Raw genomic sequence first — 144,179 nt, forward strand, 5'->3', positions numbered from 1 at the left:
GTACATACGTCGAAATGTAACTTAATAACCAAATGGTACACCGTAATAACGCATTCAATGGAAATAAAACTGTGATAGTTTACTTTTTGAAATATTCATTATTACAGATAGGTCCTGACTTTATAACCACCCTGTAGTTAACACTAAATCAATCCACTTTTCCAGTAGCGTACCCAGGAATTTATTTTGGGGGGGGTCCAAACTAAATATGAAGGTATTTTATATTAAAATTCCTAAAATTGCCCCTAAAATTAGGCTAAATTTTAAAAAAGTCGAAATTTCGGGGGGGGGGGGGTCCGGACCCCCCAGTCCCCCCCCCCTTGCGTACGTCCCTGCACTTTTCGGACCTCATTCTGTGGTACTTTGAGCCTATCCAACCAAATTTTGCGTTTTAGTTTGTTATAGTTTGCAAAGCAGTTATAATTACCTGTTGCATTATTTGCGTTTCTCAAATTTTGCAAAAACTGTTACGAACTCTGCTTGTGCTATGTGTGACTATGTATATTGTGTACGGAAGGAACGTTCTGGCGCTTCAAATGATTGCAACTATCAAGAAATCGCGAAATTATAAAGACAAAATGAATTAAATGTTTGAGACTGATTTTATTGTGACCAAACAAAGATAATGCAATAAATCCTGTTTATAATTCAAAGTACATCTTTCCTGCGTCAATACAGCTAAGTGTTGAACAGTGATGGTCCATTCTTGGATTCGGCCATAGATTCGATGAGTTTAGACAGGCACTGTTCAGCTGTGACACTGTTCAACACTTAGCTGTGACTGTCTTTTGAGTGTCCAAAACGACACGCTCCAAAATTCCACTCGATTTGAAAAATATAGCTATCATTTTCTTCTTTACTGATCGGGATTTTCCGACTGCTACAGGTGTATCATAATCAGACCCAAACTTTGTTCTGGGTCTTGGTCGGCACATCATAATAATACAACCAAGTCTCGTCACCTACCACGATATTGTTCACATATCGAGATTGTCATTTGTCGAATATCTTCTAGTATCATGTCATATAACGTGTCATCTGCTCTTCATCAGAGTATATTGCACCCAGAGATGATGAAGTTTCTTCATGTGCAAATGATCATGCAGAATCGAATTGCTGGTGCATTTAGGCCGATAACTTTCTTTCTTGGTTAACAATTCACGAATTAAGAATCCTCCTCTTGTTGAGGTTTAAGTTCGAGAGAAGAAATTAAGTCGAACGTTAATTTTAAGAGGAGGGAAGAAACCGAGAGAAGAAAAACTTTCCTTCTTAGCTAATTTCGTGTGTAATTTTATTTCTGCGTACGTAAACACATCTATCTGCTGGTAGGTCACTCAGCTGCCTTCGATAAGTATTTTTCTAACAGCAGTAATGTTTTCCTCTGGAACCGACGTTCGTGGTCTTCCTGCCCTCTCAGCGTCCTCCAGAGTGAAATTTCCCCTTTGAAATTCTCTGTACCATCTGAATATAGTCGTACGATGAGAACAGACAACACACAGTGCTAGTGTCATTTCTTCTAACAAGGCACGATACCCCGGTATTACACACCGATTGTGATAAGATTGCACAGACATAGAGAACATTGAAAAAGAAGTGACACTTATTTTATTATATCGGCCAACAAGCGCATTGAAAAGGTCAAATAGGGGTATAAAAATGAGGTCAAAATAAGATTATGTGGAATATAGCGAGAACGAGAAGAAAAAATGAAATGAAATCTTTGAGTTTTACGTCCCACGGTTATGCCGGTTAGGCTAAAGGAGACGGTGATGATGAGTAATGAATGAAATGGTGGAATGAAGAAAGTGGGAGGAAACGGGAGAACCCCGAGAAAACCCACGCACACGGTGTTTGTCCACCACAAAGTTCACTTGGCGGGGGCTGGGATCGAACCCGGGACCCCAAGCACCAGGGGTGAACGCTCTACCACTGAGCCACCGCGGCCCGAGAACGAGAAGAGATATCGGAAAAAGTTAAATGTGCGAAATACTACCGATAGTCGACGCAATACAATGAGGTAAAACACACCCATGAGAAGAAAGCAGAACATCCAGAAATGAACCAATCACGTGTACAATATTGTCACAATGTGTTACGGAAATGAGCGAAGAGGGTGTCAAGGAGAAGGAAGAAAGAAGAAACGAAAATGGAAAATACGTGTTTTTGCTTTGGGTGCATAGTCTCCCGTACGCGAAAGAAACACGGATTCATCTCGATGCACAAGGATGGGAGAACACGTAGGAAGGATGCGGGCCGTTCGTATAGACAGCTAGCGAGACAGTACTGCGCAGTGGGTTGCATATATCGCGTAATTGGAACAACTATATTCTACGGTGCAATGCATTTTTGTTTTTGTGTCACTACTGCCTACACACATTTTCGTATCCAACATGCATCTCATGGTTGCTCCCATTATCCAGTATATGCAACCTACTATGCAGTACTGTCTCGGTGGTTGTCTATACGAATGGCGTTTACGTGCTTCCTGCGTGTAGAGACGAATCTTCGAGCATTGAGATGAACCTGCGTCTCTTTCGTATAGGGCGAGGTATGCACCCAAAGCAAAAACATGTATTTTCCATTTTCGTTTCTTCTTTCTTCCTGCTCCTTGCCATCTTCTTCGCTCATTTCCGTAGCACATTGTGACAATGTTCTGCTTTCTTCGCATGGGTATGTTCTGCCTCATTGCCTTGCGTCGACTACGGGTAGTATTTCGTACATTTAACTTTTCTGATATATCTTCTCGTTTTCGCTATATTCCACATTATCTCATTTTGACCCCATTTTTATACCTGCATTTGAACCTTTCAATGCGCTTGTTGGCTGATACAAAAAAAAAAAGTCACTTCTTTTTCGATTTTCTCTATGTCTGTGCAATCTTATCACAATTGGTGTGTTACACCGGGGAACTCTGCCTTGTAAGCACTGGTCTACGTTTAAATCTCTAAGTTATACCGCAAAACTGCTCGTATCTCATTTCATGACCAAGATACCACTTTAGGCTATTTACTGCTTATGAAAACACTATCAATCGAATTGGCGCCAGTGCTCGTAAGCTCCCTTAAGGAAATTTCCCTAGACACACAAAATTTCCCTTTTCTTATTAATTTTCCTGTTTGTTGAATGTTCAATTTCTATGACAAAAGTTATGTGATAAGATTAATTTAGCTATATTAAAGGAAGTGACTTTTTTTTTTTTTTTTTTTTACAAAAATACACACAAACATATTCAGCCAACGATGGGTGCAAATTATGCTACTTTGGACACACACACACACACACACAAACACACAAACTATTGCTATTATTTCTGAAGAACAAAGAAAAATTTAAGCATTTATATAAGTCAATTAGTCAGCGCGAGAATTTCCCTGGATTTTCAAGTTTTATGGAAAAATTCCCTTTTTGCTAAATTTACCTACAAAATTTCCCTAGATTAGGGAAATTTCCCTCAAACTACGAACACTGCTTGGCGCAGTGGTTACTGTGCAAGTATGATTATGTCTCAGCATGCACCAAGAAGCAGACTCCTGCGACACATGGTTGCGTCGTATTGCAAAGCTTTTCTAGTGTTCTTTGTATATTTTTTGATAGCAACAAATTACGTGTCCCAGCAATATATTTCTGCTCCACTCTTTTCTCTCAACTAGAAGTCCTAGAAATTTACTTCTACAGAATGTCTACTAAAATTCCAAAATTGAATTTCATGACTTTTTCGTGACCTTCTCTGTACCAAACCATAAAATTTCGGAACATTCAAAAACTAATAACAGTATCTATATTCCTTAGCAATTATATTTCCTATTATCGCTATTTTCAAAGGTTGTTCCCTGGAGCGATAAAAATTTGGTGTAACGTTATACCCACATCACTTTCAGCATATTCACTGTATATAGCGTGTTTTGTTTGGTAACTAACCAATAGCAAACACTCACAAATCCATTAATCTTAAAATTACATATCTAAATATACATAAATTGACAAATCCTTCGCAATCCTTTAAAAATGTCACACTAATTCTAAACAGTTGTACTGATGGGTTTGTTTTAAGTTGGCTAGTATTTTCTTTTACTTTTTTTTTTTTTTTTTTGAGCTTTATCGATCTCCTTTTGAAGTGCTTTCTGTTGTAACGATCTTCTTTCCTTCGCTTTCAACTTGTTAAAGTATTCTGCTGCCATCTTGACTTTGTTTTGTCTTTCGTGTTCCTTATTGAATTTTTCATGCATGCGATAGAAGCGTGCTTTGCTTGCGATTTTATAGCGTCTAAATCCAATCATAAACATTTTTGGTGGTGAATTTTGACGTTTTATAGAACAAATTTTTCCAGTCTACATATATTTGTACAGATAAAAAAAAAAAAATCATGACCCAAAAGCTAAATTTCGTGATTTCTTCTTGGCTTTCAGGACTGTTTTCTGATTTCGTGCCTTTTTCGGAACTTTCATGACCGATAGCTGAGTGTCTACTAAAATTCCAAAATGAAATTTCGTGACTTTTTCGTGACCTTTTCTTTGCCAAATCCAAGATTTCCTAACATTTTCAAGAGCGAATTTGGGTGCGAATTAAGCCAAATTTTCACCCATGCTATAGAAACGTATTTTTCTTGCGATTTGGTAGCGTCTAAAGCCGATCATAGACATTTTTGATGGTGAATTTTGACGTTTTATTGAACAAATTTTTCCAATCTGTACTTACATTTGCAGTTAAAAAAAAAATCGTGACCCAAAAGCTAAATTTCGTGACTTTCATGACCGTTTTCTGATTTCGTGACCGATAGACACCCTGTTCTATTATTACTTTCGGTGCCCTTCCCGCTGCTCTGGTTGCTAACTTGTGTAGCTTCGGTGCACGTGGTCCCGTCTTCAATTCCCGGTAGGAGACAACAAAAATGTAATTTCAAAATCATGCAATTTTATTGAATCATCCGTCTCCTTTAGCCTGAAGGACATAATTGTGGGACGTTAAACTTAAGACAAATTTAATTTTACTTACTTTTACTACTTCCGGTTTCAATATTGATCTACAAAGAGCAAAAAACGGTAAAGAGACTACGAGAAGTGATTTATTATCCCAAGAATAGGTTGTGTCCATGGGCGGAGTTAGGAATTGTCTTCTGGGGGAGCATGGTAAATACAAATGAGAATTGAAGGATCTTATGGGTGGAATTTTTATTTTTTGTCAGAAAGTTGGAGGGCAATGCCCCCCATACTCCGCCTATGGTTGTGTCACGTCCCTTATCCCTCTATTTTAGAAATCAACCATTTCTGGTTTTAACATTTGATCGCCATAGGGCAAAAATCGGAAATAGCAAGAAGCAGTTTTTTTTATATGAATCCGGTACAGCAAGAATACAGTGTATTCCATCTTAGACTTTACTCCTCTAGTGTGACTGGAAGTAGGTAAAATCTAACACCATTTTCGATTAGAATATTAATCTTGATACACCAAAACCCAGAAGTGATACGAAGAAATGACTTTTAGATATGGCTTCACAATCCCAAGGATAAGTTCCAGCTCTGACTTGCAACTGAAAGTTAAAGGTCTACTATGTCCAGTTTCAGTATTGAGTTTGCGTAGTTTGGAAATCTATTGTACGAGGGTAATTCAGAAAGTAATACCTCAAAGCCTACTGTTTGGCCAACAGTACTGCAAACATTCCGAACTGTTTATCTTTAATGTACTGATGTTTAAGCTATAGAATGTCATTTGTTTCACCTTCCTATTTCTTCTTGTTCTACAGTAGTGGAGCAATCCATGGCAACCTGTGGTAACATCCGATTGAAACAGTGGGCTGTTATTGAATTTCTGACTGCGGAAGGTTCTGCACTCAGGAACATTCATCGCCGGCGACGAGTCGTGGATACACCATAACGACCCGGAAACGAACCGTCAGTCGATGAAGTACCGCCACACGTCCTTTCCTCCGCCAAAAAAATTCAAAGTTGTCTGATCTGCTGGCAAAGTGTTTGTTCATATTTTGCCTCATCCTGCCTATAGTTGGGATTTTGCGTCCTGCAACTTTTGGCTCTTCCCCAAACTTAAGGATCACCTTTAAGGACCAATGCTACAGTTGTGACACGGAAGTGGAAGTAGCAGTTCGGCACAATTCTCCGCCAACTGCATAAGAAACCTTGTTCCGCGTTGGTGTCAAGTGTGTTGCCCTTAATGGAGACTACGCTGGAAACTGATGTTACCATTTGTAGCTAATGGGGCGTTTACACTTAGTCGATTTGCGTTCGATTCAGTTGAATTGACGTCACTTTCAACTTAATCGATCGTGTAAACAGGACTTCAACTTAATCGCTTGTTGATCGAAAGCGACTAATCGACTAGCAACTGAATTGAAAGACGTTCTATTTTCTGTGGTCGATTCTATTTTCTTCTGCTATAACACCGCAAATTGTACCAATTACTTTTTGCTTGGACATCTTTAAAATTGCCAGTCGATTTCGAATCGACCAGAGGAGAGCGAGTCGACAAGCAGCACTCAATTTCGGTTGAAACAATTGAACACATCCATCGATCTGATTCGGCCTAGTTGCTTCGATTTAGTCGCAAATGCAGCGAGTCGATTTAGCCGTGCGACTAAATCGACCAAGTGTAAACGCCCCATAACATTGCAAACTTTCCATTGATACCTGTATCGGTGTTATCTGTCAAATACAAATAAAGGTATCACCTTGGAGGCATTACCCTCGTAGTTTAACAATGTGAAGCGAAATTCGCTTGTTAATATTACCACAAAAAAAAAAAAAAAAATATCAAGCGTTTTCTTTTTAAGACATATATTTATACTTGTAAAATTCTGAAAATATAACAAATTTTAAAGAACAGATATCAGATATCACCATTATGTTTGTGAAGGTCAGTAAGTTTATAACATTTTGATAATGTTGAACAAAAAATACAAATTATATTTAGCTACAAAAAATGAAGAAATAAAAGAAAAGAAATAAATGCATCACTGCCCCTCACTGGTTTAGGTACCAACATATATATATATGCACAAACATTATCACAGTAAGAACTAAAACAAAATTAAAGATTTCTCTTGGTGAAAATATTATAATATATGATATCTAAATGCATGTATTTACTTTTTCTTGCCTCTCCTTGAAAATGATTAGTGCACATAATGTAGGATTCCTTAACTAAAAGAATTAACTTGGTAATGCTCTTAGTATTTTGTTGTAGCAAGAAATCGTAGCACCACAGCACAACTGCTTTAAGTACATAAACTAATCAATAACCTCGCCATCTGTAGAAGGTTAAGAGTTCCCTTTATACTAGGATCTTGTGAGCCGCTCATGTCACCATGTAGTGTGAAGGCACTGAATACTTCTGAGCCACTTAAAAGATTCAGATACCAAAGTGGCAGCCAGGGGCGGATCCAGAGGGGGGCGATCGGGGTGATCGCCCCCCCCCCACAAGAGAAAACTTTCTTATTTTATATATAAATAAACCCATTCATAACAAGTTTGGAGCTCTTAAAAGTAGCAGTATTACCGCCGACCGCCCCCCCCCAGAAGTCCGTCCTGGATCCGCCCCTGGTGGCAGCTATGCTAGAGCCAGAAGAAGCTGCAGCTTTAATGTTGGCGATAAATTGCGAGAAAAAAAGGAAAAGTAAATGTGAACAATGTGGATTCATCCTATAAATCGATCAAAACTGGAAGAATGTTCATTTTAGAGTGTGTTTCCTAAACTGAGGGGAGATGAAAGAAAATTTTTCAGTTACTTCAGGATGTTTATATCTTCGTTTGACGAACTGTATAATAGTGTATAAAGTGTGCATTTCATTAGAGTAATACCAAAATGAGAAAATTTTCAATATCAAATATTTGTACACTTTTCTCCATTCCAACTGAGTTCATGTTCACGTGTGAAAAGCTCTCATAACACGGCGTGTCATTTTCTTCCCCACCAGCACCCCGCTCGAGCCAGCTAGTGGCGGGCTGATCTTCAAAGCAGCTCAGAGCCGCGGCTCACTTGAACCGAAGCGCGGGTGTGAAGGCGTACATTTAAGACAATGTAAAGCTAACAACTGCAGCTCATGCGAGCGGCTCACAGGATCCTAGTGTGAGGACTACCTAAAGCATGAAAGTACGATAAACTATTTCGTTAGTACGATAAACGTATCATGAACCGAAGCGAAGATTATATACATATTTAAAAATGTTATGTTATGTTATGTTTAGGCACCGTAGCAGCGCCTACCTCAAACTGTCCTTCCTTTCATACCCTGTGAGTTGAGTAACAAGGACAATTGTTTAAAAAAAATGAAGAAGGTACAGTTACGGTGTCGAAATGTAACAGAGTACGTGTTTAATTCTATTTGTAGCCTTGATTTGGTGGAACTTGTGTATATTAAAAACGGGAACGAAGAGACATGAAGTCAAAAACGGAATAGCATTACTTATAGGTACATAAAAGTAGGTTCTCTTCTGTAGTAAAAGCGTAATGGACAATTACTGACAAACAAACGTATATTACGAAAATGTCGCACATAAATTAGTGCTGAAATGATATAGCACTTCAAGTATTGACAATTGGATACACTAAAATTGGTACGCAAAAAGACAGCGAGCTGGTATCTCTTGATTTAGTGCCTTTCCCACATTGGAACAAAATCACAGTCTTTGGTACTCATTTGGCTGTACCTTTGCACAACAGTCCATCCAGCAGGGCCATGATTTCCCGCTAAATACTTGAACAAGTGCAAGGAACAGTGTGTTTCATCTGAATTAACTATTCGACATATTATCTCACTTTTGTGTCTATAGCATCAGTTCATGTAAGATTACTTACCCAAGCAACTAAACTAAGCAGCTAGACAGTACCATACACACATTATTAAATACAGTAAACCAACGATTTAACAGGTTTGGGATTCAGCGAACAGATATTGACTAATAGGTAGGAAAAATCGTTGAGGCAAAAACTTCGACGGGATTTTTGAAAGACAGATGCTGTTGTATCATAATATGGCAGTGGTTTGTACACAGAACAACCATCACCACCACTGAAGCCTGAGAGTTTTTTCTCACCTTTAATAAGCAGTTGTAAGGTTTTTTCGTTACTGATTTGGTATATATATACATTAAATATTTTACACTTACATTCTACAGCATAATTTTAAATCTAATATCCTACTTTGAATACGCATTGTTTATAACACAATGCACTATTTAACAAACATCCTTACATTACAATTACATAGTTAAATGGACGGTTTACTGTACAGCCATACATAGTCAGCTGGAAAACATATCACCAAACACTGGGAGATAATTATAATACCAAATAAAATAAAGCTACTGCTGGAGTTTAACAGCAATACTTTCAAATATCCAGCGATAATAACAACATTTACTAGCCATAACTATATATATACATATACATATACATAAAAATAACAACAACCACATTATAGATAGAAACACTGTTTTACATTTTTTTTTTTTTTCAAAAATAACTATTATTACCTTACCTAAGACAAAAACTAGAATATATTTTTTGAAAATTTGTACTATTAAACGATTACACTGTTTAGGTTACTTTATAATAATGAACTGATCTTCACACTACACTACAAAGAACAAAATACAAGTATTTAAAAAGTATTTAAAATAATAAACTCGTCCTACACTAAGAACAGAATACAAGCAATATTCAAATGCATACAGACTTGACTATCATGTGTGTTGTATACTATACAGATAAGATCAATCACATACAATTACGGTAAAATTTGGGGGGGGGGGGTAAAAAACTGGCAATACTTTATAAAAAATACCCCCTATAAAAACTTTTGAATGTGATTATAAGATATTGAAAATATAATAAAAGTAATTTTTCCCCGAAACAGAGAATGTACAATATACAATGGCACTAATTATGCTCTAGAATGTTTTCTATTTCAGGTAAATTTTAGGCTTTTTTTCATAACGATTACGTAGGTTTTTATTCTAACTTATTCTTTAACAGTGTATTTCAACAAACAAACAAAAAAAAAAAAAAAAAAAAAAAGAAAAGAAAAGAAAAGAAAAGAAATCCATGACTACAGTATAAGGCATAATATGAACTACATTCATAACTTTATAACGAACATAACCCATTCATTTTTTTAATTTTTTTTATTTATTATTTTTTTTTAATTTTTATTTTAAGTATTTATTACTAACCATAAAAGTGAATAATAGAAATATTAAGGATTATATTTTACATGCAGATAAAAAGAAAGAAAAACAATCTTTTTACGCAAGAAAATTATATAGAAGAGCGGCCATAAAAAAACTGTATTAAGGTAAATGTAAAGATTCGACTATCGTCTGTAGATGGCAGCATATATTTCCTATTTTTTTCCAATTTATTCTGTAGGGACCGACACTATTCATAATAATTCAAATCACTTTTAGAGGTGAATATTCGAACTTCGTGCAAAGACTAAGTTGAACATACATTCACAGGATAATTCACGCCATTTTCAACCAACTTTAAAAGTTCGTTACTGAAATCTTTATGTCTGTATTTGCAAATTTTTCAATTTTGAGCCTTCCATTCGATACATCAAAAATTATCTGAAAAAGTTATGGAATTTTTCGCGTCACTCTTACAGTTCCCGAGATATTGGCCAAAAAATGGCCGATTTCCGGAGATTTAAGAAGCCATATCTCGGCAACCGTAAGTCATAGAGATGATACTGGTGTTGATCAATACTTCAGAGGAGGAACATTTTGGTACCAAAAAGTAACCGATGGCCACTGGCTAACTGGCCGCCGTTCCTCTGATATTGGCGCAAAAAGTTAGAATTTCGGGGGATTTAAGAAGCCATATCCCGAACCGTAAGTCGTAGAAAGATGATATTTTGCGTATTTTTGCGAGAAAGTGAAGATGCGGATACAAAGATTTACTTTTAATTTAGGAACAATCCCAGTTATCCTTCCCGCTCCATCTCCGTTCTTTTAAACTTCGTTTTGGCAATGATCTTGCAGCACTCTCAACTGGTTAGTTATGGGTTTGTTGACTTATTCATTGTTGACACTATTTAATTTTAACCTTTAGAAACAAGATCTTGATAATGAAATTCGTTTAATTTGTTTTTGGACAAAGTTTCGAAATTCATCTCTGGATTGTTGCCAATATTGTCACTCCCTACCAAAATACACTGAAAAGATAGGAGACGAGTGCTACCATCTATTGAAGATTAGTGCTCTTTCGAACTCACCTTAATTTTTTTTTTTTACTATGCTCCGCACTTTTTTTTAACGTTATTTTAGAGAATAACTCAAGGACATAAATTAAAAATCAAGCTAACTAGAATTTCCAAAATGTTGTTAAACATATGAATAACTGTTTCCAAGGCCTTTTCTTATAGGCCAAAATTTCTGAACAATACGAGAAGTTTCTGAAAGCGGCAATTGTTATATCTTTTGTCATTGAGGTTACTTACAAATAGAAAGAGTTAAGTGGGGAACACGGCGTAACATAGTGTAATTATTATAATAGACATTTTTAACAACAGAAAATTAACATGTTTCATATTTTCCCTAAATTTAATACTAATTTTGATTACACTCCCAAAAGAAAGTGCTTAAAAGTAACTATTAAAAAAAAAAAGTTCTATACCAGCTCAGACACACGTTTAATAATTTAACATTTATCCAAAACTTACAAATATTGTTTGAGTATATTTCAGCAATGAAAAAAGAGCCAAAGAAAAGCAAACAAACAAACAAATAAATAAATAAATGAATAATAAATAAAACTGCTTTTCTATAAGGTTTCTCTCTCAATATACACTAGCTTTTAAAATTTTAATGCTAATATTATCATTTACACAATTATGTTAAAAACATTCTACTTTGAACGTCTGACATATATATATACCTTATATATATATATGCATATATCTTCCCTACTTCCATACACATACTTATTATATGTTTCCATTAAAAAATCCAGATTGAATCTTTCACTAAAATTTCTCGCAATTGTAACATGGTACCGACAATTTTAAAACGTTTGATGCAAAATATTTACCAAAAAATCTCTTCAAATACTCTACCCAAAAAATTCAAATATTGAATTTCACTATCTCAATGAAAAATTCCACTAGTTTAGTGTCCAACAATAACAGAATTGCAATAGTGTACCAGTCGACCTGTTACGAATGAAGAAGTAACTATTGGTTTTCGATTTTTTTTTTTCTATCAGACAATACTTTCTGCTTTTTGTCGCAATACAGGACAAAACAGAGGTATTAAAATAATAACCTTTACACTTCATGCAACAAGAGTTTCAGGGCAGCACTGATTAGTTAAACGTATTGTAGCTGTGCCCCACAAAAGAATGAGGACACTACATGAATTGTCGAAATTTCCTTTTTTAAAGTTTTATTTTTCATTTTTCACTACAATGTTCTTTCTCTTCACTGAAAATTGCATAATGTGACGTTGAATTATCGTTACACTTATAATAATTATCTTGGTTATTAACTGTATCATATCTACTTACGTCATTTGTGCTAGAACATAAGAAATTCCGGAGAAAAAGGTTTGGGCAAATTGCTCAGGTGAAAAGATGTGATGTCAATGATCAAACCCTATTTCTCAGATTTAAAAATAATCAAAACTCATCCGTTCTATTTCGTATTTCGTATACTTCAGTACGCTATGTTCTTCGAATTTTAATATTATTTCCTTTTTCAATTATTTTGGGAAATATGAAACGGTTCAGCTTTATTGTTACTAACATTTAGATTTACTGTAAAAAGTTATTACACTTAAAGTTAATGGCAATCGCGATATATGTGCCTTGGAGATTCTTTTTTAAATAAGCACAAGAATAATTTCTGTCTGAGAAGTGACACAAGATACAAGTGTAGATTCTCAAGAAAGTAAGTCGAGCTTATTTTCAGGTACTATATGACTTTGAAACACATGCAATAAAATAGTAAATGTACATCATCTGTGAACTGTCACACAAAAGAGCTTTATCTTCTGGCTATCTTAATGTATAAAACATAACAACCGCAGGTACAAAGTGCTAAAAAACTAGCTTTTACTTGAACGGGTTAATACCATAGCTGCTCAGGAAAACAGAAATGGGAAGTACATATTACTCGGAAGTTACTTTTTCTGCACGAGGTCTGATCTTATTGGTGTCGTATCATTTCAACTTGTTACTTTGTCGCAACAGACAGATTAAAACAAAGCTTGATATACTCTCTTTCCGTGTTCAAATTATTCATTTCTTTTCCATACTGTGAGGCTAATATTTAGTCAATCCTAGTCTTCGTATGCTTTCCTTTCTCTATATTTTTGCAAGACTCAAATAACTGCGTAGGTATTTTCTACTTTTTTCCCCTATTACATAATTATATATTTTTTGTTAATGGTTTATTCTCACAATACACAAGGAAAAAGAAAGATACAGAATAATACATTAATCAATGCCAAACTTTCTAAATAAATAATTTAGGTCACCGCAACAAAAAATGTTCTTCGGAAAATACATAATTTCGGAGATAAAAGTTTCCAAAAGACTAGAAACAATAAATTTCCAAGATAAATATTTTTAATAGATACAGCCGGTGTCACATGTCGTTCTCAGACCAATCTACCAACTCTATATATAAATTTGCAACGACATATTCTTCCATTTAGATCAATAAATAAAAATTTTACGTTGCTGATGTTGTACCACAACATAAAATTATTTATAAAAATGATGGGCAATATGAGGAAGGGGGAGGAAAGCCTAGAACAATGAAGGAATATCTACAAGGTTTGTTCTATCCTGTAAAGTTCGTTCTATCCCACTTCTTTATTCGGTATTGATGGATGCGTGCTCAAATAGAAATGTTTTCTTATCGTTGGTCGGAAAAATGGTAGAAGTGCGAGTGGAGCGTAACACAGTCAACAAGTTTCCTGCAAAGCCGAAGAAATTCGCGTTGCAAACTTTTCAATTGTTAAGTGAGGCTTACGGTAAAGAATGCATGAATATAGCACTCGCGTATCTAAAAAGCACAAATAATTTTAGAAGGAAAAGAAAAACATATAATCGCCATAGTCAAGCAACACACGCCAATTACCAATGCAAACATTAAAAATATTCAAGTTGTGACTTGAAATATATAGTTATAGGTATTTGAGACATACGTAGTTGAGAAAATTCAGTTGGACACAAAAACGTTCAACGCATTTTAAATGGAAGAATTAATCATTAAATAGGTTTCTGTAAAAATGGTTCCAATAATGATGTTAAATGAACCCAATGAACGTAGTAGGAATTACATTCGGACCTTTCGCAACGCATAAGAAACAACCAGTTCTATTGAATTTGACAATTGTTTATGACAAAACTTTGTTATTATCTAGAATCGTAAGCGACAATCCATGCTGAGAAAATCAACATAGCTTTTAAAAAAATCGATTTTCGTTTTTTTTTAATTATCTATTAGAAACACAAATTACTGCAAATGTACTACTATTTCTTCTTATCAATAACTATATACACAATCATTTGCACCGACTTTTACGTATAACAAATTCGGAAATATTCAGTTCTAAAATTTTATTAGTTTATGCTTTCAGATGCATCTAATTCAGAAACTATATATTTCCAAACACAAATTTGTTGAATCTGGATACTCAGCTCGAATTTTTGGCACTGGTTAATATATAACTCCGTACATATATTACGCTGACCTATATATCTGGTGGGAGAATTTTGTATCCTAAACCAAATACCTACAACATATTGGTTTTGTGTAACTCATAAATACATATATACGCATATTACACATAATAAGAGTATATCTACAATTGAAAAATCTAAGAACAAATATAAATGTGAACGGACTGTTTGTTTGCTTTGCTTTCAAGTAACACTATGTTAATCAAATATATATATTAAAAAAAAAAAAAAGAAAAGAAAAGAAAAGAAAAGAAACAGTACATTAGGACCAATATTGTTTTATACTGCCACTTCGACATTAAATTCTGAACAGTAGCTTTATATAAAATGTATAGTCTCTAAGCTGCGATGCAAATATTCACGGTGATCTCTCTTCAGAAACCACTATCCATAACATTTAATTCACATGCTCACATGTAACAGTTCGACATTGTTGCTTTATTAATGGTCCATTCATATAGCGAAACACCTTTTCTTTTTTCTTCTTCTTACTGATGTGTAACTGGTACTTACAAGTTTCTTTCAGTTTAATGGTCGACTTGCTCAGTTTGTTAATATATATTACTTATTTCGCAATTTTGTTTATTCCGTAACCAGCATAAAAGGTTCAAAAAACAATTTTTAAAAATTTAACTCACAATTTGATGTCTTTCATAAAAGAGAAATTATTTTTAAAAAGTCTAAATTTACTTTTTATATAAACATTTTACTTAAAAGGTACCCTTATAAGATTGTTTTTTTCTGTTTTACTATTTTTCTGCTGTCTGCTTAAAAAGGACACAACATCCGATCGTAATTTAACAACAGACAATTTCGCCACACAAATTTTGAATATTAAGCAAAATTCAAAAATTTTTTCATCATTTTATACCGAAAATAAAATTCCTTCAAAACCGTGGATTTCTTGAAACACTACTTCTCAAAAACCCTTACATATTTTTCCTGTTTTGCTACCTTAACAAAATAATTTAAACATAAGTACTGGAATTTTGTGCATTCTTACTATACTGATACGAAACTTAAATTACTGGGTGACGTTATACTTAAATTACCTTCCTCAATTCTACGTGTGGTACAATTACTTTGAAATTCTTTTATAGTTGTGCAGTTCAGCAAAACATGAAGTTAGTTCCCTGAGTATTATAGATATATCAATATTTTTTTCTTCAAGTTCGTAATGACTGAAGCATTTGTATTCGCTACATTTCATACGACTCTCAACTTTTTTTCACATCTCAAAACACCATTATTCAACTTCTTGCCACTCTACAACCAATTTCCGTCTTTTGGAAGGTGTTTCGCATTCAATACGTGTACCTGATAATCTTCTTGCTCGTTCTTCGTATCTCCTGTCATTATCACGCGTAGTGCGTGTATACTGTACGTAGGTCGTATCCTGAAACGTGAAGTTTTGATTTGGTGTATATGAGATCAAGGAAGTTTCGCCACTCGCTTGCCTCATGAGTTCAACACTGTTTGTAGTGGTCTGTTGGTTTCGTTGGCTAATATGTGTTATTGTTCCTAATTGCACAGGAAGATTATTAGCATTATTAACAGAAGAAGTAGCTGTGTTTACTATAGGATCTGTTTCTGTAGCTAGATGAACTGCACTCATCTGAACTTCGCTATTTATGATACTTCTGTTGTTTGGATCATTGTTACTCGGAAAACCACTACGTCTGTGGCTTTCTGGTAGTGAAGGATTAATACGCTTGGCAAGTAAGCTTTGATTATTGTTACACGTTGAAGAGCCTTCATCACTTGTTAAATCAATATATGTTTGAACAGATGTAGGGGGGGTCGGGGGGTCTCTATAGTCATGTCGTTGCTGTTGGTCTGCATTCATGCATGGAATAATACTTGAAGAACTACTAATGATGGTCACGTCCTGATTTGAAGTACCACCACTATCATCGTCTTCCTCCGTCAGATCAATAATTGAGACGTTGCTCCGCATAGTACTTGAACACTCCACGCTCTCTTTTGTGGAATTCCAATTAATCACAGAAACACATGCACGCTTATCTCTTCTACTACCTATTGGAATCACTTCTGAAGAATCACTTTCGAGATTTTCTACTTGGTTTCCTGTTTTTTGATTCAAATGTTCACGGTCTATTATATTATTTCTACGCTGTACACTTTTCGAAACATCTCCCGGTGACACTGTTCCTGAGGAGCCGTTTTTGACACTGCCTGTCTGCTTAACAGAATGGCCTGCACTTTCCTTCCTGGATTTGTCTGCTTCTATTGTACCACTATTAAGTTGTCCACTTCTTTGCACATTTCTCGATGAAACAGCATTGGAAGAGGTAGTTTTCATACCTAGGTTCAATTTCTTAGCTTCTGTTGTAGTACTGTTTGCTTGTTCTACACGTTTTGGTGCAACTTCAGACGAAACTACATCGACATCGGAACTTTCCACACTTTCTCCATGTTTAGTGCAGGACTTTGCTGTTTTCTGATTTGATTTTTTGGAATCTATCTTGCCATTATTACGCTTTGGACTTCTTTTTAGCTCTTTCAATGAAACTGTGTTCGAACAGGCACTTTTGGCACTCACCGTTCCTTCAACACAGCACTCTTCTATTTCGATCTCCGATTCAATAGAAAGGCTTCCTGATTCCTGGTTTGATTTTTCACCATTTTCCCCACCATCGTTACATTTTGCATTTTTCTCTTCATCTCTCAATGAAACTGTGCTTGATGGAGCACATGTGATACTTTCCGTCTCTTCAACACAATGTTCATTTGTTCCATGGTTCGATTTCTCAAGATCGATTACACTACATCCTATGGTAGCATCCGACAAATTAACACTTAATTTATTTCTGTTTTCCTTAACAGACTTCAAGTCAGAACAAACATTTCTCTTTGCATGTACATTTGTAGTACCTGCAGAACATATTTCCGAAGAAGGCACTGTTCTATCTTTCTCAGTGTTGGTATTACCAACGGAAACATCTCTACTCTCGTTTTCCTTTTCGCTACTTATATCGTTTACTGGAACAATTTGTGGGGTACAAGACTGTTCTCTTTCGTTTCTGTTTTTCCTTTTGGCACCGCAATTGGTTTGCTTGCTTGAGTCAACATTTGTAGAGGAAACCTCAACTTCAACTGACAAATTAGATGAACATGCACATGAACTGAAATATGTACCAACTGCTGGTTCGGTATTTTTCAAGGGAATATCTAAGTTCAATTTTAAGCTTCCACTAGCATCGTACGATAGAGGAACATGCACTACCGTTGTTGCAACAGCACATTTTGACGGACTTCCCTTCACTTCTCGAATTGCCACAGAAGACGAACTTTCACTTGATGCAGTCTCATTTCCTACAGGAACCACATCACGTGAACCTACGGTGCAGACAATAAAATTAACATATTATAGTAGTGATATCAAGAAAACTACCACATTAAAAAGTTGAAAACTACTAATTCTTATACAGGTGTCCATAACCTTTTGGGTCAAATTCATACAGGTGATAGAGGGGTCCAATATACGTATTTTGAGACAGGAAACCGAAGGTGAAAACGGCTAGTTTAAGCGCCGCGCCACCTTCAAGTTACAGCAATTTGTGGAAACAAGTACGACGTTTCAATAACAAATGTGTTTATCAAGTCAATGTAACCTTGTACATAACACTACATCTGAGTGTGTAAGGTTTAGTACAAACAAATTACTGCTGCACTGTACGTACCAAGAATTCACAGTAACTGCACAAAGTGATGACTATCAACCTCGACGCACAGAGCACAACGCCTAAGGAAATTCTGCCTCACTCGCTCAAATATCCCCGGCGTCTCTTGTACAATCAAGCGGGCAGCTACGACTCTTGCAAGTCCTCTTAGGATTCCACTGGCGATTCTTTCACCAAGGACTTGATGTGTCCTCAAAGGAAGAAATCGAGAGGGTGAGATCCTGGGAGCGCGCTGGCCACCGAATGGGACCTTTTCTTTTATCCATATCGAAGTGGGCAGGTGCGCCGTCATGTAGCAACCAAATTCTCGCACCGACATCTAGAGATAGTCTCCAATAGTTCGGACAGTACATTACGAAGGAAGGAAGGTCCTTGGACCCACGAGGTTATGGACATCCTGTATTAATGTTCATCATAATAACAGCAGCTGGTGCCTTATTATGAGTGCTGCGAACAGCTAACGCACAATAAAATATCAACATTTAATTTTGTACATTAAGTTAAAAAGTAAATAAAATAATAATAATAATAATACGAATTATTATTGTTAACAATATTTTTAAATATTATATACCATTTGTAAACTAAGCAAATTAAAAACCGTGTCAGAATGTTAAAATGTATAAATTTTCCAAATTCACAATGATTTCAAAACAATTTCCTAAGACACCATTTTCTAAACAATGTAATTAAGGTTTCATTTAAAAGAATATAGTTAATCTTCTTAAAATTTCATGCACACCAAACTAAAATATATCGCTTTGTTGCCATATTAGATAAAATATATTGGGCATAAATTTACCAATAATATCAGAAGTTGGCGGGTAACTCCATTGTCATAAAGTAACTCTATACACATTTTTAATCTGACTGACACTCTATTTCCATTCTTTTATATGCCCACTTGAAATCATAAGATCTTGTAACTCTTCTTAGTATTTCAAATTTCGAGTTTAGTGGGGATCGATGTTGTATTATAATTTAGTAGTATATTATTGTTAATGACAACACCTTTATTTACTGTGCTGCGGACAGCTCTTAGGCAAAACAACCACACTCTGTATCAAAGTCAATATACGATCATTTACAACAGGCAAGACAAAACGGGGTCGGTGTTAAACATAGAAGTAAGAGGGGAGAAATAGAACAGGTGACTAGTTTTCTATATCTGGGTAGTATTATTAATGATGATATGAAATGTGAACGTGATATAAAAGCAAGGATAGGAATGGACCAAAAGGAAAAGGAATGAAGACGTACTAAAGGAAGCTAATGAAGGACGACTCGGCACTCCGATTGGATCACCGTGTTGATAGAGGGAAAGGTAGACTGAAAACCAGGAAGAGGAAGACCACGGATAGAATATCTAGATGCAGTTATGAAAAAAGAGACCTTATCGAAGTATGAAACAGCTCTCCCAGGAAGAGAAAAGTTTTAATATTTCCATGTTGCCCACCAGTCTATGGTTGAGATGAGAAAGAAGAAGACAATAACAACAAAATCGGATAAGTGAGATTTTATAAATTTGTAAAATAAATAAATAAATAAATAAATAAATAAATAAAAATAAAAACTCACCTTAAGAGTAAAGTAGCCCTAGTGGATATTCTTATAGACTAATATATGCAACATTATAATAATAATGAAATATTCATTTATGAAATAATATGAAATATGACTAAAATCACGTTTCGGTTGTAAGAAAGTAGTCTGCAAATGAACTCATCCCCAAGAGGAAACTACCCTTTGTGATTTTTTTTCGTAAGGAATAATTCACACAATATTATAGAGTTATTAATGACATATTTACTTGTAAAATATGAACTAAATGGCATGACTCGTTATTGAGAGAGAGAAAAAAAAACTCAGTCTAAGAATAAAAATAAACTACTGCTCGTACATTTTTTGAAGACAAATCAGTTATGCCCTATACAAACTAAATCTTACAAACCTATCTGTCTCATTAATATTATAGGAAAAGTTTTTCAGAGAACAATAGTCAACAGAATTAATAAACATACAGGGTGGCCACACGGTCCCGTTACCCCTGAAAATAAGTAACATAAACCACTAAACATACGTAAATAACTAGACGGATATAACCGAATGACATGAACAACAAAGCTTTCCAGAAGTTTCATTGAGATCGGAAACATTAAGTGTCCAAAGGATCAGTGTCGATCACTGCCATTCTCATAACTAGGGACACGAGTTTTTCGCACTAAGAATTTGAAAATTTCGTTTTTCATATTTCGCGTTTTGTCGCATTTTCCAAAAAAAAGTTTCGCATTTTGTAGCTCTCGTGGAAAAGATATTCCCTGACATTTTTACAATTAGTCCTTTTATTCATAGATCACTACAGAAATAAACCATTAATTACCTAAAAGCAAAATACAGTATTTCATTTGACATTGTAAATTTCACTCATAGAAAATTATTTTTTAAATCAAACTGAAGGAAAATCAGAAACTAAACTTACTATGAGTAGGAAAGTTTTGTTGTCTTCTAAAAACACATAGGTACAAGTTACATTTAAGCATTAAACATAAGCATGTTACGTGTTTCCACATTCTCCTCCTTCATTATTGTACGTTTGTCACTTATCACAAGTATATACTTGGAGAAAAATCTCTTTGCTTGTTGGAAGCCACACATATGTAAGTGCATTTACGACAAACTTGAAACACTTCGGAACTCCCCATCCACATGACAGCTAAAGCGCAATATGTTCTCTATAACTGCGTCCGAATCACCCAAAATACACCGTTCATGCCACGTTCTACCGTTCCGTCAGCGGAAAACTATCGTTTTTAAATTAATGGAAACACATTTTTAAAATTTCGCGTTATTTCGCATGTTAGAAATTTCGCGTAAAACTGCCAATTTCGCGTTTTATCGCGCAACAGAAACCAATGAAAATACATACAGAAGATCATAAAACGTCAAGAAAACGAAAATTACTTAATTCTGACGCATTTCGTTTTATCGCGCATTGCGAAAAACTCGTGCCTCTACTCATAACAAAGGATAATACGCCGCCAGGTTTTTTTGCGACATTTGCGGAGAATGGTAGGTGTAACTTGAGTAAAAGCCTATTTCACAGCTTCTGTCAGTTCGGCAGTGGTATCGTAACGGTTTTGTGCAACGATGCCTTTTATGAACCGCAATAGCGCATTAGACAAGTGGTGAGGTCTGGGCTTCCTGGTGCAGCCAGATCCGGACAACCACGACCAATCCAACGCCTAGGAAAGATTTTGTTAAAATATTCGTGTACGAAAAGGGCATAATGAGCAGGTGCCCCATCATGCTGAAATCAACTAGTTCCTTTGATTCCGTGCTCCTTCAAGAGAAAAACAAACCAGTTCTGCAACATGTCTCGGTATCGCTGGTGATTCACAACACCGTCGAAAAAGAACGGCCCAAACACGCATCTGCTGTCCATATCTGCCCATATCAATACATGTGGATGTTTTTGTGCCAACTCTTAACAAAAGTGTGGACTTTCCTAGGACGAAAAGACCACATTGCGTGCGCGAGAACTCCTGTAAATTGCACACTCTCAATAAAGATTACTTTGCAGCGTTGGTATTGTATCGAACGTCTGAAGGACTGCCGCACATGCTTCCACTCTCTGATCCATGTCCGATCTGATCACGGGAAAACCTACATTAGAACTTATTAAGAGGTAACGGGAGTTTGTGGCATATATGTATAAAGCGTTACACAAAAAACACATGGTCATCTTTGTACGCGTATTGGGAGACTTCGACAACTTGTAGTGGGCTTATCCCTTTGTAAACTTGTAAAAATTAAATATTCCTAAACCACTGCATGATTACTGCAAATAATAAAAGGGACAAATATGTCCTGGAGATGAAATAGAGGAACCCACTACTACGAAAGGATGTCCCCAGGGATCTGTCTCCGGGCCTATCTTCTGGATACAACCATGTTTGCAAATTGAGCTAAACGGAGGAAGTAGCAGGCGCAGCAAGATATGCAGACGATTTGACTATTTAATGAAACCTCGGGAAGAAAATTAGAAAGAAAGAAAGGAAATCAAGCTGGACAATTTAGAGAAATTGTGTATTAGAGAAAGAAAAAAAATTAATGATTGAATATATAAGAGGAAGCAGATGCAATTTGTTAATAAATTGTAAAGAAACTCCACACTAAAAACTGAAAATAAATCCATATAAGAGATATCCAGGTTTATGGTTGGATGAGAAATGGGATTTTCAATATCATAATGGAGTGACATCAGAAAAGACAATAAAAATTATGAATAGGATTGTCATCATACCAAACCGAGATTATAATACATGGTTAAGAATGTAACAGAATTGCATAATACAGTAATTCTAACATCAATAATGGGATATGGTTTAAGTATATGGGCACATACAATCAGACACAACGCAAAAATAAAATACAAAATCGAAAAATCGATAGATGCAAAGAATAAGACTAATCTGACTAACGAGGGCATATTAAAATTCTGCTTCTTTTAGGATAGAGCTAAAAGATGGTACACGGGAGTCTGAACTTTGCCATTATTTTCTACTATAGAAGTTTCTCTTGCATACAATAGTAATAAATATTACGGATAAAATATAAGTTCCTCTAGACATCTTGGGGGTTTGCTATGAATTTATAGGAGCCCAATAACCATGCGTTTTAGGGCGATAGGAACCAAGTCTCTTGCGGCCAAGATGTAGGTGTATGCTTGTGAATGACCAGGCGTCTTAAAGAATGGGATAAAACCCAGAGACCAGACGTCCTAGAGAGTGGTGGATGATCAACTGGTGGAAATTGATGCCTTCTGCGGTGTTCCGGCTACTTTTATCTAGAAATGTTGTTGCCTGCTTGAATCTACATCACTTGTCGATCGTTATACAATGGTTGACGACCCCTTCTTCGTGGCTGTCGTCTGAAGTGTATTTACAGCCAGCACGTGGTGTTGGGAGCACACGGGAAACCTTGCAATATAAAACAATTCTCCTGGTTTCACAACAAAGGACAACAGGAAGAACACCCTTACGCAGAGAGAAATCCAAAACCGAACGTACGCCTACTGGAAAAGGAAAAGAAATCCCACAAGAATAGTTGAAATAATCGAAGGGAATCCTGAAGGAAAAAGAGATTTGAAAAAATACAACTGAAAAATGCCAAGAAAAACGGCAAAACTCAACGAAAGGAAGAGTTTTTAATTTGTTACATTAGTGTTAGATTGAAGATGTACGAATTTAATCTCGGCATCGGAATGATACAATAAGTGGTTATAATATTGTACACCTTTTGGGACTACTGAAAAATATTAGGAGTAAGAGGAAGCGAAGAATGATAAACAGCAAAACACGTACTATTTGAATGCATCAGGAATGACATGGAAGCAGAAGATAATCAACGGAAAGCAGCAGTGAAGTAATTAATTTTTTATTTGATATAATCAGGAATGAAGACCTTCTAAAAGAATGGAAAGAAATCTGAACAAGATATTGATTTGCAAAAGTAGACAAGTCGAAGGAAATTCAGTCGAACAGAACTAATTCTCAAACCTAAAGATACCAATATAAAAATAGGATGTTAGTAAGTAAGTTAGTGCACTAACATAAAGATACATTTATGTACAGTATATTGTTATACAGGAAAATGACAACAATATGTAACGTATTGGGAAATATAGGCGACCATAAATATCGATAGAATTTACGTTAACATTCATAAATTACCGCTCTTGCTTTATATTAAAAAAAAAAAAAAAAAAAAAATCGTGTTGTGAAAGAGAACTTAAACTTAATTCTACGTACACCCAAGGGTTGCGCGTAAGGAAGGGTTAAAAAATGTTCACCACATAGATAGATCATTATTTTCTGTCCCAGAAAATGTAATATTCTTCTCTATTTTGTGCCTTCAATTGTCTTAGTTTATAGATAGTACAAAATAAAGAAGAATATTACATTTTCTAGGACAGAAAAAAATTATTTGTCTGGTGGATATTTTCTAACCCTCCCTTGGTATACAGTGTTACGCGTAACCCATGATTCCACTTTAAATACCATTACTCTGAAGCCAGCAAGTCTTTTCCGTTTAGCTGTACGACGTTTTGCGTCAGCTGTACCCGTAGCAAGGCCTAGTGTCAAGTCTTCAAATCTAACTGTAAATAACCTCATTCACATTATGGTAATACGTTACACTAAAGAAGGGTGCTTTATGTCCATCACGAAAACTTTTCTTAAAATTTTGGTTTATTTTCTAAGTATTGAATGACAGAAAAAAAAATATATTATTTTTGAGACAAAACCTGCGTTATGACTTGATACTAAAGAAACATGCAACTCTATCCATCACGACTCTGGAACTCACTAAAGAAATAATAAACACTTCTGACCAGAGTATATACACTTGTTTATTAAAAACTAAATTCCAGTGTAACAGTTTCAACAACGTAACGTTGTCTTCATCAGACACTAACTGAAAGAGATATCTTAGAGCGCAGTTATATATACTAAAAGTGAAAGTCCTTGTGTGCATGGGAAGCCACCTGGGTCGGACTTCCCCGGGCGTCATCTTCCAGCCACCTGCCCTGACTTAATTACCCTCCCACCTGTGTTTATCTTTTCCAGACACACCTGTTGTTTATCCTGACCAATTGCCTTAAAACATTTTCTCTTAATCTACCTCCGATGCCTATTAGAAATAAATAACAGACTATACTACATACAACTGACTATAAATACAGCAATACAAATATATATATATATAGACATAAAAATAAACTATAAAATATAACAATATATAAAACTCTATATAACTATATACAATATTAAACTATAACAATATATATACTATTAAATATATGACTATAAATTACATATAAATATGTTCAATCTTGTTTTTTCCCTTCAATTTGTTCTAATAATTTATCCCATAGATCATGTATTAACAGTCCACTTGTCCAGTTCATTAATTTGTCACTTTTCTCTTTCTTTATTCTTCGTGCTTCCTTCCATTTTCTTATCATTGGCCTATTCTCCCTTTCTAGCCCCTTTACACCTTCCCAATCTATATCATGTCCCGTTTCTTTAACATGTTTATATATGGCATTGTTTTCTCTCATAAGTCTCACATCATCCCTATGTTGTTTAATTCTCTCCCTAAGTTTTTTCCCTGTTTCCCCTATGTATATCATATCACAATCCTTACACGTCACTTTATACACTACACCTTCATCTTTTTCACATATTTCCTTCGTTCTATTTTTCGCTTTCTTGATCATTTCCAAAATTCTTCTTCCTCCTTTTCTGTAGGTCTTCACACCACCTCTTCTAAGTAAGTTCTTTAGTACTTCTGTCTTCTCCCCGATGCTCTCTATCCCGTGCCATTTGTTCTCCTCCTCTTCCTTTCTCTCCTTTCTCCTTCCTTTCCTTCTTTCCTCTTCAATTCTGTTCTTCCTTAACTTCTGTCTGTTGTACCCGTTCTGCTCTAGTAAACTGTGGAACTTCTCTATGTCCTCCTTCTTTTTCTCCTCTTCAGTATCTATTTCTTCTATTCTTCTCTCCATATTCCTTATGAAGTTTCTTTTGGTGCTGTAATCCACATCACTTCTTTCGTGGCAATAAACTCCTGCTGCACATTCTTTCCTATACCATCTTGTTGTAAATCGTCCATCTTTTCTCTCTATAGTCATGTCCAGGAAGTTTATAATGTTGTTGTTCTCCACTTCCATTTCCAGTCTTATCCCTTTTTCTTCATCTTCAACCTTCTTTACGAATTTTTCCAGTTGTCTCTTTGTTCCTCTCCATACTCCCAAACAGTCATCCACGTATCTGCAAAACAATATTAGGTTGTTTCCACCTTCTTCTATCACTTTCTGCTCCCATCTGTTCATCACCAATTCTGACAACACTGGGCTTAATCTTGAACCTATACTTAGTCCTTCCTTGATCTTGACTAGTTAAGTCAGGGCAGGTGGCTGGAAGATGACGCCCGGGGAAGTCCGACCCAGGTGGCTTCCCATGCACACAAGGACTTTCACTTTTAGTATATATAACTGCGCTCTAAGATATCTCTTTCAGTTAGTGTCTGATGAAGACAACGTTACGTTGTTGAAACTGTTACACTGGAATTTAGTTTTTAATAAACAAGTGTATATACTCTGGTCAGAAGTGTTTATTATTTCTAAAGAAACATCCATAAAAAATCTTATCCTAATAAAAGTGTGGACAATATTTAACACACTTTGATGTACGTAGGGTTAAACCATGATGTGTACCTCAGGATAAGTGTCCGAGTGTGAACCTGAAAATATTAGAGGAAAGATTGGGGAACATTTCTCAGTGAGAAATTTGAGATATTACAATGTGTTCCCAGCGCCGGATTTCCATGTAATTTCTTTTCCTTGTTGTTATATATCCAGTGTAAAATGGCCTCCGAGCTGTATCTGGTATTTGTTGAATAAATAAATAAATAAATAAATACACGCCAATTTGTGAAAGTACGAGTGTCGGGCTGCCTACTGCCACCCTTTTCAGCAGATCCACCGACAACTGATCAAACCACCATAATAACCAACTGACTTATAACAATATTTGCTGCGACTAATCTGCTACAATATTATTGTAGTCACACCCATTACCAAAAAAAAAAAAAAAAAAAAAAAAAAAAGGCTTTCGCTTATTTTATTAAGTCGTTGGTGAAATGTGGTTTTTAAATAGTTTTATCGTTTTTAAGTATTTTTTAAAGATTGTCGCCCCTCACAATTTGCCGCCCTGGTCCTGGGTCCATGTGGCCCATGCCTAAATCCTTGTGTGTTCCATATACTCGATAAGTAATTATAATTCTCAAACCTCCATAACGTGAGCAGTGCAGCGAAAGTATAGCAAAAAATATAGTTAATATGTCTGTGTGTGTTGAGTCCATACGTGTAATTGTTGTACTAGCCGTGGCAAAGGTACGGAAACTCGACCTGTTTGTCCTAAAGTGCACTATAATGTTTTAAGTGTTAGTGTGGTGTGTATTGCAAGCAATAATCTGTGAAGAAACGTGAGGGCAGAGAAATAAAAGAAAAAGTACGAAAATGCCAGCCAGGAAATCCGGTTGCGGTAAAATATTATGGAAAGAGTGAAAATACCATGAAGATGAAATAGAAAGCTAGTAGTAAATAGCCATTTCTAAACCCTAATGCTGATACCTGCAATTTCTCATGATTTTACGGTATATACAATTCTACAATATTTTATACTAAAATATTTTACTCTGGTATTACAAGAATAGTACTTTTGAGAAATAGGCCCGTAATGTTAATTACAGTAAAGCCCGCATTATATGCGGAATTGGATGGCAAGGACACGGCGGATTGCGAAAATAGCGGATAACCCAAAAAAGACTAAAAATTAGGTGCAAACACGAGGAAAGAAGAAAGAAGAAAAAAAACAGTACTTCAGAATAAAAACTATGTTTATATTGCTCGGGTCGTCAAGGTCAGTGATCAGAGAATGTGAAAGGTATGACCTAAACAAAAGAACAAGAGTCTGTCACTCATTCAGAAATTTCGAGAAGGCCTACAGGATTACGATGAACAATAAACCTGTCAGTAATTTTCGAAATGAAATGAACAAAAAAGAAATGAAATCTTTAAGTTTTACATCCCAAGGTTATAACGGATGTAACTTATAGATATATATATCAGTTTCCTTTGATCATTGATTAGTTTATTATCTAATTACGAATATAAGTGTCGCATTCTGAAACCCACTAAGATAAAGCGTATTACCTGTCTTCTGGTGTGTTTGTTGATTTTGTTTCGCGCGATCCTCCTCCTTCTCCTCTGGTCTCACAACTGATGCAGACGCCGACTTCTTTTTGATTTCGTGCTTTTTTGACTGCGACGTGGAAGGTCTGTTGTTTGAGCTCGATGACCTTCAAAATAATAAATAAATCGAATAAGAGCACAATTTTTTCAAGTACTATGAGTGGTGGCTCGTAAAGGAAGTCATATGGATAAAAGTCACTGTTATCCTGTTACGAGAAGAAATCTTACCTTAGGCCCTAATTGATGTCATTGTGAAAAATTAAGTATATGAATATTTGACTTAGTATAAAATATACTTCTGCTGGCTCAACACAGATTTAGACTTGGAAAATCCACCACCGATGCAGCTGAGTCGTTAATAAATCAAGTACATGATTTTTTTTTGCAAAGAAGTGTTTTGCTTTAGCAACTTTCTGCGATTTAAGTAAAGTATTTGATTACGTAGATCATATACCTTATGCAATAAATTAACATATTATGGTTTCCGTAATAAGATTTTGAACTTTATAAAATCATATTTGGAAGAGCGTAAACAGGCAGTTAGTATTAACAATATAAGACGGTTGTCCGATAAGTAAAGAAGTTTTTTTTTTCATCGTTAAATAAAAACAAAAGATATCCGCACAAAACTTTATTTACAAAGCCACAGGACCTTGCTCTACTTTTCTATATAATCGCCATAGTTGTCAAGACAGTTGTTATAACGTGGAACCAGTTTTTCAATGCTAATGTTATACTCATCTGTAGCCAAACATTTGAGCCAAGCTGCCACTGCTTGTTTAAGCTCCTTATCGTTTGCGAACCGTTTTCCAACCAAAAATTCCTTAAGTAAGAGAAATACGTGAAAATCATTTGGTATCAAGTTAGAGCAGTTTTTCTGAATTTTTTATTCGACTTTTTCGACTATGCCAGTTCTTTCGTAACAAGTGATGACCTCCCACTTCGATCTTTATTATGCACGCTGGTCCTTCCTTGATTAAATATAGTGCACCATTTCCTCACTGACGACTCGTTCATTGCAACATTACCATAAACAATCTTTATTTGCCTATACATTTCAATAGGCTTAACTTTTTGCACGTTCAGGAAACGACACTCCGTACTCCACATTTGGCAGGATTTTCGATTGGCGCCGCCATTTTCTATCTCTGCAATAAGTCGCATTGAAATTCGGCTCATACTGAGGTGAAGGAAGGAGGTACCTCCCGTGAATGCGATCGCAGTGGTGGGGGGCGGCGTCGCACGCAATCGTTCTTTACTTTCTGGACGGCTCTCGTACACTCGAATATCTTGGAAGTAAAATATGGCGTACCGCAAGGTTTTGTTTTCGGTTATTTATTGTTTTTAATAAATTTTTAAACGATTTACCTCTTAATATCAATATTATATCAATTCTATATGCAGATGACACTACACTACTAGATACGAATAAAAGTTTTTAAGAAGTGTATACAGAAGCTAAAAGTGCATTAATGGAAGCAGCAATGTGGTTTAAAACAAATATTTTTTTTATTAAATCAAGACAAAATGAGTAGCATTTATTCTTAATCATTTTAAAGATAAGGAAAAATATAAAAATACTTAAATTTCTTCATATATATTTAGATAGATAACTGACATGGGGACAACAGGTCAAATATGTATGTACAAAACTCTTCCGAGTGCTCTGCCTATTAAGAAGTCTAAATAACTCAGTTTCTCATGAATATATGAAAAATTCATATTTTGCATTCTTTCACAGTATAATTGGATATGGGATTTTGCTTTGGAATAATTATAAACACGTTCATGATATTCTAGTGTTAAAAAAAAATTTATTGATAGAACGCCTGACAAAGAATACCATTTGGAGCTCCTTCGTGACTAAGCGGTTAGCATACGCGCCTTTAGCGTGGGAGACCCGGGTTCGATTCCCGGCGGGAGCTCATGTGGTTCGGATTCCACATTAATCAGTAGGTCCGTCTCATATAGCCTCGCTGCTGAAAGGGACGTTAAATTCAAAATCAACTCAACTCAAAGAATACTATTTGCTGTGTTTATAGAACTTAAGACAATGACAGCAATGAATTTGTACATTTATCAACTGCTACTTTACACAAAGGACGACACTCAGGGAGGAGGTACGTACATATAATCCTAGACGGTGAAAGAAAATCGATGTACCTTTTAGTAGACTAGAATAGGAAACCAAAGCACGAAACAGGTTTTGATTGTAGGACCGAAGTTCTTTAATAAGCTAACAACCTCCATAGAATACTTGCCGTTAAATGTATTCAAAAAAGAAGTTGTATAATTGGTTAATTTCAAACCCATTTTATACCACTGAAGAGTTCATAGAATGTACAGAAACTATGTTGTAATTTTTATTATTTTATTTTATTTTATCACTAGCTGAAATACCCATTCTTCGCATGGGGGCTGTATTTGGAAGTCAATGCCTGTGGAACTATCATCATTCATCTGAGTGACCGCAAAAACTATGGATATCGGTCATTTTGGATTATTTTTGTCCCCCCCCCCCCCGAGACCCCCGGATCGAATTTTGAAAAAATGCTTCGTCCTGTTCTGGGGCCTGGACCATGGTATCCGTGACCAAAATTTGGTAACTCTCAGTCCACTCGTCTGGTCCCCAGGCTGCATACAGACAGACTGATACACCAGACAGTCAAACTCTTTATTTTATTTATATTAGATTAGATTATTTAAAACACCTTTGTCTTTTTTCCTATAGTTGAGGTCACCACTGTGTTGCCATCACGCTTCCTGATACAATCCTGGCATTTATATGTGGAAACACCTTTCGTCATGTAGATTTTATATTCAACATGTACAAATTTCAAAGAACTTTTAACAAGAAATCTGTTTCTGGATATACAAGAAGACAATCAACTGTTTGCCAAATATTGATTTCCTGCATGGATCCCCAGTCGCCGCCTTGATCAATAATAATAATAATAATAATGTTTAAATGTTTATTAGGGACAAACAGGTACAGCCACAAAGTGCCCCCAAGAAAGATTATACAAATATAGGGCGCTTACATTTAAACATAACATAAAAATGAAACATGCAAAAAAAAAAAAAATTCAATGGGTATTACAGATGAACATACAATAAAAAAATCATAATGAAAAAACAAATAAACATAATTATCATCTCAAGTACATCTCAAACAAAGTACACCCAGTCATGAGACTAAAATAATAACATATGAGTATACAATAGGGAAAAAAGTATATAACATATTAAAAAGGAACATACATATAGTCATAAAGTTACAAATGAAAATACATGAAAATCATAAAAGAATATAAGCGTAATTTTCAAATCAATTGACACCTTAATTAAAGTACACTCATTCAAAAGACAGAAATGAAAAATAATAAAATACGTATACCAAAGAATACAAAATAAGCATATGGCATATAAAACTCATAACCAAGATAAAAAAAGGAAGAAAAAAAAGAAGTGTAGCATCCAAAAAAGGGAACAAGGATAGAAGAGAAAAAGATGATACGAAAAGAGATAGTTAAAAAGAGAGAAAAAGAAAACAACCTAAAAACCTAAAAACAAAACAAAAAAAATATTCTCAAATGGCACCTTACAAGGAGAAAAGAAAATTTATATATCCTTATAATCGTAATGATAATAATAATAATAATAATAATAAATAATAATAATAATCGTGTCTGATCAATTACATTAATGCATTCAATGATCTAGACTGACTCACCTTCTCTGACTTGGACTGCTTAAATGTAATCTCCTCCTAACGCGACGAATCGTCTTTCTTTTGTCAACTTTTTCAATTATCCTGTCTTTGACGTCTTGTGGAAATCCTATTGAGGAAGAAGAGAAAATATGTTGTTATCCCTCTAATTTTTAATACAAAAAATTAAAAAAAAAAAAAAAAAAACAACTAGTGGAGTTCTAGATTACTTGGAGTTTAATAGGGGGAGGGAGACTTCAGCAACGAGTCTATTTTTCGCCCGTCACGATAAGGCTACTGGCCAACACATGCTCTTCATTAAAAGTCTGGAATTCTACAATATTAATGCGTTTAACGAAGAAATTTTTTAAAAAATATCCAAAGACCAGATATACATATCAATCAACAAAACATCATTTAGGTGAACAAAATTATAAATAACGGCATAAAAAGCTCATACACAGTGATGCCAGATCTGAAGATTAAAAAGTAACGAGGTTGTGCTACATAAGTAGGGAATTTGAACTATTTCTAGCCCAAACATAAGAATGAATTATTTTGCAACTGTACACTTTCACAAATCATATATATCCTATCACTATTATACATATATATATATATCCTTATTGATTTAATGCAAACATTTGGAGGAAATACGTCCGATGTGTGTTGGCAACGGTCAGGCGGTAACCGAAGTTACGGGCTGTTGGCGGTGGTGTGTTAGGGTGAACTCCATACTACGTTAGCAGCAGTAGAACTGTAGTATGCAATGAACTGAGGAGACCACGATAGTATAAAATAGACGACCTTTCTGGTTTCCAAGAAGTCAGTTTTCTGGATTACAGTGTTTTCAGTATGCTCTTTTATTGTAATTCCTTGCTTTTTTTAAATTCATTTGCTACATTGAAATAAACGTTTATTGTACTACCAAATAGCTTGAGGTTTGATTACATAAGATGGTCATGATGCGCTGACAATAGCTGAAACTTTAGATCAGCCAGCCTTACACGCACCCTGAAAAGTTATTAGCAACAAAGATCACAAGATATGCGAATTACATTGACTGACATTTAGAACGTATGACAGCGTTTCCCAACCAGTGTGCCGCGGCACACTGGTGTGCCGCGAGGAAATCGAAACAAAATTATTAATTCTATTACAATCAAATTGCAAGACATTGAGTGTCACATTATATTTATGAGGAAAAATGTATATCTGTGTTTCACATTACTTTGAGCGTCTACTATGAATCTACAATTTTAAGTTTCATACTCTGTTAATATTCTGTACATTTTTAATGTTAGAAAAGTATTTGTTATCGTTGTTATCACCATTATTGCTTCTTTATTGTTGCAGATTATTAAGGAACTTGAAATTTTAAAATATCATTCAATCCTTTCGACAAAGCAAACATGGATACAAATGACCTACATTTGTGTTTTATAAGTACAAGAGATTTGTTTCTTTGTTCTTTAATGATGTTCCTTCTTAATGAAAATTTGGATATAGTTTTCGAAAAAGAAAGCGTATTTTTAAAAACCTGAGTGCTATACTTCATTGTAATTGTTTTCTATTTTAACATTAGAATGAAAAATAAACATAATGATTTACCACGGAGGAAAACAAGTGATCGAGCTTTCTTCTCTGTGAAAAGGATATCAGTAATCACAGAAAAAAATTACCACGGTATTTTATATTTACAAATATAATAATAATAATAATAATAATAATAATAATAATAATAATAATAATAATAATAATAATAATAATAATAATAATAATAATAATAATAATAATAATATCTATATGATTGTGCCGCGAGAATTCAAGTTACATCTGTAGTGTGCCGCAAGTTGAAAAAGGTTGGGAAACGCTGACGTATGGAATACATATTACATGATAAAAATAGCACTAACCTTTTTGTATTCCTAGAATTTGAAATAATGTCCAGTATTTCGGACACTTAAGCGAGTATCTATTTTCAAGGACTAGAGGTTTAGAACGTATTATGCAGTAAATTCTTCACATCGGTGAACATTTTAATTTCTATACCAAGTAACGCATATTTACAACGAAACGTAGTTTTGAACACCTTTACAATAGTATCTGTTCCTCCATAAAATTGTTACGAAAGTGCACTTAACACAATTATTATCCAATTACAAATTCGTTATTTTTTTATCTCACTAGTATTATTATGTACTGACACCCCTCTTGACCTGGTTTTCTGCCTCCATCAAACAAAAATTATGGAATCCACGCAAAGTTCAATGTTGTTAGCTTATATTTACATAGGCTTAAGTGATTTTGCATTTGAAATGAAATGAAATCTTTAAGTTTTACATCCCGGCTAGGCTAAACGAGACGATGATGATGAGAAATACATATAAATGAAATAGTTGGATGAAGAAAGTGGGAGGAAACGTGAGAACCCCGAGAAAACTCATGCACATGGCGTTTGTCTACCACAAAGCTCACTTGGCGCGAGCTGGGATCGATCCAAGGACCTTATGCACCAAAGGTGAACGCTCTACCACTGAGCCACCGCGGTCCCTGATTTTTGCATTTGTCGTAGTTTTTCATAAATGACCAAAACTTGTGTGAAGAAAACTCGGAGCAATAAAAAAAAATCAAATACGAGGGAGAATCCGAAAATAAGTTTCCCCTCTCGTTTTTCCCAGGAAAGCGAACAGCCTTGATCATCCGTCATACAGTCCTGATCTCGCACGCAGTGACGTCTATCTGTTTCCGGTTTTGAAGAAGACTCTCGAGGGAGGCGCTTTGGAGGCAATGCAGAAGTCACAGAAGCTGTTCGACGCTTCCTCCGTACGCAGAGCTCTGAATTTTTAATGGAAGGATTTTTGATGTTTATAGACCGGTATGACAAATGTCACAACGTACGTGGTACTCATGTGGAAAAATAAAGGTACATCTACTCTTTAATGTCACATGTTATTTTTGGCCTTGCATCCCCACCTCTGTCCACAATTACCTGGGGAAACTTATTTCCGGACTCCCCTTCGTATGCAATACCATAAATTATTACTGTGGATTTCCCTTATACGTATTTATAACAACATTAGTATTAAGAAGAAATCTCAGAGGAATAAAGAATGTTAAAATAATAAACTGTTTGAAATTTTATTATGAAATTAGTTATAACGGTATACCATTATTTTGTGTAAATTCCTTTTTTCAGTGTTGAATTCTGCATTTTTCGTCCAAATAAGATACACCTCGAAAATGGTCCTTTCAGTAAGTGATATAGCATGATTTAAGAACTTGATATCCTGCACATTATGTTTAGATTCTTGCGAATGTTTCGACAACCCAGGAATACCTTTTTATCATCTCAAGACTTCCTTAACTGCCCTTGTTATCATAATACTTTTCAAAGTAGACCTAACACTGTACAGAAGTGTTTTGTTTTGACAGTGGCAGTTTGGGATATGAATCTTGGACTCTATTAAATTATCTGTTGTCAAGCTTTGAGTATCTTTAGATTGCTTTAATAAAATACGTTATACCACATATAATCTGGTGGATAATCTTCCGTTTATCTTGTATTTTATGTAAAAGCTAAGCGTTCACTTCGTTAAATTAAGTGACTGTATTCAGCAAGTACACTGCGCCTTGAGATATTTTGGACTTCTCACTTTTTGAAGGTTTGTACGCCAAGGATGAACTTTAATAGGGATCGAATGATTCCTATCCTACGCAACACTAACCCTACTTTTTTTTCCTAGTTCTGCACTCTTAATCAAGGATTACATGCTCTAGTATATTTTTAGCTACTGCTAAAATAAACCCTTATTCACCTTGAAATTACTGTCAATGTCATATTTACCTATGATCGCCCTCAACCAAATTGCTTGTGTTCCAATTCGCCTTTCCGTTATTTAGTCTCCGAAGATATTTTGTAGATACCATTACAGTATCTCTAACACTTACGTATGAGACCACGATTGAAGATTTTCTTACCAAATCACTGGTCCGAGGTTCATCCCGTGTGAATAGTCGCTCTGTTAGAAGACTCGCCATGTTTCCATAGACCGCCACTGAAAAAAATAGTTCTACCACAAAGAAGCTACACGAACGCATCTGCTCGGCGTCGTGTCTTCAAAGAGCAGATCGATGACTTGATGACCTCCTCATCGACTCCTGGCCAGGGCACGCTGATCTTGAATGGATCTTCCGCTTGTGCTACGACTTCAAAGTGGCCCACATTTTCGTTACAGGACTTTTAAGAACAACTGGAAGACTAATACAACTTGTAAGAATCTCCTCGACATTGGCGACCATTTCGTCTGTCACCCCTTTATTTGTGTTATAATTGCCACAGTAAACTGAACTGAAAGTTAATGTGCAGGTGATTCACTTGTATTTGCTATGTCTTTATGTTGTCTGGTAAGCGCAGAAATTATTGATGCTATCTGTGAGAATTTTAATTACTTGGTCACCCAGAAACCAAACCCGCTTAAAACGTCAAAAAGGTTAGTCTTTGTATTTCAGTACTTATCGTAGCTAGTATTCTGAAATTCACTAGCTGTACATGCTGATTATATTATGCATGCACTTTTTGCTGGAATACTTGTAGGAACTTGTTCTCTGTCTCTCCTCGATGATTGCACAAACGGTAGGTTTTCTGGAGCAGCGATGGATTTATGGAGAATACAGATTTCCAGTACTTTTTTCTTACAAAAAGAAGTCCTGCAGATAGGCAGGGGCGGCGATTAGGGGGGCAAGAGAGGGAAGGTACCTCCACTTTTTTGAAGTGACACCTTAATGTATATAGTATCATTTTGAAATGTACGGTTTTCGTATGTATTACTGGTTCATAGAAAAAATGGTGCCATATAATATTTGCCATTGCGTGAGTACTATTGGTTATTTGTCTTCCCGTGGAGTTAAGAAAGCTACAGAAATTGCGTTTTAATTGCAATTCAAAGCAATTAATATTGCAATTGCGTATTTCTTTAAATGTCGTATCATATGCTTGTAGTATGTACTGTCTTTCATTTTCTAAGAGTAATAACATACATTTAATGGCATGTGTGGAATTAAAAATATAAGTTGTTCATTAATCCCCAGTTTCAATGTAACTTCTATAAAACACGCCTTATTCGTTACTATGATTATCCTTTCTATTTATTTATTTTGCAAATTTATTATTAAATAATGATCACACAATTTTCCAAACAGAATATTTCAGATATTCATTAGCATCTCTTCTTACACCTTCGTTGTTTAAAAGTACACAGAACTAGTACCTACTTGCGTTGCTCTTGTCAATTTACTTAATAAAATATGAAATATGATATCGGTATTTTAATTGAAAAAGACAGTATCCTATTAGTTATACAACCTTTCGTTAAAGTGTTAGAAACAACCAGGAAAACTAATATTGATATACAAATATCCAGATCATGTCACTTTTAACGTCCAATCGCCGCCATTGTAGATAGGTATATATATTTTGTTGTGTTCTATACCGTTAAAGACGAAAAGGTTCAAAATAGTCAATTTCCGCCGCAATACAGCGTCGAAAACGACGTACAACAAAGCGATACACAAACTGTATTGCTTCGAATGATAACAGTATTACATGCCTGTTCAATTTACTCTCTTAGATCTTACAAGGTTTGTTTTTCGGCGTACACACTGATCTGAACATTGTTCCAAGAAAAAAGTCTAAGAGAAGTTAAATCCTAGATCGAGGTGGGTTTTTCAAAGCACTTCCTTTTCGTCTTGTCAATCTCAAGAGAATTCGATTCGATTGAGAAAAATCCCTCAGATTTGGAAGTGGCGTGGTACCACATCCTCTTGAAATAAGTACCCATCTTCATTGCCCCCTCCCCCCCAAAAAAGAAAGGAAAGAAGTCTTTAAGGTTCGCAACACCATAAAAATATACAACTATCTGCTTTAATTAGAGGTATATTGTTTTAAAAGGTGTGTGCGTAAATTTAATACTCTTCGTGCTTTGTTAATCTGATTTTCTTTTTAGTCTGTGTCAAATAGTAAGTATCAAAATATGTTAGAGAATAAAAACTTACCTATTAATGTACATGCTAACTGATGAAGCAACTGATTATGACAAAACGATAACTCCATCTTCTGCCTAGAAAGGTCAGCATCTTCTTGTTCTAACATACTGCGCGCCCGCAGGAGCTGTATTAAAAAAAAACTTATTATAATAAGGAGTAAAAGTATATTTTTGCTACATGTTGATAATTTATTTAATTTAAAGTGCTAAGAACAGCGTTAGCCAAGTATAATACTAAGTAATAAAGTAATTAAATATTTTGTACATAATACAACTGAAGGCTCAGAATTCAATGTTAATACCATATAAGATATGACATTATTGGCAATACCATAAGAATTTAGTGCAAAATTTTTAACTTTTTAAGTGAACCTCGTATAAAAGCAATTTTTAGAATTTTTCTTTTCACCGTCAAACGAATATGTGTTTTTGTGTGTGTGAATTTTAAGGAGGTTGGATCATCTCGCTTTTCCAAATAAGTTGTTAAAATATAACGTAGAGAGCGAATTTCCTGTCGGAAAATTCCTATCTATAGGCTGTCATGGTTATTTTTAGCTCTGACATCAATGGGTTGCATTTCGAGCCCCTCTGTTTGGTACAAGCACGGAGAGCCGAGAAGAAAAAGCGAGTTAGTCGGATATAAACGGCCAGGCAAACAACAGACCAGTTTATGTTTGAAACGCAGTTTAGTATTGTTTGCAGTGCGACGAACAACATATGCAACAAATAGTATAAAATGTGATTAGTTACGTTAAAGATTAATAAATATACGTAGTGAAAGTTAAAATATAAGATTGATCGTAAAACGTTATTTGTAATCTTCATATCTTGAAGGAACTAACAGCGCAATAAAGAAGATTCGGCACATCCAGTACAAAAAGGAGAAATTTAACATTGCATTTAAGTGGAATGTCGTAAACAAAGATTTCTGCAAATAACCACCACGCATCATGGACTTGCCAAGAAACCTTCCCTTCTTCTCCCAAATTGTCCAAGAAGCCAACAAATGTGAAACGATTGTAGTAACAGTGAAGTTTAACCGGTAACTCGCGACTCCCGCGTCTTCTACAATCGTAATGATTATTATTGGGCCAAGTGTAGAATTGCATTATCATATTTAATTATTTAAATCAAAGTGCCAAAGTGAAATTTAATATGTGTTTTTGAAGCTTCTAACCAAAGAAACTAACTCTATGGCTTATGGAACCCGGAGGTTCAATGCCGCGTTCACAAAAGCTTTCCACTGACTTTTATCCTTAGCCAACTGAAACCAGTTTCTACTTTGTATTCCTATTTCTGCGAGATTCATCTTAATATTGTCCTCCCATCTGCGCCTAGGTCTTCCTAATGGTCGTTTTCCGATTGGTCTTCCAGTCAAGACCTTGAAAACGTTTATACTCTCTTCCATTCTATCTACATGACCTGCCCACCTAAGCCTTCTGAATTTGATGGCCCTAACAATGTTTGGGAAACCGTATAAATTATATAGTTCCTCGTTCTGAAGTTTCCGCCATTCTCCATTCCCGTTCCTCTTGGGTCCGAATATTCGTCTCAGGATCTTGTTCTCAAATACTTTGTCTATGTTCTTCTTTCAGAGTAAGCGACCATGTTTCTCAACTATAACAACAGGCATGATTATCGTTTTATATATTTTAAGCGTTTGTGATGCTTCAGTGTTATTAATTAAAATTAAGAAATTACAATAGCATGTATCCTTTCACAATAATTTACCAAAATAATCACCATGATCTAAATTTATGTTTTAGAGTTTGAGAGAATTTAATTTACTTTTTCTTTCCAGCATAAATAATTAATGCCTATACAACGTAATAATATTCATATTATTAAATTGTGTCGGCATTAGAGATACGATTAGAGTAAGTCTTTACGTCAATTTCCCAGAATGTTCTGACCCGAACCTTGTGTTCTGATCTGTACTGTCCAGTGGCTATATGGTCAGCTTTGGCAGAAATACCAAACCAATGTAAACGTAAAAGAGACGTCCAGGATTCGAACCCAATAATCTTATAAAGAGTACAATTGTAATATTTTATAGTTTAAAACTTAAAACTAAGTCATATAATGTAAAATATAACTAAGTAAAAAAATTAAAATAGCCCCAATCTTAATAATTAGATTGTCTAATAATAAAATATAAATATTAATTATCATTATATTGCAAGCAGTGATAATGATTAGAAATAATGTACGTAAAAGGCTAATAGTCACCGCAAGAAACAAACCTAGGAAGTAAGGTTATCTCTAGGAAGTAAGCTTTTTGCCTTAGAAATAATGTTTTCCAATTTGAAGATACCATCTTTCATCAGGACAATGGATTGGCCATGGGCAATACTCTTTCTCCAATACTTTCGAACCTGGTATTGGACATGTTCGAAAACAACATTCTCCCAAAATTTCCTCATATCAGGTATTTTCGATATGCTGACGACACCTTAATTCTGTACAAGGAATATCAGGATTTAAAGAAATTATTTGATGAATTTAATCAGATACATCCTAGAATCAAATTCACGATGAAACTTGAAGAAAATGAAGCTCTTAACTTCCTTGATGTTACCATCAAAAGACAAGCCAATAAGTTTGTTACTTCAGTATATCGTAAACCTTCTGCTGGTACCAAGTATATTCATTTTAAGTTATCTCATTCATGGCTTCAGAAACTAAATATTTGGGAAAACTTCTTCAGGAGAGCTCTTCTACTTTCTGATCTTACTGGTGACCTCAACCAAGAAATTCAATATTTAATTAAAATTGAACAACAAAATGACTATCAAAAGTCTTTATTGCTGAAGTGGTACAAACAAGTACAGCGGGAGATCGACGGCACCCACCATCGGCCAACAACAAATGCCAAAGAAGACAAATGGATTGGTGTCCCTCTGGTTCCACATATTTCGGCAAAAATTAAGAGAACATTGCATAAATATAACATAAAGGTCTCCGAAGTTCCTCCCAAACCTATATAAAAATATATTACAAATTTTAAATCATTTTTTACTGATCCCCAACAAAGTAGTTGCGTCTATAGGGTTAAATGTCAATGTGACCAAATATATATAGGTCAAACAAAAAGAAATATTTATATCAGAATCACTGAGCACATTCGCACGTCTAAATTTTGCAGCTTACAACAGTTATCTGGATTGGCATCACATCTCAAAGAAAATAACCACAACATTGTTAATTCGTGTTCGATCGAAAAAGCAAGAACAGCAACTGAACGGAAAATTAAAGAAGCTTATCACACTCATAAAGAGAAACCGGCACTCAATTCAGATAAAGGTGACATAAATGCCATTTGCAGCAATGTTTTTGCTACTCATTTTCGCCGTTTGGAAGATAATGAAAAAAGAAAAGAAAACAGTAAACAACAGTGAACAGTGACAAGTGAATTACTATTAACGTATGTCTAATTATAGTGACAAGAAGGTTTTTACTTCGTACACTTTTAAAATTCTTTTTATGGTTTAAATCGTTTTTGAAGTGTGCCTAGGCTGACGATGTTCTTCGAAAGTACTTGCTAGAGATAAGGTTTGTTTATTGCGGTGACTACTAGACTTACATAATTTTTATAAATATTAATGTTTATAAAAGAAATTCATGTATGAATTAGTGTTATACCAGGATAAAACATAAAAGTCCTAAAAACCTAACACAGCCCTAATTTCTAAGAGTCCTGTCTTCCGTTATTAAACATAGTAAGTAAGGGGCTTAATACAGAATTATTTGTACCGTTCTTACACAGTAAATTTGTCTTCCTTACTTTGTAAGTTGGTATTCTGTATGAGATATTATTTACGTATCAAATTTATACAGATAAAACGGTCAACTATAATTATTTTTCGATAAGAAATTTAAGGTTGGAAACGCGTATTGTGAGCGCCACGCCATCTGGAACATATAGGAAATTACAGTAATTACTGTATTTATCGTCTCGATGTACAGGTAATCTGCTCTATTTTGCCTAACAATAAATCTGACTGTTTAATATTTACTACAAACAAACAACTGATTCACTGTATGTACAAGCAACTCACAGTAACCATTTCAAGTGTCGATCACAAACCACAATACATGTATAAGGTAACCAAGAAAGTTCTGCCGCTTTTTGTGGAGGTCTGTGTTTCAATGGCTCTCATACCATGCGTTGAATGCGAATGGAGATAAGGTGAAGATCAGTTCTTGGTGTGGGTATATCCAACATATTACCTGGTTTTGATAATGCAATTACACCGTGAACTTGCGTACGGACAGAGTGAAAATGGGACCTTCACAGAGCGTCGTAAAGACGTGAATGCTGTACGAGTTTAAACTGGCGTCAAACTGCTGCAACGGGGCGGAAGATATGTCAGGCCTTTGATGAAGGTGTCGTGACTACGCGTACAGTTTAACAAGTTTAAGGACGGTGGCGAAACACTCTAAGACGCACCACGGACGTGCTGGAAGACCAACACATGTACAAAATGAAACTCTTCAGGCAGCAATTGAGGCGAACATTGGCCGGACATGTGAGGAACTGCGACTACAATTCAGTGTGAGCGGAGAAACCATTCGGCAGCACCTCCATCAACTTGGGAAGCACTACATGTTGCGTCGATGGGTCCCACATGATTTGACTCCGAGCCAGCAGACATTTGTGTTTCTTTGCTGTCTCGTCTGAGGAACGAGCTATTTCTGGACAAAGTGTTGACATATGATGAAAAGTGGGTCCAGTACGAAGCTCTACGGCGCCGTCATCATTGGTTAGCATCCCATGAACCGGTACCAAAACAGCCGAAACCAGCACTGCACCAGTAGGCCCTCTTGTGTGTTTTGGGGACTGCTCGCAGAATCGTGCATCGAGAACTGCTACCAGCTGGTCAGAGCATCAATGCAACTGTGCACTGTCAGTAGTTGAGCCGTGTTCAAGAAAAACTCAAAACTCTGGAGCCAGCACTTCTGTACCGCAAAAGGGTTCTCCTGTTACAGGATAACGCTACGCCCCACGTGGCTAGGATGACCCGGGATACTATTCTACGCGTTGGATGGGAAACACTATTGCATCCACTATACTCGTCGGACATTGCACCATACGATTATCACTTGTTCCATTCCTTGGGCAATCACCTTAGAGGACGCCAATTCAAATCCCTAGTAGAGTTGCAAAATGCACTTGATACTTTCTTCTTTTCATGGCCCACCAAGTTCTACTGCGAATCCATGGCCTTCCAGAACGTTGACAGAAGATCGTCGATGCTGATGGGGACTATTTTTGATGTTCCAGACACGCCTTACGTAACATATCGATGTTCGAAGGTAGTGGATGAAAAAGCGACAGAACTTTCTTGGTTATCTTTATACAGGGCGTCTACTGAGTTTCATTTTCAAAATTCCAGTATATTTCCAGTATATTCAACACAACTATCAGCAAAATTGCTGTACATAATACAATGATTTTTTTTTCAAGTTCTTTAGGGATAATCACACTCTTGATGATTTCAGGTTTGTAATTATTTTATCATCAAAAGAATATTTTATTTTTAATAAATTTAGTTAACCCTGATTTTTTTTTAATACAATGATTTTTTAACATTTTTAAAGGGCCTCCCAACTCCCCTCACAGCCCTCCACTCCATCCATCGCTTTAAATGTCTAATTACAAAATATATACAACTCTTGTCTTGTCTTCATCACCATTAACGGTGTTTTTTAAAAAGGAGCATCAGCTTTTAAAGTATGCTAAAAATGTGTGTAAATTGAATTACTTATACAAGAATTGAATTATTTTGTTAAAAATTGTAAAGAATTTTACAAATGGACGCCATTTGCATTTTTTGGTCGACTTTCAAGTCACATTACCTGTCATATATAGTAGGAAATAAATAGAAAAATGAAAAATTGTTAATTGTATAAGTTTAGGAATAAGAGAAATAATTTGACACAGTTTGGTAAAGAAATGAATAGTCATAATCAGGTGTAGTAAGAGTCACAATTGTGGTGGAGTTCCAACGGGAAGAAGAGGGCCAGTTACCCAGATAGTCAGGGTGAAAGATTTGGAAAAAAAGAAAAAAAACAGATGAGATGTAAATGTGTAAGGAAATTGTAAATGAATGTAGATGATTTCAGGAGTATTTGTAAATGTGTATGAAAAGTTTACGATGAAAATATTCATTTTTTCCATTTCCTCTTCGGCAGTTCACTCTAGGAGATGTTGCCATTATCACATTCACCGCGGAACTCCAACTCTTGCTTTGGAAAAAATTACAATCTCAATGGATACAAAATTGTTTTTAAGACTATTAAAACAATTACAAAAAAGTATTGTTACAAATTACCAGTTTCATGATTTTTCCAGTATGTGGATCAAAATTCCAGTATTTCCAGTATCAAAATTAAATTCCAGTATAATTCAAGTATTTCCAGTATCAGTAGATACCCTGTTATAGTACAACACCGAATAAAATTCTGTCACACTCTTAAAATATCCTTGTTGTCTCTTGTATAATAAAGTAGGTAGCAAGGATTCCTGCGGACCGGATAAAAACTCTCCTTCCAATACGATGATTAGGGAAGTTTATATATTGATGGCGAATATCAACGTTGAAGTAGGAAGGTACCCATCATATTGCACATACATCTTCTCATGGGCATCCAGAGATAGAGTAGTGAGGATGTTGGTTGGGCGCACTTCTAAAATTATGAAACTGTCAAAACCAAAAATTAGAACCATGGTATGTATGTATGTACCTCTAAGTTTGGGTAAAAATGTGCATCTTTCGCAAAACTTTTTTTAGCGATTTTTTTTAATATCAGGGAAGGGGGGGGAGGGCAAGTATTTTACTTCCTGGTCGTTGGTTGATTTTCAATTGAAGCAAAGGTACTGATTGTAAAGATTGAGAAATAATATAGAAGAGATTATACAAAATCGATTTTTAAATCAAAGATATCGTTGAACATTTTTACCACAACCGCGGGAGGTTATTTGCTACTCATTGTGGTTGAATTATCACAAAGAAGTTGTATTTAGCTCAGTGGTAGTATTGGTTTCATAGTCAAAAGATCGTGGGTTCAAATTCGAGTCGGGAAACACCATTTCTTTTTCTGGTTTAAATCTTCAAGGGAGATCGTTGTATGTTTCCTTTATCTTATAATCTTGGGTGGAGACTTAGGATAACAAAGAAAGAGATAACAAAGTATAGTAAAGATAACAAAGAAAGAGAAATTACATTATATTGGCCATTTTCATAATATTTGCGACTCTCTAGAACTTCCGTTTCTACAAATTTAGATTGTTAGACCTATCTCTCTCTTACCTGTCTTCAAATCGAATATTTTAATTTCAATAGTTGTTTAGTGAATATAATAGACCTTAAAAATGTTACATCGTTATAAAAAAAATAATTAAAAAATTAAAAAAAAAAAGCAGAATCTTAAACTCGAAACAGTTTTCTGTGACAGCTGATATTACAGTTCTGCACTGTTTTGATGTTACTTTGGTTTGGCAATTCATCATAACTAGTCTAATACCAGAGCAACATTTGCAAAATGGGCAACTTTATTTTGAAAACAATAGTTCAATTCGACAAACTCATCTGGCATTACGTGCATTTTACGGTGCTCATAATCGTCCATCAGAGCGATTAATTCAAAAAAGTATGAATCGTTTTTGCAATACGTTTCCTCTAAACGATAATACGCATCCCGGAAGACGTCGTCACCGCTTGATGCGTTCTATGGGCCGGTGGAATCATTGGTCCATATGTTTTCAAAAATGAAGCTGGTCAGAACGTTACAGTCAACAGTGAACGGTACAGAGACATGATTACTAACTTTTTCGTGCTTTAATTGCAAGACATTAATGTTGCAGATATGTGGTTTCATCAGGATGGCACCACATGCCACACAGCGCGCGCCACAATTAGTTTACTGAAAAAAAAAAAAAAAATCACGAAATGGACCTGTTAACTGGCCACCTCATTCGTGCGATTTGACGCTATTAGATTATTTTCCCTGGGGATATGTAAAGCAGGGTTCCTAGTGATCTGGAGAAATCTATTTCCCTGACCATTGACTTCGTAACAGGTGTCGCATGACGTTGACATAAATAAGGAATAAATAACGGTGAATATTTATATATGAGAACATTTATTTTATAGGTAAATAGTAATCAATTGCTCATACGTACAACAATAAAAAAAGTAGTAATAAAAACCAAATAGGTATTATAATGGTTGGCTAAGCTGAAATTGCTGTACAATTAATGTTAGAAAAAATATATTTTATAAAATTCCATTGAATTTCCCTGATCAGTACGAACCCTGGTAAAGTCGCATGTCTACTCGAGAAAGCAGAAACAATTGAGCACTTGTAAGCCAATATTCGACGCGTTATTGCCGAAATACAGCTTGATTTACTGAGCAGAGCACGTGAAAACTGGACCTCCAGATTATACCATGTACGCGCCAGCCGCGGTGGCCACATATCCGAAATCATATTCAAACATTAATGCCCTTTACTTCCCTCTTCTCTCTATCTCACCTCTGGAGATAAAACTTCTGGTAAATAGGTTCCAAGGGCGACTGACCCAAAGAAAAAAAAATGATCTACATTGTCACTGATACACATTGTGGTCCTTAGCTTGACATATTAGACAAGAAACCGATAAATTGAGAATTCGAATCTCTTCAGAGATAATATTCCACTGAGCCTTAACTATATTGACTTGCTCCTTACTCCTCTAGTCGAAATAACAACTTTATCACAGATTCCCATGCAACTTGTACTTCCTTAAGTCATAGTCACAAATTTGTGTAAGGCGAGATGTCAAAGCACTTTAGACGTTCAGGATATATATATATATACAGGGTGATTTAAGAAAACGGGAATTTTGAAAATTAAATAATTTCATGAAAACAAATTTTTAAAATATTTTTTTAAATCTCATTTAATAGTAAAAATAATGCCATTTTAGGATACACAAAAATAAATCACAAGTTTACAAATCAGGGGATCTGGGAGGCCATTGAATGTCACTATTTTTCGAAATTACACGTTCCCCAAATAATTAGCATACAGCAGCCATTGATATTCGTGCTGTGGGACGTTGATCCATCTTGTTGAAACCAGGCTGTGTCAATAATGTGTGGAAATATCTGTAGTTGTTGCACAAAAGAACTTTCATGTATGGCGACGTAACGATTCGATGTGACTGTAATCGCATGGCCATTCTCGTCCTCAAAACAATAAGGGTCCATCACACCGTATGATAACAAAGCACATCACACAGTAACTTTGCAAGGTGTCTACTAAAATTCCACAATGAAATTTCGTGACTTTTTCGTAACCTTTTCTTTACCAAATCATAAAATTTCCTAACATTTTTAAGAGCGAATTTGGGTGAAAATTAGGCCGAATTTTCATCCATGCGATACAAACGTATTTTACTTGCGATTTGGAAGCATCTAAAGCCGACCGTGAATTTTGATGTTTTATAGAACAAAATTTTTCCAATGTGTACTTACATTTGCACAGTTAAAAAAAAAAAAAAAAAAAAAAAAAAAAATCGTGACCCAAAACCTAAATTTCGTGACTTTTTCGTGACTTTCATGACCGTTTTCTGATTTCGTCACTTCTTCGTGACATTTGAGACCGATAGACAGCCTGCTTTGTTGCTGTGCAATGGACGCTGATGTAGCTCCACAGAATTGTCTTGTGCCCGTGGCGTCCTAAATTAAAATGGCGGAATTCTCTACGTGCCCCTCCACACTGTCATTCTTCTTGTAAAACGCTTTGATCGCGAAAGCACGTTGGGCACCACTCCAAGCATTCATGATAACTAAATGGCAGGGTGTCGTTAACAGGCTGGCGTACGTGCTTCAGTGTTACAAAACTCCCACTGTTGCCAATACAAGTTTCAAAATTTTCCGTTTCTTTGAATCACCCTGTATTTTACTATCCTCATATAGATATGTGGTAAAGTGGTCGTCTTACCGAGGGTAGTTTCTTACAAAAATTGGTGGTCGCTCGTTGGGAGGAGACATGGACGGCACAAAGAGGATCCTAATAGATTACTCTTATAAAAACAAATTTCTTTGCAATTAAAACCCGGTCAAGATGTGGGGTGGTCTTTCGGAGCAAATTTACTGTATCACTTTTATATACGTTCATCAATATACTAAGGTAAAGAACAGTTTATAAAAACTGGCGTACCTCTTTAGAAACGAACTCTTGAGCAATTTTATTTCTGCGGAAACCAATGGCCTTCATTATCTCCGAATAATCCGAGACCTCATCCAAGTCTAACTCTTCTTCGGACTCAGACACGGGCTCATCGCCTTCCTAAAATAACAATCAAAATAAATAATAAAATTATGTACATGAAAATTTGTACTTGTATTCCTATTTTATTCTTCATACATTAAGTACGGTAATATGTTAATACACGTATGGTTCGAAACGTTACAAAGTCACAATCTAACAACATAATCACTAGTTTCACTACTTACTATAAATATGTAATACGACAAGTAGTCAGAAAGTTCCCGGAATTTCATTGTAACTATTTATTACCACAATATAGGTACACATTCACTTAATTGCCTTCAAAATAGTCTTACCACAATATAGGTACACATTCATTTAATTGCCTTCAAAATAGTCTTACCACAATATAGGTCCACATTCACTTAATCGCCTACATAATAGTCTTACCACAATATAGGTCCACATTCACTTAATCGCCTTCAAAATAGTCTTACCACAATATAGGTCCACATTCACTTAATCGCCTTCAAAATAGTCTTACCACAATATAGGTACACATTCACTTAATCGCCTTTAAAATAGTCTTACCACAATATAGGTCCACATTCACTTAATCGCCTTCAAAATAGTCTTACCACAATATAGGTACACATTCACTTAATCGCCTTTAAAATAGTCTTACCACAATATAGGTACACATTCACTTAATCGCCTTCAAAATAGTCTTACCACAATATAGGTCCACATTCACTTAATCGCCTTCAAAATAGTCTTACCACAATATAGGTACACATTCACTTAATCGCCTTTAAAATAATCTTACCACAATATAGGTACACATTCACTTAATCGCCTTTAAAATAATCTTACCACAATATAGATACACATTCACTTAATCGCCTTTAAAATAGTCTTACCACAATATAGGTCCACATTCACTTAATCGCCTTCAAAATAGTCTTACCACAATATAGATACACATTCACTTAATCGCCTTCAAAATAGTCTTACCACAATATAGGTCCACATTCACTTAATCGCCTTCAAAATAGTCTTACCACAATATAGGTACACATTCACTTAATCGCCTTTAAAATAGTCTTACCACAATATAGGTCCACATTCACTTAATCGCCTTGAAAATAGTCTTACCACAATATAGATACACATTCACTTAATCGCCTTGAAAATAGTCTTACCACAATATAGATACACATTCACTTAATCGCCTTTAAAATAGTCTTACCACAATATAGGTCCACATTCACTTAATCGCCTTTAAAATAGTCTTACCACAATATAGGTCCACATTCACTTAATCGCCTTCAAAATAGTCTTACCACAATATAGGTCCACATTCACTTAATCGCCTTCAAAATAGTCTTACCACAATATAGGTACACATTCACTTAATCGCCTTTAAAATAGTCTTACCACAATATAGGTACACATTCACTTAATCGCCTTTAAAATAATCTTACCACAATATAGATACACATTCACTTAATCGCCTTTAAAATAGTCTTACCACAATATAGGTCCACATTCACTTAATCGCCTTGAAAATAGTCTTACCACAATATAGGTACACATTCACTTAATCGCCTTCAAAATAGTCTTACCACAATATAGATACACATTCACTTAATCGCCTTGAAAATAGTCTTACCACAATATAGGTCCACATTCACTTAATCGCCTTGAAAATAGTCTTACCACAATATAGGTCCACATTCACTTAATCGCCTTGAAAATAGTCTTACCACAATATAGGTCCACATTCACCTAATCGCCTTCAAAATTAGCTCCTTTAGAACACAACACACTTGTTCCACTGCTTCTGCCATTGCTGGAAACAACACTGAAAGTCCTGTTCTGGTGTGTTCCGAAGTTCAGTCGTCGCGTTGGTTTGGATGTCTTCTACGCTGGCAAAATGGCTTGTAGAAACGAAAATCCTCTTCTATACCAGCCTTCCTACTAACCGGATTTAGCGCCAGCGGATTTCTGGCTCTTCTTCAAGATCAAAAAGTGCCTCAAAGGTAACTGTTTTGTCATCGTAGAAGACATCCAAACCAGCGCGACGGCTGAACTTCGGAACGTACCAAAACAGGACTTTCAGCGTTGTTTCCAGCAATTGCAGAAGCAATGAAAAACGTGTGTTCTCAAGGAGCTAATTTTGAAGTGATTAAGTGAATGTGAACGCATATTGTGGTAATAAATAGTTAGAACCCAAATTCCAGGAACTGTTTCACTTCTTCTCGTATTCGTACAAGTACATAATGATTAAAACAGTATACAGTGGAGTCTCGTTAATTCGAACTTGGATAATTTGAAATATTGGATAATTCGAACACAAGTCCATTCCTCTTGAAAACTGTATTGAAAATAATAGTAAAAAATCGTGGATAAATCGAACTTTTGAACCTATGTTTTGGATAATTCGAAGTAAATACAGTTGAAAATTTTTAATGATGGACAGATGTAAACAGAGAAATACAGTTTTAACTTGTTTTCAGTTATCCAGATGCAGCCATAGGGAAGAGTAATACAAAAGATAAATAGGAAATCTTGGGGAAGAAGTAAACATAGGGAACGTGTGCCAATCTCATCTTGTTTCAGAATTGGTTGAAAATTTAAGATGAATTATTGATAAAGTCAACCAAATGTTATTAATATCGTATTCCGCACAATACATGAAATTCAAGATTTATTGAGCGTACAAAAACAATTAAATTTAAGCAAATGAGGTTTACGACTTCTTAAAAGTGAGAACAGAATATTCAAATTGTTACTAGTGTTTAATTGTTTGGGCTATTCAATGTATGTTGTAGTGTTACACGTAAATATATTTTCCATTGTACACGTAGTTTGAATTATGTGGAGTTAATGTCGTTTGTTAGTTTGTGGTATTCGATCACGCAAATAATAAGATATAGTCTACATCATACGAATATGTTTTTGATGCACAGTACTTTGGTTTGTTTGTTGTTATATATGTGAAAATGAATGTTGTTGAAAAATTCGAAGTTTTTTCGTGTCCCCTTGGACTTCGAATTAAAAAGAATCCACTGTATTACAAATTACCGCATGTATATATCTAAGTAAGACCTTTCTCTATACATACACATTCTCTAATTTAGGTATTCACTTACAAAATAAAAGTAATTATAACGCACAAATTCTTTGATTCCTTTTGTAATTTTACTTTTTACTAATTTAATTTAATTTCATAATCCATTGTATATTCTAATTGTCATTTGTTATCGATGCAAAGATACCAACCTGAAGTTTGGCACTTAAATAGTTTACATTATTACTCTTTTCTCAATGTTCTGTTAAAAAGAAGAATGTCTGTCTTATCCAACTTACCTTCAAAAAAATTTTAAAAATAGGTTTAAATTTGTTTTCCCATTCTATTTTTATTGCTATAAAATTCTATGCAAAATTAGTTTATCACTCTCGATCCTAGGTCCGAGTAGTACTTGAGGTAAGTTCGGAAATCCGACTCCAAGATAACGCCCTTTACTGAACATGGTGAAATAACATCTTTAACATGTCTTGAATGGTACGGTAGAACTTTGGTGGAGTTCGACTTGCAGCCACCTTCACGTGGTGAGATCTGGGTCATTTTAGCAAAAATAATTTTGCGACACGGGCGAAAATCTGCAAGCTAATGCTTTTATCTCAAATTTCAATATTTAAAATCACTATCAAGAACAAATGAGTATATTATACATACTTTTGTAATACTATAAAAAATATCAAATTTTCACCGAAATTCACTAACTTTAGGCCATATGCGCGCAAACTCTAAATACATAGCTATAATTTTAAAAATATCTTTACCATTATGAAGAGCTAAAACAAAACAACTTCATTCTATTAAAATCGAAAAACTTAATGTTTAAAATTTGAGCATTAAAGCAATAATTAAATTTTCTAGGTCATTTTTCTTTAACCATTAGATTCTTTGCGCAAACTATTGATTAAATATATGAGTTGCATTATTTTCCCCTTTATTAGCATACGAATATGCAACTTTTCGCACTATTAGAATTCGATATTCAAAAATTCACTTGGTTAAACTGTTAGCGTGCTCGCCTTTGGCGTAGGAGACCCGAATTCGATTCACGGCTGAAGCTCATATGGCTCAGATTCCACGCTAATCAGTAGTTCCACGTCTCATATAGCCTTGCTGCTGAAAGGGACGTTAAACTCAAAATCAACTCGAAAATTTACTATTTCGACTCACCCTAAAGTGTAATTCTCACACCTTGTGAATTCTTTAATAAATACAATATTAAGTTCACTCTGTTACCGATTAACGGGACAAGTTTACAATCCTTTTTGCGGGTCTTAAACCAATTGTAAGTTTTGCACATTAATGTAGCAAGAACTACTGAAGTTGTACAGATTCCACTTTATTAAGTGCAATTACGTACAAAGTTTATCATTACTAGTAAATAGATCATTTTTGTTTCTATGAGTTGGATAATTAGTAGTGTAAAGCAAAATTCACTTTTTAACCACATGAGGGACTAAACTTACGAATGATTACAAAATGAACGTTAACTTTGCTTACAAAATGATATCATCTCACGATGCTTAGTGTTGAACACTACGCATCAAAGCATATGGCGTCGTGATCAACTTAACAAACGTACAGTTCAACTTGACTTAAGTTCTTGAAAATATCTTTTGCCATGTTGTTCATTGTTATTAAAATTTCTTGGTACTATATTGGATAGTAAACTGTTTTTGGAAGCCTCATATAAAATATGTATGTCGTAAATTATAAAGGACAATGTGTTTATTGCGATGTTTAAAAGTTACAGCAAAAGAATTATTTACGAATTACTTATTTTGCATATTTTCAAAGCACAACAGCGAACAGTTTCACATTTTGAGATTGTGGTAATCATATAAATGATGTGCTACTATAAATAAATAAATAAACAAATAAATAAAACTGTTAGAATAGTTTTGTGTTCAGAATAGCATTGTAAACCACTGTTTGCCACGTTAAAAATTATGACTATGATTAATTTGTACATTTATATGGTACAGTACTGTTCAACACGAAACAGAATTTTCCCACTATATTAGACAGACAAAATATACATGCATATAACACTAGATCGTTTAAGCAAATTAATAAACCCTATAGTAGATTAGATGAAGTTAAGGACAGCTTTATTACTGCAGGCATAACATTGACGAACGTTTTCCATACTTTCATGTTCTATTTGTCTATAGATAAATTTAAAACTAATTTATATAAGGGTCTAGAGTCAATGCATTTTTAGAACATTAATGAATCTGCTGAATCCCAACATTCACATGTTCATTGACAATACCATAACGTAAATTTTATTGTTGGCAATGATTCATAAACCATGTATTATCCATTGACGTTGTCTCTTGCCTGTACCTTAACGACAATAAAAATATTGTGTTCTATTAAGACGGTTTATTTATTATTTTTTAAAAAGCTAACGTTCCTCATCAGTTATATTCCCTTCAAAATAGTGCAGAAACGATTATATTATTATTATTATTATTATTATTATTATTATTATTATTATTATTATTTAAATACGAAATGCTACTTAATACACCAACTACTAACTTTGAGATGGGTTTCATTCTTCAGCCTATATCGTCGTAATTGATTTCACAATGAGGAATATATCAACAATAGAAACTGTTCCACTAAATATTAGGTAGTCTAAAAAGTACTGATACTTCGGTCAAAATGGAGAGTACATTTATTGTGATTTTGAAAATAGCATTATAAAACTACATATGCGCCATTTTGTTTCATGAACTTCTGCCATTTTTCCCGGGAAAACCATAATCACGTCGCTATGAAACTTCTGTAGTTTATATATATATATATATATATATATATATATATATATATATATATATATATATATATATATATATATATAAAAAGGGCTACGTGGTTTTTGCAGGCTTCTTTTGAAACTAACTTAACACCATTTAGGGAGCCCTGCAGAGACTGAATCAAATTACAGTCGGACGGTGCCAGGTCCGAGTATATGGTGGATTCACTGAAACCTTCCTGCCAAATTCTCTTGATTTCTGACGAGTTGTTAAAGATGTGCGATTTGGCGTTGTCGGCGTGGTTCACATCCTTTCTGTTGACCAGTTTCGGCCGTTTCTTTTGAATTGCTAACTTTTGAACGCTGAGGAAGGTTCACAACTTTATAATTCCGAGTGCTTTTGGGGGTAGATCCTTTTCCTCGAAGATTCATATTTCTTTAATTTCATCTTTTGATAAGAAAGCAAGGATTTTCAAAGTGTGTGAGATCATTATTATTATTATTATTTTAAATTTACCTTTTGTGAAGTTTCGCACTGTGTAGCATTATTCTATTTCTCTCACATATATGAGGCACGTTCAGAAAATAACCTCCGATTGGACACTGTCAAGGGCGCCCATTAGGGGGTGCAAGGTGGAGCGCTTGACCTCCCCATTAGGGGAAATTGTGCTTCGAAAGATCGAAAACCCAATAGATATTTTAGAATAGTTACCGCAAAATTTGAGGCTACATTTGAAATGTCGCTTATACTTGCCCCCCCCCCCCCCGTCTTGGAAACCACAACATGGGCGCCCTTGGTCACTGTGCGTGAAATAGTGGGGGCAGCGCTACCACCTTTGGACCGACATGTGCGGTAAATCAGTCTGTATCTAGCCGTAGTACAGTGAAGGTTGTCTGACCACTCGTTCCAATTTTGTAGCGTGTCAAAATGTGTGCTGCAATAGAACACCACGCAAAGTGAGAGGTGCGAGCTGTTATACGTTTTCTTATGGCAAAACAATATCAGGGATGAATTCAGGAATAGGCCGGGGGGAATCCCCCGCCGGAAAAATTCATTTCCCCCGGGGAAACTCAAAATTTCAATCACAAAATGTAGAAATTACTTCACCCAAACTTCCCTCCCCCCGAGGATTTTACATTCCCCCCGGGTGAAAATGTCTGAATTCAACACTGAACTATATTCGGTAGCAGTTATTCATCGGGAACTTTGTGCTCTGTATGGGCCAAGCGTGATGAACGAAAGAGTTGTTCGTGAATGAGTTCGTTTATTTAAAAGTGAATGAACATACATTCATGACGAAAAGAGGAGTGGCAGGCCATCAGTGATCACTGATGAACTCGTTGAGAAAATTGATGGAAAAGTTAGTGAAAATCGACGTTTCCCAATCTCGGAAGAAGTGGCTTGGATCTTAGCGCTTTGGTGATGATGAGAGATTGAAAGATGCAATCACAGGCTGGTTCAAGACACAGGCGGGAGATCTTTATACTGATGGAATTTCTAAGCTAGTGCAGAGACATGATAAGTTCTTGAATGTTTATGGAAACTATGTTGAAAAATAAAGCAAAGAAGTAGTTTTCAGACGTATATAATAAATTCTTATTTACTTTGGTGTTTCTTTTTTAACCAATCGGAGGTTATTTTCCGAACGGCCCACAGTGGGGCGAAAACGCAAAAACCTGGCCAAAATATGATAACTATATTCAAATTGAATGAAATTTAGTATTAAGGGGTTATTGAGGTTGCTGATTACGATTCTGCAACTAAAGTTGAAAAAAACAAAATGGCGGATCCAAAATGGCGGAATAAAAAGAATGTCAACATACTTCGTAATTTTCACAATGTATCTTTAACAACATTCACTTTTTTTACATATTTTGATGAACAATTACTTGTTACCTACGTTCTTATTTATTAGAAATGTATTATTACTTAAATGACACAAATTATTGGTATTTGATTCGGTTATGATAACTGCAACGGCTTGTCACTGTAACATTAAATGAACAATAATTAACATCAACCCGCTTCGTAATTGGCACATTTTGGCAGCTACTTTTTTGTCGATAGCATTAATTAATATTCAGACTACCATTCTACAAAATATGAACGTGGTGCACGAGGGTGCACATAATGTTTTTGACGCTTTAAGTTAATAAAATATATAAACAATGTGAAAATTTTGCCTGACTTACGATTCAAATTATAAATTATTACATCATTATTATTAATTTTTCACTTCATACACTTATTCTACTTACCAGTACGATATAGGAAAACTTTACAGATTTAAAAACTATGAACGCGTTCGAAAGTTACAACCGTTTCAACGGACTCGTCACAATTCTTCTATTGTTCTCTACGCATTTGGCCTGCTGAAGGGTCTACTTAAGAGTGGCTCAGGTAGTCGGAATAAAGTAAAAACCCTATTCTATTTATGGATTTGGGCCCTTCTAACATCACTCTAGCCAACTACATAAAAAAATTCATATATTACTAACTTTCGTTTTTTTACTTTTGGCCAGCTTTTTGCGTGTTCGCCCCACTGTGCGGCCTTCGTATAGAGATGAAGCAGATGAGGGTGCATAAAAATGCATATCCTTGGCAATTAAACGTGCTCCAACTACTCCCCCTTTCCCCCCCCCCCCCGACACACATTTGGCAAAGCTGCATTAGAACAAGGATAGGGCGAAAGTTACCTTACTGACTACAACAGCTTTGCGAACACACATATGAATAACTTAAAAATACTTACATGTCTTGGTTCTTGATTCCTGTGCTCATCTTCTTTTGTATGACTAGCTTGTCTCAAAAATGCACTTAACGTTGGGCTGCTTTGTGCAGAATCAATTCCACCTAAATTTGAAAAAACGTCACTGAAGTGGTGGCTACCACTTGGCGATGGGGACATTGATTGTTGATGTTTTGTTGGTGATTCGGTCTGTACTGCTGCATTCTTGCTATTTTTAAGAGGAAACTGAAGAGTACTAAAATATGGTGCACCCGCTTCTTTCGTATTGTCAACTGTTGTATCTGGCTCAGACATTGAGGAACCATTGTTTTCGGGTTTTGTTTCTTCAATCAGCTCGTTTTGCTTTAATTGTTGGCCATCTGATGTAGACGTTTCACAAATGATTGATTTATCAGCCTCGGAATTATCAGGTTTAGTATCTTGCTGAGAATTTGTGGTGTTATCACTTGGGGTATCTGTTATGTTCACCTGAGATCTTTGCTGCAATATCTCATTTTCGGATTTAAACGAATCACAAACTGCTGATTCATTTGTTGTACCTTCATCTGTTTTGCTATCTTCCTGAGGATTTTCAGTGTTGTTACTTTTATCGCCTGATGCATTAACTTGACACAACGAACTTTCTCTTTGTTGTAACAGCTGAGTTTCTGATTTAGATGACCCACAGTCTGTGGACTCATTTATTGTAACTTTATCTGTTTTGTTACCTTGCTGAGTATCCTCAGCATTGTTGCTTTGGGTGTTTGTTTCACTAATCTGACACAACGGGCTTTCACTTTGTTGCAACAATTGATTTTCTGGTTCAGATGGCTCATAAATTGTTGATTGCTGCACATCTTTAGCATTCTTACTTTGCGGATTCACTTCATTAATCGAACACAATGAATTCTCGCCTTGTGCTGGCTTCTTATTACGTGTTACACGTCCACAATCTTGATTTGTTGGGATCTTGCCAGGCGTTTTTTCCTTAAGGGCTTTTCTGGAGGGTCTACTTTGTTTCCTCATTTTGGACCTACCAGGTTTCTTGATTATTTGATTTTTCTTACTGTACGATTGACTTCTGTTACTGTTCTTCGTATACACATCTATTGCATTTAGAAAATAATCTACGTCATCTGCTCTTTCACATGAGGTATGTCGAGGACGTAACGAATATTTTGTTAAAGTATATTCAGGAATAGATTTATTACCATTACTAGAGAGTTCAGCCGCCACACTAATGTAACTGTTTGCGTTATCAATTGTTTCCTTCTGATGTGTATTACTAGAGTGAATATTCTTGGTCGCACCATTTATACTGTCTGAAAACTCATTACATGGTGATCTTTCGACAGTTTTTGAAACTTTTTCTGTATCTGTTTTATCACGCGTCTGTTCGTGCGCTGTATGACTTTTATTGTTACTGTCTACAACTTCAAAAGAATTCTGTGGCTTATCAATTGATACCATCAGTCCGTTTCTATTATTTGTCCCGCTATTTGCAGTATTCGACTTATTTACATTATTACCTTGAGATTTTCTCTCGGAACCATCACAAACTTTTTCAGAAGTAATTGTTTCATCCTCTACACTATTGACTTTTTCTGAGTTCGAGCAGTTTTCACCATTGCTGCATAATGCTGAACTGTTTATACTATTAGAAGCCTGTAAATTGGGTGAATCGCTTACATTACTATTGTCGCACAAATACTCTTTAGAAAAAGCTGTATCACTTCTCTTACTAGAGAGGTCATCATTAATCTTATCACTTGGTGCATTGTTCACTACCGTTTTCGACGCTTCAATGTTACTTCTTTTTTTAGGATAAACCACAATAACTTTCTGTCCATTGATTGAATCAGTATCTTCAAAGTTCACGACACTACTACCGGTATCATCATCATCACTGCGCAAGTTTGATATAACAGAAGCAGTTTCACTGTTGTTATCACACTGATTCAGAACACGTGAGTTAGTCAGAAATATCTCCATGTTAGTTGCATTTGATGGTATAAAGTGAGCATCAATATTTGTTTTGGCACATGCTATCAGCTTTTGAAGGGACTCTCGTACACTTTCAGTTTTTTGTCTTTCTGTATTCTTAGTTCTTCTTAGTTTTTTGTTTTCGTATACTCGAAATTCGGTTTTGTTGCTAGAACACGGTTTATCATCTGGGTTCTTTGCTTTAGCTGTTGCTTCATTTAACTTCGTTACATTCGAAACGGTATTACTTTTCATCGGAACCTTAAAACCAATAGGCAATGCCTTTGATTTTCGATTTCCTTCGCACTTTTCATATCTGTAGATCACTTTTCCGACTTGTTTATCCCTACTTCCTGTGTTCTCACTAGAAGTCACCTGAGAAGGTAATAGTTTATTAAATTGATCCTGATTATTATATGTTCTTTGTGGAGAACCATTTTTAGGTACTTTTTCCAATGAAACTGGATGAACATTGTTGGGTTTCTTCCGAGCTCCTGCAAAATTTGAACAATTAATTTCATCCCTCGACACTGCACTTACATCGTTTGTGGTCAACTTCTTGCTATTTTGCTTGACCTGTGTTACCTTCTCAACTGCCTTAAGCTTTCGCGAGTTATTTGTACCCACTCTGTTCGCACTTTTACCTTTCATTGCTTCACATTCAGAGGGCAGCGTGGCACAAAATGACATGACTTCTTCTTCTGTTTCAAAAGACAAAAACTGAAAATCGTCTATTAAATCAACGACTCCTGATACACAATTTATGTTATTAATCCTATCCTTTTGTGTCGTGAGTCTATTCACAAACTGACCCTTGTTCCCTGAACAATCCGAACCCACTTTTTTCTTTGCCTCAGGTAAACACCTCACTCTATGGCAATTACTTGAATTATTTTCTTTGTTCTTGAAAACTATTTCTGGAAATAGCTCTGACGTTTTGTGGCCTGACTGGTATCTTTCGGCCTGGTAATACGTGGACAAAGAAGAAAAACAAGGGGTGTTTTGCTCAAAGTCGTCTTCGTTATCTTCACCTAACCATTGAAGAACTCCATCTGTTTTCATGTTGATAAAACCCAAATTGTTTCACACTAAGAGAAAAATAATAAACACAATATTAGTGATGTATTTACTGATATTATATATATATTTATTTACTAGAAAGCAGTAAACACATAATGAAAACTGGAAATGTACACGTTTTCGCTAAAATGAATCATCAGGCAGAGTGTAGCAGAACCAGGGCCCTTGAAAATTTTGCTGTCCCGGACCATTAGAAAACGCTGCTTTCTCAATATCTAAAAAAATTACCCCGTCAAGTGAATAACCGACATTTAACTTGAAGTGGAAAGAACCAAAATAATATGCCGTATTTTACGGACTATACGACGCACCGTCATTTTTAAGCATTTTTTTTAAATACCGTAACATTTTTACCATTTTTTTTATTGCAATCTTGTGAATCCCCACAATTCATGTTCGTCGCATCGTACACTGCTGCTAAAAAAAAAAACTTGTACCAAAAATGTTTGCCGCCCCAGGGCATGGCACATGTTGGCCCGTATTAAATACGGCCCTGGGTAGTACTACGAAGAAGCTAAAAGAAACAAGCTTTCTTCGTTTCGCATTATGGAAGTACGGTAGACTTCCAAACAATGTGAATTCAGTTACTGAAACGAGAAGTAGTCTGGAAGTTTTGCTTGCAATACAAGGATAAGTCTAAAATAGAATCCGTTCTTCGGACGGTGAATCCATATCAAAAACCAATTACTTGTTCTCTTTTAACATTTTTGCTCTATTAAAGTATTTTGCCCTTTGGCACAGCCCGGGATTTTTTCTTCTCAATTTTCAGTTTGGTTCTAGAAATGTTTCTTAATATTCACCTTCCTCTTTTAACTCCCAATATTTTCTTATATTTTTCAACTCGTCGATCACTTGTGTTCTTCTTCCTATTCCTCGCTTTCCTTCCACCTTTCCTTCTATGGCGGTATGAAGAAGACAATTTCTTCGGAAGACGTGTCCAATCCAATTGTCCTTCCTACGAAAAATGCTGGCTAGAAGCGTCCTCTTCTCCCCTATTCGTTTTAAAACATCTTTCTTTGTTACTCTGTATGTCCATTGGGGGCGGCGGGGATCAGTGGTACAGCATTAGCCTCTGGTGCACGGGATCCCTGGTTCGATCCCAGCTCACGCCAAGTGAACTTTGTGGTGAACAAACACCGTGTGCGTGGGTTCTCTCGGGGGTTCTCCCGTTTCCTCCCACCTTCTTAATTTCCACCATTTCATTCATTTCTCATCATCACCGTCTCCTTTAGTCTAACCGCATAACTGTGGGACGTAAAACTTAAAGATTTCAGTTCATTTTTTTTCTGTGTGTCCATTTTATCTTCTCCATCTTCCTCCAACACCACATTTTGAAACTCTAAATATTTCTTCTCTAACTTCCGTAATGTCCAAGTCTCTGAACCGTATACTCACTTCAATACTCCATATAAAGCACTTGATCTATGTCTTCCTTAGTCCAATATTAAGCCTGCTAGTTAAAGAGTGATCTTTACTGAATCTTAAAGAAAAAAAAATTAAAAAACGCTGACAATTACCGTTTTTTCACTATGGCGTTCAGTGTTGAAATCGAGTTTGAATAAGAATAAGGGTTAGATCAAGGCATGGCTTATTTTTGGGACGCTGAGTCCACGTTGAAAAGTCATTTCTTGCTTTCGCTTATAGATCAATATTGCAATCGCAAGTAGTAATATATTTCTAGCAATTCTAGTTTTACATTATATTAATTTAGATTGCCATTTTTTTGACCATTTTAACATTAATATGTATTAGAAAGATGAAGAATCAACACTAGAGATGAAATCTATCCTTGGGATGCTTCACTATCTACTGTTTTTATTCTATGACGACGAAAGCTGAAACTGAAAATGCTTTATTTCTCCTTTTTATTCTATGACGATCAATGCTGAAACCAAAATTGGTTTATTTCTACTACTTCCGGTTTGAATAAAGGATTAACGGAGGATAAGGAATCTATTCTTGGGACCCTATCCCAAGATCGATTCCCCAAAACTACTTCTACCTATTTCTTATCGTTTTTGTTCTGATACCTGTCGGCAGACAGACGGGCGGACATAAATAACATGACCCGTTTTGGGATGGAAAACTTCGAGATTTTTTTTAAAAAAGTTTATATATTTGGTCTAGGAATTAATTCGTGCGGTTGGTACGCACACATTGAAGCTGTAGTACAAACACAAAATACATAAATACCTTAAGAAAAATATTGTCCATCACTAGCCACCACTTTCGCCCATCTGTCAGGCAATGTACGGATTCCGTGGCGAAAGAAGTCCTCATCCTTGGAAGCGATCCAGTCAGAGACCCATGTTTCGATATCTTCTGAAGAAGTAAACCGCTGTCCAATCAAATCGTTGTTCATGCAATCGAACAACTAGTAGTCCGAAGGAGCAACGTCTGGTGAATACGGCGGGTGGGGTAAAACTTCCCATCCGACATTTTCTAAATAGGTTTTGACCGGTTTTGCGACATGTGGGCGAGCGTTATCATGTTGAATAATAAGTTTATCATGTCTGTTCTCCCATTCTGGTCGTGTTCTGGCCAGAGCTTGCTTCAAACGCATTAATTGTCGTCGATAACGTTCTCCATTCATAGTTTCACCCGGTTGCAGCAGCTCATAGTACACCACACCTTTCATATCCCACCATATGCACAGCATAACCTTTGCACAGTGAATATCTCGTTTTGGTTGTGATGGACCTGGTTCACCTGGTTTCACCCAGGCCTTTTTTCGTTTAGGGTTCTCGTAATGGATTCACTTCTCATCACCCGTAATAATTCGATGCAGAAACCCCTTTCTGCTCTGTCGTTGAAGCAGCAATTCGCAAATGGTTTTTCGTCTTTCAACGTCTCTGTCTTTCAATTCATGTGGAACCCAATGTGACATCTTTTGAATCATTCCCATGGCTTTCAAGCGTTTGGAGACTGTTGTTTGATCAACGCCTAATGCTGCTGCAAGTTGTTCCTGCGTTTGACACGAATCCTGCTCGAGCAATGCTGTCAATTCTTCGTCTTGAAATTTTTTTGGCTGTCCAGCTCGCTCTTGGTCTGCCAAGCCGAAATCACCACTTCTAAACCGTGCAAACCACTTCTGACACGTTCGCTCAGCTAGAGCATGTCACCATACACTTCCACCAAAATACGATGACTTTCAGTCGCACTTTTCTGCATGTTAAAGTAATGCAGCAGGACACCCCGCAAAAACACTTTATCAGGCACAAATTGCGCCATGTTTACTTAACTACAAACTGGTGTTGTTGACGCTTTAATCCACTGCCCTATACTACGAACGATACGCGATGACATGGGTTTGCAACACATGTGTGGATACACGGAACTGTGGGACGCTCCGTTCGTTGCGCCATCTCTTGTCCACCCGCACGAATTAATTCCTAGACCAAATACATACGAGGCCTGTCAAAAAAGTATCCAATCTTTGTTTTTGGGAAAATACATGGCGTAGGTTGGCCAAATTTTGCGTCATGGAAGAAAGGTATATGATATCTTTAGCCTGCATATGGCATTCTTGTAGAGGAGTGGTTATGTTGGGTACTTTTCTGTGGTCTCGGCGCAGCTAAAATGGTGAAGATATGGGTGTACAAAGGACTTCTCTTCAGACATTTACCGTAGAATTTTTAAGTATGTATCTAGATGATAAATTTCCATGGCAAGAACACATAAACAAATAAAAAAAATACTCCAGACTATGTACATAATACGAACTCTAGTCCCCATACTGAATCTACAATTAATTATGTCCTTGTACTATGCCATATTTTATTCTCATAGTAAATACGAAATTCCTTTTAGGGGTCTTCGCCAAAACTTCAGATTATATTCAAACCACAAAAATGTGTCGAGAGAATTATTACAAAATCACCGAAACGCAGAAGCTGTAAGAAACTATTCGAATCATTGACTATGACATAATATTAAAAGAGATGGTGATACCCACAAATATCTTAAGCGTGGAAAAGATAACTTATCTATTGTGTATCATAGAACATTTGCATATGGAAAATCATACATCAATATAGGTGTAAAACTGTATAATAAACTACCTGAGTATATAAAAATACTCATGAAAAAAATCTGTTTTGTCAACTCAATGTGCAAACTGCTATTAAATAATACATTTTATAAAGCAGATGAATATGTGTATATAAAAATACTGTGCAACTTCCAGAAATAATTAACTTCCTATTGTATATATCAGATGGTAAATATAGATGCATATACGTAATATATACAGTGACTTAAATAGTAATTAAGTCCAATATATATCATTGTTATATAGATTATAGAATTGGTTTAGCCTACATATATTTTCACAAGGTGTTAAAAACAAAAGCATTGTATCTGTTCTAAGTATTGTATCTATTTTAAATACTGACGAGTTCTACACCATTTTGTACACATGTACACGTATTATGCTCCACAGAATTATTAATAAATCTACTCTAATGTAATTTAATCTGTATCAATATTAGTTCCCAAGATATTTCTTATTGATAGATATGTATCGGGACATCTAATAAGTATATAGTGAGTTACCACGAAATAATCCGGCTATCACTACACATTACTAACACCGCCAGCTGTGGTTAAATTCCGTATTTTGAATTGTCACAACGAATCGTTACTAAATGTCATTAACTGTAATTATTGAATATTTGCCATTTTATGGTTGCTTCTAATTTTTCTTCGCCTTTCTTCCCAAAATGCAAGTCATATTGCTTATCGTTATTGTGAAATGCAGCTCACTTGTGAGATATAGAAATAAATGGTCCTCACCGGGTGGGATAGATCATTCCTCACCAACAAAATACTTAGAAAACACGGTTGGAGTTGCTTCAAGTATGATCTTGTTACATAGGTAGATAATGAACACTTATTTTGAGGCTTCAAATGTATTCTAACGGACAGACAACGTAACTTGAGCTTTGATAATCTATACAAGATACTCATATCATAGAATCAGAAGTAAATTATATGTTACATGGCGTGCCTCTTTTATGAAATGAAAAGGTTGGGTTTATCTAACACTACTGAATTTTAAGCAAGACACATTTTCATCTAAAACTGCTACTATCTGTGCTGGTGTTCCTCAAGACTCAATTCTTGGGCCAATTCTTTTTTATTGTACATAAATGAACTTGTTCAATTTATGTACTTATCCCTAACATATTGTACTATATGCTGATGATGTAAATATCCTTGTAACAGCGGACAATACAGATGAACTACAAGTACATTAAAACAAACTGTGGATCGTTTGACAAAATGGACCTCTCAGAATCAACTGATGATAAATGCAAAGAAAACAAAAGCAATAAATTTTCATTACTCATGTACATCTTGAATAGTCCCTCCCATTGTGAAAATTCAGCTTTTGTAGACTATTCAAAATCCACTAAAATTTAGGTGTTAGAATAAGCAATAGACTTACATGGGATGCGCATATTACTGATCTAAATAACAAATTAAGCCGTATCTGTTTTGTGATTTATAGACTAAGTTGTTCTGTGGAAAAAGAAACCTTGCTGTTGTACTATGCTAAGTTTCAATCCTTGTTAAATTATGGAATAATTTTCTTGGGAGCTTCCTATTTCAGTGTTACTATTTTTCGTCTACAGAAAAAGGCAATAAGATCTATTTTTAATCTATCACCAAGACCATGCAAAAGGATCTTTCAGTCAATGTGCCTTGCCTGTACATATACGAAAGTGTCATACATATATATGTGAAGAGAAATTACAAGTTTTCTTCATGTTAACGATGTACATTTATACAACACACGACGAAAGAATATGGTATTTACATCATACCAAAACTATACATGCACCAAAAGAAGTGTTCTTCCTATGTCCACTAAGTTGTATAATAAGCTCCCTACTTCTTTGAAGGATATCAAAAACATACCGAAATTCAAAAATGAACTGTTCAATTTTTTATGTAACAAAATGTATTATGATATTAATGAATATTTGAGTGATACTTTGTAAATTATTGTAATATCAATTATATTGAAATATCTTAATATTATTCGACAACTCCTATATACTGGTCTTTGACCGATGATGTACGAAATGGATGAATAAAGAACGAATGAAATGTATTTTCATTACGGTATTCATTAACATATTTGTTCCCGCAATTTTATGTTCATGGTACTAATATTTCTATTATCTATATTTTTTTTCTCTTTCTTCGTTTCGTTCTGTTCTGATTATTGATACTTTCAAAGCCATACTTATTAATACTGTAGTTTATAACCCTTAATGTAGATTAACGGATTTTAAGTGTGCTTTCGTAAAATTAAATACATGAAATTATTTTTATTTTTGCAACATAAACTGACCGGTATGCCACAACTACCGGTTTTTAATAATCATCATACAATGTAAAAGTAACACTATAAGCACTTTCGCTCTGAGTTTCATCAGACAAGGTGAAGACAAAGGCAAATTAAAGAAGCTTGTACTGCAATGAGGACATGGTAAGGTTACAAGGTTGAAAGTAAAAAAGTATCTTCATATAAAGTAAGATAAAATTAAAGGGACGAGTCAAGCAGTAAAATTAATGGATATACAAGGGCGGGCTGAAAAGTTCTCGGCCTGACCCAGAGACGGCACTCCAATCAGCAAAATTTTATTGTTCTTGTCTGGGGACGCTTTATAGTTGTTCGTATAACAAGTGTCAACTTGTTCTCTCAAGTAGTTTGTGTGCAGGCATTGTTGCAGTTAGACATCTTGCGTGTTAGTTGTGAAAATGGATAAATTTGAATATCATGCGGTAATCAAATTTTTCGTTTTGGATGGATTAACCCCTACGGAAATTCATCTGAAGTTGACAAAAGTTTACGTGGTCTCTGCTCCTTCCATGTCAACCGTTAAAAAAAGGGCAGTTGAATTTAAACGTGGTCGCACATCCCTCGAAGATGACCCAAGTGAAGGAAGGCCGAAAACCGCAACCACACCGGAAACAATCGAAAAAGTGCATGATATCGTGTCGGACGACAGGCGAGTGAAGGTGATTAAGATAGCTGAGAGTGTGGGGATATCGGAGAAACGGGTGCGAAACATCTTGCACAAAGAACTAGGGTTGCCAAAGCTCTGCGCAAGATGGGTGCAGCATTTGCTGACTGCCGATCAAAAGCAAATACGAAAACGATTTTCGCAGCAATCTTTGGACTGATTCAAAAGGGATCCGACCGATTTTGTGCGGCGATTTGTGACAATGGATGAGACATGGGTTTACCACTACACGCCAGAAATAAAACAGCAGTCCAAGCAGTGGGTGGAAGCCGCTGGTGCAGCGTCTAAGAAAGCGAAGACGATCGTATCGGCCGGAAAGGTCATGGCTAGTGTGTTTTGAGATGCGAAAGGGATCCTGTTAATTATTACCTTGCAAAAGGGAGAACAATTAGAGGCAAATATTACTCCAACCTTCTTGACGACCAATTGGATGCCAAAATTCGCGAGAAGAGGCCTGGTTTGAAGAAGAAGAAAATATTTTTCATCAGGACAACGCACCTGTGCACAAGGATGCGTTGGTGATGGAAAAATTGCGGGATTTAAGGTACGATTTGCTCGGCCATCCTCATATTTTCCTGATTTGGCACCATCGGACTTCTATCTGTTCCCAAATTTGAAGAAATTTCTTTCTGAGAAGCGCTTCATATCAAATGAAGAAGTTGAGAGGGTCGTGGATGACTATTTTCACAACCTTCCAGACTCTCACTTTCGGGAAGGAATACCGATGTTGGAGAAACGCTGGACCAAGTGTATTGAAGTTAAGGGAGATTATGACGAAAAATAAAATCATTTTTGAACTGAAATTCGCAGTCTCATTGTCAGGCCGAGAACTTTTCACCCCGCCCTCGTATATATCGAGTATAATTTCGTAATGTGAAACTAAGACTTCCAAACTATGGAATTCAATACTCAAATTTGAAGCACTGCATCTATAAGTACTGGTTGCAATAGAGTAATAGGATCTGTTCTTCGGACGATGAATCCATATCAAAAAGGCAACATTCGCTATCCCTTACAGTTTTTGTTCTATGGCGATAAAAGATTAAACCAAAAATAGTTTATTTCAACCACTTCCGGTTCGAATAGAGAGCTAAGGGAAGAGATAAAACCTATTTTTGGTACACTAAATCGATTACTAAAAGCTGCTTCTTGTTACCTGTTTCTATTTTTGCTCTACAAAAATTAGTATCGAAACTGGAAATAATAATAACCGTGGGACGTAAAACTCAAAGATTTCATTTCATTTTTGGAAATAATAATAAATTGAACCACTTCCGGTTTTGGAAGAGTGTTGTGGATACTCATGTTTGTCCTGTCACGCTGAATAATTTGCAAAGAAATGCTTTTCGTTATCTACTACCGTATTTCTTATGCGGCGATAAACGTTGAAACTGGGAATGGCTAATTTTAAGTACTTCCGGTTTGACTAGAGCTTTGATGGAAGAGATGGAACTGTTCTTAGAACGCTGAATACTTTAAAAAAAAATAAAATAAGTTTCTCGCTATATGTTACAGTCTTTGTACTATGCAATAAGCGTTGAAACTGAAAATGGTTAATTTTAACCACTTCCGGTTTGAATAAAGGTAATTAAAGGTAATCAAGTCTAATGTTACATTCAAAAGAAAATTAAAAGAATACCTATTGTCACATTGCTTCTATACAACAGATGAATATAATCAATTAAATAGTCACAATGTAAATAGTAGTAGCAAAGTAACAAGATAAGTTCATTTATGTATAAGGTATGCTGTAGTATTCGTATAATGATATTTCAAATTACTGTAATGTATAAATGTATGAATTATGTTTAACAAATGTGTCTAATATATATGTACTGCATCAATTAACCATGACGAATCCCATGTACTATCGGAAAATTATTTCCAAGTTTGTACAGAATGGAGGATAAATAAAATGAAATGAAATGAAATAGAGGGATTAACGCAGCAGATGGAGCCTATCCTTGGGATGCCGAATCGATTGCAAGAAATTGCATCTCGATCTCTCTTATCGTTTTTGCTCTGACACCTGTATGCAGAAGGTGAACGGAGAAAGCCACTCTGTAAGACTTCCGACACTTATACCATAGTTTGGAAGTCTGAAATCAATTACTAGAAAAATTGAAACAGATTTTTACAGAGAAACAAAATACTGAAAAGTGCAAGATAAATATTTATTTAAAGAAAGTAATTTTAGGGGCCGTGGTGTCTCAGTGGTTGACCGTAGTATGTCTAAGTTTGATACCAACAAACCAAGTGTGCGTCAGTTTCCTCCCACTTTCGTCATTCCATTATTATCATTATCTCATCATCACCATCTCCCTTGGGCTCAGTGCACAATTGTGAACGTTTAAAAAAGTAATTTGACACTTCTTTAAATACTAACTGGCAAATTTTACTACTATTAAAAACGAAGAGAGTGTGAACATAATACTCTGTTTATTGCGTCTTTTAAGTTCTCTCTCTTTCTAGGATTACTTATACCTCAATTCTTCAGCTTGGAATCAATAATCTTTTTTTTTTTTTTTTTTTTCGACAATCTTTGTGCATTTTAAATATAATTAATGTTGTATATTTTTTTTTTCTTTCAACAGTACACTCTACATACTTCTTACAAACATTTTAAATTCGTGAGTCTTGTAGGTTATTTATTTAATCCAACGTCTCTTCTTTCTATTATGTTGTTTGTTTCTATTTTCTTTTGCATTTGTGTTTATCGATATCTTATGTAATCATTTGTATATTGTAATTGTGCATGACTGTCTATTTATATTTATGTCTACATATTATCATTTATACGGAATATCAATATGGCGGAATTGGAAATTTACTTATTTTTGTCACAATATTAATCCAGGGTGTCTACTAAATTCCAAAATGAAATTTCGTGACCTTTACTTTTACAAACTATAAAATTTCGTAACATTCGCAAGAAGGAATTTGGGTACGAATTAGGACGAATTTTCATGTATGCGATGGAAGCGTGCTTTGCTAGCGATTTGGTTGCGTCTAAAGCCGACCGTAGTCATTTTTGGTGGTGAACTTTGATGTTTTATAGAAGAAAATTTTCTAGTCTGTACTTATATTTGTATAGATAAAAAAAAATAATAATAATAAAAAATAAAAATTTAAAAAAATACTGACTTAAAAGCTAAATTTCGTGACTTTTTCTTGACTTTCATGGCCGTTTTCTGATTCCGTGACTTTTTCGTGACATTCGTGACTTTCGTAACCGATAGACACCCTGTAATCTGAAAGTATACTTATAGGATCACAACTTTTAAATGATTATCAATATTTTTAGGACGATCTCAAGTGCACATCTCTGGATGGTTTAAAACTTAAATCATGTTACACAATTGGTTGAACGCATGCTATAATTAACAAAAAATTGGCTACTTACCAATATATCCTTTCATGGGAAATTAAATATTCTCCAGACGATCGGAACAAAAAGCTAGTTCCGTCATCAGTGGTAAGGTAACAAGGATAAAAATGGATGAGAAAAATACAGTATGGGAAAAAGAATATATACCACCAAATAAATATAACGTAAGAGATATGGGTATTAAAATCACGAGCAGAGTACATTGAACGAAAAAAAGAAAAAGCTGAGTTGGAAAAAGCGCGCTACGTCACTGTTGCCAGATCCAAAGTATACGAGTTTCACTACGAAAATTTTGAGATGTGAAATAACTTACATACTTAAAACCAATTTAACACTTACATTTTCTCAAAGTATTCACATTACACTGTACACACTTTTGCATCCTCGAAAACCACTTTTGGAAGCAGTGTTGCCAGTCTTTTTCTTCAAGTGTTGAAAGTTCCATCTCGTAAGCCAGTACAGTTTTTTAAGGGCTGCAAAATCTCTTCCCACGCATGCAATCTTTGATCCTGAGGAACAAAAAAATTACACGGTGCCAGGTCAGGGCAATACGGCGGATGAGTCATAAGTTTGACCTCCGTAGATTCTAAAAACTGAATTGTGATGTTGGCCGTGTGTGCGGACGCGGTGTCATGATGAAGCAGGATCCCACGCGATCCAGTTCTTGGACTCCGTTCCCGAAGCTTCTGGAACACTTTTGTTAGGCAAACAGTGGTGTACCACTGAGCAGTAACAGTCCTTTGTTCTTCAAGTGGGACAGTTGCAACATGGCCAGATTTGGAGAAGAAAGTTGCGACCATCTTCTTCCCCACACTTCGCGGTCGCTTCACTTTCGTGGGTGGATTTTCGTCTGGAAAGATCCAAACTGTAGAGTGGCGTTTATTTTCAGGGTCAAATTGATAGATCCAAGTCTCATCACCAGTAACAATGTCAAAGGCGCGTCGAGAATTGCTTCCATCAAATCTTGCAAGCATTTCTTCACACCATTCCACACGCATGCGCTTCTGCTGTTCAGTCAAAGTGTGAGGCACCCAACGAGATGAAACCTTCCTGAGCCGAAGATGATCATGACGAATTTTTGTTAGTGCTGGCGATCCAATGTTCACTGTAGATTCAATGGGGGTCCTTGAAAGTTGTTCGAGGATTTTCTCGAATCATTTGTTCCACAGCGGCAATGTTTTCATCTGACACAGCTGTTGCCGGACGTCCAGCTCTCTCTTTATCTTTAAGCGATGTCCGACCTCTTCTGAATTCACCAAACCACCGAAAAATTGTAGCACGGGAAGGAGCAAGGTCCCCAAATGCTCCCTGCAAACGGTTAAGGCTTTGTGTCTCGTTCAAACCACTTTTGAAATCGTAAAGGATCATTGCCTGAAAATGTTCCCTTTCGAGCTGCATTCTAGACAGCCGAATACTGCTCACATCAACAAACAAGTGAAGGCGATACGCCCACGCCGATAAGCGAGACGAATTGAAACCTGCTTTGCTGTGGATACCACTACCGAACACAATTGTTGGAATTCAAATACTGTGCCACAACAATGCGTATCTCAAAACTTTCGTAGTGACCCTCGTACATCAAAGGTACGAAGTCAAATTTTATCAATGTTACCAAAATCCAGATTTAAGGTCGGTTTATATTTATGAGTAAAGAATAATGTTTTATATTGTGTATATGTTGTTTTATACAACAATTTCTGTGGTCTTACGACTTTATTTTCTCATTGCGCTTTCCTCTTTATCTTTCCGGTCTCGAACGGAGGTATGAGAAAACACTGAATTGAGAATTGAGAAAACACTGAAAGATCTGGTACCTGCTGGTAATGTAAAATTACGAGAGCTTCGTGATCTAAATTCCCGATTGTGATTGGTTGGTTTCGAAATCGGAATGGAAGCCACGGATCAACTGACATCGATCGTCAATTGGTCGGTAAATGAGGTATGTAATGTGTGTTTCTTTACATTTGTTAAGTTAAAATATTTATTTTTTGTGTAAAAGCAGTGTGAAATTTTGTCATAAAGATCTCCATGAGTAAACTCAATGTATTTAAACTAATTATCACGGACTGACATATACAGACACGAGCAAGTGTAGAATCTTACTTCATATCTTTGACTTCTTTAATTTGAATGAAGAAATTAGAGTTTGCTGTAGGTCCATGTTGGAATGGCGCTTTGTGAAAACTATCTTCTAGGCTGTTCTATTGAGAACTGCAGAACCTGTTTTTACTATTTATCCCATTGTTAATTGCTTTGTGTATTGTTAGTTATTTTTCCTCTTTTATTTTTTTTTTCTTTATTTATATAATAAATTGTTTGTTCTTGTTATTTGAAATATTAGATTTGTATTTGCTAAGTAAAATCCTGAAATAATTTTTGAATAAAGTTTAGTAAATTAAAAGGTGAGAGTGAGACAATTTAACTATCTGGATGCGCTAGGCGGTCGTTCAATACAGTACCGGCGAAAACTCTCTCTACTTTTTCAGGTTTGTTTCCCTGGAAGTAAGGTATGCGTTTTGAAAGTTTAGACTTGTACTTTTTTTTCCTATCAAGTATGGATTTTTTCCGCAGGCTGATCATCCAGAAAGAAACGGATTAAGAGTGTTTTGTTACAAAGGGTCGAATTCCAAAAATCTCACTTTCAGGCCTCCCAGCGGTACATTGAAAAAATATAAGACAGTTTGGTTTATACATAAAATATTACGCTCTGAAGCACAGAAAATAAGAAAAAGCCACCCTTCACCCCAATAGGCAACTGGAAACAAGATTTAGATAAATACACCCAATGGCAGAACTTTCTTTGTCTTTCTGCGATAAGCTTTTGTAAGTCAAAAATTTTCTGTAGAAGAAACACTTGTGATTGTTAAAAATACGCTTTACGCGACGTAAAAAACCAGTTCAAACTATATTTATGCGAATCGTCCGTGCATTTAAGATATTACGCATAGCACTTTTTTGTTGGCTATATTTTCTTTCATCTGGCAATTTTTCTGCACAGGCGCGGCAAATTTTCTGTGATCACATCGCAGATCATGGCATGTTTTGCTATGGTGATACAGAATAAGAGTATATATAACTTTTTACTTTTTAAACTTAGTGGACCTACTGTATTGTTTTGGAAAAAAGAATCTGATTGAAATAAATGACTTGATTCACTGATTAAAAGAAAAATTCTTGTGGTCCGAGTTGCCCATGCCTTTCCCTCGACCTACCACTATTGACTGATTGATTGATTGATTTTTACGTCCCGTTCAGCAGCGAGGCTATATAAGACGTGGACGTACTGATTAACGTGGAATCCGAACCACATGAGCTCCCGCCGGAAATCGAACCCGGGTCTCCCGCGCGTTCGCTAACCGCTTAGCCACGGAGGAGCTCGACCTACCACTATTATACTTGTACATTTTTATTTTTACAAGAACGCGTGGTAACCCTACATATTATGTACAGCAATATTGGAAGGCGTTGGGATATGTTGGTTAATACCAAAACACCTCAATGCCTAATCAATACTGCTGCACGCAATGCTGAAAGAAAATACTAACACAGCTTGCGTTACAAGAAACTTGCGTTGAGCATGGTAAGGTTCCTCAGCTAAGCTTCACTGAGGAAGAATAAGCCCAAAGGAAAAAAAAATTAAGCATGGGAGGATAGGAAAAAGCAAATTTAAAAACATACTAGATAGGATTAGTGACTAGTCTCTCAGAAAAAAAAAAAAATCCTAAGACACATTTAGAATATTGCTAATATGCTAATTTAAATCCTCACTGGAACTGCCTTTGGCTTGTATTTTTAATAATTCAATCACTGAAAAATATAGGAAATAAAGGACGAGATTCAAATATAGGATACATATAGAACAAATGTATACAAATTTCCAAAATATAGGGGGAAAAAAATAGGAATAAAGGACAGCTGGGAGCCCCGCACTTTTTCAGAAATAAATAAAAGAAAAATAAATCCGTTGAGGAAAAGTATTAAAATATGTATCAGCCTACTATTTTGAATTTTTTATCGCGCATTATCTGAAACAGGTGACGAGTTACTACATATTTAACTGCTTTCCTTATACGGAACTATTTTTCTTTCTCTATTTCTGAAAGATGGATATTTTAAAATCGTTCATGAATTGTTCTATTAATGACCGAATAGTACACTATTTCTGGTAAATCAATGAATAATTTCTAAAGTCTTCTTACAGATCTTTGAAATCTTTGGTAGCCACAAGAAAACTTTTAGATTGCTATTCTGATATAAATTAAATAATACATGGTTCTTATTTTCATTAGTAGTTTCCAATTTCTCTAAATACTGTTATGTTTTGTGTAATTATTCATGTTTATATTTTCTTTACTGTTGAAATTGTTGGAAATAATTCATAATAAAATATGCAATTATTTTCTAGAAAAAAAATGGTGAGCTTTTTAACAACCACTTACCAAACCCGCCCACTTTGAGAGCCTGAGCCGCTCCAACGCCATCTGTCAGCGACCGGCTCACCTATGTCCAGGCTAGCGACGAGCACGTAGTCAACGCGCTGCGACGCCCTGTCACTCACTAGCAGGGTTGGCAAAAACCATGGTTTTTATTGAAAAAACCAAAAAAACAGTTTTTTTTTTTTTGTTTAAACCCGTTTTTTTTTTTTGGTTTAAATAATTTACTCTATGTATTTATATTAAACATGAACAACAATTAGTTTGTTTCTCCTTGGTGTTATTATGCAACAACAACTTTAAGCTGGAAGGGGTCACATAAGCTTAAAGCGGAATCGAAACCGCTTCCCGGCTTACATCCAAGAGAAATTGTCCATTTGGACACGAAACCGGGACTAATTGGTCACAAATGCGATTGCCGACTCACTCACGAAGGTCTCCTGATAAAAATACGTTGTACTGATCTTTACATAGGCTTAGTTGTTAATATAATTGTCAAGAGTCATTTCAGAAGGACAAAAAAAAAAAAAAAATAAAATAAAATAAATAAATAAATAGTTACACAAATAAAAACATTATACAGAATTATATATAAATCGGAATCGAACCCGGGAGGACCGCTCGCGTCGAAGACGAGAGCGTTAGCGAACTGAAAATTCAGTTTGCCGATAAACGCAGAAGCTTGTAAGTAAATAAATAAAAAAGAAAAAAAAAATCGAACCTATGCTGATTATCATGCCTAATATGAAGTGGTAAGCGTTCATTATTTAGCAAATATACTGCTGAAACTAACGAATTTATTATCTAGTGCAATAAGTGGATTCAAGAGTTTTTACAAATGCTCTGACCTCCCAGAAAAAAGCTCAGTTGAAAACTCTCCGGGGTTTAAGCTTTTTAAAAGTCTATTCTTGGTACAAGCGAGCATTACTCCATTGCGATTTTTTCTTTTAACGAAATGTTGGACTTTCATTGAGCGAATTAGATACCCACATATTAAGATATACCACGTACAACACTTAAGCAATACAAAAATTGTTGTAAGACCATCGTGAAGTATACTGAATGAATGAAGAAATCTCATTTTTAGTTTGAGATAATTAAAGACAAAATTAATGTCCTCATAATAGAAGTGACATACGACTTTTATATTTTAAAAAATCTGTAAAACAAAAGTCAAGAATAAAATTTCCAGAACATAGCTACCTAGAATGTACGGATAAACGAATTGGATCATTCTTGACATATGATTAGGCCTGAAAATGTTTCTTTATATGTATTTATTTTGTCGCAGTGAATAATAGAATAATACAATCTAACTCTATGCCCTTCGAAACCCTAAAATTCAATGGCGCTTTCACAAAAGGTCTCCATTGACTTCTGTCCTTTATCCTAACTGGATCGTTTCTAATTTGTAATTTCTATTTCTGTTAGATTCATTTAAATATTTCTCTCATATTTATACCCAGGCCCGTATTTATATATTGTGCGCCCCTGTGCTCTAAATAATTTGCCGCCCTTCTCCCGAAAACGACCAATATTAGAACTGAATTTATAGTTTTTGGGGTCGCTAAAATGAATAGTGACAGTTTTAATCCAATTCAACTTCAAGATCATACTCTACTCCCCACGGAGAGGACGAGATTCTAAAAGTAATCGAAAACGACAGATATTAGTGTTGAATTTATGTTTCGAGGTCACTGAGTTTAACAGTATCAGTTTTCACATGTTCATCTTCACCCTTGGGATAGGGGTGGGAGAGGATGACTTTAAAAATAATCAGATATGGTAACTAATTAGTAACTATTGTAACTAGAGCGAATTAAACACATTAACAAATTTTCTCGCGCTTGCGCGGGACTCTGCGAGTTTCTAGTTTTAAATATTGCTTTATTGTGAATCTTAAAAAGAATTCCAAAATTTTGCCGCCCCGTGCTCCAGCACAGAATAGCACTTACTTAAATACGGGCCTGTCTATACCTAAGTCTTCCTAATAGGCTTTTACCGATTGGGTTTCCTGTTAAAATTTTACTGTCTTCCATTCTGGCTACATGACCTGTCCACCTGAGCCTCCTAGATTTGATGACCCTAACAATATTTGGCAAACGGTATAAACTATGCATTTCCTCATTATGAAGTTTCCGCCATTCCCCATCCCCGTTCTTCTTAGGTCCAGGCATTCGCCTCAGAATTTTATTCTCAAATACTTTCAGTCTACGTTCTTCCCTCAGATTAAGTGACCATGTTTCGCAACCATACAGTACAACAGGCATGATTATCATTTTATGTATCTTAAGCTTCAAATTCTTTGTCAGAATTCCATAGACAACAGATTTTGGACTGAATAATAAAACAAAGCCCCTGCTTTTAGTCATTTAATTTCTTCGTGGATATGATTATGATCATTCATTCATTCATTCTTTTATCCATCCATGTCGTACATGATTGGTCAGAGACCAGTACATAGTAGGGATGGCCAGAACCGGTTCCTGGTGGAACCGGTTTTCGGGTCTGAACGGATCCGGTTCTAGAAGATCCGGTTCCGGAACCGGTTTTTCGGATCCAGGTCTGGAACCGGTTCTTCGGATCCAGGTCTAGAACCGGTTCTTCGGATCCAGGTCTGGAACCGGTTCTTAGAATCCTGGTCTGGAACCGGATCTCCGAGAACCGGTTCCTCGCGGAACCGGAACTTTATGGCCATCCCTAGTACATAGGACTTGTCAAATAATAATACATTTCAATAATTGATATTACATTATTTTACAAACTATCCCCCAAGTATTCATTAATATCATAATACATTTTGTTACACAAAAAATTAAATAATTCATTTTTGAAATTCCGTATGTTTTTGATATCCTTTAAATAACTTGGGAGCTTATTAAACAACTTAGCGGACATAGGAAGAACACTTCTTTTGGTGCACGCATAGTTTTGGTATGCTGTGAATATGTTATTCTTTTGTCGTGTGTTGTATGAATGTACATCGTCAACATGAAGAAAACTACTTTCATTTCTCTTTACATATATGATACTTTTGTATATGTACAGACAAGGCACAGTTAAAATTTTATTTGACTGAAAAACCCTTTTGCATGAGGACCTTGGTGATAGATTAAAAATAGATCTTATTGCCTTTTTCTGTAGACGAAAAGTAGTAACACTGAAATAGGAGGCTCCCCTGAAAATTTTTCCGTAATTTAACAAGGATTGAAACTTACCATAGTACAATAACAGCAAAGTTTCTTTTGACACTGAACCACGTAGTCTATAAATGACAAAACAGATACGGCTTAATTTGCTGTTTAGCTCAGTAGTATGTGCATCCCATGTAAGCCTATTGTTTATTGTTACACCTAAAAATTTAGTGGATCTGTTAATGCTGATCCCAGACATAACTATATTCATTTTTTTAAAAATCTACATAATAAATAAGACAATAATAATTATTCACCGATACATGTACTCGATTATTCACTCTATTATTATATATTTGTACGTTTGTCAATACCAGCTAATTAAATCCAAGAAGTAATTTAATCATTTTTTGAAATTATATGGACTGCTTAGATATTCATCTACTATCAAAATGTATTATTTAATATTAATTCACGCAATAAGTCGAAAATAAGATTCCTTTTAATGATTATTCTTTATATAGCAAGGTAGTTTATATACACTTTTACACTCATATAGATATGTGATTTACAATATCCAGATGTTCGACGATACACAGTACTTAAATTATTTTTATACACGCAGAATAATTGGGATTATCGCGATCTCTTTTAATATTATCTAAGCAACTTTCTGTTTTTCCACTGTACTGCACCTGCTAGTACTGGATGCACATAAAATAGTTCATTTATACAGAAATTTTACATTGTTACTTTCGATAAGTAGACACGATTTTGTGGTAAATAAGAATTCGTAATTTCGTTATAAAAGTATGCATAAAGCGGAATAAAATCAGTGAATAAAAACCGATTGTAATGTAATAACACTACTTTCCCTGGCAATTAAACTTAGTAACCTTTTATTTCACCTTAATTTCCACTCATCAATCATCATGACATGAGCTCAGGTATGACTATATTAAACAATATTTGAGTTTTCAAACAAATAACACTAAACATTCTCATTGAATAAAAGTATTATTTAAAGAAAAACACACACAGAGAGAGAACATTAATAGAAAAAATAACTTTAGTGTTCACAGTTTACTTATGCAAATAATACGTAAGCATTGTTTCAAGTTTTCTGGTGTTAAATTTGTTCATTTATCGGTAAGTATGCCATTGTAAGAAGAGAGAGCTCTTTCCACATCAACATTCGAAACTGATATGCACATTAGTTGAAGAAACCTACCAGTAATTTCTGAACGCTCATCTAACATATCCCATTACACTCCTTCCTACCCTCTTCACCAGTAGATGCCGTTTGAAGCTCATTTTGTAACTGTACGTAAAATTTCAAATATTCATGGTGGCCTATTTTCTCAAAAATGAGTATTTTCATCACTGTTGCTAGTAACTGCTAAATAATGATAATGAATAAATCGTAAAAGTGTCGAAAAATTGACAATTTTGCGTAAATTTCCTGGAATATCGCTAATTCGACAGAAATTCGCGTTTAATTGCGAGCGTTATATGGCCTAACAAATAGTGAAAAAATATAAAATATATTTTAGGTACACAACATTTTCATACAAAAGTGATACATGTCGCATTTTCGCGTCACCAAAAAATCGTGTGTCTATCGATAAGCCATTTTTGTGTAGTTTTTAAAAATTTAACCTCGGGTTCGAGTTGACTGAGTTTAACGTCCCATTCAGCAGCGAGGCTATATGAGACGGAACCAGCTAATTAATGTGGAATCCGAACCACATAAGTTCCAGCCGAGAATCGAACCCGGGTCTCCCACGCCACAGGCGCGTACGCTAACCGCTTAGCCACGAAGGATTTTTAACCCCAGTTTCGATTCCTGGTGAGAGAGCACAAAAAAGAAAAATAATAATTTTACAATCACTGACTTTTATTAATCAGTCTCCTTTAGTATACAGGGCATAATCATGGATTTTATTTTATTTTATTTTATTTTATTATTATTATTATTATTATTATTATTATTATTATTATTATTATTATTATTATTATTATTATTATTATTATTATAAGTTGAACGTCCCATGTCTATGTACTGAGGCGGGGATCATAATGACCAAAATGATAGAATGAAGAACATAGTAGAAATGGGAGAAAATCTACCCACACGTGTTTGTTTACTACAAAGCCTCGGCACAATCCGAGCTTTGCAGCATCAGAATTTTTGAACTCTAAGTGCGAATGAAATGAAACTGCTACACAGGAAAGAAGTATCTCTGTAGATATCTTTAAGATATAAACCATAGAGAGGGGATTCGATTGTCCTCATGCATACCAAACACGTATATTTTTCTTTTTTCTTTTTTTTTTTTTTTTTTTTTTTTAATCGTGAAAATATCACGACCTGCAGACAGGTGTGAAATTGTGGAAAAATGGGAATATTAACGGAAAATGATTAAATGAAATATTTAAGTTTTACGTTCCACGAATATGCCGGCTAGGCTAAAGAAGACGGTGATGAGAAATGAATGAAATGGTGGAATGAAGAAAGTGTGAGGAAAAGGGAGAACCCGAAGAAAACCCACGCACATGGTGTGTCCACCACAAACTTCACTTGCCACGAGCTGGGATCGAACCAACGACTCCTTGCATCAGAGGTGAACGCTCCACCAGTTTGCTACCGCGGACCTTGTGAATGTTAACGAGCAGTCAACTATACTATGGATAGACTGTTACAAACGAGAAACTTACAAATCATTGAGGAAAAGTAATGATCTATTTACCACTTGCAATGACTACCTCAATGATTTGCACGTTTACTTTTTGTTCGTAATACTCCATTCATAGGGTAGTTGGTGGCTAGCCACCTGTTGACATTGTCAAGTACCATCGATATTGCCATATTACGCCATAATACCGTAACACATGTATTTTTTTGAGACATGCCATTATCACTGTTTAAAGGTGTCTGCACTGTGTCGTATTTATTTCAGAAGATACATTACGACCAAGCCTACCCATTAACAACTACTAACAACTAAGCCTTCCCATTTGTTCACAAACGATGCCATATCGGTCTCCAATTCGTGACTTTTCACGTTTCGGAAAAAAAAAAAACGTATGTTTCTGGCATTTATGAAGACCAATTTTTAACCCACTCCCCATCATTTATACAGGGCGCAAAATTTTCAGTCGCCAGTGACGACTAGAAATTTAGAACTGGCGACCAGTGTTCAGTAGGAATGGTTTCTACCTAAACTCACAGAGATGTGCAGTTTGTGTTTTACACGAAAATAGTCACCGAGTGAGAGAAAACACGGAATGTGAAGTCTTAACAACGTTGTAATTCGCCCCTCCTTTCTCACCCTCAATTGAATGTGCAGTTTTACCTGTGAGTACTGCTTCTTGTGACAGAGACTTCAGCAGTCTCAACAGAGTTAAGACTGTCTACAGGAATTGACTGAAGACTGATACGCTGGATGATTTGCTGACAATTTCCATCAATGACCCTTCACTTAAGGACTTTGATCCGAAAACTGCAATCGACAACTGGTACTTCAGTACACAGAGAGAGAGAGAGCGTTATACAAACGTGAAGTCTTAAGGTAAGATATTTTTAACATATATGAATTGTTCAGTTCAAAATGGATTATCCTATATCTTATTGTCTGGTTTTGAAATTTTATGCCCTGGTGTAAACTCTTTCTTTGTCAAACCAAAGACCGTACTGATGATGGTGGGGGATCTCTCATAATTTGTACGTGAGCGATGTACTGGCGACCATCATTTTTGTATTGGCGAGTACGTCTGACTTTGAAATTTTGCGCCCTGATTTATATCTCAAAAATATCTACACATACAGGCCTCTCCTGGGTAGCAGTTTTATTTCATCCTTATGGTTCGAAAATTCAAGTTGCACGACTTTCCGGGCACCCTGTATCAGGGTTTGAAAAAACCCGGGTATTTTTGAAAAAACCCAACCCACCCGGGTCCATGTGGGTTTTTTCGGGTATTTTCGGGTTTAATTGGGTTTTATCGGGTTTAATTGGGTTTTTTCGAAATATTTCAATGTCTTTGGAGTAAAAATGTTAAAATGTGATTTACATTTCAAGATTGTCATTGTCACAACTTGCAACAAGGTATGTTAAAAGTCCTATTACAATTTTAGCTGATAGTCATGGTAGAAACATTGCTCAAATGTTAAGCAATACGCTGGATGACAGTTACACAATTTTCAGTTTAGTAAAACCTGGAGCTCCAATGAAGGAAGTACTAAAGGATCCTTCAATTAATAGTCTCTACTCAAAAACAACGGGAACATTAATTATAATGGGGGGAGCTAATGATGTATATTCAAATAGAAGTGAAAATTCTGTCTCAGTCTTAATCAGTGCTCTGTCATTACTCAAAGATAAAGTTTGTAATATAGTTGTAATAGGCATTCCAATTAGATATGATCTAATCGAAAGCTCGTGCGTAAATGATTTAATTAAATCAACGAATAGAAAATTCGAAAAAATATGTAAAGGTCAGCCTAATGTAACCTTTGTTGACCTCTCAAATCTAGGAAGAAACTGTTTCACCAAGCATGGAATGCACTTAAATAAGATAGGCAAGAAACAGGTAAGCCAGCTACTGGCAAAGTATATCCAGAACAAGAAGAAGATATGCCATGCTATTCCAGCAACATGGAAAGTTCCAACAAATAACAGCAGTCTTTGTTTAGCGATTAATAGTGTAGATGAACCAAAAGCTAGCAATATTGTAAGTACAAACAGGAAAACAAGCATTAGCACACCGGCTAGGTCATGTAACAGTAAGTTTTCGCAAAAGTCAATCGACGAAACGATCTGTTCTGGAGTAGTAAATGGAAGACAAAATTATGCCATACTATCTAATGAAGAAGATATGAGTGTAGAATCGAATATTGCAAATAGGGGTGCTTCAAATGACATTGTTTCTCCTCAAGAAATTACATCACATCAGGACAATATACATAGGAAATCAAAAAGACAAAGAAAGCCTCCAACACATCGTCCGGATTATTTTTTATGGTAGGATCATCAACCCAAAACAAAGACATCCGTAAAGAAAATTCCAGTTTTGATAAACGTCTAATTGACAATAAATTAAATCTGCGGTCTAGTAAGAGTGATACTGTTGGAGTGCAGACATGTTATCAAAGTATACAGTCTGACAACTTAGGTTACAAATATAATAGCAATAATATAGTCATTTTTCATCAAAATGTACAAGGGTTTACGTTTCATAAAAAGAGCATGTTAGAAGAACTACTTTTGGACAGACTGTTAGGAGTGCATTTAATTTGTATAACAGAGCACTGGTTGCAATCAGGCTGCTTAGAATACCTAGGCATTCCTCAATTTGAGCTAAGAGCACAATACTGCAGACATAATAGAGATAGAGGAGGGGCTTGTATATACGCAAAAAGGGACCTAAAAACGAGAGAATGTACTAGGTTTAAATATTTAAATGTAGAAAAACACTTTGAAAGTTGTGCATTAGAAATTGTAGATTATAACTTTGTAATTGTATGTGTATATAGAACTCCTGACAGTGATATAGAGATATTTATAAATAAGATGGACACCATACTAAATTATTTTATAAAAATCAAGAAGACTGTCGTAATTGTCGGGGATATCAACATAGATTTTTTACAGCCGATAAAACACGAGGTAGAACTTCTAGATTCATTTAATATGGAGGCAGTTGTTAAAGTTCCCACACGAATCACAAAATGCTCCAAAAGTGCAATTGACCAGTTCATAGTGAGCAAACATCTTAACTATAACACAGTAGACGTCTTCAACAGTGGTTTTTCAGACCACCTTGCCCAAGTACTCGATATACATGTAACTCCCAATAAAAGTTTTTGTAATCCAAGAACAAGTAATGTAACGTACAAAAGAAAATTTAATGATGAAAATATACAATATTTTAATCACCTCCCCAGGGATTAAAATTGGAACGAGCTTTACTTGTATAACCAGGTCAATGAAGCTTTCAGTTACTTCATTGACACCATAACATTCTATTTCAATCTAGCATTCCCTGTTGTAAAATGTGTAACTTCAAGAAAACAATCAAAACCCTGGGTAACACAAGGGATCAGAATAGCAAGTAAAAAAATGAGACTTCTTAACAACGCTAAAACACAAGGAAATCTATCACCATACACAGAGACATATTACAAAAGATATAAGAACATATATAAAGGAGTTCTGAAAGCAGCAAAACAGTTACACAATGACAAAATCATTAAAAAATCCGATAATAAGTCGAAGGCGTTGTGGAAACTAGTGCAAAACGAGTTAAGTGTAAACACTCGTAATAATGACGGTAATTTAGAGGTAATTAAAAATGGCAACGTAATTAAAGATCCTCGTACAATAGCTGACCTATTTAATAATTATTACAGCAACTTATCAAAAACGTACAATAGTGAGCTAGCAATGCCCACGAAAATATTCTCAAAAACTTGCAACAATACAATGTATCTGCATCCAGTTACAAATGCAGAAATAATAAAAGTGGTGAAGAAGATGAAAAGTAAATGGTCAGCTGGCGTAGATGGTATACCGCCAAGTATTGTAAAGAAAAGCATTAAATATATTGCTGATCCCCTGTGTTTCCTCATAAATATGACGTTCTTAAGTGGAGAATTCCCTAGTATATTAAAAATTGCAAAAGTAAAACCAATTTATAAAAAAGGCGACAAATCAGAGCTTGAAAATTATAGGCCTATTTCACTTCTCTCAACTTTTTCAAAAATTTTAGAAACCATAATGAGTATCCGGCTATCATCCTTTTTACTTAAACATGATCTAATAACACACGAGCAACATGGCTTCCTAAAAGGGAAATCAACGGAAACAGCAATATATAATTTTGTAGAAATTGTACATAAAAGTTTAGATAGTAAGGAGAAATGTATAGGTGTTTTCCTTGATCTTTCTAAAGCATTTGACTTAGTGTCACATAGAAATCTTCTTTCAAAGCTCCACGATTATGGAATAAGAGGCATTGCGTCCAAATGGTTTAAATCGTATCTGGAAAATCGGCAGCAAGTAGTAGAAATTACATACAGTGACAAAGATACAAATCAAACTACATACTACACATCAGGAAAACAAGAAATATCATGTGGAGTGCCACAGGGTTCCGTATTAGGTCCATTATTATTTTTGATATACATTAACGATCTACCATGTAATATTGCTCCAGCAGAACTATCCCTTTATGCAGACGATGCTAATATCATAGTAAAAGGGAACACAAATGAGGATGTTGAAGGTAATGCAAATGAAATCCTTCATAAACTATCTCGATGGATTAAAGAAAATAAGCTTAAATTAAACATTGAAAAGACACAAGCAATCAATTTTCATCATATCCGCAACAAACATACGCAGCCTGTTAATATTTCAATTGAAAATAACGGAATAGACTATGTGAACTCCACTAAGTTCTTAGGAATCTGGATAGATAAAAATCTCTCCTGGGATGTACAAATAACTAAACTTGGTAAAAAATTAAATCAAATTTATTTCGCAATTAAAGTACTCAAAAATGTTTTAAAAGAGTCTACTTTAAAAACGATTTACTTTGGATTATTCCAGTCAAATTTAACATATGGCATTATATTTTGGGGAAATACACACAAAGCCAAGGTATTTTTTACAATACAGAAACGAATAATAAGAATGATGGCGGCTGCTAAACCAAAAGATCACTGCAAACCAATATTTAAAAAATTTCGTATACTCCCAGTACCTTGTTTGTACATTTTAAATCTACTGATATTTGTAAAGAGACATTTAGAAGGTGTTCTTACGCGGATAGAAGAAAAACATGATCATGATACAAGAAACAAACAAAACTTTTCCATTGTAGAACACAGAACCGTATTATATGAAAAAGGGTGTAAATACGCGGGTATCATGCTATACAATAAACTTCCAAAAGATATAAAGACTCAAAAATCTGTTGCTAAATTTAAAAAAGAACTACAGAAATATTTACTAAAACACTGCTTTTACTCGATAGAGGAATACATGAATTGCTAACAGAAAAAAAACAACAACTACATTACCTACAGTAACCAGTGTCGTTACTTGTTTTTAGCATTTGATATATGTTCAAGGATTTCTACATACACTGCAAGTAATAATTACTCTTACTTTATTTTTAATAATATCATGCAAAATGTAATGGATAAGATGTAAGGTGTAATGTTTAATTATTAACCTAGTGTGTGTAATTTTCATTATTATTGTTCTTTTTACTTTTGTGTTTATATATAAATGACGTGTCCACTTCATATGCAATGCAATACAGTGCTAAATGTATGAAAAAAGGACGAAATAAATACAATACAATACAATACAACATTTTTCTATACACTGCTGTTTTGAAAAAATGGCCGCCATTTTGAAATTTTTTATTGGATAGCTGAAAAAATCTATACAGCAAATTTAGAATGTCTCGTGCTTCTACCCTCAAAATTTGAACTTATTAAGTCCAAAAATTTTACCCTGTAGCATGGATACATGCTATTTTGAATAATGGCCGCCATTTTGAAATTTTATGCCGCCAAAATATATACAGCTAATTTAGAAGTTCGTGCTTCTACTCTGAAAATTTCAACCTGAAACACTGGAAACTGCCCTTTGTAGCGTGAAAATCCGCTATTTTTTTAAAAAAAGAGCCATTTTGTAATTTTACGTTGGTATGCCGCCAAAATCTATGCAGAAAATTTAGTGTGTCTCTAGTTTGTATCCTGAAAATTTAAAAGACCGAAAGTTGAACACTGTGTAGTACAGGCAGACAAACGAACAAATGTAGATCATCCCAGGAGCCTCAGTGACGTTCGCCAAATATGAATACCAAATAGCTATATTAATTTGAAACAAAGACATAATTCCTCAAAATGTCTTATATGAAATAAATATTTTTCAACATAAAATAAATGGTTTTATTGCTGAAGTTCACTTTCGATGCTTTGTGCGTTCAATTACGGGAATTTCCCGAGCACTTGTTGCAAGACGGTTCTTTTCTAGTGTTGGCAACTATGGAAAGTAGAAAAACCGGCACCCCCTCAAAATTCCCTATGATATAGATCTAAGTGTGATGTATTTCTGTTCGGACCCCCTCCCCCCATGGGAAGGAAAATACTATCGTGAACAAAAGTGCATTAGTATTTGTATTCTGCATATCCTTAATACATTCACTAATAAGCCTGATGCTATAAAGTAGGAATGGCCAAAATTTTCGGGATTCCGGAAATTTCACTTTCCGGATTTCGGAAAATTCCGGAATTCAGAATTTTTTCCGAATTCCAGAATTGGCCATCCTTACTATAAATGAGAAACTGAAATCGGCATTGTTCATTTTTTTTTTTTTTTTTTTTTTTTTTTTTGTATTTATCACTACTACTTTAAAATTATCGAAACAAATGAATAAATTAATCTTTACGTGACAATTTTGGATTTGTAAAATGAAATTAATTCTTTAAACTTACTCTTCAACTACAGGAAATTGCTTTAAGAAGTCCTTTTTTTTTAACTCTCAATAAATGTATAAAGTTCCTTACAAATAAATTTCAAATTTTCCGTGATATAGTCCCTGTCATCTCTTCAAAATTATGTAAGCAGATGAACAAAATATGTTAATTGTTGATAGATGGTGAAAGATGAGTTTTGGATTTACAGAATGAAAGTTACTTTTTAAATCTATACTTTGAACTAAATACAAGTTTGAAAAAACCGGTCATAAATGGGCTGGTAAGAAGTTTGCCGGCTTTTATCAAAATAACAGCAATATTTATGGTCAGGCCGGTGAAAAACCAACCATATTCTTTTTAAAACAACAAAGATAGGCCTATAATTCACGTGTTATAAAGTCAATGTTTCAAAATGTAATAATGAAATTAAATATCTTCCAGAGTAAAATAAATAGTTTTATTGTTGAAGTATTCATTTCCGATGCTTTGCGCATTCAACTGCGGGAATTTCCCGAACACTTCTTTCACGACAGGTTTTCCCTGAAAATGCAGCTTGCTTTACTGTACATCGAAACTTCCATTAATACTGAAGTTTGAATTCAGCACTTAAAATAGTAAACGTTACGTAGTCTTGGGAGCTCCGAGCGTTAAGCTTCTTAATTTTGACAAGAATTTTTTTACGCTATTGCTGGTGTTGATTCTACAGATAGCAACAAATGATTATTGTTGGAAAACCAAATTTTACTGAATACTTTTGTTACCACCAAAGGTAAGAAGTAATACTAATGTATTTATATATTTACTGTTAGTACCGGTACCTATGACCTTAAACCCGTCAACGTATGAGGGATAACGTCTCTCGGCGGCGCCGAGTCAGCAAGCACACTATTCACGGAAAGTATTTTTCTAAAATATAAAATTGCTTATTTTACTTCAAATAGGCTATAAGCATAATCCACACATTAATTTGTTCTATAATTATCTCAAGCTAAGGGAAGTTTTTTTTTTTTATTCATTCATTCAGTTTATTCAGAACTTTAAAAAGGTCTTATGTTGAATGTTGTTGTCTACCTTAAAGTGAAAGCATCTAATTCGCCTAAAGAAAGTTCAAAATCTGATAAAAATAACTTTCAATGTAATCACCTTAGTTATACTAATAATATATTAACAAAAAGCTCAAAAACCCAGGTGGGTTTTAAGGCGGGTTTTTTCAGGTGGGTCCAACCCGAAGAAAACCGCTGGGTTTTTTCGGGCTGGGCCCACTTGGGCAAACCCTGCCCTGTATAAATCTAACAATCACAGGTGTTCTGTAATGTGCACACTAGGTTATCTAAGCACACAGGCGTGGTACAGTCAACTTGGACTAAGTGGCTTAGCATAAATCAAGAACGAGAAAAAAAGAAAAACTGAGACTTCAGATAGCGGAGGGGGTGCAGTAGTAGAATACAGCTGCATGGACATCTGGAGACACGGGTTTGAAACTCTGTCCAGTCGTCCAATTTCTTGTATATCATTCATTCATTTATTTCGTCTTTTTAGTCATACATATTGCACGATTACGTGCGTATGAATAAGACTCGTCAAGGGTACAAATATATAAAATACGTAGTAATGACAAATACATACCTATTGAATTAAACTACTATGCTACATTTACTGTATAAAAGCAGTACATAACAATATATATTTCCAAAACTATCAATAGACAAATTCACTTACATATCTAAAAATTCGTTTAGAATAAAAGCAGTGCTGCAACAGATAAGTTTTCATTAACCTCTTGAACTCTCCTTTTTGTTCTGTCCTTCGAATATTCTGAGGAAGTTTATTGTACAATATAGTACCCATAAACATTGGATTCCTTTCATATAACTTAGTACAGTGCTGTTTGCTGGGGATTTTATCCTTACGCCTGGTATCATATTTATATGTTGATGGTGTGTTAAATAAGTCAATGTTGTTTTTGACAAAGAGCAGCAGTCGAAATATGTAAAGAGAGGGTAACGGCAAAATTTTAAATTCCTTAAATATTGGCCTACATGGGTCGTTTATTTTGGCCCCTGCTATAGTTCTTAAAAGCCTTTTTTGAATTACAAATAACATATTAATTTTTCGAGAATTTCCCCAGAAGATTATGCCATATGTAAGTAAAGACTGAAAGAGCCCGAAATATAAGTTACGAATCGCATCTAGTTGTAAAACATGTTTGATTGATTTTAATGCATAGAGCATTTTATTGAGTTTTTGGGCCAGTGAAAATATGTGAGTTTCCCAGGAGATATTGATTTAGCCAGAGTCCCAAAAATTTGGTTGAGTTTGAGTACATGATTTCACTTTTATTTCAATGATCACTTTTATTTCAATGATCACTTTTATTTCGATGATTTTAACGTATTTAGACTAACGAGGAAACCGATTCAAGTGTGACACGAAATTGTGGACGAGTTTATGCACAAACGAAGTGCTTTTGTACACAATTAAGGGGAAAATCGTCGATCTCAACTGTTCCCGAGATATAGAGGAATAAGGGGAAGTCGGGTGCTCCGATATTTTGCGACTTTTTGAATGTGTAGCGTTAGTACAAGTAAAAGAGTCTTTTAAAAATGAATAATTCCTTCATCCAGGAAATTGTAGTAATACGTCGCTTTAGACATGAAGGTTACAAAACAGAAGAGTGCATAAAAAAATCTAGGGGAAGAATGTTTTGGACTGGGAAGGCGAAAATACTGGTGTCAAGTATCTATGTTGAGGTATCTTGGTACACTGAATCGAATAAAAGTATTATCAGTTAAATAGGATGAAAAAAAAAAAAAAAGTGGCCGTCCGAACTTTCCAAACATTTATAATTTCTACAATTATTAACCGATTGGAACTGTATATGATATACAGTGTATAAAACATACGGGTTTTCGTTTTTAAAGTTGAAGATACTATTTCTGCTTATTGATCCATATATTCCGTTTGAATATATGTCACACAACTACACACTGTCGCACTTACGTTTGCAACAATATGTGTTTATGATTTATATTATTTAATTTGTTTTTCTATAGCCACTTTTGCACGAAATATAACATTGTACTTTTGTTCACACACTAACGTCTCTGTTCATTTGACAATGTAATTAATACATGTTCATATCACCTTTTCTTATTTTCTACGAACTAACGACATGATATATTAGCATGTAATATAATACAATTTTGTTCTTCGTGTCAATGGCGTTTGTTATTCTTTCTTTTTCCGGCCCGGGTGAAAGCTACGCCACTCACCTCAAATTCAACACCACTTTTATTCCACCCTGGTGCATCTTCCTTAACGTTTCAATGCAATTTTCAAACATATTCACTCGCAACATAGCCGAAAATTCGCAAAATATTGAAGCACCAACCTTCCTCTTATTCCTCTATATCACCGGAACGGTTGAGATCGAGGGTTTCACCCTCTAATGGGTTTAATTGTACACAAAAGCACTTCGTTTGCGCATAAACTCGTCCACAATTTCGTGTCACATTTGAATCGGTTTCCTCGTAAGCCCGATGTGCCAATTTAGATTGAACTCAAGATTCGAACCCACGACTATTATGTTCTACTCTAATTTTAACCCACACCTTATACAATGATCGAATATATTGTATTAATTACTACAGTTCTAGTTTGGACACTGACCAGTAATCAAATCTTACACATTATATTGTATTGTAATTAAATCTTACAAATTACTTTTATTATAGTTTTTTGAAAATCAAAAAATGAAAATGAAATCTTTGAGTTTTACGTCCCACGGTTATGTCGGTTAAGCTAAAGGAGACGGTGATAATGAGTTATGAATGAAATGGTGGAATGAAGAAAGTGGGAGAAAACGGGAGGATCCCGAGAAAACCCACGCACACGGTGTTTGTCCACCACAAAGTTCACTTGGCGATTTTTTTGAAAATCGAGTCTCCCAAGAAGCTACCCTGCAGATAGCCCAATTCAGATTAAATGGTTACGGATAATTTGGACACAAAACTTCCGTATTTTTGTTGTGGGTAAGAATATGGTTCAACTCTGCGTTTCTGAGAGTACTTCGCGACAACTGAATATAGGTTATAGTTAAATTAATCGGTGACCCGTTATATGAAACGGAAGTTCCTCTATTTCGGGTGCTTGTTTTCTTATATCTCATATTAACATTCGAATTTTAAAAATGAATGGAAAATAACGTGCAAATCCCCAATTGCACAGATAGGTCATGCGCACACCAGTGTGTCATGTAAAAGGGACATTGGTAGACTTTTTCCTTCTCGACTGGCGAAGATTACCTAGACCATAATAATTATTGTGCCTAACTCCCAAACATTCTTTTAAACATTAGTTTACAGTGTTATTAAAATTTGGATCGCTACTATATCTTTGAACGGAACCTCCCTTGTGACTATATAGATAGTACACAGCGCAAAATACCTAAATTCGATTCTCGGTAGGATCTCGTTAAGGATATCACAGTAAGCTACAGGTCCACATTTGATATAGCCTCGGTGCTAATAGGGATGTTACATTTCAAACCAGTAATAGAATATTCTCATAAAAGGAATAATTATTCGATTATCGAAATACCTTGGTTCGATCCTTGCCCGTACAAGTTAGTGGTGGATATTGCGTGCATGTGTTTTATTGAGATTCTCTCGTTTCCTCCCACATTTTCACCCCACCAATCCCTTCATAATCATTAACTTTCATTAATCAACCGTTTCTTTTAGCCCAAAGGAGATGATCTTTCTTTCTTTCAGTTTAATGTTCCATAATTATGTCCGTTAGGCTAAGGGAGACGGATGATAAACGCCAGTGAATGATGATGGAAGAATTGGTGAAATTAGAACGAAGAAGGAATCGGGAGTACCCACGAAAACCCGAGGACACGATGTTGTCCACCAAAAACTTAGTTGCCCGGGGATCGAACCAGGGACCCCATGCACCAGAGGTAAGCACTCTACCACCGAGCCACTGCGCCTCCCTCAAGGATATGATCGTGGGATTAAAATAGATTGATTGATTGACTTGATTGACTTTTAGTTTAGCGTCCCTTTCAACAGCGAGGCTATATGAGACGTGGACCTACTGATTAACGTGGAATCCGAACCACATGAGCTCCCGCCGGGAATCGAACCCGGGTCTCCCACGCCAAAGGCGCGTACGCTAATCGCTTAGCGGATGTAAAATAGAAATTTTATTTCATTTCAATTACTGTATTGAAAATTGTATGAATAATTATTTAAATAAACAAAATAATTTTAACAGCACGGCTTTGTTCATGCAATATAGGCTTATTCCTCATCAGTATTGAGAAGGACATTAGACCGATATCAGGAACCATTTTCAGAAGAATTTATTTATATTGCAATATATTAGTCAATGAAGTTAGTTATGATTACATATGGGGGGCGCGGTGGATCAGAGGTAGAGCGTTCACCTCCGGTGCTTGGGGTCCCTGTTTCGATCCCAGCTCGCGCCGAATCGACTTTGTGGTGGACAAACATCGTGCTCGTGGGTTTTCTCGGGGTTCTCCTGTTTCCTCCCACTTTCTTCATTCCACCATTTCACTCATCTCTCATCATCACCGTCTCCTTTAGCCTATCCGGCATAATCGTGGGACGTAAAACTAAAAACTTATCATCTCAAATATTCTGAAGGCACGTTTCCTGTTTTTAACTCGTTATATCAGTCAGTGGTTTCCAATAAACTGAAATAGTGATGTCGTCATTTCCTCTTCGTTACCATAGTGATCGCCATGTTTTTTCTAAACAAATGCATGAACCGATAGGAATACTATGAAGTATACTGTTAATAAGAACACACAGTTAATAATAATTTTAGAATATTTTGAGTACAAAGTAAAGTTGGCACAAAAAGATACAAATTATGAATATCAGTCCACCATTTAGAAAGTTTACGAATGAAATCTAGTAATTAACGAAGTAACACATAAGGAACTTTTTTTCTGATAAGATAGAAATTGCATGAGTAATGCCAGCGCCATTACCCACGTAATGCACAATAAATAAAATCAACTATACGCAATGTAAAATATCTACAGACTATAGGCGTGCACACGTGGGGGCAAGTGAGGGCGCTCGCCCCACCTAATGTCTCGGCATTGCGTTTTTTTTTTTTTTTCGATTTTATAAAATAATTTTCTCAGCTAATAAGGATTATATTTCATAAAAACGGACCCTGAAAGACGTCTGTAATCATCGCTATACAAAGTAACACTTTGAACTTCGCAATACTCGACCAAAATTCCAGATTTAATTATATTTTAGTCTTTCTTCCGTTTGTTTTTTCCCAGCAGTATATTATCACACACAAACACACCTAACATACTATCTATAGGTGCCGACTTTAAAAGGGAGGGGGGGGGGAAGCTTTTCTGTTCCGTCTCTCCAATCTAGAAGCAGAGGGGTTTTCCTCTTATATAAAGTAATGATTACAAGGTGGTTGCATATCTTCATGAGTACCGCTATTGATTCCCCCCCCCTTCTAATTCAAGGGTCTGCGCACGCCTGTGGTACAGACTGATGAGCTGTCAGCATAATGGAAAAGGAACAAATAAACGATTAGTCTACAAGGAAAAATAATTGTCTACTTTGAAAATAATGTTAATTATATTGGTGCATTTAGAAATTTTACGCCCACCCTTTAAAATATGAGTGTATAATTACAGTGGCTACAAAATAAAGAAAAACAATCAATAAAAAAGACAAAGCTTGTAACCATATGCGTGTTGAGAATTTTCAATATGCACCGACTTCTAATCGGTTAACATGCGTCGAATCTTTCCTTATATTTCTCATTTAACTTAAAAGTATATACTGACAGTACAACAAGAAAACATTCAATTATGAGTGATTCAGCGTAAGTTTTAAACTCTGTAGGCCTACACATTTGCAATGCATTGTGTGATATTGATGGTGCTAAATAAGATTCCAGAATTATTTAAATTAAATATCTGATCATAAATAAGCTAAATATACAGTATTTGGACACTTAACGTAACCTCCAAATGTATAAATCACAAAATCTGCGATATCAGGGGGAAACATTTCACTTTCAACGCTTGACATATTTCAACATTTTTTTTTTTTACCTAATTCCTTGTTTTGTTTTGTTTTTTTTTTTCTATATTTTCATAGTTTCATTCATTGGATTAAAAAAATGTGCAAGTGTTTATTTTACTCTAATGTTTGCAATCCGGAAGTTAACACGTCACTGTTTTGCTTTAACTTATGTTCTTAGGTCATGTTGTTTAGAAAATAAAAAAATACGATCACCATAGCAACGAGACGGATATGACGTACAGAGAAACACAATGAGGAAAGAATGGGAGGGAATGACGTAAAAGACCAAGTGTTGCCAGTATACGCGTACTCATGAAGCATGAGTAAGTAGTATGCCTGTAAAACCATCAACCATGCTACAGGTGCTCTTGTTTTCCTGCCACCCTGTATTTTAGATACGTCACGTTAGCTGCCAGCTTTTACCCCTTTCACTAAGAAGGCAAGAAGCAAACAGTAACGCCACAGGCCGGGGTTTCTCAACCAGTGGTACGCGAGTTATTGTTAGTTGTAAGTACGACCTATGTTGTTATCAGTAATTAATATACTTCGTTGGTACGCAAGTACAAAAGTTTGAGAACCCTTGCCATAGGTCATTCAGCTAGAAATGACTACACTCAGTGGCGTGCGCTGGGGTCCCCCAGGCAGATTTTAGGGCGGAAACTGTCCATGAGTATATTTGGGACAGAATTTTTCATTGAAAATGATACAATCAAACTGAATGTTTAATTTGAGGGGTTGAGGCTTTCATGGCTTTAACTCACCCCTTAAGGAAAAATATTCGCTCCGTATACTGTATATACAGAAATCAGGCATGTCCTAAAAGAAGGTTGAGTACTTGAACCCTCCCTGAAACTTGACGTACGCCACTAATTGCATTATCCAATACATATACACTACACTGCAATATAAGTTTAAATTCAATGTATTGTCTATATCGTATGTATAAAAGTTCTAAAGGAGGGTGTTTACCGGGACATGTAAAAGTATTTATTTATTTATTTATTTGCCTGTTTTGCATACAAATGAGAGTATTCTCGAGCACGCATACAGTTGTCAAAATTACAAAATAATTACATATATGGTATAGAAAAAAAAACTTAGATAAAATAATACATACATAACTATGACTTTTATAAGCTTATACAATCATAATATAATTAACAAAGAAAAAAAAACATTTATACATTATCTTCAAAAAACTCATTTACCGAGTAGTAACATTTATCTACTAAGAACTCATGAAGATCCGATTTAAACATAGAATATGATTTGTTTTGTTTTAGAAAGTCAGGTAACTTATTGAAAATTTTTGTACAGTTTATATATACGCTTTTTTGAAAAAACGAGAAATTTTGGGGGATAACATGCAAATTATTAACGAATCGAGTATTGTATTTATGGACGTTACTGTTTTCTATAAATAAGTGTTTGTTACTTACGGTAAACAAGATAACTTTATATAGATACGCACAAGGTAATGGTAATATTTTTTGTCCTCGAAAGATGGGCTTGCAAGAAGATATTGGTGACAATCCAAACACAACCCTTAGTGCTTTCTTTTGTAAGCGAAACGTGCTAATACATTCAGTAGAATGACCCCAAAAAATAATACCGTAAGTTATTAAAGAATGGAATTTTGCATAGTACACCGAAACTAAGGCCTCTGTTGTGACATTACCTCTTAGCCTACGGAGGCCGAAACAAATACTACTTAATTTTTTGTTGAGTTGAGAAATATGCTCATTCCAAGTTAGTTTCGAACTTATGGTGACACCAAGAAATTTAGTTGAAATAGAAAAGTCGACTTTTTTGTTATTTACCATTACGTAAGGAATAAATTTATTTTGAAGAGGATAATAAAAATTTAGCAAGGAAGTTTTATCATTGTTTAGAACTAACTTATTGTTACTTAACCAGTTACTTAATCGTGAAAACGCAGTGTTTAGATTATATTCAATATCATGTCGTGAGTTACCTGTAATAATAACATTGGTGTCATCAGCAAATAAAACACATTTATTAGGCAACATTTCATGTGTCAAATCATTGATGTAAATAAGAAAGAGCAATGGACCAAGCACTGATCCTTGAGGTACACCAGTTAGTATTGTACCTTTATAACTACTAAACTTATGCATTTCGCCATTTTTTTCGTTCGTAATTTGAACTATCTGATACCTATCCTTCAAGTAAGACTCGATCCATTTATTGGCAGTTCCTCTTATACCATAAAAGCTTAATTTTTTGAGTAAGAGATCATGATTTACAGTGTCAAATGCTTTAGTAAGATCAACAAAGAGTCCAATTGCCCATTTTTTATTATTTATTGCATGCATAACAGTACTAAGAAAATCGAAAATTGCAGAATCAGTAGATTTGCCACTTAAAAACCCATGTTGAGATAATGATATTAGATTATTGGAACGTAAGTAATTCCTTATCCTATTTGACATTACCGTCTCAAAAATTTTCGAAAATACAGATAAAACTGAGATAGGGCGATAATTCTTAATATCGTAACGACTGCCTTTTTTGAACAAGGGAATCACTTTAGCCACTTTTAACCGTTGTGGGAAAATGCCTGATTGAAGGGAAAAATTTATTACATGAGTCAGGTGAGGAGCAATTATCGAAGCAGATTGTTTTATAATAGTGGACGGTACTTCATCAAGACCTGCAGAACTGCTATTTCTCATCTTTCCTATAATTGCTAATATTTCATCAATAGTTACCGGGGTAACAAAAATACATTTTGGATAAGAAGGCATATTTGAAGAACCACTTGTACCAGCTTGGTGGGATAGAGCACCAAGAGCTACCTGAGGAGAAGTTATAAAATAATTATTAAATTTATTTGCAATTTCAGCAGGGTTTGTAATTCTTTTATTGTCAAAAATGACGTGATTCAAATTTGCAATATTACCCTTCTTTGTATGTAGTCCTACCGACTGGTGAATAATATTCCACATAGTTTTAATTTTATTTCTGGAGTTATTAATCATTTTCGAATTATGCATTTGCTTTGCTGTCTTAATAACTTAATTATATGTTATCTTATATTTTTTAACGTAATTCCTGAATACATCAGAAACATTTGTATCATTAAGCAGTTTAGCATACTTAATTAAATTTCGTTTGGAATTACGAATACCAGTTGTAATCCAACTCTTCTTAATTTTATTACATTTACTAATTGGCATGAGAGGAAAAGCTACATTAAAACAGTGCAAGTATACATCTAAGAAGGAGTTAAATTTTTCGTCCATAGTGGAAGCTGAATAGATTCCATCCCATGGCTCAAGAGCCAACAAATAACAAAAGTAACTACAGGTAATAGAAGTAATAGTAAAAGTAATAGAAAATGACCGATATTGGTGTCGAATTTATAGTTTTCGCGGTCCCTGAAATGAATGGTGAAACTCCGATCGCATTAACTTCTAAATCACGCTATTCGGCTCCGGGCCGGGGGCCACCAGGGGGGGGGGGGGTACCGAGACATATAAAACTAATCCAAAATGACCGATATTAGAATCAAATCCATAGTTTTCGCGGTCGCTGAGATCAATGGTAACACTTCCATTAGCGATGACTTGCAAATTGAGCTACAATTGTATGCGGGTCGGCGGGGGGGGGGGGGGAGATACCGAGATATATATAAAAGCAATCTAAAATGACCGATATTAATGTCAAATCCACTGTTTTCGCGGTCGCTGAAATCAATGGTGACACTTCCATTAGCTATGACTTACAAATACAGCCCCCGTACGAAGCATTAGTATATTCAACTAGTTATACAATATACACATTTTTCTGACAGGAGATACATCCAATGCATTAGTCCTTTCCGCTGAGAGATTAAATATGCCATTATGGGGTCTCGTTGCTCTGTGTGGGACGTGAATTTTGATTTCTGATAACAAATATTCTAAATCTATTGCACCATGAATTATTTTATACTACAAAGCATAATGCGGGACGCAAAACAAATAAAAAATAATTAAACGATTTCACAATTACTTAATGTATTAGTACGATGCATTTCGTCATGGTAGTACCGTGCTGTTCAAGTTCAGTCATCCATATTTTGCAAAATTTGGAAGTAAAAACTCAATACTCCACATGGAACGATATAAGAAATAATTTGCTGCAGGCGATGAAACTAAATACTAAGAAACAAAGTTGTGTTTTAAGATCACAAATTTACGGTTACTAGTGTAAAATTATTACAAGTTCTTTATGATGGTTAAAATAAGACAGTGCATATGAGATGACTGTATTACACACAATTTGCACCGGCGTATTATATCTACACAGTGTTCAAAAGATGTATTTTAAGGGATGGAATTTAGAACCTCCTCCAACTGGTTTCATGGCTCCAGAACCGATTACCTATCTTTTGTCTACATTGTGATAAGATAGAAAATGAGCAATGCGGGGCTTCTAACCCTCTTCGCTCGCTCAGCTATATTTTGTGAAGGAAGTAGGGACGTAAGGGGCCTATACGCAAGTATATGGCGTATATCCACCTAATATTTTTATAGTCAAGCGTATACTCACCTAAATTCACAAAAGAACGAGCGTATACGAGGGGATTATATTATATTTTTGAAAACTGTCCAGCGTATAGCCCCTAAAATTTCTAGCATTACGTCACTGGCAGTAAGGAACACTGGAAAAAATGAAATGATATCTTTGTTTTACGTCCCGTGGCTATGCCGGTTACGCTAAATGAGACGGTGGTAATGAGAAATGAATGAAATGGTGGATTAAAGAAAGTGGGAGGAAACGGGAGAACCCAGAGAAAACCCACGAGCATGGTGTTTGTCCACCACAAAATCCACACGGCGTGAGCTGGGATCTAACCAGGGACCCCAAGGAACGGAGGTGAACGCTACCTAACACTGAGTCACCGCGCCCCCAAAGTAACACGGGAGATCTTACATGCAAGATTAGGGGTGAAACTAAAAGATGCTCTAAGTATACAAGTGTGTAACTAGCGTGAAACTATTACAGGTGCTACTAGTATTAGAACTCGTATCGTTACAAAATCAATATTTTTACTACCCGCGAATACGGGTATACCCACCGCCCTTGACGCGCTTGCTTCTTTCGGATGCAACCCCGCGGGCTTACATGATACGCCATTATCTGACTCGGTTAAATAACATTTTACTTTCTAGTGGCTACCTAGCACATGTTGGTTTGTGGGTCTTCGCAGTGTAATGAAATCTTTGAATTTTTACGTCCCACGGTTATGCCGGTTAGGCTAAAGGAGAAGGGGGTTAGTAAGAGATGAGTGAAATGGTGGAATGAAGAAAGTGGGAGGAAACGGGAAAACCCCGAGAAAACCCACGAGCACGGTGTTTGTCCACCACAAAGTTCACTTGGCGGGGGCTGGGATCGAACCCGGTCTTTGCAGTGTAGTTTTTATGCCATACATCAGGACGCTGTATTTATAAGCAAATCGTAAAATAATTTTTCAACAATTACCTATGGTGGCTCCCTTGAATTTGATATGAAATGAATCTTTGTTAAATATACCATTATGCCCTTTAAGCTAAGGGAGATAATTAAGACAAGGAATAATAGAAATGTGGATAAAATGGAAACTTTAAATTTTACGTCTCACGCTTATGCTCGTTAGGCTAAAGGAGACGGTGATGATGAGTAATGAATGAAATGCTTGAATGAAGAAAGCGGGAGGAAAATGGAGAACCCCGAGAAAACCAACGCACACGGTGTTTGTCCACCATAAAGTTCACTTGGCGGATGGTGGGATCGAACCCGGAACCCCAAGCACCAGAGGTGAACGCTCTACCACTGAGCCACCGCGACCCCAATAGAACTGTAGAATGAGAACGTGGGAGGAAAGAGGATTATCCCGAGAAAACCCATGGACACGTTGTTCACAAGCTTACTTGGCCGAGGAACAAACCAGGGACCTCATGCAATCAGCCCCTTGAATTTCATGTGCTAAGTGAGGTAACGTCATGTCGCCCAGTTCATATCTTCTGGAGGATAATAAAATTAGTGTTTGAATTATAATTTTTAAACAGTTATTTTGGGGCCGCGGTGGCTCAGTGGTACAGCGTTCACCTCTGGTGCTTGGGGTCCCGGGTTCGATCCCAGCCCCCGCCAAGTGAACTTTGTGATGGACAAACACCGTGTGCGTGAATTTTCTCGGGGTTCTCCCGTTTCCTCCCACTTTCTTCATTCCACCATTTCATTCATTACTCATGGTTAGGTGGTAGAGCAGCCATGGCTGAACCTCGCCCGCTTCAATAAAGACATTTTCATTTCATTTCATTTCATCATCACCATCTCCTTTAGCCTAACCGGCATAAACGTGGGACGTAAAATGAAATATTTCATTTAAATAGTTACTTTGAGTGGTGTGCCTAAACTTGACCTTCACGTGCAACAATTTGTTGTTTTAATCAATAATTTTTTCCTTTTTAAAAAATCAACATTGTTTTTTGAATTACATTATCGGTAGATTCGCTACTATTTCTACAGAGAGAAATGTAATTCTAACGTTAATTCCTTGAAGGACAAACAGTTGTTGAAATACCTACGGTCAAGAACAGTTGGGTGCTGTTAGTGAGTACAAATAGTTAAAATAATTTCGAAGTTGAATGCGGTTCAATTTCTGTCTAATGCTTCCCAATAGAACACGCTTTAACAACCGAACAAGCACGGACATGGATGATACTTGAAAGCAGTAAATACCGGAGTATCTACTGTAGGTAGAATCACAGAGAAAATTAACTCTGTTACTTTCTCTGTAGTAGAATATTCTACTTATGTAATCCTTAAGGTTATAGTTAAGGAGCCGTACTTCCCATTTAGGGAAGGACGAGAAACGCCATACTTTCAGGAATTATTCATTGAATATCTACCTACTTAAAAAGTTGGCAATATAATTTGCCCATATCACATAAAACAAATAAATTTTATTTCTATTTTGGATTACTTCATTTTGTTACTTTGATTACTTCATACAAGACGAAATTCGTACTCCATCTAACGCAATTACGTGTAATTTCTTTGAATCTTGATACTGAATTTGTCACATTTCAAAATCATCTACAAAAACAGTTTGACATGATAGTCACTGTTTAAAAAGTTTTGTAGTAGTTAAGGTTAAAGACAGTAAGTTACATATCATAGTATTATAAAAGATAATTAGCTATTCTAATATTACAGTAGATCATCTGCAATTTGGCTGTATTAAAGAATTTTGCAAGTTAATAAAAGCTTTATACGTACCACACCATCCTCACACAGGATGAAAGAACTGCATACTACCACTGAGATCCAATTTTACGTAATATAATAACCACTTCAACTAGAGTCAACTAAATTATCTTTAATCAGCCATGTTTATTATAATAAAGATCAATAGACATCTATTTATAACACGAAGTTATTTCATATTTGCAAATACAAAATGCTTGCAAAATTCTTGTAATATTTTCCAGCTATCAATGAGTACGGACAAATTTCTAAGAACTTCATTTGACGATAGAAGTCCCCTGTCCTTGGATAAAGGTACTACAAACGTTATTTCGTTCAACAACAGCGCCGCAGGCATTGTCTGTGATAACCAAGGTTGGTGATAACACACAACCCTTTTCAGTGTTTCCAATTCTACAAATAACTTACCTTATAGGAATCAAATGCAACTAATAGAGTAATTCGACCGTGTTTCCAGATTGGGTTACAAGTAGCGGATTGGGCGATTTTTAAAGTGTTCTCGCTATCAAAATTTCAAATTGGGCGACACGCTACCTTTTTGGACTGCTTTTAATTATATGCGGGCTATAACTCTTAAGAATGAGCAAGTCTTTTATTTTCATATATAAAATTATAAAACATTATGTTTTATAATACGATGAAAGTTTTGTTTGTTGAATATTATATTTACAATTAACAATAATCTTACTAAAAGTAATATGTTCGATACTAGTACAATTCTTGTCTTACTCGTAGTACTTTTAAATCTGATAACATTAAACTTTCGTTGAGTTGACGCTGTTACGGTATCTTTGACTCTGTTGCTGTTTGAGTTAATGCCAATAAGAGGATTTATTCCGTAAGAGCCTTCGCAAATATTGTGCAAAGTAACGCAACACTAACATGCAATAATCAAAATTGCTATATCTATTATCGCAAACTAAAACGCAGAATATGCGTTATGTTGACGCAAACTGGCAAAGAATAGGGACCCAAGTCTAGTAGTTGAACAGAGCAATATAAACGTGTACATTCCAAATTTGCGTTACTATATTGTTCATATCAGTGGCGGCGATTAGACGTTAAATGTGGGGGGCAAAACATGATCTGAATATTTGTATATCAATGTCAGTTTTCCTGGTTCTTTCTAATACTTTGACGAAAGGTTGTATAACTAATAGGATACCATCTTTTTCAATCAAAATACCGTATATTGTATTTCATATTTCATTAAGTAAATTGACAAGAGCAACGTAAGTAGGTACTCTTAAACAACGAAAGTGTAAGAAGAGATTTGATTCCTTGCTCATGAACATCTTAAAATGCTGTCTGGAAAATTGTGTGGTCAGATTTTTTAAATAACAAATTTGCGAAAAAAATACATAGAAAAGATAATATTAATCATAGTAATGAATAATGGGGCATAGTAGAAGTTACATTGAAACTGGGGATTAATGAACAACTTACATTTTTAATTCTACACATACCATTGAATGTATGTTATTATTCTTAGAAAATGAAAGACAGTAAATACTACAAGCATATGCTACGATATTTAAAGAAATACGCAAATGCAATATTAATTGCTTTCAATTGCAATTAAGGCGCAATTCCTGTAGCTTTCTTAACTCCACGGGAAGATAAATAACCAATAGGTACTCGCGCAATGGCAAATATTATATGACACCATTTTTTCTATGAACCAGTAATACATTCAAAAACTTTACATTTCCAAATGAGAGTATATACATTAAGGGGTAACTTCAAAAAAAGTGGTGGCTCAGTGGTAGAGCGTTCATCTCTGGTGCTTGGGGTCCCGGGCTCTATCCCAGCCCCCCCCCCCAAGTGAACTTTGTGGTGGACAAACACCGTGTGCGTGGGTTTTCTCGGGGTTCTCCCGTTTCCTTCCACTTTCTTCATTCCACCATTTCATTCATTACTCATCATCACCGTCTCCTTTAGCCTAACCGGCATAACCGTGGGACGTAAACTCAAAGACTCATTCATTTCATTTTCATTTCAAAAAAAGTGGGAGCAACTGCTCCCTCTTGCCTCCTAATCGCCGCCCCTGGCTCATATTAATGTAGGGGAGAGCAGTGCACAATGAGACAACATTTCTTTTCTGAGGTGGATATAATATTATACCTGCGGTATAAAAATATGAAATTGCCAATCTTTAGGTAAGTATGTAGCGTAAGCTATAAATTTAGATATAGGCAGGGGTGCCCACAAGGGGGGGCTATGACGCAAAGTGCGTCATTGAAATATTTGGGGGGTTAAAAAATCTGTATAAATATGTTTGAGGGAGTGTAAAAATTAATCGAAAAGAAGATTCTCTTCATGGAAGAACACCTACGGGTAGACAATTGAGGGGGGTGCGTCATGAACATAAGGGGGGTGGGTGGACACCACTGATATAGGTCTACTTATTTTATAAGTGTTCCACAATGTATATGGTAGCAAGTAAAGAAAAAAAAACTGATCTAGATGTGAATGTCTCATTGTGTGCCATCTGTAGTGCACAGTGAGATTCTATTAAATACACTTAGTTATGTTATTTTTAGTTATTTATATGTATTTCTGGGCACTGTCGGTATCTGAGTTTAAGCCTGACATGTATGAGGAATAACGTCCTTCGGCGAGCACACTATCCGAGGCAGGGGGAAGGAATGGGAAAGGAAGAAAGTGTCCTGGGACTTGTATGTTAAGTACCATCCCGGTATTTCTCTAAATAAGGAAACTCCACTCAACATAGCTGACCTGAAAAAGCTGTTACACTTTTTTGGCCGAGTGTCTCCATTGAGAATCGAACTAGGGACCACTCACACCAAAGGCGAGAGTGTTAGCGATTCCTTTAAGCTCGATCACTACACATATTTAACCAGGGGCGAAAATTTGTCTTCAATATTGGGAAGGACGGGTAAGATCTTTTTCTTTCCTTGTAGCACATGTCCTTGTAGCATTTTCAGACACAAATAATCACATGTCCATTCATCCGCCGGGATTTGCGCCAGTGTGTTTAACCAAACATTGTTTTCACATTATATATAACAAATGAAATTAATATAACATAAGGACTAAATGTCATTGCTTGATATGAAACAGGCAATGAGAAAAGAAAAGAACATGTGTATTAACGCAAGCTTATGCTTCCAAAGTTGAAGGGAAACGTATTGTAATCTTTCAACTCTTTAGTTTTCTTTCTTTTCTTTTTTTTTCTTCTTTAATTTTTTGGGTAAAACTGTAGCAATATCGGATGGACCCACTACTGCAATATCCGGTACGGCAGGCTCACGCACGCACTCATTTTAATACTTTTTCTTAGATAAGGAACCTTCAAATTCACCTTTTCTATTTGATGGATTTAACATTTCGGTGACACAAAACACATCCTTTAGGAAACACACAAGAACATAATCATCCGGAGAACGAGTTGCCAGTTCAAATTTGATTGCAATGTGTTCCTGAGGTTCTAAATAGTGTTTTCAGAAAATTTCAGACCCCAGGAATCTGAAAAAGTTGCCCAAAATTACGATGGAATTTACCATCTAGACCCTATGGGCAGAGTAAATAAACGAATTCCTAGTTTTTGGTTCAAATGTGATCAGAATGTGTTCCTCAGGTCCAGTGACGACGCCAGAGGGGGGGCAAGGGGGGCGAGCGCCCCCCTGGTGGCTACTCCTGCCCCCCTGAATGCCATCCAGACTGCCCCCCCCAGACTCCTACAATCATAAAACATTCTACATATAGTATTTTATATCGGTATCATAACCAATTCATTGTCAAATTGTAGTCTACTTTCCATGCATTTACTATGTGGCAGATTAGTCCTCAAGCTTTCTTCTTTGAGCGTCTGGGTATGCACGCATATTTCTGTTTTCTAATTTAGCGCCTTTTCCGGTAAATTTTAGTTATACTTCTTTCTTATAATTTTTAATTATTGTAAATAGCGAACAATAGTAGATTTGGTGGACTTGTTTTCTTCTCATTGAATCAACTTCGATTAGAAACAAAAGAAAGGTAAAAGCAATTACATAACTTGTTGGTGTCGTCCCACTTGCGACATTCCTATTAGCGACAGGAACTGTTAACTGTCCTATGAGCGACCGATTCGATCTGTTAACTGCTCTATGAGTCACCGATGCGTTCATACTAAGATAATGGAAGAAGGCAAGGTTCTCTCTTCTTTAACTTGTTTCATACTAATGCGATTTAGAACCTAACAAAATGTACTATGAAAAATTTCGCTCTACCTTAATTTAATACGTGAGACTACTCTCATTACACTAACAATATTTTCTACGTTTTTCCTAAATATTTTTGAATTACTTTCTATGAATACAATGACTATATCAAGAGGAAAACTAACTAAATATTTAGAGTAGCTCCGCCTTTGTCTATGATTCTAATATAATTAAAAATTTCATGTTAAAATGATGGGGAGCATAAGTTTAGATTGAATATGTTTATGGCATAAGAAAGAAATCAGAAAGAGGTAGGGGCGCCCGAAGAAAATTTTCTAGGGAGGGGCATCTTCATAGTTGCTGTATCATGTCTGGTATATCTGGTATTTAATATACGTGGTTTGCTATATTACGTATACATTTTAGTGAGCCAGGGGGATGATCCCTGCCTTCCCATCGGGCGCCCATGGAAAGAGGGTGTTCACCACTTGAGGATATCAAAGAAATCTTTAAAAAAAAATGTATTCGAAGAAATTATTACACAAGTTACAAATCTCTCGCAGGACTTAACAGTTCGTCTAGTTATAGAATAAGGGATTACTCATATTTCAGATTGCTATACGACAAGCTTTTATGTATAAGTCAAAACAAGGAAGGAAGGCAAATTAAGCAATTAGTTTACGTTTTTGTAGCTTACAATAGGGAGGAAGGTAGTTTAAAGAGTTTGTTTACCTTTTATATTGTTTAGAGTGAACTGCATTGTAATTGGTGAGATTGGTTGAGAATACCCAATCAGATGTAAAGGATCTCAAAAGCTGTCTTTTATCATTGACTTTTTTTCATTTTATTCAGTGTCTTTGGAAGTCTAAAAAGTAGATAGTTAGCGAAACTGTTACACGTTTAAGTTTTTCAAAATAAAATGTATTACTGTGCTTAGTGAGTAATTAGATTTGAATCAAATTAAGTACAGAAAACAGAGCTTTTGAAGAAAGGGGATATTACAACTGGATTTTCAATAATTACATAAGAATATACTTTTCATGGAAATGTCCCTGTTGTCTCGCTAAGTTATTTGATATGTTTTATGTCAAATCTAACACAAAATTAAAATAAGTTTTATTTGCACTCACTGTAGAGGAAAAATATATTTGATGAACTGTATTACTGGCACGTACATTTTTCGTAGCAAGGTTGTTCGGGTGCTAATAACGCCAGAGGCAAACATATTTCACGAGAGGGAATCATATCATTTTCCATCATCTCAATGTAAATGAATCGGTCGCTCATAGGACAGTTAACAGTTCCTGTCGCTAATAGGACTGTCGCTTCTGGGACTAATTCTAACTTGTTTGTATTTATCCAGTTTTGAAGTTTTCAGTTTCATATTTTGTTTTGTTTAAAGGTTCTATATTTTTATTTCCTGAAACATTATTCTCGGCTTTCAATATTCGGAGGATGGGCTTATAACAGCTTAGTTTGCGACTACCATGGCTTAATTTTTTGAAGGAAAAAAAGTTGTTTTCCCATCCTGCAAATGATAATAATAATAAATGTATGGAATTAGATCGATATTTTTTTAGTTCCCAATAAAACGTATTGTCAGAGTGCTGATCTTTAGTTAGTAATTGGTATATACTAGTGTTCCCTTACTTATTTTGTTTCAAAGTACTGACATGACGTCTACCATATTGACTAAAAATGTACGTGGAGCTGCTGAAAAATTCGTAGCCCAACCCAGGAGTACACGTGGAATTGTGAAGTTTTACTTCTTCTATACTTCCCCCGAGAGTCAATATACTTGTACAGTGCTCCAGTTTTGCAGAAGTTAAAAAAAAATCTGGAGACTTCCTCGCACCACTGTCCGTAACACTACCCTTATCAGATCTAAAGTTCAATCAGATCTAAGTTTGGGAAATAAATACAGGCAATAGTTAGACGGAGCTAAATCTGGGGAATAAGGATGATGATCTAGACACTGAAATCCTAGATTATGCAATCTAATTGTGTTCGCAGGGGTTCGATGGACAGGTGTATTCTCTTAAAGGAACACAATTTCTTTCTTTTCATTTTCCGCGGTGTTGAACTTTGAACTTTTCTTTAGTTATGTGAGTAATGTAGAGATTCTCAATTAAATATCTGACCGTTGCGGAGGTAGTCTATGAGTACGACTCCATACTTGTCCCAGAAGAATGTTGCAAACATTTTTTTAACCTACTTCTGTGTCTTGAACTTCTTGGGCGAGGGAGAAATGAGTGCTACTACTCCATTGACTGTTGTTTCGTTTCAGGATCATAGTGGTATAACCATATTTCGTCCATGTTTACTATTCGTGAGCGAAATGATCAGCATTAAATTCAAACTGGAAGAAGACTTCTCTTAATGCCGTCAGTCTTTTATTCTTCTGACAGATTTTTTGGAACACAGTGTCGAGAATTTGCTCATACCCAAGCCATTCTGAATTATACTACCGACGCGTTCCAAAGAAATGCCCACAATCTCTGACACAAGTTTTACTGACAGTGAGACGGTAAAAACTGGGGAAGGGGGTTGCAGCCAGACCTCAGACTATAATAAGTATATCGTTTGTCACTCAAAAACTGGGGAGGCCTAGGATCCCCGGCCCCAGGTTATATCCACCACTGGCTAATATGCTGCAATTTTCAAGAATAATGTCACAAATTGCATCCATGACTTCGGGAACAGTCACTGGATGTAAAGTCATCCTGGATGTAAAGCATAATTTGTTGAGAAACCGCAACGTTTGAACTTCTTCACCACTGTATATAATGGAGGAGAGTCCAGTAGTGTTTCACTAATTTTCTCATTAATTTACTTTAGTGACTATCCTTGGTGGAACAAAAATGTTATAATAGTTGTGATCTGGATGTTCGTGAAATTCGCTGTTTGGGTACATAATCACTTCAGAGGCCTGGGAAAGCAATAAGAACTTCATTATTAATATGAAAATTTGTTTTCATTATTAATATGAAAATTTGTTGAAAACATGTTTTTCAAAACTAGTTTCATCTTTCTACCTAGTACCTACACTCCTTCTGGGTTGGATTATGAGATTTTTAGCAGCCCCTCGTATATATATATATATATATATATATATATATATATATATATATATATATATATATATATATATATATATATATATATATAACTTAGGTTTCAAAAGTTGCATTGAAAAATATTTCGTGTGCAGACGTTAATTATTTGTTAGTTACAAATTTTACTTGAAATAAGTTTATTATATAGGCCTAATATAAAAACAACAACGAAATACACAATGTAAGGTAAGTCAAAGATAATAAATGTGATTTTTGGTGTGGGAAATAGCCGCCCCCCCCGAAAATGTATCTGACCCCCTAGGAACTTATAGCTGGCGTCGTCACTGCTCAGGTCTCAAGTATTGCTTTCAGGAAACTTTAGACCACAGTAAACTCAAAAAATTTGATCGAAAATACGATGGGATTTACCGCCTGTAGGTGGGGCAGATAAAAAGGCCCGCGTTTTTCAGTTTGGTCACACTTAATGCATTGTTCATGTCTCACGTCTCATATAGTGTTTTCGGAAAACTTCGGATAATCAAAATTAAAAATGCAGAAATTTGGTTGTAATCTATTTTAGGCATACTTTATTTTGTATGGTGCGAGGGATAATTAAAATAAACCCCGTTTCTTTTGATGCAATTAAACCAAAAAAAATATGGGCATTCTTTTTATCTATTCTGCCTATAGATGGTAAATTCTCTCCTAATTTTGGTAATATTATTTGGAACCTTAGGAACACATTGTGATCAAATCTGAACCAAAAACCATGGGCTTTTCTATCTACCCTGTCTATAGATGCTAAATTCCAACGTAAGTTTGGACAACATTTTAGGTTTCTGGGGTCTGAAAGTTTTGAAACACTGTTTGGGTCGTCAGGAATACATTGTGATCAAATTCGAATCGACAAGCCGCATGCTGTTTTATCCACAAAGCTACCAAATGAACTCTGTGCGCTGACCAACTAATCAATTTATTTTTGTTATATTTATTTCGCTTTATATATTTTCACTTAATTTCACTATATATATTTTTAAGTTTAACGTCCTATGATTATTTGCTTTATTTCCATATACACATACATGCATATTGAGTTTAACATTCCACGATTATGCACCGAGGCTAAAGGAGACATGGGAAAGAGATTGATGATAATGAGGAATGACTAAAGTGAGTGGAAACGGGAGAATCTCGAGAAAACCCACGGACACGGTGTTTGTTCTCTACAAAGCCCACTTAGTGGGAGCTTAGATGGAACCAGGGGCCACACGCGCAAGAGTGAACACTTTACCACTGATCCAGTGCGTCCCCTTCAGTGGTAGATCCACATGAATCCAACATATGAATAATATAGACCAGTGGTTCTCAAACTTGTTGTTACCGCCACCCACATTAGGCCTAAATGTTAAAAAGTACTTTGTGGCCCACCTACTTTTATGGTGGTATTTCAAACCAATTAAATTTTGTAAATCATAATTCTAATTTTTTCATATAAAGGTAACACAGAGCTATAACACTATTCTCAACGCAATGCCCTACCCTGTGACAGATTTTGACTCAGCCATCCTCTTTCCATTTTAACTCAGCATCTCTACTGACTGTACAGCAGGGCAGGGTTCTGAGTAACCACTTACTCTTCACCCCATTAACAAACTCTTTCAATTTTCATTTCCTGAATGGCGTCTACTTTACGACATATGTTTCTGCATCAAAATAAAAATTTTCACAATTAAAAGGAAAAACTGCTCGCGATCCACCAAAGAAACGACCCGCGACCCACCTATGGGTCGCGACCCACACTTTGAGAAACACTTATATAGACTATGCAATACTTTTCAATATCCACTTTATTAGCGTAGACAAGAATTCAGTTTTGCCAGGCTATGGACGGATAGAAACGTTTCTAGGTTACTGAGGTAATTTTATTCATTTCTAATAAGGTGAAATGAAATTTCTAATTTTCAGACTCACTGATATGCTCGCTTTAAACTTCAGATTCATTGATACGCTCGTGAACACTTATTCGCTGTAAACACTGACTGCGGAATAAAGATCAAACGAAAGGACAACGACAGTTAAAACAAGAATAAACAGGATTAAATATCATTGATATAGCAAACAGCAAGAGCAATTAGTACTTAACGGACTTTTTGTCAAGTGAGCGTTTTGACTTCTTAAGAGCCTTGACTTAACTAACCATTCATTCTACATTATTTTACTTCACAACAACAAATTTCCAGTTGAATTTGTGAACAAAACACCTCCTAGAGTATGACGTCATTACTTAATACTTTGACTCCCTTTCTGCTCAAAAACACAAAACGCGCTTTGTTGTGTGGTATGGTATACTAAAGGCCTAACTAATCCCAAAATTTCAGATTTTTAAATCCAGGTCCATTGGAGATATTTGACAGTGAAACGTGCCAAATTGGCATAATTCTCCAACTTTACGATTGTTTTTAAGGCCTTTGAGAGCAGTTACAGGTCTGTAAATTTTTGTGTATAAACTTTTGACCACAGACTACATGCACACACAAATTCGAACCACTATGTCAGTTGTTTCCTCTTCCAAATCATGTCTTCAATATCCAAAAATGTTGCTACTCTAGGCCCTGATTTAACCCCTTCAAGTGGTTTTAGGCAAAAATGTTAAGAGATCAAAGCTTTAGCTCTGCACGAGCTGGAGTCATCCAGCAAATTTCAATTTGGTAGGACAAATATATGCTGAGATAGTCAAAACAACGTTGCCTAAAATTAAAAGAAAAAAAACGCGAAATGGCGGCAGCCGCTGCGTCGCCATGGGATGTAAAATATTGTAGTTTTGAAGTACCCTGATATAGGATAAACATTCGTGAAAAAAATAGATTTTTTTTAAGATCGAGCGGCTAGAGATATGCACGAGGACAAGATTTGTGGCTGTCTCGTCTCGAAAGTGTGCTGTAAAATTGATGTCTCGACTCGAAAAATGTATATTTCTCTATTGGAAGAGCCGTGTCTCGACTCGAATTTTGTCAGGAAAATCCTGTCTCGACTCGTCTCGTGCGCATCCCTACGAGCGGCAATTTTTCCTTTTTCTCGATCACTTAGCATGGATTGGCCCTGGAAAGTTTGATCAACGTAATGCACCGAATAAGTCGACTATGATTAGACTGATTGCTAAATTTAAGGAAACCGGTTTTGTTGTGGATGTTAAACCCTCGGGGCATTCTCGTGTTATTTGTTCTGCGGAAAACATCGACATCATGAATGATAATGTTGCTGTAAGTTCGGTCCATAAAACAGGCAGAAAAATGCACCTACAGTAGATTTTGATCTATTTAATTAACCTCGTTTGCTTTGTTTCCTTTTAAATTCTCTAAATTCAAACGTTAACGTTCAGGATGGCGTAATGAGAACAAAGATAGGAAGTTAGAACCCTAGCACCTCCCCGATTACACGCCAAATTCTCATCCAGGATTATTTTTCACTGCGAAAGAAAAACCAAACAAAAAGAAACTCCACTTTCATTCAAGAATATCTAAAACTGCTTTCTCAGCAGAATCAGTTTTCAAAATTTTCCGGAGAAAATCCCCATATCACCGCTAAACCAGGGGGTATTCATATACTACTAGTCCCTCGTTTGTGGTCTGGAATTAAATCACTCTGATTTGTAAACCCGTCGCTCCTCAGTGCTTTTTCTACGCATTATGGTTCCTAATTTAGCAGAATCACAGGGTTAAGAGTCTACTTCTCAAAGTTGAAATGCCCTCTGACATCACTGGCCTATTTCATGCATGGCCACTTCCAGGAGCGGATCCAAGACGGACTTCTGGAGGGGGCGATGGATAGTAAGACTGCTAATTAGAGCTACTTTTAAGAGCTCCAAACTCTGGGATGGGTTTTATTTATATATAAAATAAAGTTTCCCCTTCTGGGGGGTTCAATTGCCCCGATCGCTCCCCCCTGGATCCGCCCCTGAGCACATCACAACATCTTTAGAGAGCTATGGATTTAAATACTGTATTGAGCGGCCTTCAGAATGAAATCTACTTTCTGTTCGAAAACCTTAATTTACCTTCCTATCAGGCCCTACTGTGAATGTAAAGGAAAAAGAAATTGCTGAAATAGCATTGTCAATTTGTGGCTATGATATTTGATCAACTTTCGCATTTCTGTTTTTTTTTTCTTTTCTTTTCTTTTTTTTTTCGTAAAATACCTATCAAGCAGTACAGAAAATGTTTAGTGTCAAAAATATATATAGGAAATATGTCGATTATCGAAAGAAAAAATATGAGAGAGAGCGATGTATTAAACTTCCTAAGTCGAAAACTTACATAATAGTCCTAGATCCAGAGAAATGTCCGAGCATTGTGTTGGCAACCTTGTGTTCTCTTTCCTCAGTGCTTCAGGTGACATGTAACCAGAAAACAATAGCTTAATTGATTCCAAATCTTTTAGCTACTACGCAGCATATTTTGTTGTATGTGAGCCTTTGTTTTTTCTTCTTCATTTTGAAACAAATACAGATTTCTCAGTAGGTCAGTGCCTCTCTTTAATTAAGAAAAATTTACTAGTATCAAGTTCATATTCGTTGCATACACACAGAGGGTGTTCGGGTTTTAACACCCTTCTTGAGAAAAATATTCAAAAATAAACCTTTATCTTCTTAAGATGACACCTGAAATATGAACGTCGGAGCTTGAACACTGCTCCCACCATCTTTGATGAAATTCTGCCTACACTAGAGATTCATGTGATAGAGTTTGAGTTCATTTTACCAAAAACTTTTATACAGGGTGTCTCAAAAGTCCCTTGACATAGGGTAACTCTGTTATTATTAAGAGTTAAAACAAAATATAAGAGGGGGATACCGTCTCCAAATACGTTGTTTTCAATCTAAAGTGAAAGATTTTTTTTTTTTTTTTTAATCGGACGAGCCCTTTGCGCTGTACACTCTTTACGTGCCCGATGTTAAATAAAAAAGCAACGTTACCATTTACCTGGACCCACAACATAATGAAGTTACTGTTTGAAATGCGAACTGGCCATCGACCCGTTAGCGTTCATGACAGTAACTTCATTCCAGATAAATGGTAACGTTGCTTTTTTATTTAACATTGGGCACGAAAAGAGTGTACAGCGCAAAGGGCTCGTCCGATTAAAAAAAAAAAATCTTTCACTTTAGATTGAAAACAACGTATTTGGAGACGGTATCCCCCTCTTATATTTTGTTTTAACTCTTAATAATAACAGAGTTACCCTATGTCAGGGGACTTTTGAGACACCCTGTATATTTACCCTGTTCATGTGTCCGTCCGTCCAGGACACACAATATCTCAAGAACTATTCGATGAATGATCACCAAATTTGGTCAGGGTGATCAGGGTGAAGAGTTGGAAATGGAATGAAATCTTTCAGTTTAACGTCCCACGATTACACCCTTTAGGCTAAAGGAGACGATGATTAAAGCAAGTGAATGATGATAGATGAATTAGTGGAATGAGATAGTGGGAGGAAACGGGAATACCCCGTAAAAACCTACCAAGACTATGGTGTCCACCACAAACTTACTTGGCCGGAATTCCTACGCACCAGTAGCTAAGTGCACTACCACTGAGCCACCGTGCCCGAAAAGTTAGAAATTGAATACGTTGGTGGATGTGATATTCAAGCCGGAAGTGGTATAAATTAACCATTTCCGGTTTTAACGTTAATTACTATACAGAGAAAACGGTTCACTTTTATCTCTAATTCTCCAGTAAAAGCGGAAATAGCAGAAATCCAGTACAATTCTCGGTTTCAATATGACTTACAGAGTGCAAGAACGGTAAGAGATTACTCTAAGACAGTGGTTCTCAATCTAATTTCAATCACGACCCCCATTTTATTGCCAGCGACCCTCTTATATCTGGTTTGTAATAATCTTGTGTGGGATTTTTAATATGTCACGATATCCATCTATTTCTATAATAGTACAATCCATTTCGTGTATATAGTGGATGCAGCAATTTCCTTAAAAGCGAATGGATTAAAACCAAATTTGGTCAGTTCATTCATATTACAAATATCAAATCCGATTAGTCATATTGTTTCAAAATGGAGGCCGTTTGAAAATTTTAAAACTTCATAACTCCCTTAATTTTGGGTCAGATGATAAAAAAATAAAGTGACTTCTAATTTGGTTTTTAAAAAAGTTGGACATTTGTTTTAAAAATAAATTATTGAGTATTTTAAAATAACTTGATAATGTGTGTCACGAAGATTGAACCGGACATTGCCGCACTAGTGAAATCACACCATGCTCAAGTGTCTCATTAGCTTTTAATTTTAATTGTGAATATGCAGGTTTTGTTGCATTTGTATTTTTCCGGTATTTCAATATGCAGTTCTTATAAATTCCAAATCGTACCTATTTCATTTAAATTGATTTTTAAACATTTCTGGACCTGTTGAAAATGTTTAGTAGACTTCTTTTTGTTGTTGTTGTTCTTAACAATATGTATAAAAATAAAAATATGCGTATCAGAACAAAATTCAAAATATTTTCCTGTATTAGATTCTAATTATATTTTATCTCCTCCCTTATCTTCGCGACTCCCATGAAATCCTCTCGCGACCTCCCTAGGAATTGCGACCACCAGGTTGAGAAACCCTGTTCTAAGAATAGGTACCGTCTTCTGTGTTAAGCATTCATCCAACCAGAAGTGGTAGCAATCAACTACTTTCGGTTTTAACGTTTACCGCCATAAATAAAAACCGTGATAGATAGATAAAAGCGGGTTTCTGTAATCAATTAAGTGTATGTACCAAAAATATATTCCATATCCACCCTAATCTCTCTGTTATAACCGGCAGTAATACACATATAGGCCTACATACATACATTTTTGTATAAGCGTATACTATAAAAATTGTCGGCCGTATGTAGAGACGTTCTGACGCGTGATTAGTGCCATACTAAACATTTCGACAAACATGTTTCATGTAGTAATCAGGCCTTTAGTATGATGCTAATCATACTTTAAAACGACTCCCATAAGGCCTTGTATATATATATAGTCCAGTGTACACCGTTCTATCTTTCCTGCAATTAAGTTAGACATTATGGGCGGTAATCAGAGAGATTTTTTAAATCAAACATTAGTCACGCTATTAGTTAGTGTAGGTTGTATTAGTCAACTTGGAGTTCAACTAATAACTTGATTTGATTGTGATTAACTAATATAACTCTAATATATCATATGAGAACAGCGGCGCAAATCTGTCTTCAACATTGGGAGGGGGACGGGTAAAACCGTTGGGAATGCGGCGTAGGATCGAAACTGCGTAGCATCGAAACTGCGTACGATCGAAAAATTCAGCTCAAAACCTGTTTCGATCGTACGCAGTTTCGATCGTACGCAGTTTCGACGCTACGCAGTTTCGACCGTACGCAGTTTCGATCCTACGCAGTTGCCCTGAAATAATTTAAGTTTTAATCATGCGCTCAAAAAATATTTTTTTTTTCTCTCTCTCTTTAATTTGTTTAACCTGTGCAGCTATAAATTAGGGTTATATTCATGGACTCCACACGACCTAAACTGCGTAGGATCGAAACTGCGTACGGTCGAAACTGCGTAGCGTCGAAACTGCGTAGGATCGAAACTGCGTACGGTCGAAACTGCGTAGCGTCGAAACTGCGTAGGATCGAAACTGCGTAGGATCCACACTGCAGGTAGGATGGACAAGTTACAGGCGTATGGATTGAGAATCAATTATGATTTGTAATTATGACTATGTCAGAAGTGTAATACTAACTTTGAAACAGCTTCGACGGAATATAATGTAAAATAGTTATGTAATATGAAGAATTTAAAGTAATGAAGAATATGATGTATAATGAATATTGAAGGATAATAATAATAATAATGTTTAACGAATATTTCGATTGTAAAGATATTATTTCTAAAGGCTATCAGAAAGTTAGAGAAACAAAAGTCAGATAAAGATTCATATGCTGTTCTGTGTGTACTTGTCTGCGTAATATGAATGAAAATTTATATGATTTTATGTACAGCTTAACGACCTAATCACCAGTTATTCATATGTATGTCAACAACGTTATATGGGAGTTTCTCATTCGTACGCTGAACCTCAAATCGATTTATAATTGGAACACGTACCCGTGGGGGTAGGAGCATTTCAATGTATTCCGTTACATTTCACAAAAATATTTTTAACCGTAAAAGATTCGAAATTAAACTACTATTTAAATAGAGAATAAAATTACGAAAGTTTACAACTATTACTGGAAATCAATGCTGTCATCCATTTTGAACATTTTAAAAGAACATAGTTTCTAATGTATTGAAATTTCATTTCTTATGAATAGTTTGAAACGTTGTAAATAGTTGTAAAGAACCTGCAGAAAATTCGTCAAAATCCTCCTACAATGGGGAAGCCGTGTTAGACATGGAGTTAGTGGATGCAGATGGTGGCATTGGAAAAGTCCGGGTCTCCCGAGCACAGTGGTGATATCAGAAACCGGGCCCCAGCCATGGGGCTCCAGAAAAATGGGGTCCCGAAGTTTTGGGCGCGGGTTCTTTCTATACGCCTATTAAACATGGAATTGTATGTGGGTGGGTGGTGAAGTTTTTAAATGTTCGGGTCGTCTGAGCACAGTGTTAACGTCAGAAATTGGGCCCTTGTCTCAAAGGTCCAAAAATGGTGTCCCGAAATTTTGAGCTTGGCTTCATTATATTTTTCTTTTAAGCATGGAGTTATTGGATACATATTGTGGTGTTGGAAAGCTCCGGGACCTGAGACTCCAGAAATGAGATCCCAAAAGTTTGGGTTCAGGTCTCTTTTATTTGCCTATTTAACATGGTGTTGTACTATAGTGTTAGCGTTTGAAAGGTCGGGATCGATTAACGAAAGCGGTAATGTCAGAAATTGGGCCCTGGCCTCGAAGCTCCAGAAAATGTGGTTCCGAAATGTTGGGCTTGAGTCCACTCTATTTCTCGTTTCATCATGGAGTTGTTGCATACAGATGGTGACGTTGGAAAGATCCGATTCCCCTCAGCACAGTGGTGGTCAGGAACCGGGCCCCCAACATGGGGCCCCAGAAATGGAGTCCCAATGTTTTGGGCATGAGCCCCTTCTATACGCCTATTAAACATGAATTGTTGTACGAAGGTGAAAAACTTTATCTTCGTTAAAAAAAAAAAAAACCTTGTATCTTCCTTATAATTATTAGATAATAATCTCAGCTCCTAAACACGTATAAAAGATACCGAAGTTATATTTCAGCAAAAAACAATTACCATAAAACATCTCTTTGCATGTGTAATGACTGAAATGTATTATACTTTGCTTCCCTCCCAAATAAATAAATAAATAAATAAACGATTACAGTCGATAAGCGTAAATCTGGCAGAACCTATTTTCCGAAATCTAAAACAAATCACGCAGATTGTTTATTGCTTGTTCGCGATTGTCCACATCACATTTTCGGTTTTTCATTGTATGTAATTAACTATACCATAACAGAAATTCCCGCTACGAACAAATTACACGTTAGGTATACGCCTATGTGTCTCGTCTCGAGGACTTCCGGGCCGCAGTGGCTTAGTGGCAGAGGGTTCACACATGCTGCGGGGCCCTGGTTCTATACCAACTTGCGCAAAGTGGGGTTTGTGGTGAACAAACACCGTGTGTGAGGGTTTTCTTGGAGTTTCCCTTTCCCACAACTCTTTCATTTCACCATTCCATTTATTCTCATCATCTGCGTCTCCTTTAGTCTACCCAGGATGACAGTCGGTCATAAAACTTAAAGATTGCATTTTCATTTTCACATTTGGAGACCCTGTATCTGTGTTCCTTGAGTGCCCCAAATGCTAAATAATAATGGGTTGGAAGGCCCATGAAGTTTAGTACCTGGTACACTCATTATCTCAACTTGCCCAAAAAGTTAAGGGCTCACGTTAAGTTAACGCCCCAAAACTTTGATTTTCACACCTTATTAACTATATTGGCCCAAAAGATGAAATTTGTTAGCCCATCGATCTTTATCTCGACTAGCCCAGAAAGTTGGGAGGCTCTGGTGAAGTTAGCCCCCAAATTTTCGGCGCCTATATCACATTAACTATGGGAGAACGAAAGCTGAAATTTGGTAGCCTATCCAGCCCGTAGACAGTACTATGTAGGCCATTCATTCTCTGGACCAGCCCAGAAACTTTAGGGGGGGGGGGCTCACGTTAAATTAGAGCCCGAAATCTTTGGCGCGCATATCTCATTAACCCTTTCGGGACAAAATCGATTTTGGGGTTTTTGGTAGACTTTCAGTTAATGATTTATTGCCCAAACACTGTTATCCCGATTGATATCGTTTACGTCTTGTATTTTAGAAGAGGGACATGGCTATTTTTTGGTGTAAGTTAGATTGCAGTGTTGCTAACGGGAGGGATTATTGAAAAAATGTAGGAGTGAAATTTAAAAAAAAAATCCCTAGCCGAATTTCATGATTTTTTCTAGCTGGGAACACCGAAGCCACAGGGGTTCAAGTCACCTAAAAAGAATTTTCTGGTATGTTGACAAGGTACAGTAAAAACCTGAAGTCGCTGGCTGCCATACAAAGAGAGAAAGAAAAAAACTCTCTCATAATACACATCAAATTTTGGCACTTCTTACGCGTCAGAAGCAAAAATCAGCATACATGGTGGTTCACCGTCTTCCCTAATTATTCAATCGTGCTCCTCTATGGTGCGTTTTGTAGGCCAAGAATGATTCCAGACAGTTGTACGTTGGTTTGAATATAGCCAAGGACACTGAAATAATAGGGGGGAAAGGATAAACTTCCCAAATTTTTTACAAACAATTACAATTAACATTTTCTGTAGCTGGCAACATTGCTACCACTCAGAAGCAAACAATTTTAAAGTAATCTTTGGCCCACCAATAATATATTCAGCTAGTATCATGATGATATCTCTCAAATTAAGCATGTAATTTTAAAAAGTATATCATTTTTCCTAGAAAGTCACTATTATCCTTAAAATTATGTAATATGGTATACTGTAAGACCGGAATTGTAGTGTCCCCAATTATCCAAGTGAAACTTTTTATAGTGCGTTGTGTAAGTCAAGGATGAGGCTTCCAGAATCTGGTATGTTCGTTACAATGTAGCCAATAGAAGAGAAGGAAATAAGAGGCAAATTTTAGAAGGAAAAAAAGGAAATTTTTACCCAAAAAAGTCTGGAAATAAATAGTTCTATGGCTGGAAATACTGCTAAGAGACAGATGCAACTATCTTCAAATAAACCTTAGCCCACCACTAATATATCCTGAAAGTATCATGTCGATATTGAATAAACGAAGCTAGTAATTAAAAATTAATAGATTATGGTAAATATAAAAGTGAGAAAAATCAAGGATTAGAACCTTAATACGAAAATGAAATGAAATGAAATCTTTTAGTTTCACGTCCTACGGTTATGCCGGTTAGGCTAAAGTAGACGCTGATGATGAGAAATGAATGAAATGGTGGAATGAAAAAAGTGGAAGGAAACGGGAGAACCCCGATAAAACCCACACACACGATGTTTAGAACCTAAATACGAATTTATGGTGCGCCTCCTAATTACGCAATTGCAACGATCTGTGCCCAAGTTTGTTCAGTAAGGACCGATGTTTGACTGACGTAGTTCACTTGCGCTCGGACGTATAGGTACGGAATTATAAACATAAACTTCGAAAATTGACAAGTCTGAAAATACTTTATCTTCGCATTGAATTTGGACCCCTCCTCCAAAGTAAGTTCATGCGTATGGTACGTACCACCATACTACGATTTTTAATTTCAGTAAAAATCCCTTTGTTTTCTTGCCCCCAGGATAACTATATACTCTGCCAGTTAATATGTTTAAAACATTTGGAGTGATGTATCGTCATGTGTATAGATTAACCTCTTGCACACAGAGAATGTTTCTTTTCCAAGATTTAAATAAAACTGAAATGTTTTCCATTTCCATACAGAATTCAATTCACCTAAGATGTCCAAAGTTCACCTAAGATGTCCAAAATTCAATTCACCTAAGATGTCCACAACAATTTTTATGGAGGTAGTTGGAGAATACTTTATATCATAGGCCCGTAGTTAAACTCCCTCTATAAAAATTGTTGTGGAAGCACCTCAGGATTCTGACATACGCATTTTTGGATAGGGCACATACTAGTTCCTAAGTTAAGTCTTGACCCGACTGCGGTAGGTCCCATAGTTTTGGAGCTATGGACCTTTAAAATTCCTTTTTTCATGTTTTTGGCAGCCTATAACACGTAAACCGTCGCTTGTAGAGGGATAAATTCTTAAGGTCTTTTGACTTTGGCTAATCAGAGTGCTCCTTTAACCCGCGTATATTTGACGATAACCGTTCGGGATAAAATCTGCTCGCCATGTAGACCTAATTTTATTACAAAATGACGACTGTCTATTTACTTCATTTTGTAGTTCTTCCATATTCACTTTCAAATGATCGGCGCCAGTTGCCATCTAATAAAGTTGATGCGTTTGTTGCTTCTAGTACACAACCGCTTTGAAAAAGAAGCAATAAATGCATCAAATGTGGGAGATGAATTTAGAACACCAAAATGGTACATGCCTAGCACATCTTGTGCTGTTAGGGTTTCTTCAGAAACATTTTGTAAAACAATTGAAAACACATCGCGCGGTTTGTATTTTGAAATTTTGCGTATACTTGGATTTGTTTAAGTATTTCTTTCTACTGTGTTTGCCTGTAGCTTCAGTTCATAAGCCTTTATAATTAGATACCCAACATATATGGCAATCACGCAGAAAACAACACCGAAGATTCTACACTTGTGTTAACACACAGGCTGTGTGTCATTTCAACTAGCGGCATTTGACACACAACTCCAAACGGAGAGTGAGTTGTTCTAACCACTTGTTTGTGTTATATTTTAACACAATCGTGCTAACACATAGGCATGTCGTTGAAATAATACAACGATTTTTTACAGTATAGGCACTTCCAGTAGAACTACAAGGATTAAATTTGGCAAAGTTTTTAGCCTCCTGGGACTATATAGAAAATTTCCAAAAGTGAATATTTTCCATTTTTAGCAGCTTTAAAGAGACAAAAAACTGTGTAATTTAAATAGACTTTTTGGATGTACAAAATCTCATATTTTAGGTACCGTAATTGAAATCGGAATAAAAACTAGGAATTTTGGTATGTTAGTAGGTTTATGAGGCGCGAGGCCGTAGGATGAGAAATTTTGTATCTGGCGACAAATTCCCACCTACTTAAAACTAAACTGATTATATAAACATTCAATTTTGCCAATTGCCAAGTTCATAAAGAAATTGAAAATCACAGCAACTGGGTAAGTAAGAAAATGCTAATCCAAATGTCAATTGAAAGAAACGGAAGTCTTTTAAGTAAATATTGGCAGCAACGCATTCTAATTTTCCAACTTGGTCAAAAGTTAGCAGGGTTGGAAAAAATACATTTTAAAAAAAAGAACAAAACGCGTGTTTAAAACATGAAAAAAGTATTTAAAATGTTTTAAAGATGTTTTAAAAAACACAAAAAAAGTAAAAGTACATGTTTTAAACATTTTGAACAGTTTAAAATATTATTTTAAACATATTTCAAAATCGTGTAATCACGTATTTATTAAGACTTTTTGCTCTTTCAACCGATCTTTTCATTTATTTTATTCTCTTTAAGACTACACAGTGTTGGGTACAGAACATTTCCGTATAGATTAGTAATTTTCAACTTATTTCATATAACGACCCCTTTTATTACACCCTCTTGCCAGTGACTCTCATACAGTAAGTATTTTCTTGGATATAGTAAACTTTTAAGGTAGATTTTAAAATTTACCAACTATAGAGGTTTCACACAATCTATCAATATACATGGCAAAACAAAAGTCCTCACCATCCTTGTGCGTTGACAACGGGTTGAGGGAGAATGATGAATCTTGGAAGTGGTCTGACACATCAGATGGTGCTATCAAGCATCATGGCGAACATCTGTGCTTAGTATTCGAAATTTCAAATGCAAATGGTGTCATGTTACATGAGGGCTAGAATTTTACCAGAAATGCTGTTGTGCGGTTATTTTAACCATAAAGAAAATCATTTCGAGTTACCGCTTCTAAAAGTTTTGTAGTTATGCCTTTAGGGGCTAAGCTAGCGTTTCGTGGTGGCGGGTGAGATTTTTGTTGCAAAATTTGATTACTACTTCATAACACTGGTGCTAATAAAATTATTTTATAATAATAGGGCTACGTTTTCGAAAAGTAATGTTTGAAGCACACTTCATATTGTGCTAACTTTATATTTTCTGCAAGTCTATGTAATTGGTTGTTTTTTGAGTCAAAAATTTATTGACGAAAGGTAATATTTGGGGCGTTCAGAGTACAATAGATCCAAATCCATTTTCAATAAACTTCAGTTTTCCTCAGCAAATGAATTCTATTTCAAAAAATAATACTTCGCAGTCAAGAATCCAAAACAAATGTAACTAAAACCATGCGAAAAGGCGTGGGATAGTTTCATATGACAGCCGCTAGTAAGGGCGTCAGTGGAACAGGAGGGCAACCACCCTCATCCGCACCCTGCATTTCAGATTTTGGGGACGGTAAGACAGTTTTAGAAATCTTTTGATAAGCAAAGTCCAACAGAATAAGCCTGAGGTAATTACACCGAATAAATACGAAGAACATACAGATGATTAAAACTGGGAAGTTGCTTAGGTCCAATTTCCTGAATTTTAAGCAGGCCCGAAACTCGAAAGTAGAGCCACCTTTGAAATCCTTGGGTAAAAAAATTATACAAGAAAGCAATATAGGCCTATAGCTCCTTACGGCCAATGATCAAAATCCGTATTTATTCGGTGCAAGGACTTCAATTTTTAAATGTTGGACTTTGCTAAGCAAAATGTTTCTAAATCTGCATTACTGCCCCAAAAATCTGAAATTCAGGGTAGAAGGCGGATGATTTCTAAACGAACGCCCCTATCTAGCGGCAATCATACAAAATTCTAGATTCCTTTTTTTCAGGTAGTTTTTCTTTCTTTCATCTCGGATTCGTGGTTGTGAAAATATGACATTTTACGTCGATGTATTCTTTTGGACACATTCTGCATTTATGTAACGTAATTATGCATCATTGACTATGACATTCGGAGCTTGACTTGTTAATCATTCCAACGCTGCAACATACACAATACAAGAATAATGTTAATATCTTAAATGTATGAGCAAGGAGGGGGAAGGGAAAATTAGCTCTCCTCCCCATTCCGTCAACGCCCTTGTCTAGCGGTTGTCCTATGAAACTCTAGTCCACACGCTTTCCCGTGGTTTTTGTTTCATTTATTTCATACCCTATTCTACGAAGATATTACGTTTGCTGAGCAAAAGTGAACCTTTCTGAAAATGAACTTGGATCCCTTGTGCTCTAAATGTTGAGTTGAAGCCAAATTTATCCTGCAACCCAAGTTTGTTCGAAACATATAAAATTAGTTTGTTTAGTTTGATTGATTACATCTTGCATCAGTAGCAAGGCTATATTAGACAGGGCTTTTTGTTTAAAGTGGGATCTGACCCACTAATTTTGAAATTTTACGTGGGATCGCAGTCAAAATCTATACAGCAAATTCCGACGCCTCGTGTCTCTATCCTCAAAAATTAATGTTAAAAGAATGAATATTGCACTCTGTAGCGTGGTACATACATACAAACAAACAGAGATCAAATTGTCCCAGACCTTGACGTTCAGCACTAACGTTATAATAAGTATCACACTTGGTTAGTTACGTGATCGACTGCCATACCTTGCGTTTCTCACCTGGTCTCTTCATACAAGCTATGCCAAGTTGTAAAGTTTCAAAGAAAATTTAGAACTGTGGTGGGGAAGAGGTACGAAATAAAATTTTCATAATATAATGAAAAAGATATTGTTGATACAAAATTAGTTGTTACCTGAAGTTTCCAGTTGCATCTCAGCCACACCACTGACGTTAGATTCATCAGAAGCAATTTTCGGATCAACATTTTTACCATTTGTTTGGGTTTCCATTTTTACCAAGCATTGCATTTTTTATAATGATTTTCGTTCTTGGAACTAAACCACCCATTTCTTTCTTACACGTTTTGTGACAAACTCGTTTGATCGTTTACTTACCTGATTGAGTTTGAGTTACTCTAATAAATTTGTATCAAATCATGTCCTTCTTTTCTTCACGCATAATCCATGTTAAACGATTCCATGTTGTACGGAGACAGAACTAACATGTACTATACAAACGAATGCTTGCGATATTTTAATTTCAGAACCTCAACGTCGCAATGAATACAACACAACAGTCTGTTTCCGTGATAATTATTTTATTTATGTTTTAATATCAGTTCTATAAGTAGTCCAACCTTCAACTACGACACTTTCTCGCAAGTTAACTGAGAAGCATTTAAACAATACAATATACGTTAAAAATAAGGGGGAAAAGAGACAAAATAAATTGTAGATCACCACATTGACCTGCTGTAGCCACGAGAAATCAAACCATTCACATGGGAAGAAAATAGTCTTCTGATTGGGGAGCACTTTTGGACAGTTCTCTTGCTCTGGAAGATTTCTTTTTTTTACGAACATAAAATAAAATGCAAATAAACATATGTTTAAGACAAGTCTTCAAAATAAACGTGTTTAAAACAAAATGTTTAAAACATAAACAAAATTTGTTTTAAACAAAATCAATTGTTAAAAAAAAGTTTTAATCATTTGTTTTAAATATTTTGTTTTAAACAAAACAACCCTGGAAGTTAGTAAATTTGGGACGAAGCCCAAACTAGCAAAAACTTGAACTAATTACATGAACCTTCGATTGTGCCACCTGCAAAGTCTATAAAAGAAGTGACAATTCACAGCAACTAGGTAACTAAGAAAATGTTAAGCTAAGTCAATTGAACTTAACGGCAATCTTCTGAACAAGGAATTTGCCAACTTGATCAGAAGTAGTGGCTTTTGGGGGGAGGATTCTCCTTTCTCCCTGCTGAGACAAGACTTAGCTTTTTTGGTCCTCCTGAATAAGTCATAGTCCCCCAAGAAAAACTTCCTGGGTACACCCCTGTATGATTATTTAATTATATTTGTCACTATTTTATTTCTCAGTTTCGTATCTATGCACTTTCGATCGTACGCAGTTTCGACCGTACGCAGTTTCGACGCTACGCAGTTTCGATCGTACGCAGTTTCGATCGTACGCAGTTTCGACGCTACGCAGTTTCGACCGTACGCAGTTTCGATCCTACGCAGTTTCGGTCGTATACAGTTTTGATCCTACTCCGATTTTTCCCTATATAACTTCAAAAAAATACTATTACTTAATATTCTGTGATTATAAAATAATTGTTTTTTTATTGTTCGATCATAAGACCTTATCTGTTTTCGATCCTACGCCGGTTTTAGTTTCGATCGTACGCAGTTTCGATCGTACGCAGTTTCGATCGTACGCAGTTTCGGTCGTACGCAGTTTCGGTCGTACGCAGTTTCGATCGTACGCAGTTTCGATGCTACGCAGTTTCGATCCTACGCATGTAACCCAAACCGTTCCCATAATAATTTTATATTACATATTATATATTTCTATAGTGATGTTTAAAATTTTTATGAAGTCGAAAAACAATGCTGTGGAGAGTCAGGGGAGCAGACTTGTCTTCAACATTGGGAGGCAGGCAGATTTGAGGCTTATTCTGGGAGGACATCAATTTCATCTCACTTTCCTTTGTGGCAATTGGACACAAATCATCACATTTCTCCCCCCCCAAAAAAAACAACATATTTGAAATCGGATTATTCGGAGACGGGACATTCCCCCTCAGTTCCAATATTGGAAGGGACATGTCCCCCTCATCCCCCCGGGATTTGCGCCAGTGGGTGAGAAAAATAAATCTGGCAACTACGGAAAACTAGACGTTAGCATGCGTAGTCTGTAAAAATGAAAATATATGAAATACTAAATTCGAAATGTTTTCTTGTGATTTGATACAGGGTTGGCGTGAGGGGGGTACGGGCCGTGCCACCGCCCAGGGCGGCAAGTCTAATGGACGGCAAAATAAAAAAAAAAGAAAACAATACTATCAAAATATAATGCTTCGTAATAGGCCCACACAGAAAAAATAAAATTGTGTTCACCTGAGAATGTAATTGAACTTACTGCACTCGCATTCAGGAAAATATTCACTCAGGAAATTCTGAGCATTCCCCCTCATTTTCAATTATCAAACTACTAGCCACAGGTATCTCGTTCAATATTTTCCTTGCAGCGGCGTAGATAAGATTTTAAGCTAGAGTGGATAAGATTATCACGGTATATTTTATATTTTCCCTATTCAGCAATATTCTAACGCTTCACTCCAAGTATGCGAAAGGTACGTACACTCCCACATTAAAAGAACCATGGGAGGGCAAAATATATAGGCTACCACCATTACTTAGGAAAAGATGTCCGAAACGAAATTATTCAAATTATTAGTGTACAAATTAAAAGTAAAATACTGTCTTTGTTGAGACCTGCAAAATATAGTATAATACTAGACTGTACGCCAGATATTTCTGGTACAGAGCAAATGACAATAATCGTTCGTTTTGTACAAATTTCATACAGTAATGGAAAATGCCTTGTAAAAATTTGCGAACACTTTCTTGGTTTCTTACCGGAAACAAACACTACTGATCTAGGACTGACACAGACCGGTAGCCAGTCCAAAAATGTGGGGGAACGGTAGAAGTTAGAGGGAGCTCGATCCAACAATATTATAGTTCATCCCTATATTATAGTTCATCCGCAAGCCTATCTTGAAAATTTTAGGGGGCAGTAAAAATTTAGGAGTCCGCCCCCCTAGACCCTCCTGGATCCGGGCCGGGACTGACAGAAGTAATAATTAAACAGGTAAAGGAAATGAACATTTCTATGGAAGATATGAGGGGACAAGGGTATGACAATGGTTCCAATATGAAAGGCAAACATTCAGGTATTCAGAAGAGAATTTTAGAAATAAATTCCCGAACCTTCTATGTTCCTTGGAGTAATCATTCAATAAACCTTGTCGTTAACGATGCAGTCACCACTCACAGCACCTCAGTACGCCGTTCCATTTTTTCTTTTTCTTTCTTTCTTTCTTTTTTTTTTTTTTTTTTTGTATAGTTAAAAAAAAGTTTATGATTTTTTCCCCTGTGTCACTTCAACGTTAGGCCATACTAAAGGAACATGTTAACATTCTCACTTTAAAACCATTAAGCACTACAAGATGGGAGAGCCGAATTGATGATCTGACTCCACTTAGATATTAAATGGGGGGGGGGGGTATGATGCCTTACTTCAAATAAGTAACAACAATACAACAGATAGAATGGTCGCCCACGATGCTCTGTGTATAGCAAACCAGCTTTTTTACGTGATTTTACTTTCCTTTGCTCACTCGTTATCTGGTAGGGCTTTGTACTAAACTATAGGCCCTACATGGTAAACAAAAGTTTCCAAAGCATTGATTCTCATGTGTTGGATGCAGTCGTGTTTCTTGAAAATACATGAGTACTTTCTGAATACTTTGAGAGGAGCAGAAATGTTGCAAAGTTTTAATCTTACTTAGTTGATATGATGGAGTTGGCTTCAGCATTAACCCATTAGATATGGATGACCCACGGATAAGTAATATAGTGCAAGCTCGAAGTCGAAAGAAGAGACAGTTTCAGTATAAGGCAGAGGATGAAGCTATTGAAGACCACAGACAAGACACAAGATCTATTTTTATTACAAAGTTCTAGACGTGATTGTGTTAGCTTTAAGAAAAAGATTTGAGCATCTGAAACATCTCAGCAAATATTTCGATTTTCTTTACGATATAAGTAAAGATATGCACCTGAACTTTTGTTGAAAAATGTACTAAACTTGCCAGCATTTTAACACACGAAGAATCGAAAGAAATTGATTGATCTCAGTAATTTGAAAGACGAACTGAAAGTGTTATCCGCTATAATTAAGCCTGAAAGTTCACCAAAAGAGACTAAAATTAATTAAGGAACATGACTTTACTCCCAATGTCAGTTTTGCACTTAGAATTTTAACTTTACCGTTAAAAAACAGTGACGAGTAGAGAAAAAAGTTTTTCAGCACTTAAGCTTATTAAGAACTACGTTCTTCCATATCTGAAACATGCTTGAGTGGTCAAGCAATGATATCAATAGAACACAAATTGGCTGAAACATTGGACTACGAGAATGTGATAAGGGAATTTCCTCATATCAAAGCAAGAAAAGTTTCTTTCAATTAAAGTATGCTAAATTTATGTATCTCTATTGTGTTTTACTACACTATAAGGTTGAGGCTAATCACTTAGTTTAGTTTTGCCGTAATATCTAATTCACTACATTATTTTCATGCTATATTTCCTCTACATTATATCACTAATATACAGCGAAATCGATTGATTGATTGATTGATTTTGAGTTTTACGTCCGGTTCAGCAGCGAGGCTATATGAGACGTGAACCTACTGATTAACGTGGAATCCGAACCACATGAGCTCCCGCCGGGAATCGAACCCGGGTCTCCCGCGCCAAAGGCACGTACGCTAACCGCTTAGCCACGAAGGAGCTCTACAGCGAAATCGAGCATACTGAATATTGTGTCATGTATGAAGTCGTTTAAGTATTACGTAATCATTCGAGAGAGGTAGTTTTTTTTTTCTGTTTTTAAATGGGGCATCTTACTTTTTCGTGACACTTGAACGACTTCTGTCAAAATAGGGTTTTCGGATTAAAGAGGCGGCATGTGAAAGTATGTATCCCTCAGAAAACTTCAAAATTTCCTACTCATTTCTCACTGTTCACTTTAAGAAACAGTTCTGCTATTGTTGATGATAGGAAAGAAAGAAAGAAAGGTGGATCACTACGTGTTCGTGTTCCCGTGCTATGCTTAACGCTGCTTAAATAGTGTGGCGTTGCAGATAGTGTCGAGTGTTTACTGATGCCAGATAATAAACGAAGTAATCATGGAATTCTGCTTGGATACTTACTAGAGAAATTAGTTTTCGACCCTCACCGTAATTCCACTTCTCGAACTGCAACGCTAGAATCCAGGATTTTTTTTATTGTGACTACTACAATAAACGTACAAATTTGGCAACAACGCGTTATGGCGTTCTGCGCAAGTTTCGTCTCAAAATCTATTTCCTTAAATGTAAATTAATATTTAAATAAAATATGAAACATAACACGAAAAACGATCAAAGAATATATTTATTTCGTAATAAGATCGTTACTTTAAAATACTTTATACGCACAAATGAACATTTCGTAAAGCTGAGCACTTGTAGTAAAATCTTACAAGTGCCATCTTGTGTGCTCATTGTAAAACGAATAAGGTATTTTCTTTTATTTGTTACATTTTTCAATATCAGGAGAGACAACCAAATAAATCAGTGTCTTGTGTTGTAGTTGAAACATTACTCTATCTTATAGTACAATATTTATAATATGTAACGTTTCATTGCGAAGTAGTTAAGGCAATGAGCTAAAATATGTACTGACTTCCGGGTGGTGATCCACCTTAATTGCCTTTGTATTCTCATAATGTAAGTGTATTGCGGCTAAACTGTGGCTAAACCAGGGTACCTTCTGCTCTAAATTAATTAGTCACATGTGATTAACTTAGTCAACTACTACGTGCTAATCAAAGATTCCGAATACACTTGTGATAACCAAGTATTAGTCAAACCCTTAGTGTGACGCTAATCAAATTTCAAAACTACTTTGCATAAGGCTCTTAATGATTATGTGTAAGTTATATTTGACTAAGCAGCAGAAACAACTGAACTCTTATGTATGATTATACTTCCTCGTTATTTTAGCTTTGTATTAAGAGCGTCACAAACGCGTGATACTAACTTCCGTATTTAATAACACGTAAGTAAAGTTGGGAATGCGGCGTAGGATCGACACTGCGTAGCGTCGAAACTGCGTACGATCGAAAAATTCAGCTCAAAACCTGTTTCGATCCTACGCAGTTTCGATCGTACACAGTTTCGACGCTACGCAGTTTCGACCGTACGCAGTTTCGATCGTACGCAGTTGCCCTGAAATAATTTAAGTTTTAATCATGCGCTCAAAAAATATATATATTTTTTTTCTCTCTTTAATTTCTTTAACCTGTGCAGCTATAAATTAGGGTTATATTCATGGACTCCACACGACCTAAACTGCGTAGGATCGAAACTGCGTACGGTCGAAACTGCGTAGCATCGAAACTGCGTAGGATCGAAACTGCGTACGGTCGAAACTGCGTAGCATCGAAACTGCGTAGGATCGAAACTGCGTACGGTCGAAACTGCGTAGCGTCGAAACTGCGTAGGATCGAAACTGCGTACGATCGAAACTGCGTACAGTCGAAACTGCGTAGGATCCACACTGCAGGTAGGATGGACAAGTTACAGGCGTATGGATTGAGAATCAATTATGATTTGTAATGATGACTATGTCAGAAGTGTAATACTAACTTTGAAACAGCTTCGACGGAATATAATGTAAAATAGTTATGTAACATGAAGAATTTAAAGTAATGAAGAATATGATGTATGATGAATATTGAAGGATAAGAATAATAATAATGTTTAACGAATATTTCGATTGTAAAGATATTATTTCGTAAAGGCTGTCAGAAAGTTAGAGAAACAAAAGTCAGATAAAGATTCATATGCTGTTCTGTGTGTACTTGTCTGCGTAATATGAATGAAAATTGATATGATTTTATGTACAGCTTAACGACCTAATCACCAGTTATTCATATGTATGTCAACAACGTTACAATATTGTACTTCGCTTTGGAAGTTTCTCATTTGTACACTGAACCTCAAATCGATTTATAATTGGAACACGTACCCGTGGGAGTAGGAGCATTTCAATGTATTCCGTTACATTTCACAAAAATATTTTTAACCGTAAAAGATTCGAAATTAAACTACTATTCAAATAGAGAATAAAATTACGAAAGTTTACAATTATTACTGGAAATCAATGCTGTCACCCATTTTGAACATTTTAAAAGAACATAGTTTCTAATGTATTGAAATTTCATTTCTTATGAATAGTTTGAAACGTTGTAAATAGTTGTAAAGAACCTGCAGAAAATTCATCAAAATCCTCCTACAATGGGGAAGCTGTGTTAGACATGGAGTTAGTGGATGCAGATGGTGGCATTGGAAAAGTCCGGGTCTCCCGAGCACAGTGGTGATATCAGAAACCGGGCCCCAGCCATGGGGCTCCAGAAAAATGGGGTCCCGAAGTTTTGGGCGCGGGTTCTTTCTATACGCCTATTAAACATGGAATTGTATGTGGGTGGTGAAGTTGGAAATGTTGGGTTCGTCTGAGCACAGTGTTAACGTCAGAAATTGGGCCCTTGTCTCAAAGGTCCAAAAATGGTGTCCCGAAATTTTGAGCTTGGCTTCATTCCATTTTTCTTTTAAGCATGGAGTTATTGGATACATATTGTGGTGTTGGAAAGCTCCGGGACCTGAGACTCCAGAAATGAGATCCCAAAAGTTTGGGTTCAGGTCTCTTTTATTTGAATATTTAACATGGTGTTGTACTATAGTGTTAGCGTTTGAAAGGTCGGGGTCGATTAACGAAAGCGGTAATGTCAGAAATTGGGCCCTGGCCTCGAAGCTCCAGAAAATGTGGTTCCGAAATGTTGGGCTCGAGTCCACTCTATTTCTCGTTTAAGCATGGAGTTGTTCATACAGATGGTGACGTTGGAAAGATCCGATTCCCCTCAGCCCAGTGGTGGTCAGGCACCGGGCCCCCACCATGGGGTCTCAGAAATGGAGTCCCAATGTTTTGGGCATGAGCCCCTTCTATACGACTATTAAACATGAATTGTTGTACGAAGGTGAAAAACTTGTATCTTCCTTAAAAAAAAAAAAAAAAAAAAAAACTTGTATCTTCCTTATAATTATTAGATAATAATCTCAGCTCCTAAACACGTATAAAAGATACCGAAGTTATATTTCAGCAAAAAACAATTACCATAAAACATCTCTTTGCATGTGTAATGACTTAAATATATTATATTTTCTCCCTCCCAAATAAATAAACAAATAAATAAACGATTACAGTCGATAAGCGTAAATCTGGCAGAACCTATTTTCCGAAATCTAAAACAAATCACGCAGATTGTTTATTGCTTGTTCGAGATTGTTCACATTACATTTTCGGTCGCGATTGTCCACATCACATTTTCGGTTTTTCATTGTATGTAATTAACTATACCATAACAGAAATTCCCGCTACGAACAAATTACACGTTAGGTATACGCCTATGTGTCTCGTCTCGAGGACTTCTGGGCCGCAGTGGCTTAGTGGCAGAGGGTTCACACATGATGCGGGGCCCTGGTTCTATACCAACTTGCGCAAAGTGGGGTTTGTGGTGAACAAACACCGTGTGTGAGGGTTTTCTCGGAGTTTCCCTTTCCCACAACTCTTTCATTTCACCATTCCATTTATTCTCATCATCTGCGTCTCCTTTAGTCTACCCAGGATGACAGTCGGACATAAAACTTGAAGATTGCATTTTCATTTTCACATTTGGAGACCCTGTATCTGTGTTCCTTGAGTGCCCCAAATGCTAAATAATAATGGGTTGGAAGGCCCATGAAGTTTAGTACCTGGTACACCCATTATCTCAACTTGCCCAAAAAGTTAAGGGCTCACGTTAAGTTAACGCCCCAAAACTTTGGTTTTCACACCTTATTAACTATATTGGCCCAAAAGATGAAATTTGTTAGCCCATCGATCTTTATCTCGACTAGCCCAGAAAGTTGGGAGGTTCTGGTGAAATTAGCCCCCAAATTTTAGGCGCCTATATCACATTAACTATGGGAGAACGAAAGCTGAAATTTGGTAGCCCATCCACCCCGTAGACAGTACTATGTAGGCCATTCATTCTCTGGACCAGCCCAGAAACTTGGAGGGGGGGGGGGGCTCACGTTAAATTAGAGCCCGAAATCTTTGGCGCGCATATCTCATTAACCCTTTCGGGACAAAATCGATTTTGGGGTTTTTGGTAGACTTTCAGTTAATGATTTATTGCCCAAACACTGTTAGCCCGATTGATATCGTTTACGTCTTGTATTTTAGAAGAGGGACATGGCTATTTTTTGGTGTGTTAGATTGCAGTGTTGCTAACGGGAGGGATTATTGAAAAAATGTAAGAGTGAATTTTTTTTTTAATTCCCTAGCCGAATTTCATGATTTTTTCTAGCTGGCAACACCGAAGCCATATGGGTTCAAGTCACCTAAAAAGAATTTTCTGGTATGTTGACAAGGTACAGTAAAAACCTGAAGTCGCTGGCTGCCATACAAGAGAGAAAGAAAAAAACCCTCTCATAATACACATTAAATTTTGGCACTTCTTACGCGTCAGAAGCAAAAATCAGCATACATGGTGGCTCACCGACTTCCCTAATTATCCAATCGTGCTCCTCTATGGTGCGTTTTGTAGGCCAAGAATGATTCCAGACAGTTGTACGTTGGTTTGAATATAGCCAAGGACACTGAAATAATAGGGGGGAAAGGATAAATTTCCCAAATTTTTCACAAAATATTACAATTAACATTTTCTGTAGCTGGCAACATTGCTACCAGTCAGAAGCAAACAATTTTAAAGTAATCTTTGGCCCACCAATAATATATTCAGCTAGTATCATGATGATATCTCTCAAATTAAGCATGTAATTTTAAAAAATATATCATTATTCCTAGAAAGTCACTATTATCCTTAAAATTATGTAATATGGTATACTGTAAGACCGGAATTGTAGTGTCCCCAATTATCCAAGTGAAACTTTTTATAGTGCGTTGTGTAAGTCAAGGATGAGGCTTCCAGAATCTGGTTTGTTCGTTCCAATGTAGCCAATATAAGAGAAGGAAATAAGAGGCAAATTTTAGAAGGGAAAAAAGGGAATTTTTTTATCAAAAAAGTCTGGAAATAAATAGTTCTATGGCTGGAAATATTGCTAAGAGACAGCAGCAACTATCATAAAATAAACCTTAGCCCACCACTAATATATCCTGAAAGTATCATGTCGATATTGAATAAACGAAGCTAGTAATTAAAAATTAATAGATTATGGTAAATATAAAAGTGAGAAAAATCAAGGATTAGAACCTTAATACGAAAATGAAATGAAATGAAATCTTTTAGTTTCACGTCCTACGGTTATGCCGGTTAGGCTAAAGTAGACGCTGATGATGAGAAATGAATGAAATGGTGGAATGAAAAAAGTGGAAGGAAACGGGAGAACCCCGATAAAACCCACGCACACGATGTTTAGAACCTAAATACGAATTTATGGTGCGCCTTCTAATTACGCAATTGCAACGATCTGTGCCCAAGTTTGTTCAGTAAGGACCGATGTTTGACTGACGTAGTACACTTGCGCTCGGACGTATAGGTACGGAATTATAAACATAAACTTCGAAAATTGACAAATCTGAAAATAATTTATCTTCGCATTGAATTTGGACCCCTCCTCCGAAGTAAATTCATGCGTAGGGTACGTACCACTATACTACGATTTTTAATTTCAGTAAAAATCCCTTTGTTTTCTTGCCCCCAGGATAACTATATACTCTGCCAGTTAATATTTTCTAAACATTTGGAGTGATGTATCGTCATATGTATAGATTAACCTCTTGCACACAGAGAATGTTTCTTTTCCAAGATTTAAATAAAACTGAAATGTTTTCCATTTCCATACAGAATTCAATTCACCTAAGATGTCCAAAGTTTGTGCGCTCACCTGCTCAGACAATTCCTTCCTCCACCAACGGTTGTGCTCGATGTGGCGGCCACGAGCCTGGACTATCGCCCTGCAACGCAATTGCCACTGAAGCATTCCGCGTAGAAGGTGTGTGAGGGGAATTGTAGACCACACCGCTTGACAAGCTTTCCAAAGCCCTCTATGGTATGGGACGCCTTTGTGTGAGTGCTTGTTTCAGAAGGCCAAAGGCGCAGAAATCCATTGGCTACGCATCTGGTGACTCCACAAGTTTGAACGAGAAGGGTATAACAGACACATCAGTCTCCGTGGCCATACGCCAATAATACGCGACAGAACTGCGCACATTATGACTGGATGCTTTGACCATGTGGATCCACACCTTCCGGGTGTCCCTGCCATACAACTGTGGGATATGCGTTCTGTATAAGGGTTCCATGATGTTCGTTTGAAAGTAGTCTGCATTTACCTTGCCTTCGAAATTCACACGATGCATTGGCAACTTCCCACTGGCGCAGAAACCTGCCACCATCATGAAGCAATTCGAAAACTTCTCGCGACATTCACGGACGGACTCGCCGCGGCTCTTCGCATCATGTGGTGAATAAAAAATGGCCCTGGGCTTATTGGTGTTATCAAGGCAGATCCAGGCTTCATCCAGAGTGACAACCCACTACCATTTGTCATCTGAGAGGTACTGTTCATACAACTTTCTTGAATCTCTCTTGAATGTACCTTGGTGATAACTTATGGCCCATCGCCTTATGTTTTTTTTTTTTATTTATTTATTTGCAAATTGTCCTTTGTGAATCAACACATTGTGCTCTGAGACTTCCTGCATGAGATGGCACGTTTGCTTTGGGTGGGTGGGTTCTTCTTCACAACTGCTGCACTGATGTTTCTCACAACGCGTGGTTTCCTGGCTGGACTCCTTTCTTCTTCACTCTCACGACTTGATCTTGACATTTAGGGCCGGTGCTTTTACAGCGCTATTACCCTTCCTACTGCACGCTTGATGATGTTGTTGCTGCTTGCCGCACACATTTTCACAATCACTGACTCATTGCATTTTGCATCGGGAAGTGCACGTATGTGACCTTCGCAATAAGGTGTCACTTTAACAGAAATACTAGCTGCTCACCACAACAACTTCCACAGCAGTGTACGTGACTCACTACTGGATTTACGGGCTACTGACTTCTGGTTCCTTCTCCTACGCTGTGAACGTTATCAGCTCTGTAAACCACCTTGGGTGAACTGATCTGTAGTATATGAAGGACTCAATGGGAGGGGTACAAACCCCCCTCTTCGGTACGCCACTGCCTGACATATTTAAACGGGATGTGTTGAGTAATAGAAAAGATCTTTTCGCAAACTCTCTCTAGTGCATTTTCTATTTACAAATTGTGGTTAGGTCATTATTAGGTAAGTAAATGTAGGCTCAGAAATATGTCTCCATCATAAGACATAACAAAATGAAACGAAACTTTATTCGGCAGGCCTGTACACGGCATTGAACCAGAAAACAGAAAGTCAGCACCAATATCGAATGGTAATATTTAAACTAAACACATGTGAGCATTGACATTCATTTATGAAATACTAGCTGAAATGCCCGGTGTGCACAGGGAAATATAGTTATAGGAAGGTCTCAAGGTATACTTGAACTTAATTTCTCCTTCCTGAAATATTTTATTTTTGACAAAGTTTAAACCACTCCCCATTGAACCCCGCCCTAGGATCCGCACCCAATAAAATTAAATATAGGCCTACTACAGTCTTTTCCAGACTATTATGTCCTTGATGAATTTACCTAGAAGGAACTTATATACGAGGGTTATTCGGAAAGTAAAGAACGTTTTTGTATGAACACTTTAATAACTGATATACAAAGGCGAAATTTGTCTTACATACTATGTGATACTTAAGTTACTTTCCGACATAGTCGAAGTGTAAATTTAAACACTTGTCATACCGTGGTACAAGTTTTTCTATGCCTTCGGCATACACAGTTGCCGCCAAACTGTTGAACCAATCACTAACAGCTTCCTTAAGTTCATCATCACTGCCGTAGTGGCTTCTACCCAAAAAGTCTTTCAACTTTGGGAATAGGTGGAAGTCACTGGGGGCTAAGTCTGGAATATAGGGTGGATGCTCCCAAACTTCCCACTTAAACTGCTGAAGCAAGTCCCTCGTCAATGCCGCGGAGTGAGGACGGGCATTGTCGTGGAGGAGGATGACGCCGCTGGTCAACAATCCGCGCCTTTTGTTTTGAATCGCGCGGCGAAGTCGACGTAACGTCTGAGAGTAGGCAGCTGCATTTATGGTCTCACCTCTCTGCATGTAGTCAACGAGCAAAACACCCTTACGATCCTAAAAGACCGTAGCCATAACCTTTCTAGTGCTCAAAATTTGTTTGGCTTTTTTCGGCTTTTTCGGAGAATTTGAATGGTGCCATTCCATGGATTGGCGCTTTGTTTCTGGAGTGATGTGCGAAATCCACGTCTCATCTCCAGTAACAATACGATTTAAAAGTTCATCGCCATCCTTATAGTAACGGCTGAGAAAAGTCAATGCGGCTCCCATTCGCTTGGTTTTGTGTTCCTCCGATAACAGTCGAGGCACCCACCTTGCACTATTTTTTTTTGTAACCAAGTTCACCACTGACAATTTCGTACAACACAGTTCTTGAAATTTCAGGAAAGAATTCGTGCAGCCCATCAATAGTGAATCGCCTATCCTCTTGAATTTTCCGCTCAATTCTTCCTTTGAGTTCGTCAGTCACAACAGAAGGCCGGCCCGAGCGTTCCTCATCGTGCACATTCGTCCTTCCGTCATTAAACATAATGCACCACTTACGAACTGATGCTTCATTCATTACATTTCCATACACCTCAGTGATTTGTCTATAAATTTCTATCGGACGCACTTTTCTTGCATTCAAAAATCTTATCACACCACGAACCTCACACTTGGCGGGATCAGTAATTGTATCGCACATTTTACAGTCGCACAGCTAAGCAATAACGGACCGTAGCGGATCGCAGCTGGTGCCAGACTGAGGCCAAAGCATGCCCAGGTCAATAACCCAGCGGCAGCGGGGGTGGGGAAACACGCGCACGCACTAGCGCAAAACGTTCTTTACTTTCCGAATGACCCTCGTATTAAGTTTAATCTTCCTAACATAAGTGTCTCGACAGATATTCTCCCGAGTTCGATCTCCGGTGGGGTAGATCCACGTCTTACATAGAGTCGCTGCTGAAAGAGACAGTATTCTATACATCACCCCACCTCGTAAGATATTATAATTTTTCATTACTTCTTACCCCCTTTTCCGTTTTTAACCTTTTCGTTCCCCTCTTTCTCCCCTCCCCGCAAGATGCGCACCAAAAAGTCTATATAGTCTACGTTTTCTTCCAGACTACGATATCTTTAATAAAGTTAGTAGAAAGGAGCTTATATATCAAGTTTCATCAACGCCTTAACCTTTGACCTTGAATATCTCAAAATACCCCCTCTTCAATTTATTTAAAAAAAAAAACATTCTATAAGTCCAATATGGTAGCACCGACATGACAAATATAAAGATGGCACACCAGGGGCATCGTACAAAAAATATTTATCCACATCGCTGCATCACCGAAAATCACGAAAAAACACTTTAATGCATCTTAAGTACCATTTACTCTTATAAGCTTCAAAATTAATTTTACTAACAAGGGATGTATATGGACTCGGACGGAAGAATCTAAATGAAACCATGTAGGTTATATAAATTATTGGACACAAAAACTGTGGGGTCAGCCAATCCCATGTAAAAGTCTGTGTTTGTCGACAGGCGGCATCTTTGTGTTCGGATATGGGGTGAACTATTCATCTTGATACGCCTTTATAACTTTTAAGCGAATAGATATATAACGCTGGGATTTTGCACATACAATTATCAGCAGCGTGACATTCTCTGCCATACTCTTCAATACCACCAGATTAACAGTGTTGCCAACCCATCACAAAGTTATTTTCTTAATGGCACTACGTCAGGTTATTATAAATTTCAAATCTACATTCAAAGCAAAAACAAACCAAACCAAACTTGTTGTTCATTGTTGCAAACCGAGGACGCTACAGCATCACCAGTATTCAGGAACGTGAAAATTTTGGAGGCCTCTACAATACTAATAACTGAAATAAGACGGACGGAACAGTTGCAAGGAATTGAAAATTGCATTTCCAAGGACTATTTCGAAAAAAAAAAATAGTGCTTAGATACGTACCATGTCTAATTACGTAGATTCTTTTTAAAGGTTGTGAGGATCATAATACTGTTTACGGCAATTTGATCATTCAAACCGTTCTGGAGGTATAATAATTATTGTTAAAGTTACCAATATTTCCTAAAATAACGTAGTCCTAGTTGCGAGAAATTTTGAAAATGACATTTTTCTTCCCGATCAAAATGTAATGTTGAAAAGCCTGTCAATAATTTTCAAAATGTACAAAATATTCCTCTCACACACAAATTCCACATAAAAGTTGTGCAATTCATATTTCCTTTTCTCAATTTAAAAAAGCATTACATTCACCACATTAATAAAATATTGTTCACGAAACCAGTCAATTAAAAAAATAATAAAACTTACAATATAATTAACCATATTTGCAGTGTAAAAAAACATATTTACAATATTTACCATAGCCAATTACATTCGGCATCATTGCTCATAATTAGGGATGCGCACGAGACGAGTCGAGACAGGATTTTCCTTACAATATTCGAGTCGAGACACGGCTCTTCTAATAGAGAAATATACATTTTTCGAGTCGAGACATCACTTTTACAGCACATTTTCGAGACGAAACAGCCACAAATCTTGTCTCGTGCGCATCCCTACTCATAATTCATATACGTATTAAAGTAAAATAAATTGAAATGTCCCTTAAATTTTTTTTAAAATCCACATAAAATATACATTCACTAACATAATTAAAATGGCAATTTAACATTTCAATCGTAGACTTCAAAGCAGCAAAAGCAATTTTCTTTTGGGTGAATTTAGGCACCCCAAGTTTTGTAAACACGTTTCTTGCAACATGTGTTTTAGCTCCCCTGGATCCTATGACCAAGGGGAGAACCTCAAATCGCTTGTTGTCATGGACCTAATGTTTAACCCTTTGGGGATCCTATGGTGCAATTTTGTACCATACGCGTTTTTCATGGTACATTGCGTTATTTCTCTTCTATTTGAGCTTTTTCGCCGTTTTTTTTTTGTTTGTTTTCCAAGTCCAGAGGCCTTGTAGAAGACATTACGTATGGTTTCAGACCGTCCTGCGTCCAAACATAGAGGTGATGATGTCATAAGTCAAAAATTTCTTTTCTCATTTTCTAAGCCTATGTTCAATATATTTTGGTGGGCTTATTTTTCTACGTAGAAGATTGAAATTTTGCACAAACATTCAGTCCACCGAGTAGTATTTACCAGATTTTTTGTTTCGATGTCAGTGCTAAAACAGGGGGGAACCAGAGGGGCAAAGGGGTAAAAAAAGGGATTTTTTACCCCCAAAATCCCGTTTTTCGTCATTTTCCCGCCTTACATACAGGATGGGGACAAGTGAGTCATACCGTCTGAAAGGCAGTTCCATTCTGAAGAGAATGACGGTCGAATTATTATTCTAGGGTAATTAGGGACGTCTCAGGGATTTTTTGAAAAATATACTTCTATATAGGGAAAAATGGGACATGGTGGGTATATTTATTTTTTGGCGGGCTTACTTTTGCACCTAGAAGATTGAAAATGTGCACAAACATTCAGCCTACCTAGTAGTATTTCTCAGATTTTTTTCAGATCCCTGCAATAAAACAAGGGGGGTCCAGAGGGGGAAAAATTGAAAAAAGGGATTTTTAGACAAAAAATCCCGTTTTTCGCGATTTTCCCGCCTTACATACACGATGAAGACACGTGAGTAATACCGTCTGAAAGGCAGTTCCATTCTGAAGAGAATGACGGTCGAATTATTATTCTAGGGTAATTAGGGACGTCTCAGTGATTTTTTTCAAAATATACTTCTGTATAGGGTAACATGGGGGAATTTTCTGATTTTTTTTTGGCGGGCTTATTTTTGCCTAGAAGATTGAAATTATGCTCAAACATTCAGCCCACCGAGTAGTATTTACCAGATTTTTTTCAGATTTCTGCGTTAAAACACGCTGGTTAAGAGGGGCTAAATGTTGAAAAAAGGGATAATTAGACCAAAAAATCCCTTTCTTCGGGATTTTCCGCCTTAGATACACGATGGAGACATGTGAGTCATACCGTCTGAAAGGCAGTTCTATTCTGAAGGGAATGATGGGCGAAACATGACCCTAGGGTAATTAGGGATGTCTCAGGAAATTTTTTACCTGAGATCATGGTCTTTTGCGGTAATTTGGGGCATTGTGGGGATTCTTGATAAAATTTCTCCCACCCTTAGTATTCAAGATAGAAACTTGAAATTTGGCACACACATTCAGTCTACCAAGTACTATTTATCAGATTTTTTGAGATCTCTACGTTCACACAGGGCCGCTCCAGAGGGGCCCAAAGTGTGAAAAAATTCTCCCTCCGAAATTTTCCCTTTCGCATCAATTTTCCCTCTTCTGGTATATGATATGGTCATGCAAGTGGTACCATTTGAAAGCCAGCTTCATTCTGAAGAGAATTAGGTATGAACCATGATCCTAGGATAAATAGAGAAGATGCAGTAGCTGCTTGACTGAAAGTCTAAAAATTACCCCAAAAACCAAGGATCACGTAAGGAATAACAGACTTAGGGTTCAGAAGAATTACAAAGGCTAGAAACTTAACTTCTAAGAGGAAGTCAATAAGGAATTTCCAACTACCTAAGATCAATTTCCTAGCTAGAGACTACACCGAAATGATTCACTGGAACACTGTTACACTTTCACCTCAGCCTTTGCTGCGGAAATTTACCGATCACGAGATTTGGTCTAAGGTCCAATCAGGTGAAACAGCGGTTGAGTGGAACTTTGATAAATTCCCGTGTCACACCAAAGTATTAGAACGATGCGTGTAGCTGGTAACTGAGGCGTCAGGTGTCGGTTTCAATTCCAGGGATGGTTTTATAAGATATTTAATGCCAAGTTTTCAAGCAAATCATTTTTCAAACTAACAAAAGGAACTAAAGACAAGTAAAAGACTGTATTACATTACAAACTGAAGTATTACACAATCAGGAAAAATGTCTATTTCAATGGAAATTTGTCTTTTTTTAAGTGTTTTTATAAGTGTAATACGCTGCTAATAAATTGTAAAATGTATTCCTTATACATTTATTTATCTTTTCTATAATTTTCTCTATTGAAATATGACTATAAGAACTTGTTATAGAAGTTATCTGAATTTTCTCCATGTAATAGAAAAGTTACGAAAATCGTATATTTTTTTCAAGGTTTAGGGTCGTTACGCTACCGCCAGACGTAAAAAAAAAGACATATTTCTTTTGGATTTTATTTATCTACCATAGGGGCAAGTTTTCCGCAGTATAGCGTTTCAAACAAAGGAAAAAAAAATTTTTTCGGCCCACCCTAATATATGAGGGTCACTACGAAAGTTTTGAGATGTGAAATAACTTACATAACTAAAATCAATTTAACACTTACATTTTCTCAAAATATTCACCATTACACTGTATACATTTTTGCATCCTTGAAAACCACTCTTGGAAGCAGTGTTGACAGTATTTTTCTTCAAGTTTTGAAAGTTCATTCTCGTAAGCCACTACAGCTTCTTCAGGGCTGCAAAATCTCTTCCCACGCATGCGACCTTTGATCCTGGGAAATATAAAAAAAATCACACGGGGCGAGGTCAAAGCTATACGGCGGATGAGTCATAAGTTTGACCTCCGTAGATTCTAAAAACTGAATTGTGATGTTGGCCGTGTGTGCAGACGCGTTGTCATGATGAAGCAGGATCCCACGCAATCCAGTTCTTGGACGCCGTTCCCGAAGCTTCTGGAAGCTTGTGGATGGAAGTTCTTGGACACTTTTGTTAGGTAAACAGTGGTGTGCCACTGAACAGTAACAGTCCTTTGTTCTTCAAGTGGAACAGTTGCAACATGGCCAGATTTGAAGAAGAAAGTTGCGACCATCTTCTTCCCCCACATCGCGGTCGCTTCACTTTCATTGGTGGATTTTCGTCTGGAAATATCCAAACTGTAGACTGGCGTATATTTTCAGGGTGAAATTGATAGATCCAAGTCTCATCACCAGTAACTATGTCAGAGACGTGTCGAGAATTGCCTCCATCAAATCTTGCAAGCATTTCTTCACACCATTCCACACGCATGCGTTTCTGCTGTTCAGTCAAAGTGTGAGGCACCCAACGAGATGAAACCTTCCTGAGCCGAAGATGATCATGAAGAATTTTTGTTCTG

At 36.0% G+C, this 144,179-nt stretch overlaps 1 protein-coding gene across 3 annotated transcripts; it reads right to left on the reverse strand.

Moving 5' to 3' along the window:
• Positions 1-6,779: 6,779 nt before the first annotated feature.
• On the reverse strand, positions 6,780-102,237 carry LOC145669504 (uncharacterized). 3 transcript variants are annotated; one of them, XM_081737687.1, is made up of 7 exons: positions 102,120-102,237; positions 56,834-59,880; positions 48,178-48,306; positions 37,979-38,093; positions 31,949-32,054; positions 28,177-28,322; positions 6,780-18,057 (listed from the first exon to the last, which is right to left on the reverse strand). In XM_081737687.1, exons 2-7 carry the CDS (start codon positions 59,852-59,854, stop codon positions 15,944-15,946), a joined length of 5,631 nt encoding a protein of 1,876 aa, XP_081593813.1. In that variant the 5' UTR covers positions 59,855-59,880; positions 102,120-102,237; the 3' UTR covers positions 6,780-15,943. The 3 variants fall into 3 exon arrangements, with proteins under 3 accessions (XP_081593813.1, XP_081593811.1, XP_081593812.1); XM_081737685.1 differs by lacking the exon at positions 102,120-102,237 and adding an exon at positions 101,724-102,061; XM_081737686.1 differs by lacking the exon at positions 102,120-102,237 and adding an exon at positions 101,030-101,054.
• Between the last annotated feature and the right edge of the window lie 41,942 nt (positions 102,238-144,179).

This window comes from Thermobia domestica, chromosome 14 (genome assembly GCF_964235325.1).
Source record: "Thermobia domestica chromosome 14, izTheDome1.hap1.1, whole genome shotgun sequence".
Classification (NCBI taxonomy): domain Eukaryota; kingdom Metazoa; phylum Arthropoda; class Insecta; order Zygentoma; family Lepismatidae; genus Thermobia; species Thermobia domestica.

Bases quoted from the DNA above. Each gene is read 5' to 3' on its own strand.
- LOC145669504 (XM_081737687.1), bottom strand. From the start codon at position 59,854: ATGAAAACAGATGGAGTTCTTCAATGGTTAGGTGAAGATAACGAAGAC. The intron at 38,094-48,177 runs GTACGCCAGTTT...TTTTTAATACAG, and splicing joins AAGAGTTCGTTTCTAAAGAG to CTCCTGCGGGCGCGCAGTAT. The intron at 32,055-37,978 runs GTAAGTTTTTAT...CTTCCTCAATAG, and splicing joins GTTAGCATGTACATTAATAG to GATTTCCACAAGACGTCAAA.